At 46.3% G+C, this 144,179-nt stretch overlaps 2 protein-coding genes across 17 annotated transcripts; both read left to right on the forward strand.

Moving 5' to 3' along the window:
• Nucleotides 1–3,607: 3,607 nt before the first annotated feature.
• On the forward strand, nucleotides 3,608–23,100 carry LOC135239867 (granzyme K-like). The gene is made up of 3 exons (XM_064308854.1): nucleotides 3,608–3,676; nucleotides 18,888–19,157; nucleotides 22,601–23,100. The coding sequence occupies exons 1-3, from the start codon at nucleotides 3,608–3,610 to the stop codon at nucleotides 22,781–22,783; spliced, it is 522 nt and encodes a 173-aa protein (XP_064164924.1). The 3' UTR covers nucleotides 22,784–23,100.
• A 17,226-nt stretch (nucleotides 23,101–40,326) lies between these two features.
• Nucleotides 40,327–97,578, forward strand: rai14 (retinoic acid induced 14). Of its 16 annotated transcripts, none has more exons than XM_064307200.1 (20): nucleotides 40,328–40,615; nucleotides 41,700–41,771; nucleotides 72,693–72,823; nucleotides 76,151–76,239; nucleotides 76,949–77,013; nucleotides 81,124–81,181; nucleotides 82,177–82,247; nucleotides 86,359–86,465; nucleotides 86,859–87,046; nucleotides 87,949–87,974; nucleotides 88,493–88,579; nucleotides 89,775–89,873; nucleotides 90,222–90,341; nucleotides 90,808–90,909; nucleotides 91,446–92,717; nucleotides 93,140–93,280; nucleotides 93,557–93,622; nucleotides 93,776–96,483; nucleotides 96,675–96,787; nucleotides 96,859–97,578. In XM_064307200.1, the coding sequence occupies exons 2-18, from the start codon at nucleotides 41,736–41,738 to the stop codon at nucleotides 93,851–93,853; spliced, it is 2,736 nt and encodes a 911-aa protein (XP_064163270.1). In that variant the 5' UTR covers nucleotides 40,328–40,615; nucleotides 41,700–41,735; the 3' UTR covers nucleotides 93,854–96,483; nucleotides 96,675–96,787; nucleotides 96,859–97,578. The 16 variants fall into 16 exon arrangements, with proteins under 16 accessions (XP_064163282.1, XP_064163270.1, XP_064163277.1 ...); XM_064307207.1 differs by having other exon boundaries at nucleotides 96,897–97,578; XM_064307201.1 differs by having other exon boundaries at nucleotides 96,675–96,781.
• Nucleotides 97,579–144,179: the final 46,601 nt, after the last annotated feature.

Here is a 144,179-nt window from a genome sequence, read left to right on the forward strand (position 1 = left end):
ATTTTCATTCAAAGACAACTTTTCAATATGCAGAGGTTAATCAAATAAACCGTGCATTGCTGATTTCAACAAATGGTTCGCGCAAAGTCTGAAAAACGATATTAATATATCTTGAAGGTGTCCGTTCACTGTTCAACGTACTACTTTTCTCTGTCCCTTTGATGTACATTATTAAATCCACACATTGGAACGTGTCTGATGCAGTTCAGACCCTGCTCAGAGTACATGCGGTACTGGTATATAATCCCACGGACCAATTTCTGCGTGCCAACAGTCCAACACGTTTAAAAGGGACGGAAACAGGCTGCCATGCCCTTATACGTGCATTATTGAGAGCGGAAAGGACGTGGCTGTTTAGAATCTGAAGAAAAATAGGACCGCAACTCCAGCATGTATCGCGGAAATCATTTTTTAAAATAATGTGAAATGGCTCGAGCCCGGCTCCTCCCAGCCCTTTCTTTATCCTTATGCAGCGCGCGCCTCCTGCACCTCAGGGTTATTCGGCGCTGTTGAAATGTCATCCGCTGAGGAGAAGTATATTATCTGCGCTGGAAGGTCTTTGTGTCGCCAAATGCAATTTCCTCATATTGAGACCTCTCTCGAGCTCTCCTTAACGGGGAATTGTATGAAGGCTATTAATGCCGAGGAGAAGTTTGGTGGAGGGGTGAGGTCGTCAAGGCAGATATTTCAGAGAAAAGGGAACCTCTCTATTGTACCAACCTACAAAAATGTTCTGCCAAAATGGAGACCACAGCCACACCGTGTGGATGCCGCATGAGAGTTACAAAATATTCATTTTCATGACCCACAGATGTTCATATCCATAAATATTATCACTTATGACATCCTGAAGAAACTGGCTGCTGAAATGTAGGTGGATCACTGAAAAATAGCAGATTAAAAAAAGTTAAGCTAACCGTCATATTCATATTCTGTTCACACTGTGCAGCCTTTCGAGAGACTAGCAGCAGTGATCTTAGACGGGAGGAATTAGCTCTGATCTGAACCTCCTGTCATGCCGGACTCTGGCAGGAAAGCTGAAGATTCTTACAGGAAGCAGGAAGGGGAAGCAGCAGTTGCCAGGACTATGCACAGCTGCGGTTGCTTAATTGCACTGCACATGGTGCCATACACTCTCAGAGAGGTCTCTGGCTGCACACTGGGGTTATTTCATCGTTTCATTTATGTGCATAGTTCAGAACTCCTGTTTTTGCTCCAGCCACACTTTATTTGTGTGTGCGTGTGTGTGTCTGTGTGTGTGCGTGTGTGTATGTGTGTGTGTGTGTGTGTGCGTCTGTCTGTGTGCATGTGTGTGTATGACTGTGTGTGCGTGTGCATGTGTGTGTGACCATAATGTAATTTTCTATTATTATTATTATTATTATTATTATTGAAAACTCTAAGGCTTGTACTCTGAAAAGCGAAATGCTTCGTCCATGGAATTGGTGTAAATCCTCTCTTAATTCTGTACACATAGTTAAAAGAAAATGGATATAACAGTGTTCCAACCATGAAGGGGCCTGCTGGTTCTTTAATGGTATGGGCTTCTGGTTGTTCTTTGGGGCTCTGTGAGGTTCTGTAGGGTTCTGGTTGTTCTGTGGGGCTCTGTGGGGTTCTGTAGGGTTCTGGTTGTTTTGTGGGGCTCTGTAGGGTTCTGGTTGTTTTTTGGGACTCTGTGGGGTTCTGTAGGTTATGTGTTTGTTTGTGGGCTCTGTAGGGTTTGGCTGTGGGTTCTGAGTTGTTTTTTTTGGGTCTCTGTAGGGTTCTGGTTGTTTGGGGCTCAGGTTGTGGGTGTGTTTTGGCTGTGGGTCTTATTGGGTGTTCTGTGGGTCTTAGGTTCTGGTTGTTTTGTGGGGCTGTGTGAGCTTCTGGTTGTTTCATATTGAATGTGGTGTTCTGGTGCTTCTGTGGCTGTGTGAGCAGCCGTTTCCTGGCACAGTTTGAGTGCACTCAAACCCTTAGGAGGCGAGGGCAGTGGCAGTGGGTGATCCTCTTCCTGTGTTAAAGCAGTTCTTCACTGCATAACGATGTCATTCAGGATGATGATCTGCCCGTCTACAGAGGATGAGCAGTCAGCCAGTGGTCTGAGGAGCAGTGCTCTGTCATTATCCACCATGACCTTATCAGTCCCCAGATCTGAACCCAACCCTGCATCTGTGGAACTGCATTTTGCACCTTCACTCTCCAATAAGCCTGAGCTGAGCCTGAGCGGATTCATGTTCATGTGGGAAAGTGGGGTCTTACTATTATCCTCTTGCAGGATTGAGAGGCTCTATGTCAGGTTGCATACAGGCCTGATCACAACTTCATGTGGGTGTTTCTTTCACCCCCCCCCCCCCCCCCAAATTTGGAAGGCCCAGTCATGTACTGGCCCTCATTACCGCTTCTCATTACGCTGCGACTCGCAAGGAAAACGTTTCACATGCAGCTTAAGAAGTGGACCCAATCCACCACTGGGGGTCGCTAGAGAGTGGTGAGATGTGGATCCCTGCTACCTAAACCCTTCTAAACCCTGGGTAATTCAATGCTTTACCTGCCACAGTCGGGACTGGCACTGCCAGCATTCGATCTGGGACCATGGGGTCCATCCCTGGCCAGAACACTGCCTTAAGCTCATCCAGTGGCCTCGTTTTCTTTTCTTTGTGAAATGTGATACTCTCAAACTGCAAAAAAATTCTCCAAATTACACGGAAATATCTCACAGAAAATATTTAACTGGGGTCAGATTTCACAGAGCCAGTCTCCTGTGTTTTACTGAATGAAGGAGCCTGTATCACTAGTCTATCTAAGACAGGAAGAATGTGTTGGTCCTGGAACACAGGGCTGCTAACAAGCCAATCGGCTGCGAGAATTGATTTCACAGCTCTTGTTATCCACAGAGCTGAAACCTGTGTGTAAATACATTATGCTCATCAGTCACATGTTCAACCAGATGAGGAAAATCCAGGTTCAGAAAATAAAAGTCCTCCGCAATATTTAGTTCCAATTACCTGGACTTGCCAATTAGCACAATTCTTCAGACACAAGGTAGAACTACTCAGTTCATGGGTGGAAGAAACACATGGGAGGACATTTACTTGCTGACCCTTGGACTTTCCTAGCCTTTGTTTAATGAGTGGATTTGTATCTGTGGCTGTGTGATCCCAGTCTGGGGGCAGGAGCAGGAGCAGGTGCAGGTGCAGGAGCAGGTGCAGGTGCAGGAGCAGTGCGGTGCAGGTGCAGGAGCAGGTGCATGAGCAGCAGCAGGTGGAGGAGCAGGGGCAGGTGCAGGAGCAGGTGCAGGTGCAGGTGCAGGACTAGGTGCTGGTGCTGGTGCAGGTGCAGGTGCAGGAGCAGGAGCAGGAGTAGGAGCAGGAGCAAGTGCAGCAGCAGCAGGTGCAGGTACAGGAGCTGGTGCAGGAGCAGGAGCAGGAGCAGGTGCAGGTGTAGGTACAGGAGCTGGAGCAGGAGCAGGTGCAGGTGCAGGTGCAGAGCAGGGCAGGTAGAGGAGCAGGGCAGGAGCAGGAGCAGGGCAGGAGCAGGAGCAGGGCAGGGCAGGCGGGCAGGAGCAGGAGCAGGGCAGAGCAGGAGCAGGCAGGTGCAGAGCAGGGCAGGTGCAGAGCAGCGCATGGAGCAGCAGCAGGTGCAGGTGCAGGTGCAGGAGCAGGAGCAGGTGCAGCAGCAGGAGCAGCAGCAGGTGCAGGAGCAGGAGCAGGAGCAGGTGCAGGAGCAGGAGCAGGAGCAGGCGCAGGGGCAGGGGCAGGAGCAGGAGCAGGAGCCCGTTTCATAGCAACAGTTTCAGTGTGCTCATTCCTGGCTGTTAACTTTAATGATGCAGATTTTCACTCTGACACACGGCCATTATGTCTACAGAGAGAGTAAGATCTCTGCTTTGTGTCACTCTAACCCCCCTTTCTGCCACTGTTCTGTCCTGCATTTTCCTAACCACTTTTTCTTGACCTTCACTATCCACAAATGTACATTCCTAAAATACCTTTGTTTTTGATTTTGAGAATGAAAGTACACTGACAATTCTGTCATTCAGTCAGAATGTGCATTATAGGAGTTACAATGAGCGCTGTGTGAGAATGGGCATTCCAAATTAGGGGGGGGGGGGGGCATGAAATTGGTGTTTCCGATAATCACAACGGCTCCCTTGTGGCCAGTTGCTCTGCTTGATTATGAAGTGCTGATTTGTTTTATATCTGTTAAAATGGCCAATTCTGGATAGCACTCCGCTCACAGGCAGGTCTTCCGCTTTTGTGTGTTCTCTTTAATCAGCAAAAATCATTTCAAGGAGAAGATTCATTCAGTTTAGTTAAATCAATTTGATGATTACAAAGATGTGAGTAGTGAATCAGCATTTAACCTTGTTAAGCTGTTGCATTCTCATTAGCAACAAAACTGCAGGATATGCTGTTGTAATGCTGTGCACATTATCTTTAAATCATCAGCAAGGCCTTCAAGCCCTGTCACTTCAGTGCATTTCATTTGCTTAAGGCCGGCTTTGCTTAGTGTTTGCTTAAATAATGACACTTGTGCAACAAATATGCCCCCTGTGGCCATTTTGTGCTACTGCAGCCATTATTGAGGATTAGAGCCTATTAGAACCTAATAGCCATATTCAACCATCTTACTGAATAATAGAGACTAATAACCATATTTAATGGTATTACTGTGGAACAAAGATTAATTGCTGCATTTAACCAAGTTGGCCTGATTGCTTGAACAATTTAATACTGACTACAAATTAGAAGACTAAACACATAATTAGCAACATAAACTGCTGCTTTACTGTATCCAGTCTATTATTTAAATGTATTTTAAATCAGAAATTCAGACGAACAACAGAGCAAGAATAAATCTGGGCATAGTACACTGAATCTCAGAATATCTGGCTGCAAACGTCACAAACGGAGCTTCTCACTAAAATGTTCTGAACCTTCAGCTTTTGCCTTCATCTGTAGTTGACTTTCTTCATTCCGGTTCTTATTTCTGTCAGTGTTTTCACTCTTTGAATCTGGGCCTTGAAGGTGAAAAACACCCTCCATCACAGGGTCATGGCAGAGTCCAATCTGCTTTATGCTCACTGGGGCACTTCACTTTCTTCAGAAAACCAGGCTGCGTTTTAATCTTAGTCAGCTGCGCGTTACTGCTGGATGACACACATCAGCCTGGCCGAGAACACACTGGCCTCGTCCTCATCAGAAACACAGAAATAACGAAGTATGTTTCAGCGAGTGTGGTCGTAAAATCATCTCCTTAATTTTGACAGCAAAGAAAATGACAGTTCAAAACTCTCGGGACAACAAAGGGACTTCTTCCCATGTAACAAGCAAACCCAGACAGCTAGAAAAAGTAGTTTTTTGCCTCTGTCTTTTACAATAACAACACTGTTATTGTATTGTTTTATTGTGTTGTTGTTTTTACGTAATACCTCCTGTTCTCTGATTTCAGACCAGAGGATTACCTGGCTGTTTTACAGCATCTAAAAAGGTCATTCAGCTTTAAGGATAAAAATAATCTGCTGAGAAATTGTGAGCAAAGTTCTTTTGAGTTTTATATGTCATTGTAAATTGGAACGTGGTGAATGCACGAGGGGTGTGTAGAGAGAGCGCTCACAGTGTCTCCTCCACCAACAAAATGATTGTGCTGTGGCCCTGACAGTCTGGTCTACAGTGGCCCTGCCAGTCTGGTCTACAGTGGCCCTGCCAGTCTGGTCTACAGTGGCCCTGCCAGTCTGGTCTACAGTGGCCCTGCCAGTCTGGTCTACAGTGGCCCAGTCAAAAGGCCTGGTCTCAGTCCCATTGAGAGTCTGTGACCATTTTAGACCTAAGTAATCTGAATAACCTGGAGCAAATCTTCCATATAGGCATATTTTTACCCAAACAGACTTGCAGCTGTTATTGCAGCAAAAGGGGTCAAATATTAATATGTAGGGTTACTTTTGCAAGCAGCATATTTCAGTTTTAATTTTGTTATCCCCTTTTGCATTCATTCCGTTTTTATCAGTCTGGTCACACAATACACCATCTGAAAGTGTTAGAACTCACAGTTGTATATTTATTTGACCTTGCCAGCATTGTAGCAACAATAGTCAAACAATAGAGGCATTTGTTTGACTGCGTCTTTGAACTACACAATTAAATTGGTAATTACTGTACATCATCAATGAAGACCAGTGAGCCAGTACCGGTGGCCGGCGTACGCGCCTAAACCATGACACCCCCACCACCATGTTTCACAGATGAGGGGGGGCCTGTCTTTGTGGTTCTTCGGATTTTGGGCAGTTCGTTTTGGCCTCCGTGCTCTACGCTTGTCATCACTCTGACACAAGTGCATGTTGGTCTGTTTTGTCCCCAAGACCTTCGTCCAGAACTCTGCAGGCTCTTTTAGGTACTTCTTAGCCAACTGTAACCTGGCCATCCTGTTTTTGTGGCTAACTAGTGGCTTGCATCTTGCAGTGTAGCATCAGCAGTTCAGTTCCTGATGTCTTTTGTGGACATCAGTCACTGACACATTCACACCTGCCTCCTGCAGAGTGTTTCTGATCTGTCAGACAGGTGTTTGGGAGTTTTTCTTCATTATGGTGACATTTCTTTGGCCATCAACTGTCTTCCTTGACCTACCAGGCCCCTTGATTTTTGCTAAACCTAAAGTTTGACCTATGTCTCTGGCTGTTTTTTTTTTCTTATTTCTCAGCTTCATAATGGCTTCTTTGACTTTCATTGGCACAACTGTGGTTCTCTTGATGACAAACACCAGTAACATACTCTAGGATTGAAGGCAATCAAAAGAATAGAATCATTAGATACTGAAAGTTCTTTTATACCTGCATGAAGGAAGGCAGATGACTAATCATAAACACCTGTGAGGCCATTTGTCCCAAACATTATGATGCCCTAAAATGGGGGGACTTTGCATAAAAATTGGGCTGTAATTTCTACATGAAACCAAAAATGCTAATATGACCTTTTAATAAAAGGCTAGAATCTTCACTTTGACCACATGTGAATTGTTTGATTAGGAATCTAAAATTATGGAGTACTGAGCCAAATCGAGAAAGAAATATGTATTTATCCCAAACATCATGGAGCTCACTGTAGCTTTCTGAAGAAAAACAAATAATTCAAGAAGAGGGCTGACTGTCCTGAGCAATAAACACCTGCGATTTTCTGTTTCCTCTCTCGTAAAGAACACAGAATAACGTGTGTTTAATTGTTCAATTAAATTACATTTACGTGGCACTTTTTGCAGGGAGACTGTCACAAAGATGCTTTACAGGAAAAATTACACCAAGGTCAAGCCTGAACCCACAAAAATCCAGCAAGTGATGCAAAAAAGAACCTCATATAGTCACACACACACACACACACACACAAAAAAAACTCCTTGTTTGGCGGAAATCTCAGGAGGAACTTCAATAGTTAAAGATGAGCTTCAGTACATGATAATTAACCAGTAATGGGGAATCTGGGGAGCAAACAGACAGAGGGCTCAAGCAGATTACTGCCTGAATGATAAAATTAGCTAATAGAACTGAACAGCCAAAGCAAAGGAATGTATATTACTACACGGATCAGGAGGGGCGAAGCCATCACAACGTGGGCTTCAACCCGGAGACGCTGGAGCGGGAGAAGAGAAGAAAGGTGCCACGCGGGTAAGGAACAGGACACTTATGATGTTCGTGTTGCCGGATTAGAGGTCTGAACGCAATGTGGAAAAGGCCCAGGGTGGCAGCATATCTGAAAGATTTGTAGAAAGGCGCCGTACACAACCCTGAGAGTGATCTCGGACAGACAGCGAACCCACGCAGCTGCAGTACCAGATGTTCACCAGTAGAGGCAGAGTGGGCCCCTTCAGCTCGACTCCACGCACATCCAGCCGTCTCACGCATCGTAGCATCGCTTGAACGGTTTAAAGCTTGAGCTGAAGAACAGATGGCGTGTCTGAAGCCCTGGCACGAGAGCGGGAGATTACTCCAGAACACGGGAGGTCCGGACGGGAAGGCTCTGCTTCTCATTTTCATTTTCGTTCTTGGAGCTAATTCTTCATTTTTAATTTGGTTTAAACTTCCAAATAGCCAGCACCCTGTGAACAGAGTAATTGTGCTAGAGGGTGCGGGGTAAATAATACTCTGACATATTCTGGAGCAAGGGCATTTCAAACCGTATGAGGAGAAGAACCTTGCCAATTCTGCATGGCAACCCTAGACCAGATGCTAACGCCGCCTCGATATGTCTCATTGCTCGGTTCCTGTAAGTGCCCCAGCAGCTGCAATCTGAGCTAGCGGGAGGCGTCTCAAGGTTAAACTGGGGCAACCAGAGGGGGATAGAAGTCCGAGGGGGATAGGAGCCGCGAGGGGGATAGGATCGCGCGCGGGGGAGTAGGAGCGGCGAGGGGGATAGGAGCGGCGAGGGGGATAGGAGCGGCGAGGGGGGATAGGAGCGGCGCGGGGGGATAGGAGCGGCGAGGGGGATAGGAGCGGCGGGGGGGATAGGAGCGCGGGGGGATAGGAGCGGCGGGGGGATAGGAGGCGCGGGGGGATAGGAGGGCGCAGGGGATAGGAGCGGCGAGGGGGGATAGGAGCGCGCGGGGGATAGGAGCCGAGCAGGGGATAGCGGCGGGGATAGAGCGCAGGGGGGATGGAGCGGCGAGGGGGGATAGGAGCGGCGAGGGGGATAGGAGCGCGAGGGGGATAGGAGCGCGAGGGGGATCAGGAGCGCGGGGGATAGGAGCCGCGAGGGGATAGGACGGCGAGGGGGATAGGAGCGGCGCGGGGGATAGGAGCGGCGCGGGGGATAGGAGTCGGCAGGGGATAGGAGCGCGAGGGGATAGGAGCGGCGCAGGGGATAGGAGTCGCGAGGGGATAGGAGCGCGCAGGGGATAGGAGCGCGCAGGGGATAGGAGCGCGAGGGGGATAGGAGCGCCGGGGGATAGGAGCGCGCGAGGGGATAGGAGCCGCGAGGGGATAGGAGCGCGGGGGGATAGGAGTCGCGCGGGGGATAGGAGCCGCGGGGGATAGGAGCCGCGCAGGGGATAGGAGCGCGCAGGGGATAGGAGCCGCGTAGGACCGCGGGGATAGGAGCCGCGGGGGGGTAGGAGCGCGCGGGGGGATAGGAGCGCGGTGGACTGCTGCGGGATAGGAGCTGCGAGGGGGGATAACAGCTCTTTCTCTCAGACAAGGAGCAGCGCCCATGCTGATTCTGCGCCCCAGCCCGCGCTCTCCCGCTCTGATAGCGGAGAGGCGCGTTTGTGGCGGTATTGGCGGCCGCCCCAGGCCCCCCCCCCACACACCCCACGGGCCTTTCTGTGGCCCAAAGAATAGGGCCCAAAATAGCGTGCAAGATGAAAAGTTGAATTTTCTCACAAACTTTCAGCCTCAACTTTCTCACACAAGCTTTATTTTGATGTTTACATCAACAGGAATCAGCAGTGTTAAGATTTACGGTTTTTGTGATGAAGGCAAATGATAAAAGTTTTTTTTTTTTAAAGAATGACATAACCTCAGGCGTAATGTGCTTGCTTTTATCTTTAATATTTTATTCTCATTAAAAATGATATTTTGTGCAACAGTTTCTCATGGGGAAACAGCACACACAGATGAAAATTTTTTTTTTTTTAAACAATATTAAAATTACAAATTCCAAAGGTTACCATGACCAAGGGCTACAGTTTAATCACCATTTTAATCATTTTGATTCAAAATGAAAAGTACATGTTGGTATTCCCCATTCAGTTTGCAGAGTTCGGCAATTTTAATTGAAAATCTATGCCTGCATTAAAAAGGGAAACATTTTTATTTTAAATTGTATGTCAAAGTTAAAGGCTTTTAGACTTAGACTGGATTTAGACTTTTGACTAAATCCAGGCCAAGTCAAATCTGGAGAAACTTGAGAATTTTGTTGATAAGTGCCAGAGTAACTTCAAAATGTCAAAACTCAGCTCTTCATGGCTGAGTGACTAACTGTAGTAAAAATGTGTGCAGACATCTGAAGATCAATGAACCGAAATGAATGTGCTTGTTCTGATTCTTCAAAGAAAAGACTATGGTGCCGGATAAGCTTTTGGTTTAACCATCTCCAAACGGCAGGAACTGAGACAGGATTACAAAGACACTGTAAACAAGCCAGAGGCATGGAAATGTTATCCAGAAGAATAAGCCTGAGAGGATCAGCACGGTCTTTTAGTTGTGCAATACAGAGGACGTCTTATTTAGCATGTCGATAAAATAACCCTGTCAGCCATGGTGACCTGTAGACCCCCCGCCCTGCTCTGGGTAATGTTACGATCAGCCATGGTAACCTGTAGACCCCCCGCCCTGCTCTGGGTAATGGGTCGATCAGCCATGGTAACCTGTAGACCCCCCGCCCTGCTCTGGGTAATGTTACGATCAGCCATGGTGACCTGTAGACCCCCCGCCCTGCTCTGGGTAACAGGCCGATCAGCCATGGTAACCTGTAGACCCTCCACCCTGCTCTGGGTAACAGGCCGATCAGCCATGGTAACCTGTAGACCCCCCGCCCTGCTCTGGGTAACAGGGCGATCAGCCATGGTAACCTGTAGACCCCCCGCCCTGCTCTGGGTAACAGGCCGATCAGCCATAGTAACCTGTAGACCCACCGCCCTGTTCTGGGTAATGTTACAATCAGCCATGGTAACCGGTAGACCCCCCGCCCTGCTCTGGGTAAGGGGCCGATCAGCCATAGTAACCTGTAGACCCGCCGCCCTGCTCTGGGTAAGGGGCCGATCAGCCATGGTAACCTGTACCCCTTACCCCCCGCCCTGCTCTGGGTAAGGGGCCGATCAGCCATGGTAACCTGTAGACCCCCCGCCCTGCTCTGGGTAAGGGGCCGATCAGCCACGGTAACCTGTAGACCCCCCGCCCTGCTCTGGGTAACAGGCCGCTCAGCCATGGTAACCTGTAGACCCCCCGCCCTGCTCTGGGTAACAGGCCGATCAGCCATGGTAACCTGTAGACCCCCCGCCCTGCTCTGGGTAACAGGCCGATCAGCCATGGTAACCTGTAGACCCCCCGCCCTGCTCTGGGTAACGGGCCGATCAGCCATAGTAACCTGTAGACCCACCGCCCTGTTCTGGGTAATGTTACAATCAGCCATGGTAACCGGTAGACCCCCCGCCCTGCTCTGGGTAAGGGGCCGATCAGCCATAGTAACCTGTAGACCCGCCGCCCTGCTCTGGGTAATGTTACAATCAGCCATGGTAACCGGTAGACCCCCCGCCCTGCTCTGGGTAAGGGGCCGATCAGCCATGGTAACCTGTAGACCCCCCGCCCTGCTCTGGGTAAGGGGCCGATCAGCCACGGTAACCTGTAGACCCCCGCCTGCTCTGGGTAACAGGCCGATCAGCCATGGTAACCTGTAGACCCCCCGCCCTGCTCTGGGTAACAGGGCGATCAGCCATGGTAACCTGTAGACCCTCCGCCCTGCTCTGGGTAAGGGGCCGATCAGCCACGGTAACCTGTAGACCCTCCGCCCTGCTCTGGGTAAGGGGACGATCAGCCATGGTAACCTGTAGACCTGCCGCCCTGCTCTGGGTAACAGGCCGATCAGCCACGGTAACCTGTAGACCCGCCGCCCTGCTCTGGGTAACAGGGCGATCAGCCATGGTAACCTGTAGACCCCCGCCCTGCTCTGGGTAACAGGCCGATCAGCCATGGTAACCTGTAGACCCCCGCCCTGCTCTGGGTAACAGGCCGCTCAGCCTGGTAACCTGTAGACCCCCGCCCTGCTCTGGGTACAGGCCGATCAGCCATGGTAACCTGTAGACCCCCGCCCTGCTCTGGGTAATGGGCTGATCAGCCATGGTAACCTGTAGACCCCCCGCCCTGCTCTGGGTAACAGGCCGCTCAGCCATGGTAACCTGTAGACCCCCCGCCCTGCTCTGGGTAACAGGCCGCTCAGCCATGGTAACCTGTAGACCCCCCGCCCTGCTCTGGGTAACAGGCCGATCAGCCATGGTAACCTGTAGACCCCCCGCCCTGCTCTGGGTAATGGGCTGATCAGCCATGGTAACCTGTAGACCCCCCGCCCTGCTCTGGGTCATAGGCCGATCATGGATGCTGACTCCACAGCTGCCATTAGACCCAATCCCAACTGAAAATTCACATTCACATCTTCCACAGCTTGTTCTCTGTAGGCCTGGAGGGTTCCTGCTCAGTCTGAACAAAGCAGGGGGAACCGTTAGGAACCGTTAACTTAACTCTGCACATCTGAAAATGGGGGGACTGAACATCAGCAGCTGTTTCTGTAGAACGGTAAAACGCGTACGCGTGCAAATACCCTGAAATAAAAGCTGACTGTTTGTACTTTAGTCTCACTTTCATCTTTTGATCTCAAATCCAAATTCTGTTTGCGAACAGCAGAAGTAACAAGAGTCACTCCACCGTTACCGTGTTTTTGGAGGGTCCTGTAAACTTCCTGCCCAACGGTGTCTCAACACCCAAAACCCAGCTACCCACGGCTCTGCGTTTCCCACTTGGGTGTTAATCGTCAAAGTGGCCTCAACTGGGTGAGAAAACTGCAAACGTGCAAAACAGGCAACAGGCTGCGCGATGTTGTCAGTTGTCAGTTGATCTCTTTAAAAGTGTGCAGAGACATTTTACATAACTGGGTACGTAGGTGGACAGTGCTAAACTTTCTGTTTTATTGTGACTTTAACACAGCTTTGAACACTGTTAACCTTTAAATTGCCTTCATTAATGCATCTCTATAGGATGAAACATGACCCAACCTGGCTGTACCCACTGCGATAAAGCTTCTTCATTAAACTTTAAATTCTAAAACAATATTTTTTCATGTAGAAAATACCTGTCACTCATCAATAAGTCAATGAATAACTCTTCCTACTTCACAGTCCAGAGAGACTGTGTTTCCTCAGTATTACACCACTTGTTTTTACTGAAAAACACGCATCATAATTTTATTTATTTATTTTCTGCAATAGATGTGTGATGCTTAACTTTGATTGTGGCGTCTTATTTCATAACTGAAGATTTTTGAAAGACTCTTAAGACAATCTTTATACTTTGATGGTGTAACGCTTTTTTATAAAAATATAAAAAAGGGCAATGTAAGTTTTTCTAATGGTAGGGAGCTAAGTTCACTCCAGGAAAAGTCATCAAATTTCAAAAAAAGAATTTTTTAAATAATTAAATTCATGGGATTTTCCCTGTTGTTAAATTCATTTAATTAAGGGTCATTTTTGACCCAAGGACAGCCGGGAGGTTAATGCTTAATTATGATTAATGTTTAATTATACCTTTCAGACACACATTCTGGGGGCTGTAGGTATTGCCTTTGACAGTACTAATATAAAACATACTCTTGGGCTTCCACAGAGCTTTTACAGTCTGGCAGCAGTAGTCCTATTCAAGCACTTTATTTTAAATGTGTATGGGCAAGAGTGGGACACCACCTTCTAGAACATTCTGTCATACTCTCTTTTATGCATTGTAATGGCTTGTGTGGGTTTAGATAAAGAGATGTGTCTGTATTGAAAGTTCTCCCTGTACATACATTCTGACCGTCAGATTATATACATGGTTTTCTACAGTTGTTACAACAGACTGTTTATCAGGTCACTTGCTGTTAGTTATTTAGTCAGGAAAATGGCGAGCATTGTTGGGCTGAATGGCCTGTTCTCGTCATTATGTTATATTATGCACCATAGAAATATGCTAAATAAAAATATATACTAACAAAACATATCTGTCTGAAACTCTCAAAATGTCTGATTCAAGAAGCCTGCAGTTTTACTTCACACCTTGACGGGTTCACACATGCCTGTTTTTCAACTGTCAGATGAAACAGGAACATTTTTTCACACCTCACCGGTGTGTTCTGTCAAACAACTCCAAAGAGACTAAACTGTAAACCCTATCTGCTCTGACAAACAGCCAGGTGGTAAAATTCAGGCACTCAGAGTTGATTCTACACTGAACACGTTTTTTAGGAAAATATAGTGTTGATGAATATGACTTTCCATGTCAGAATTATTTTTTTCTTATGTTGCGTACTCCAGGAAATATGTATTTTTGCTCATTTTTTTATCAGAATAACCTTATAGTTATGATTATTCTTTCCAAATACTCCCCCATGGCAGTGGACCCCACTGCAGAATGATGACACAACAGTTGTTGGCAGCCTGGTGTGTAAAAATAAAACGAGAAAGAAAAAGAAAAAGGCAAGCTTTAGTTTAGAAAGTGTGCCTAATGCAGGTGGTTGTGCTGTTTTTGTCGGTGCATCTCTAACAGGCAGTTATTTGCACATCACCGTAACCACAGGACCAACCACACGGGGCTATGCCAAAAAAAAACCCCTCCTGTCACTCCTACGCAGACACGCGGATGTGAAGCCCATTTAGCATCGGTCTGCTCTGCACGCTCAGCTGTCTGATCTCTGATCTGGAGACGGGCGAATCCTGCCGTAAGATGTCTCCTCTGGGTCCGGCCGCTTGGATCTTTCTCCAGATTTTCTCGAGCTGGAAATCAGCAGGTGCTTCATCTTGCGCTCGGTCTTGTTCCCCCCTTCTCTAATTCGGACATTAATTACAAGCCTTGTCTCCCAGCATGCTCTGAGGAGGGGATCATCGGAGGGAAGGAGGTGAAGCCGCACTCCAGCCCCTGGATGGTGTCTCTCCAGAGCAGCCGGAAGCACGTCTGCGGTGGGGTGCTGATCAAGGATCAGTGGGTCCTGACTGCTGCACACTGCGAGAGGTGAGGGGTTGGGGGTCGGGGGTCAGGGTGGGATGGGGTGCTGATCAAGGATCAGTGGGTCCTGACTGCCGCACACTGCGAGAGGTGAGGGGTCAGGGGTGAGGGGGTCAGGTTGGGGTGAGGGGTCAAGTTCAGAGGTCACAAGAGGAGATAATTTCTTTGTTTGCTTGTTTATGTATTGGATGCTTCATCCGGTCGTGGTGGTTACAGTATGTCATGTGTAGGAAGTTAGCAATGCAATGAATGCATTAATAAGCACACAGTATCAGCCAGTCAATGTGGGCCTTCACTCTAATGTGCACTACAGCAGATGTTAGATGTTTAAGTATGTCACTGTAGTTTATGTGTGTGATTTAGCCTTTCATTGACTCCAGTACCCCTGGGTTAAAATCAAATCTAGAATGTATGTACTGAAATATATAAATAAAAACCATGCACATATAACTGTAAATATGCACAAAATCATGCATATATAACTGTAAACATGCACAAAATCATGCACATATAACTGTAAATATGCACAAAATCATGCACATATAACTGTAAACATGCACAAAATCATGCACATATAACTGTAAACATGTACAAAATCATGCACATATAACTGTAAATATGCACAAAATCATGCACATATAACTGTAAATATGCACAAAATCATGCACATATAACTGTAAATATGCACAAAATCATGCACATATAAACATAAATATGCACAATATCATGCACATGTGACCGTAAACATGCACAAAATCATGCATATATAACCCTACCCCTAACCCCTATCCTACTGTTTCCCTGTCTCAGGCTCTGTCTTTTGTGTTTCATGAAAACTTATTTGTGGCTCTGGAACTTTACATTTTGAGCCTGGAAATGGAATAGAAATTGGTCTCCACAGCAGGGCTGCACTTGCCCTGCTGGAGAAAGCATGTAATGAAGACTGTAGGGAACAGGCTTTTCACACTGCAGCTTAAAGTGGCTACAAAACAGACTTCCATGAGGAGCTGACCCTGCTGAGGTGGGCCGATGTGAACAGGAATAAAACGCTGAGTGAAAAAAGCTCCGCTTGTTCTGTGCATGTGTTCAGATGAGCTGCCTCCTGGAGTCTGGTCACAATGTCCTGCATTCAGGATTAAATTACCAGACGATGGCAAAATTCCAGCGACATGACTTCAGAGAAGCAGCCTTTTCCATCTGCTTTTAGCACAAATTTTACATGACCTGCTAATAATGAGAAAAAGAAAAAAGTGCCAAGTACACTCTGCATTTGAGGTCAGACAACATATGTATTTATTATAATGACAAAATTACACAAAATGTGTGTGTGAGAAGCGCCACACAGATAAACAGCCAAAATCTTTCTCCAGCAATATTCACAAAATGTAAAGTGATACTGGGTAAAAGTGCTTTACCTGCTGTGTGGTACAGTGTGTTTGGGGAGTGGGGGGTAAATGTGCTTTACCTGCTGTGTGGTACAGTGTGCTTGGGCAGTGTACTGCAGTGGTGGGTGTAAGTGCTTTACCTGCTGTGTGGTACAGTGTGTTTGGGCAGTGTACTGCAGTGGTGGGTATAAGTGCTTTACCTGCTGTGTGGTACAGTATGCTTGGGCAGTGTACTGCAGTGGTGGGTATAAGTGCTTTACCTGCTGTGTGGTACAGTGTGTTTGGGCAGTGTACTGCAGTGGTGGGTACAAGTGCTTTACCTGCTGTGTGGCACAGTGCGTTTGGGCAGTGTACTGCAGTGGTGGGTACAAGTGCTTTACCTGCTGTGTGGTACAGTGCTTTGTGGGCAGTGTACTGCAGTGGTGGGTATAAGTGCTTTACCTGCTGTGTGGCACAGTGCGTTTGGGCAGTGTACTGCAGTGGTGGGTATAAGTGCTTTACCTGCTGTGTGGCACAGTGCTTTTGGGCAGTGTACTGCAGTGGTGGGTATAAGTGCTTTACCCGCTGTGTGGCACAGTGCGTTTGGGCAGTGTACTGCAGTGGTGGGTATAAATGCTTTACCCGCTGTGTGGCACAGTGCGTTCTGGGCAGTGTACTGCAGTGGTGGGTATAAGTGCTTTACCCGCTGTGTGGCAAGTGGCAGTGCGTTGGGCAGTGTACTGGCAGTGGTGGGTGTATAGTTGGCTTATTACCCGCTGTGTGGCACAGTGCGTTTGGGCAGTGTACTGCAGTGGTGGGTATAAGTGCTTTACCCGCTGTGTGGCACAGTGCGTTTGGGCAGTGTACTGCAGTGGTGGGTATAAGTGCTTTACCTGCTGTGTGGCACAGTGCGTTTGGGCAGTGTACTGCAGTGGTGGGTATAAGTGCTTTACCCGCTGTGTGGCACAGTGCGTTTGGGCAGTGTACTGCAGTGGTGGGTATAAGTGCTTTACCTGCTGTGTGGCACAGTGGGGTTTGGGCAGTGTACTGCAGTGGTGGGTATAAGTGCTTTACCTGCTGTGTGGCACAGTGCGTTTGGGCAGTGTACTGCAGTGGTGGGTATAAGTGCTTTACCTGCTGTGTGGCACAGTGGATTTGGGCAGTGTACTGCAGTGGTGGGTATAAGTGCTTTACCTGCTGTGTGGCACAGTGCGTTTGGGCAGTGTACTGCAGTGGTGGGTATAAGTGCTTTACCTGCTGTGTGGCACAGTGCGTTTGGGCAGTGTACTGCAGTGGTGGGTATAAGTGCTTTACCTGCTGTGTGGCACAGTGCGTTTGGGCAGTGTACTGCAGTGGTGGGTATAAGTGCTTTACCTGCTGTGTGGCACAGTGAGTTTGGGCAGTGTACTGCAGTGGTGGGTATAAGTGCTTTACCTGCTGTGTGGCACAGTGCGTTTGGGCAGTGTACTGCAGTGGTGGGTATAAGTGCTTTACCTGCTGTGTGGCACAGTGAGTTTGGGCAGTGTACTGCAGTGGTGGGTATAAGTGCTTTACCTGCTGTGTGGCACAGTGAGTTTGGGCAGTGGGAGGTAACAGTGCTTTACCTGCTGTGTGGCACAGTGAGTTTGGGCAGTGTACTGCAGTGGTGGGTTAAGTGCTTTACCCGTGTGGCACAGTGAGTTTGGGGGTTCAGGGTGGCATAAGTGCTTTACTGCTGTAGGCACAGTGATTTGGCATTGTCTCAGGTACGCTCTAGTTTACCACATCCCGCTGCCACAGAGCGCAGACTGCACGGTATCCAGAGTGCACAACCTCGCCTCCAACACAGCAGACACATCGCATAGCGACCCTCGCACCAACCACATCCACACACAGCCCACAAATCCACATACAGCCCACACATCCACACACACCCCACATCCACACACAGCCCACACACATCCACATACAGCCCACACATCCACACACAACCCGCACATCCACACACAGCCCACACACATCCACATACAGCACACACATCCACACACAGCCCACACACATCCACATACAGCCCACACACATCCACACACAGCCCACACACATCCACATACAGCCCACACATCCACACACAACCCGCACATCCACACACAGCCCACACACATCCACATACAGCCCACACATCCACACACAACCCACACATCCACACACAGCCCACACACATCCACATACAGCCCACACATCCACACACAACCCGCACATCCACACACAGCCCACACACATCCACATACAGCCCACACATCCACACACAGCCCACACACATCCTGCACATCCACACACAACCCACACATCCACAAACACCCCACACACATCCACACACAACCCACACATCCACACACACCCCACACACATCCTGCACATCCACACACAGCCCCCACATCCACAAACAGCCCACACACATCCTGCACATCCACACACAACCCACACACACCCCACACACATCCTGCACATCCACACACAACCCACACACTCTCCAGAACCTGGCAATGCATGTACAGTCTCTCCAGAACCTGGCAGTGCATGTGCAGTATTTTCAGAACCTGTCAGGGCATGTACAGCCTCTCCAGAACCTGTCAGTGCATGTACAGCCTCTCCAGAACCTGTCAGTGCATGTACAGCCTCTCCAGAACCTGTCAGTGCATGTACAGCCTCTCCAGAACCTGTCAGTGCATGTACAGCCTCTCTAGAAACACTGCCGTGCGTGTGTGGTCTGTCTGCAGTGTGTGAGTATTCATTTGCACAGGAATAATCTGACTCTTCACTGCTTGCCTCTGCAGCTTAAGAAGAAGGTCAAGGCAAAAGGCAAGAAGATCCGGGTGAAAGATCTCCCAAAGTCCGGTAAAGATGTGCCTGTGGGGACAAGCTGTCAGGTGACCGGGTGGGGCGTGACCAAGGAGAAGGTCAGGGTGGCGTCAAACACCCTGCAGGGGGTGGAGGTGAAGATTGAGGGCCGGGACCTGTGCAGCTGCTATTACAACAGCAACCCGGTGATCACACAGGACATGCTCTGTGCAGGAAACAAAAAGGCCAAGGCTGACGCTTGCTGGGTGAGTGCTGTGCCCTAAACCTGTGTCTGAGAGAGCCTATTGCTTTATGAATCAGACTGTGTTCCCTTGACCTGTGTCTGAGATAGACTACTGCTTTATGAATCAGACTGTGTTCCCTAAACCTGTGTCTGAGAGAGCCTACTGCTTTATGAATCAGACTGAGTGTTCCCTAGACCTGTGTCTGAGATAGCCTACTGCTTTATGAATCAGACTGAGTGTTCCCTAGACCTGTGACTGAGAGAGCCTACTGCTTTATGAATCAGACTGAGTGTTCCCTAGACCTGTGACTGAGAGAGCCTACTGCTTTATGAATCAGACTGTGTTCCCTAGACCTGTGTCTGAGATAGCCTACTGCTTTATGAATCAGACTGAGTGTTCCCTAGACCTGTGACTGAGATAGCCTACTGCTTTATGAATCAGACTGTGTTCCCTAGACCTGTGTCTGAGATAGCCTACTGCTTTATGAATCAGACTGAGTGTTCCCTAGACCTGTGACTGAGATAGCCTACTGCTTTATGAATCAGACTGTGTTCCCTAGACCTGTGTCTGAGATAGCCTACTGCTTTATGAATCAGACTGAGTGTTCCCTAGACCTGTGTCTGAGATAGCCTACTGCTTTATGAATCAGACTTCATGTTCCCTAGAATCAGTGTTCCCTAGATGTGTGAGATCTGGCTTGTAGTACATGAGAGATGTATTTAATTTGTATATTAGCTGTTCAAGCTGAGCTGGGTAGTCAGACACCCGCTGCTCATCACCAGGCTGCTCCCGTTTCACTGTTTCCTCACTGATGGTGTGTCTTTACGGGCCTGGCTGTAGCCCTACCCAGCTGGCTTTGAACTGGCAGTCTATGCAAATGTGTCCTTTTACTCAGTGCACTTCTTGGGCAGTAGATTTCTACCTCTGTAATGAAATGCATTCTTATTTTACAAAAAGCGTCTGTGTATATAAACACAGCTATTACACAGGAACATAAAACTATGTATGTGTCTCACACACACACATGCACACATGCACACATGTACAGACACATGCACACACACACACACGCACACACACGCACACACACGTACAGACACATGCACACACACACACACACACGCACACACACGTACAGACACATGCACACACACACACAGACACATGCACACACAAACACACACACGCACACAGACAGTGTATGTCAAATTTATCAAGTTTATTTTTAGTTGATGGAATAAGACAGTGCTCTTCCAAGTAAATGTCAGACATTAGAAGACTGATTAACTGGCGACTTCCCCTAGCCTTGAAATAAAGGGTAGAAAGTTTACTTTAATTGACTCAAAGTTATAATCTTGGGATCGCAGCAGTTTGCTGTCAAACGATGCATATTAGATATCTGTCTCAGTTTGCTGTCTCCTATCCATTTATAAGGAACTCTGTAGGCTATTTAAGTCCTGCTGGTTAAGAAATGCAGCTCACAGGAGCCTTCAAATGAAAGACATTTTGGGGGATCATTAATTAGCATATTGTTATTCACTTCAGGGAATGTGCGTACACAAGCAGCATGTTCAGGACATTTAAGAATGTTTGAATATGCAGTTTTACTGCGCAAAGATAACATTACTCCATTCTTGCTGTTAAGTAGAACAAATATGTGTATTTAACTTTGACTGGAATTCACTTTCTTCTCAAACACTGTTTGAGAAATTGCGAACACAAAACTAATTTGCTGGACTGTGGCCGAGAAGAGGAGCGTGTGACTCAATTTGTAAGTGAAGCGATGAAAGCTCACAGTTCTGGCCCCACGGCCCTCTGGGGCTTTGGTTTCCGCCTCCCTGACTGACAGGCTGCAATTCTCCTCCAGTGATCTCTTTAAAAAATCCGACACCTGATCATTTGTACTTCTTGAACAAAATTGTACGGGCTTCAACAAGGCAGCGGCGTAATGGTCAGGGAATTGGGTTTGCACCGACAGACAGAGCTGGAAAACTCAGGTCCAGAAAGTAAATGTCCTTCCCAATATTTTGTTCCAGTCCCCTGGGTTTGATAATTACCACAATTCTTTTTGATCCCTGGACTTTTCCACCTGCACAGTTGTCTGTTTGATACCCAGACAGAACACTGCTGTTGTACTCTTGGCCAAGGTGCTCAGTAATATCACCCAGTTGTGTAAATAGATTGTTTGTAAGCTGTGTAAGGTGCTTTAATGCCGTAACGTATTGTTACAGAAAATCAATTGCTAAAGCCTTCCATGCAACAACACATCCTTCAGTGACCAGGCACTGGTGGCTTTACAGGGTTTAGGAGGAAAGTGCACATTAACATGATTCATAAAAGCATTCCCAAATGTGTTCAGAATTCCTGTGTTTACATGCCTAAAGCTGACCTATTATTCTTCCTCTGGCATATTGCTGGAATATCTCACTACTTACATTCCAGAGTCAGCATTCATATTGGCTTGTCCAGAACACTGAATTTCAGCATTCCAAATTAAGAGTTGGCATAGCAGATGCTTCCATTCAAACGAAGGACAGATGGCAACTAGAAATAGGAGAGTCATGTTTCATGAGCTGTCAGATCGTTGACTTATTTGAATCAATGAACAGGCTGTACCCTTCTCTGCAAAGCATAATTATTGGTTTACATCTGTGAGTCTCTGACAGCACATGGTAGGTCAACCCATTTATAAGTAAGTCAACTATTAGAAACTAAGTTTTATTATCATGTCTCTCTTATGGCTGTGTGACCTGGAATGTGACTGTGTTTTCCCCCTGGAATAAGACTGTGTTTCCCCCATGGAATGAGAATGTGTTTTCCTCCCTGGGATGTGACTGTGATTTACCCCCTGTAATGAGACTGTGTTTTCCCTCCTGGAATGAGACTGTGATTTACCCCCTGGAATGAGACTGTGTTTTCCCCCCTAGAATGAGACTGTGTTTCCCCCATGGAATGAGAATGTGTTTTCCCCCATGGAATGTGACTGTGATTTACCCCCTGTAATGAGACTGTGTTTTCCCCCCTGGAATGAGACTGTGATTTACCCTCTGGAATGAGATGTGTTTTCCCCCATGGAATGTGACTGTGTTACCCCTGTAATGAGACTGTGTTTTCCCCCTGGAATGAGACTGTGATTTACCCCCTGGAATGAGACTGTGTTTTCCCCCTAGAATGAGAATGTGTTTCCCCATGGAATGTGACTGTTATTTACCCCCTGTAATGAGACTGTGTTTTCCCCCCTGGAATGAGACTGTGATTTACCCTCTGGAATGAGACTGTGTTTTCCCCCCTAGAATGAGACTGTGTTTCCCCCATGGAATGAGACTGTGTTTTCCCCCATGGAATGTGACAGTGATTTACCCCCTGTAATGAGACTGTGTTTTCCCTCCTGGAATGAGACTGTGATTTACCCCCTGGAATGAGACTGTGTTTTCCCCCCTAGAATGAGACTGTGTTTTCCCCAGGGTGACTCCGGCGGGCCGCTGCTTTGTAAGAAGATGCTTGTGGGCGTGGTTTCCGGTGGTCATGGCTGTGGTGACCCCAAGAAGCCGGGCGTGTACACCCGCCTGTCAGAGCGACACCTGTCCTGGATTAAAAAGATCATAAAGCATCGCAGCAACATCACTGCTCCTCTGACTGATGTTTGAGTAAAGCCCTGCCCTCAGCTTCGTAATGCATACTTTCTGTTAAACTGCATACTTATTAGCAGCATACTCTCTGTTAAACTGCATACTTATTAGCAGCATACTCTCTGTTAAACTGCATACTTATTAGCAGCATACTCTCTGTTAAACTGCATACTTATTAGCAGCATACTCTCTGTTAAACTGCATACTTATTAGCAGCATACTCTCTGTTAAACTGCACACTTATTAGCAACTTTGCATATATTAGCCTGGGTCAAGTATACCAGGGCATTATTGGGATTTTAAAGTAATACGCAAATAAAATTTATGCAAAAATGCTCAATGTATATTATCTTTATCTCCATTCCAACCAATTTGAACAATTATATATGGTTAACTGTTGCCATTTACCTCTGCTTGATCACATTTAACAATATGTGTCATTCATTTTTTCATAAGATGTGATTCAACTTCACAATAATGAAAGCATGGAGGCATAAATTATTTTTATCTGTGAGAATTAAAATGAAACAAGGTTTTATCCAGTAAATTGATATGTATTGTTTTGAATTGATATTTTCAGTTATTTTCCATCTTTATCTTATTAAGAACCAAAGAAACTATGTAGGCCAAAAGATATAAAGCAAATACAGATAATGAGTGATATGAACCAAACTTACACAGTAAAATACATCTCACAAAAAATGCATCTCACAAAAAAAAACATCTTACGAAATTAATTCTCACAAATTGTCCTTCCTCTTTTACTAACATTTAAAAATGGGTCACTTTGACCCAAATCAAACGGAAGAGTTAAACCAGTCTGCCAAGTCTTAATATCTGTGTTCATATAGGTCAGTGGTGTCAAACTCGTGCCATTGAGGGCCGTGTGTATGCAGGTTTTCATTCCAGCCTCAGATCTTGATTATATAATTAGTTAAATTATTGTGAATAGATGCAGGTTTGTGCACAATGTGACCCGTCTATGGTGACCCGCATTGTTTAAATAAAAATGTTCTTATATTCTGTGCTTCATGCAGTTAAGCATATGCTGAATGAGTAATTGACTCAATTAAGGCAGCATTAATGGTTGGAATGAACCTTGCACACACGGCTCATGCAAGGTTTGACCCACTGATAGGTCATGTAGAATAAGAGTGAACATAAACCTGTGGTTCTGTGCTTTAAATGGAATGGTCTCTTTGCACGTGAATGTAGACTCCGTTTCTGTTGAATGTGATGATTGATTGAACTTAAACAGTATATATCTGTGCTTCCCATAAAGCGTCTGTAATGATCTTACGCTGTGTTCACACAGACAGTGAATATTACTGCTGCACAGAATATTATTAATAATTATTAATATTATTCACTCCACCATGCTCTAATAAAGAACAATAAGTTTGGTTGTCTATGTGGACAATATATTAAAGGACCAGGAAAAAGATTCTGGGCACATGGGTGTAAGTTTATTTCTGGACGTTCCTCAGAAGCAGTCGGAACCAAAACCGAGCGTTTATTTTGCTGTGGCATCTTCAAGTAGTTTAACAGAATTCATTGTCAGAGAGAGCACAGACAGGCATTGTGAAGACTGGGCCTTGGATTCAATCAATATATTTCTCCTAAATTTTTCATCACAAATACATTTATTTGTGATGAGAATTAATTTCTCATCACAAATACATTTATACCTCTCCCCCCCCCCTGCCCCCCAAAGACCTTGGCTAAAATCAATGAGCTTCATTTGCATGATTATATATGTTAATTTCTTCTTATAGCTTTGTTGAATTAAATGATTGTGGGATTTATTCAAATTCATGCAAAGAGAGTAATTTTGCAAATGATTATTGTATAGTGATGTGCACGTTTTCCTGTTTCAACAAAAAAAATAAAAAAATAATAATAATAACGTACAAACAGTCACTGCCTTATTAAATTTAACAGCCCGGGGTAAAATAAGTTTTAAAACATTACTTTATAAAAAAATGTATTCATTATATTATTTAAATTAAATTCAAATGATACAAAATATTTATCATTTTATGGGTCTTAAAATGTGACCTTTTTTTCTTTTAAAAGCCTGCAGATAAAAGAACTAAAACTGATAAATGTGCATTTGTTTGGATGTCCCAGGTGTGGAGGGTTAGGGTGTGTGTGTCAGCTCATTTTATTCTCAGGACTAACAGACTGTGTAACCAGCACACCGAAATATTTACCAGAGAGTCTTGTTAAAGCCAGAAAGAAGACCAAACAGATTCTAGCAGGGTGTGTTAGTAAACCCCATTTCTGCCTCTGGGATTCTATAAAGGATTGATTGTGCTTTATATTCCTCAGCCAGGCTCGCTGCTCTGGGTGTCTCCCTGGTCTGAGTCAGGCATCAGTCAAAACTGAACACAGAACCAGGCTGAAAAGAATATGGTGAAATACCAGGCATACCGGCGCGGCGTGGCTCTGCCTCCAGCCTCGAATTCGGCTCCCTGACGGGGGATGAATTGCAGCGTTTATCAGCGATAGGCCTGTTAAAATCTGCACATCCAGCCATCCCCCATTCCATTCCATTCATACCTTCCACTGCTCTGTATGCGTTGGATTTTTCTCAGCCTGTCTTCTCCCTGGTCTGGCTCCGATTTCCCACCAAGCTGGACCCTGAAAACAACGCCTGTACCTCTCATTTCACAATCGACATGCCCCCCCCCGCAGGCAAGAGACTCCCGAGTGACGCAGGGGCTGAAGAGTTTTCCCGTGTGTGCAGTCTCACAGTCAGGACGTCTTTACTTCTCTGAGAAATAGCTGGTGAAAGGATTCTGTCCTTGCAGCAGTGCTACTTCGGTCCCTTCTGACGCTACCCTTTATCTCAGGAAGAGACTGAGTCGCTATCGGTCTCTATTATCCCCAATGCCTTGAAATACTGCAACTAAAACTTGAAAGAGGAAATCGGAACGGATTGAACAATACGATGTGCTGGGGGCCATCCATATTCAGGGAACATGTTCATAATGACCTCTCTCATTCTCATGTCAGCTGTCCTATTATAAAAGCCATTTAAAATCCTGACAGCTTGTGTTAGTCTCCCTCTGGTGAATCAGGTTTAAAAAAAGCCCATTTGTTTGACCTGTTTGCTCTGTCTGTAGGGGCTGTCTGTCTGTAGGGGATGTCTGTCTGTAGGGGATGTTTGCTCTGTCTGTAGGGGCTGACTGTCTGTAGGGGCTGTTTGCTCTGTCTGTAGGGGCTGTCTGTCTGTCTGTAGGGGCTGTTTGCTCTGCCTGTAGGGACTGCCTGTCTGTAGGGGCTGTTTGCTTTGTCTGTAGGGGCTGTCTGTCTGTCTGTAGGGACTGCCTGTCTGTAGGGGCTGTTTGCTCTGTCTGTAGGGGTTATCTGTCTGTAGGGGCTGACTGTCTGTAGGGGCTGTCTGTCTGTAGGGACTGCCTGTCTGTAGGGGCTGTTTGCTCTGTCTGTAGGGGCTAACTGTCTGTAGGGGTTATCTGTCTGTAGGGACTGCCTGTCTGTAGAGGATGTTTGCTCTGTCTGTAGGGACTGCCTGTCTGTAGGGGCTGTTTGCTCTGTCTGTAGGGGCTGTCTGTCTGTAGGGGCTGTTTGCTCTGTCTGTAGGGACTGCCTATCTGTAGGGGCTGTTTGCTCTGTCTGTAGGGGCTGTCTGTCTGTAGGGGATGTTTGCTCTGTCTGTAGGGACTGCCTGTCTGTAGGGGCTGTTTGCTCTGTCTGTAGGGGCTGTCTGTCTGTAGGGGATGTTTGCTCTGTCTGTAGGGACTGCCTGTCTGTAGGGGCTGTTTGCTCTGTCTGTAGGGACTGCCTGTCTGTAGGGGCTGTTTGCTCTGTCTGTAGGGACTGCCTGTTTGTAGGGGCTGTTTGCTCTGTCTGTAGAGGCTGATTGTCTGTAGGGGCTGTTTGCTCTGTCTGTAGGGGCTGACTGTCTATAGGGACTGTGTGCTCTGTCTGTAGGGACTGTCTGTCTGTAGGGGATGTTTGCTCTGTCTGTAGAGGCTGATTGTCTGTAGGGGCTGTTTGCTCTGTCTGTAGGGGCTGACTGTCTGTAGGGGCTGTTTGCTCTGTCTGTAAGGGCTGTCTGTCTGTAGGGGCTGTTTGCGCTGTCTTTATTTTGGTGGGTAGCAGGATAATTAGCTATTTTAAATCACATGTACCATTCCACCACCTGGCCCTGCGTACATTACACAGACTGAGACAGAGAGGGAACTCCAGAAAGCAGTGCTGTTTATACCACAATCCAATGGCAAGCCTTTTGAATACCTGCAGAGTGTTTGTGAATGTGACTCGCTCTTTAGACAGAAAGTCACTGCAGAGTGTTTGTGAATGTGACTCGCTCTTTAAAAAAAAATACAGGTTTGGCTCATTGCCAGAGCCTCCTGTTTACCTCCAACATATGAGTCACAGGGATGTTTTTTTTTCTTCAGAATTCTAGTGTTCTAGAACTACATCAGTATTAGAATGTTCTGTTAACAATTTTCTAATCGCATATCGGGATCTTTAAAGGGTTAAATGTGTATTTCAGGTGTAATCTCCACGCCCCCCTGCACACACTCATGATGGCGCAGTCAGGTGAGTGGCTTTGTGACATTCATGTAAAACAATTCTTGACCTAGTACAGTGAAAGCGATTTGCATCCATAACAAAAAGCACGTCTTTGAGCGAACAGGCACAGCAGCATCTGACTGGCACACTGCACACAAATGGTTTGATCTGCATTTCACACAACTTGCAGTTTAACTATTAAAAAGCAGCTGATGTGATTTATTAAACATCTTGCTGAAATGTTTCATGTTGGTGATTAGTGCTGAAGCTCCAAGCAGTGGTTCTGGTTTTAGGTGTCCACAAGCCTCATTTTTGTCTGGATTCCAGTGAAAGCCTATTATCTGTCTGAAGCATTTTGATCTGGTGGAGAATCACGTCTGTCTCGGCCGTACTTACCTGTGTGGAGAGCACACCTGGGTTGCATTAACTACTGAGCCCAGGTGCTTAAATGTGTGCTGATCTCCACAGTCCAGGCCTGAGATCAGGAGCACATGCTGAGGGAGACCCAGTCTGTTCCCCACAGCAAAGACAAAAGAAAGGGAAACACAGCTGAAAAGGGGAGGAGTTGATCAGCTTTAAAGGGGAGGAGTTGGCCATCTGAAAAGGGGAGGAGTTGATCAGCTTTAAGGGGCAGGAGTTGGCCATCTGAAAAGGGGAGGAGTTGGTCAGCTTTAAAGGGGAGGAGTTGGCCAGCTGAAAAGGGGAGGAGTTGGCCAGCTGAAAAGTTAGCCGTTGTGTAAGGTTTTTCTTTCTTTAGTCTTTGTGGTTTTAGTTTAACTTATTGTTTTTTCCTGTAACACGGGAGGGGGAAGGGTGAAGCTGTTTATTTGATGTTCTGTTGCTGTGTGTGCGCTCTCTCCCTCCCTCCCCACCTCCCCCCCTCTCGCTCTCTCCCTCCCTCCCCACCTCCCCCCCTCGCTCTCTCCCTCCCTCCCCACCTCCCCCCTCTCGCTCTCTCCCTCCCTCCCCACCTCCCCCCTCTCGCTTTCTCCCTCCCTCTCTGTGGGGCAAACTACGACGCACACCCAGAGCTGCCGCTCCTCCCCCCCCCCCCCCCGGGCGAGTCACATGGTGTGACATGTGTCATGTATTGCGTATGTGTCATGTATGAATGAATAGGAGGTAAAATGCTTTCTGTGTGGATCAAAAACACCACTGTGGGTTTTTTTAGCTTGTGAAAAATGTTGAAATGTGGGGCCCGGGGATGGTTATGACCCTAATTGGCTGCGTAGAGTTTTTGTGCCAGCAGACAGTTCTGCTTGAAGGGTCAATAGTGGAGAAATGTGTGCCAGTGCCAAAGACCATGAAAAATGCCAACACACGTGGCAGCTTAGGGGAATCATTTAGCACTTTTATTGCCGTACACTGTCGGAGCACGGACTGAGACACAGCCAAATTAATTTGCATAAATTATACCCTGCGATCAATTATAAACTCACTGACAGATGCAAATTGAATTGTATAACAGAGCCTTTAGTGTTGCAGCCAGAAAATGTGACAGCCTATGTGATACTGTATATGGTCATGCAAATCTGGGGCGGTGAAATTTTGATTTGCGACTCTCATATGTATGTGACATCTATATCTATTCATGGAAAAAAACATTTAAGCCATGATTTCCCGAACACCTATGCATATCAAAGGGATGGCAGTGATGAAGAGCACACTGATAAAGCCACTTGCACACGCTACCGGGCATTGCAACAGCTTATTGCTTTCACAGCTACTGTATGTTATTAAAAGGATGTTAAGCTAATTTAGCTTCCATTTAGAATTTATATCAATGATATTCGGCTGTGATTTCTGGAAAACAATTGGCAAAATGCACGATTTTTATGAATATTTTTTTGTTTTTACCCACCTCACTATTTCAGTAACCAAGAACAAAAGCTTGTGATGCCCTCAAAGAGAGGTTTTCAATTGCATCTGGTGACACAATTAGTCATCAAAATTGTGGTTTGTGTGCATTTGAATCTTAATGCAGCCGAAGGTATATTTTATATGGTAAGCTTTATTCAAATTGCATCTCTCCATGTTTTTTTCAATGGGTGAAAATCACCTAGAAAGTGTGGAGATGTAGCGTTGTGAGATGATGACATTTTTAAGTGCACAGTTTTCTCTTTAGAAAAGGTGCAGCAGGGAAGGCAAACCCAAAGAAAGCAGCGCTGGGAGTTGGAGGAGTTTGCTGAAAGGCTGGCCGGATGAGTCCAGCTGTGCGCTGAAAAGCTTCCGCTGCGTCAGGTGGTTCTTTCTTCAGGCTTTGTTGTTTTAGTTCACTATTATTATTTGCTGGAACCACGAGGGGTAGGTGAGGTTGGATTATTGTTTGTGACGTGGCGTGCATCGACGAGCCGAAATATTCGCATGGCTGGGCCTGCACAGAGCTGGCCTCACGACTGGCCTGCACGTGGCCTGCCAGAGCATGGCCTACAGAGCGTGCCTGCACGAGCAGGCCTGCAGAGCGGGCTCAAGCAGGCCTGCAGGCTGGCTCAAGACAGTGGCTGACAGAGCGGGGCCTCACAACCAGGGGCCTGCACAGAGCTGGGCCTGCACAGAGCCAGCTGGGCCTGTCTGTTTGTTTGCACCTGACACTTTTCCTTCCATCTGTGCATTGTGTCCAATAGGAACGCTGTCCCAATGCTTTCTGTGCTCAGCCCTGATTGGCTGGGATTCTGTAGATTGTGGGGGTACACACTATATTCTGGGGATTGTGGGGATACATACAGTGGTTTGTGGATTGTGGAGGTACATACTGTATTCTGTGGATGTGAGGTATAAAAGTGTTGTGGATTGTGAGCGGTACATACTGCATGTCGGGATTTGGGGCACAAGCGTGTGTGGCTGTGATTGTGGGGGTGACAAGCAGTGTTTTGTGGTTGTGCAGGTGACACATCTGTGATCTGGGATTGTGGTACCATACAGGGTTGTGTGCATTGGGCTACTCTGTGTCATGCCTGATTGTGGGCACACTGTATTCTGGGGATTGTGGGGGTACATACTGTATTCTGGGGATTGTGGGGGTATATACAGTGTTTTGTGGATTGTGGGGGTACACACTGTATTCTGGAGATTGTGGAGGCTATATATTACGTTTTGTGGATTGTGTCAGTATACTGCATTTATCTTGCTTTTGTTTTTTCAACTGATGAAGGCCAAAGTGGCTACTGTATGATTTTATGAATGTGTGTCTTATGAGTGTGTGTCCAGTAATAATACTCTACTACAGTAATGATACTCTAGCCCAGGCACAATAATGATAATCTACTCCAGGCACAGACTCTTTGGCAATAATACGCTGCATAAATAAATCTTAAAATGATGGGTTCCAAAGTGTCCCTTACTGAGCACACTGCCCTCGTTATGCAGCCTGGCGGTTTTAATGTCTGCTGATTTGCATTCATTTGCATTTGAATTTGCACCGAATGCATCCGCTTCAAACAAATCAGCATTTTCAAACTCTCATACGGAAATGACAGAACGTGGATAAGGCACATTTGAATTTAGATCTGTGTGTTTAGCTCTGGGTAATGATGTAACTGCACGAAACGCTGAAGATGCTGATTGGTCACATTGCGTAATGAAGATGCAATGCCCCTGACCTTGGAGAGGACTGAAACAGACTGCATTGGGCTTCTATTAAAGGCATGAATACAGAAAATGAACCTGATGCACTCTTCATGTGGTGCAGTTACAGGGGAAACAGAATGGAGGGGCAGCTGGAGGAGGCCAGGCGGGGGACCTAACAGGCAATAGATGATGTTATTTGACACTATTCTCTCCTAAATGTTTGTATTAAATGTCCTTATTTTGTAAATGGTCTCTGTTTTACCTGGTCTTTTAATTTCAGGTCATATTTTAGAGTGTATTGCACCAACGTCTAGCTCTTTTTATGATAATAATAGCTTTTTTTCTAGGCTTGAGGTGCTGTACACCATGAAGCAAAATGACACAATTGATATTAATACAGTGATTCCATTATAATATAATGTCTTTATGTATGCAGTGCCCTGAAGAATTACTCTCACCTTGAATAAAGGAGACGGGCCTTTTAGTCACACATCCTGAGCACCAGTAAAGTCCTCTCGATCCCTTTGCTCCTGTAAACCAGCTGTGTCTGCATCTGCATCATCCAAGCCAAACCCTAACCATCTGGGCCTCTGCCAAGGGCAAGCTGATCAGCCTATGTCTGTGCTATGAAATTGTGCTGTGAACATACAGCACAATTTCAGGCATGTTAATCTCTATGCTTCAGTGCATACAGCACAGTCTCAAGCATATTAATCTCTGTGATTCAGTGCATACAGCACAGTCTCAGGCATGTTAATCTCTATGCTTCAGTGCATACAGCACAGTCTCAGGCATATTAATCTCTGTGCTTCAGTGCATACAGCACAGTCTCAGGCATGTTAATCTCTGTGCTTCAGTGCATACAGCACGGTCTCAGGCATATTAATCTCTGTGCTTCAGTGCATACAGCACAGTCTCAGGCATGTTAATCTCTATGTGTCAGTGCTTACAGCACAGTCTCAAGCATATTAATCTCTGTGATTCAGTGCATACAGCACAGTCTCAGGCATGTTAATCTCTATGCTTCAGTGCATACAGCACAGTCTCAGGCATATTAATCTCTGTGCTTCAGTGCATACAGCACAGTCTCAGGCATGTTAATCTCTGTGCTTCAGTGCATACAGCACAGTCTCAGGCATATTAATCTCTGTGCTTCAGTGCATACAGCACAGTCTCAGGCATGTTAATCTCTATGTGTCAGTGCTTACAGCACAGTCTCAAGCATATTAATCTCTGTGCTTCAGTGCATACAGCACAGTCTCAGGCATGTTAATCTCTGTGCTTCAGTGCATACAGCACAGTCTCAGGCATATTAATCTCTGTGCTTCAGTGCATACAGCACAGTCTCAAGCATATTAATCTCTATGGTTCAGTGCATACAGCACAGTCTCAGGCATGTTAATCTCTATGCTTCAGTGCATACAGCACAGTCTCAGGCATATTAATCTCTGTGCTTCAGTGCATACAGCACAGTCTCAAGCATATTCATCTCTGTGATTCAGTGCATACAGCACAGTCTCAAGCATATTAATCTCTGTGATTCAGTGCATACAGCACAGTCTCAGGCATGTTAATCTCTATGATTCAGTGCATACAGCACAGTCTCAGGCATATTAATCTCTATGATTCAGTGCATACAGCACAGTCTCAGGCATATTCATCTCTATGATTCAGTGCATACAGCACAGTCTCAGGCATATTCATCTCTGTGCTTCAGTGCATACAGCACAGTCTCAGGCATATTAATCTCTGTGCTTCAGTGCATACAGCACAGTCTCAGGCATATTAATCTCCATGCTTTCGTACATTTTCTGTCCTTTTTTGTACTGCTGTGGGTCTCACAGACAGAGAATTGGCATAAAAATTCGGCGCAAAGACAGTGATTTACATATCTTTACGATAACTGGGTTTTCACATAGAAAAGAACTTTTACCGATGCAGCACATTTCCCTATTTGTATTTGTATGTTTGTAAATTTTTATGTGCATGTGCTAGCGTTTTTTATTGTGTTCGTGAATTTGTATGTGCATGTGCTGGCATTCTTGAATGTGTTTGTGTATTTGTATGTGCATATGCTGTCATTCTTGAATGCGTTTATGCATTTGTATGCGCATTTGCTTTTGTACTAAAGTGTTTATGTTTTCATTAGCGCTGTAGTGTGGGGATTGGAGTCCCTGCCCCAGGCCTCACTCCCACAGTCCTTTCCCAACCCGGACGAGTTCAGCACCGTGGACAGCGCCGGTGGGGCCTGGGGCAACTCCAGCACCTCACTCAGGGCCGGGCAGCGCTCTGAGGGCCAATTACTGAATCAGGCAGCCAATTATCTGCAAGGCAGAAGAACACCTGAAGCCCAAACAGATGATTGGCTGCCTCCCAACAAAAGGCCTTCAGTCTCAGTTTCAGGTGGAGTGGGTTTTTTTTTTTTTTTTTTTGGGTGAGGGGGAGGCAGGCACTCTCTAGCCTGTCCTGTTTTCCTTAGCAGCTGCAAGCAAAGCCTGACCCTCCCTCGGCCTGGGTGGGGGGTGGTGGCGGCACCATGCCCTCCCCTCCCCTCCCCTGCCTCCCCCCCCCCCCCCCCATGCTTACGTCCTACCCCAGCCTCTCCCCCCTATGCTCACGGTCCTACCCCCCCCCCCCCCCCCCCCCATGCTTACGGTCCTACCCCTGCCTCTCCCCCTATGCTTACGGTCCTACCCAGCCTCTCCCCTCCATGCTTACACTCCTACCCCAGCCTCTCCCCCCTATGCTTACGATCCTACCCCAGCCTCTCCCCCCTATGCTTACAGTCCTACCCCAGCCTCTCCCCCCTATGCTTACGGTCCTACCCCAGCCTCTCCCCCTTTCGCTTTCGTTATTCATGGTCTTCCTCCCCTCAGCCTCCCCCTGTTTCACCTGTGCCAGGTCTCTACAGTCCTCTGCTGCAGTGTGCAGATCTGCTAATTCATCTGGCTCTGTGTATTCTTCAGTCTTTCTGCTTTTTATGTGTCTGCATTTCTATCATGGGGAATATCCACTGGTATTCCAGTAGATCCATGGGGAATATCCATTTTATCCCAGCACAGTCATGGGGAATGGCTGCATCCTATTCTCATAGAAAATATAAATCCTTTTATAGATTTGTCATGTACTTGTTATTTATTTACCATATTGTGTGATAACTCTAAATTATATAATTACATATTTATTAAAACTTTTTTTCTAATTTTAGGAACAGGCTCTCAAAGTCTGACCACTTAATTAAGTAAAATTATTTTCTTTCAACCATAATCTAATTAATCTAATGATTAAACTCTCCCTGTCTTTGATTTGTTTTGTTTTTCGTGCTGAAGCTTTGCTTCTGACCTAGTTGATGTGCTTCTCCTGAGAATCCTGACGGCTCATCAAACCAAGTGCAGTTTCACAGAAGGAGAGCCGAAATGGCCGGTTTCCAATCGCCCCCTCCCAGCGGGATGGGGGCTCTGTTTCTGACGGTGGTTGAGGAATTTGCCTGAACGCATTTTCACTTGAAATGCGAGCGCCTGAAAGGTCTTCCTGCACTGCCCTGTCTGCAGAGCTTCTGCTCCTGAGCACTGCAGAGCTTCTGCTCCTGAACACTGCCCTGTCTGCAGAGCTTCTGCTCCTGAACACTGCCCTGTCTGCAGAGCTTCTGCTCCTGAACACTGCCCTGTCTGCAGAGCTTCTGCTCCTGAACACTGCCCTGCCTGCAGAGCTTCTGCTCCTGAACACTGCCCTGTCTGCAGAGCTTCTGCTCCTGAACACTGCCCTGTCTGCAGAGCTTCTGCTCCTGAACACTGCCCTGTCTGCAGAGCTTCTGCTCCTGAGCACTGCAGAGCTTCTGCTCCTGAACACTGCCTGCTGCAGAGCCTCTGCTCCTGACACTGCCCTGCTGCAGAGCTTCTGCTCCTGAACACTGCCCTGCCTGCAGAGCTTCTGCTCCTGAGCACTGCAGAGCTTCTGCTCCTGAACACTGCCCTGCCTGCAGAGCTTCTGCTCCTGAACACTGCAGAGCTTCTGCTCCTGAACACTGCCCTGTCTGCAGAGCTTCTGCTCCTGAGCACTGCAGAGCTTCTGCTCCTGAACACTGCCCTGTCTGCAGAGCTTCTGCTCCTGAACACTGCCCTGCCTGCAGAGCTTCTGCTCCTGAGCTCTGCAGAGCTTCTGCTCCTGAACACTGCCCTGCCTGCAGAGCTTCTGCTCCTGAACACTGCCCTGCCTGCAGAGCTTCTGCTCCTGAACACTGCCCTGCCTGCAGAGCTTCTGCTCCTGAACACTGCAGAGCTTCTGCTCCTGAACACTGCTCTGTCTGCAGAGCTTCTGCTCCTGAGCACTGCCCTGCCTGCAGAGCTTCTGCTCCTGAACACTGCCCTGTCTGTAGAGCTTCTGCTCCTGAGCACTGCAGAGCTTCTGCTCCTGAACACTGTCCTGTCTGTAGAGCTTCTGCTCCTGAACACTGACCTGTCTGCAGAGCTTCTGCTCCTGAGCACTGCAGAGCTTCTGCTCCTGAACACTGCCCTGTCTGCAGAGCTTCTGCTCCTGAACACTGCCCTGTCTGCAGAGCTTCTGCTCCTGAACACTGCCCTGTCTGCAGAGCTTCTGCTCCTGAACACTTTTACAAGTTCACCACCTTGGCAGTGAGGCCATGCAGGAAACAAGAGAGACTGCGCCATGCACATGACCTTAAACTGCAGCTCACAGGTGAGACTGCGCCATGCACATGACCTTGAACTGCAGCTCACAGGTGAGACTGCGCCATGCACATGACCTTGAACTGCAGCTCACAGGAGAGACTGCAACATGCGCATTATTTATACTGCAGTTTACTGTGTGCTTAACCTGGTAATGGGCTTGTCCTCAGATGCATCTCAGTGTGATCCCAGCCAAACAGAAATCTGGGAAGATTTTCATCATTCTAAGTATACTAAGGTCTTCAGAGAGTGAGTAAGCCTTTCAGTGAAAAGCGCAATCTTAAGGTTAATGGATTGAGATATTGAAGCTGGCCCACAGTTCAGCCAATCTCATACTTTTAAGATAAAAGATCCTGCCAGCCTTGAAAGATTTAGGCACAGCTTACTACTCATATCACCCAGAGTCAATTATAAAATCACTGATAAGATTTACACCAGAACATTACAGAGCAGTACTGCCACCTACTGGACAAACATGAGGATGAACATATTGAGTACCCAGAGCCCACAAGTGAGATTCTGCCTCAGGAGAACATGGAGATGTTGTAGATCTGGACTACAGGAGTGAGGTGAAATTCAGAAGTAGACCACATACCCCACAATGCACCTACCCCACACTACACCTACCCCACAATGCACCTACCCCACACTACACCTGCCCCACTCTACACCTGCCCCACAATGCACCTACCCCACACTACACCTACCCCACAATGCACCTACCCCACAATACACCTACCCCACAATGCACATACCCCACAATGCACCTACCCCACACTACACCTGCCCCACAATGCACCTACCCCACAATACACCTACCCCACAATGCACCTACCCCACAATACACCTACCCCACAATGCACATACCCCACACTACACCTACCCCACAATGCACCTACTCCACAATGCACCTACCCCAAAATGCACCTACCCCACAATGCACCTACCCCACAATGCACCTACCCACAATCACTACCCTACAATGCACATACCCCACACTACACCTACCCCACAATACACCTACCCCACAATGCACATGTCCCACAATGCACCTACCTCACAGTACACCTACCCCACAGTGCACATACCCCACAATGCAACTACTCAACAATATACATACCCTACAAAGCACCTACCCTACAAATGCGCCCTCTAATCTGTGCACGCTCACTCTGCAGGAACTTTTGTTATTTTACTCTGCAGTGCTTTGCTTCCAAGCTCCCTTTCTCAGTGCACTTTGCAGAGCTGTGCATCGATGCGCATTAAAGCTACTCAGGATAAAGACATTCTCATGGGCACATCAGCAGTGCCTGAGCTGGGATTCCCTCAGTTGCAAAACCCTCGCTGTAATCTATCTTCCCTTATCACTGCTTTTCACACCGTGTGTAATGCAACACTTCTGGTAGTCAACACTAAAATACTTTCAATATCAGTTCATTTGATCTCAGGTGTACTGTAGGTGTGGAATTTTCAGCTTGTTAATTCCCTGGTGTCCTGCAGGGGGAGATAATTCCCCACAACTTGTTTTTTCATATTTTATCTTTCTCACTACAGCAGCAGTGCATAAACTGTGGGGAGATATCTATTGGGTCGTGAAATCGTTGTAAGTTACCCTGGATTTAAACCATACGCAGAATTCCCGCGGCGCTCTTACGAGAAGTCTTTTTTTCAGTGGATTGAGAGGCGACACAATTCCTGCTCTGCCAAACTGCTTGTAATAATTGTCCTTGATGCTCTTGCTTGGCTAGTAAATTCACATTTAGGCCAATGGCGCATAAACTGTGGCGTCAGCCAGCCAAACTTTGGTCGCGGGGGATATCTGTTTGGTTGTGATATTGTGTAGCTTACAACGCAATGCAATTAGGCCTGCTTGATTAGGTTATCAGTATTCATCAATTTTATTCTGTGTTTGTACAAATAAATGCTGAATAGAAAAAATGAAGCATGGAAACACAGTTTTATTGTTTGCATTTGACAGCGTATCATATAATCACGTAAAGGCCTGTTTTAATGCTGACGGGTGTGTCATTGCTCCTGCACTGCACAAGATTCTACCTAATTAACTTGCTTATTGCTCATGCAACATGAGATTAGTTAAATGTTTCAGCTAATCATTGAAATCCGATCTGTATGTGCTTCTGACATTTAAAAAATCTGTAACATAACATATTTAAATATCGGCTGTTTTGAAATATTAGCAATATATTGAAATATTAGCATTAGAGATTTGTTTAATTTCCCACAAGAAAATGGATACCTCCCATTAAAAAGAGACTCACTGGCAATGACTGTAACTTGAATAAGAAAAAATGTTTTGTTTTATCCTATTGTTTTCTGCCTGGCAACTTTGAGCAATTTACCCATACTATTCTTCAAGCCTTAAATTATGCTAATTTGACTGTGCTGTCTGTGATTTCAGTGACTTGGTCCTTTCATTTAGCTTTTCGGTATTAAAAACATCGCTATTGTCAGCAGTTTAACAATTAATTATCATTTAATTGTTATTGTGTGACGTGAACAACCACACAAAACACCTGCCACTCAAACGGCCCAGGCACTCCCGTGACTGACAGGCAGCAGGTTGACTGACAGGCTGACCCTGCAAACATGACAGACAGGACAGCCACGCTTAGTGGAACTACATACCAATAGAGGAGAATTTCCTAGGGGCGCTACAGCATTATTGATTTTATTTTTTTTTAAATGTCCCTTGTAGTGTAGATGCAACATAGTAGAATGTATGATTCCTGAAGTTTGGGCCAGAGGCTCATGTCCCCTACAGGGGACAGAAATGAATTGCTGGGTTGTAGGAGCGTATTAATCGGAGTGACACAGCGCCCGGTGATAGCCACCCCTGCTGCAGCCTGGGGCAGCAGGCTCTGAGCCAGAACAAGCAGCGCAGGGGACTACAGACGAACATTAGCCTCCCTGGCTAACTCTGGCACATTCACAGAGATGTTATTGATATGCACTGTTCCTGTCAAATAAAATAACGATGAAACAATTCTTCAGACTCCATCTCCCTCCGCAGGAGTCAGACAGGGCATCCTCTGGGCTCCTCTGGGGCAGTGTGGGGCACAGGGACATGTCAGCGGCTGATTGGTTCATCTGGCGAAGCTCTGGAAGGTGGTAGCATGCTGCTAGCCTGGCTTTGGGGCAGGATGCCAGCCTATCAGAATCCTGCATCCTGACTGCAGGCTTGGCCTGTCAGCCAATGAGCACCACTGGCTTTACTGTCCAAAGCATCCCAGTGAAGTCTGTACTTCTACGCTACATCGCTTTACATCGGTCACTTTTTAATTCTCTTTCTGTTATGAGGAATATAATGAGGAGGATGAAGATGAAACCGTTTTTCCACAGGATTTTTACCTTTTTATATTCTGTACCTTTTCTGGCTGAAACCATAAACTGAGTTTTCTGTTGTGAGTAATTTGGGTGAAGAGATTAATTAGTCTGCATGTTTCATCCCGTAGCTGTACAGACTGTGTTCACTTATAACAGACTGCCAGTCTCACTGCATGGTAGGTCATGTGTAGAGGAGCCCATTTCCGTGCGGCTAAAAGACGTTAATGGACGTGAAAACTGTTCTCTTGTCTTCGCTTGCTGTTCACAGTTGTAATGTAACCTGCACATCGACTAGGAGGCGAAAGGGTTCGTGAACCCCCCACACAAGGTCGCTGCAGTGAGCACGTACACGGCACATCCACTCAAACACTTTCCAGGGGTACATGTGGGAAAAAAAAGACATACAGATATTTTTCAGAAAAGATTTACCTGCTACAATAAATGCATAATGAAAACGCTGTCAGTTAAACTACCAGCCCTAGATACTCTCCAAAGGCCAGATTTGGAGGTTTACTGAGAATAACTAGGGCCAATTTAAAATGGTGTTAATTCCAGCAAAACCAAGACTGCTACTGATTTCATTGCTCAATGTTTGTTTGAGAAGTAGATTGCATATGCTCAATCTGGTTATAACACACAGTAAGTATATAGGGTGAATGGATTAAAAATTACATTGCTGTCCTAACATTCAACTAAGGACCACATTAGTTGAGATTCTGACCAGTGGCCAGATATATAAACATTTTGGTCACTGATGTAGCATTATGCCAGGCAGAACAATAACGTAACATTTGACTGACTCTAATCTAGGGTTTAACTAATCTAGAAGAAGTGTTTCCTGTGTTTGTTTACCTGAGAGATTATATAAATTCTCTTTAAATCCAGGGTTATGTCGCCAGATAAAAAAAGGGCATGTTTTGTAGTGATTATTTTAATTGAAGAGAGTACGAGAGCAATTGAGTACTGTGCTTTTTTCTTCTATTCTTTTACTTTTATAAACATATACATACTTAATTCAAGGCTGAAAAGAGAGAGAGAGAGAGCATGCATTTGAATGTGTTTGCATGAATGCTATGTTGCAGACTGAAATGCTTTTGGTTGCAAATACAGAGTCAAATACACCTCTTGGCCAGGTCTGTCCTGAAAAGTTTAAATAGAACAGTACCAAAAAAGGCACTGTTATTCACACCAAAAAGAGAAGAAAAGTTGCAAAAGTGACCATCATCCTTAAAACATTTCCCCAGTTTCCCAGAACTGCTCACACTCACTCCTGACTAATTCCCTAACGTAAACTCACGTCAGAAATGTAAAACTACATGCCTGACACTTCGTGTGTTGTGTGCGCGCGTGAGGGAGATAAGAGTCACGCGTGGGACTGTCCCAGTTAACACAACAATTACATGCAGCCCAACTCCGCGGGCACACTGCGAGCTCGGCGGTCACGAGGGCAAAGGAGAGGTGACGTCAGCCTTCCGACCCAGGGAACAATCAGAGCGTTCTGGAGCCAAATGGTCCTGGAGCTGTAATACGTTCAGCATAGCCAAGCCACCGCCGCGGCGCTGCCGACTTTCAAATTCACCTAGCAATCATTTATTTTCCTGTTGATTTTTCCCTCCTACTTTGTTTTCCTCTGGTCACGTAGAGCGTAGAATTTATAAATCAGGTTTATCGACACCAGTCTTCGTTTCATTCAACTTTTGTGAAGTGGGTAAGTTCTCCTGGTTGTTCTCAAGAGTTCACATTTTTGTACATGCAGCTAGCTCGCTGGCTAGCCAGACGCCGAATGAAAGGAACAAATCCCGGCAGGAATGAATAGGGTGTTTGTTTCATTTCTGCAGTGGGGCAGCATACTTCGGATAAAAGAATGCAGCTAACATGCTAGCTCACAAATAAGTAATCTTGCTTGCATTAACAAATTATCTATTCGGATTGCTGGCTGTGTTTCTGCGATTAGGATTGATTTGTTTGACATTTGTAGCTAGCTATCACAGTTAGCAAGACGCTAGCTTTGATCAGTTGTGTCAGACCCCCAAAGTTGAATTATTCTAGTTACAGCACCATGGCGAGTTTTTAAAGAGCACATTCCGGACTTCAGATAAAATCAAGTAAGCTAAAGTTAGTTAGTAATTGCAATCTTTTGTTAGCAAGCTGGATACACAGGTAGCGTCTGCCAGCAAACGCGGGGAGTTACTAAATGCATCCAAAGCGTACTATACCAGGACTCTCCCAACTAGTTTCTGGCGGAGATTCCGGCTGGGATGGTTTTTTTTTTTGTTGTTTGTTTGTTTTGGTTTTTTTGCCGCACAACTTGGGAATGAACAGTACCTATACCTGACTGGTTTAGCCGAATGTGCGCCGACAGTATCCTGGCTGCAGACACTTGCCGAGCTTGCGTGAAAGTCGGGTGAATTGACCTTGTGCGGCGCGCTCTTGGTCCTCATGCTGGTGACTTGTCAATCTACTCTTTGCAATTATGCAAAATTGTGCAAAACTAACTTCATAAAAAAAATAAAAAAAATTGAGCAAAGTAACGATCATGACATGTCGCACTCATTGAAAGGACCAAGTTGCTACTAGAAAAAGTTAGTTTCGGCAGGGACTAAGCACTACCTTAGAACTCGCACTGATGGGTCTTAACAAAACAGTTTTCAGAGATATTGAAGGGGTGTTAATGCAAATGTTGATGAAGTAACATTTTGTATTTCATATTTTAATTAAGTTCTAATTTTGTTAGGTTTCAGTTGTGGTGATATTTGTTCGGGTGTGAACTTCATCTCAACACTACCACGCAGGTTTTACCGGGACGTGTGGAAGCTGTATGGGCTGCGATGAAGAGTCTTAAAGCGAAGTTCCGGAAAAGCGACGTAAGTGCAGCGTCTTAGTGTGTTTGGGATTTTGGGCCACTAACGGCATGTACTTTGCCACATCCTTTTAAACTTTTGGTTTTATTTCATTACCATTTTTTTACGACCTTATTTTCATTGCGTTGTTACATCGTCTTTGTCTGTCTTTATTATTTGGAAAGTGGTTTAACCTTTATGAAAGTCACACTTACTAATTTCACTCACCTTTTATGCTTCCATAAACTGTGTATCTGAGAATAATAAAAAAAGGGACATGAACTGTACACTGAATTAAAGCTAATGTACTCCCTAGAGATTTACCTCTGTCAGTGTCAAGTAGGTCTGCTCTTTGCATTACATTATTTAGCAGACTGTCTCATCCAGAGCCTCTTAGAATATTCGTCACCACTTGTCTTTTGCGTGAGAAGCTAAATTCTCTTGGAGTTCAAAGAACACCTGGTTTCATTATCTCTTCAAATGTAGTAAAGACTGCGTTAAGCTGTGAAATCACACCTGGTTCTTGCGCAGTGTAGAAATGATCCCGGTCAGTGAACTGGTGTTGCATTTATGTACAGTGGTGCCTTTAATAAAGAATAAAAAGTTTTCTTAAAAAAATGTGAACTTTGATGATGCATCAGAGTGATTAGTCGAACTGGGGAGTCTGCCTGAACCCCCCCTCCACTCCCATAGGCCTGAGATACTGTGGCTCCTAATGGATTTAAATGAATACTGCGAAATATAAATATGAAATACAAGTGCAGAACTGGAGGAATGTTACTTATTTTTGCTTCATTTATTCAGTTGAAAAATGAACAATTACATTTATGGTGATTTTACTTTTGAGATTTTCAATGGAAGTCCTGCCGCGCTGTGCTTTGGTTGCATGTTTTTTAACTGTCTTTTTTTTTTTTTAAAGATTTTGCGTAATGGCAAGAAGTCTGTCACCTGGCATTTGTTGTTAGTTTTATTTGTATTTTTAGTTTTTCATTGCTGTATAATTCAAAGTAAATGAAATGATTCCTGCAATTTTTTCCTTTTGTCAAAAGCTCATGTCCAGGCCTGGCTGGTTAGCAGCGTCCCATCTTAGCCCAGATTGCGGTCTTGTGCTGATGTGGACTGGTACGCATTCACTGCCCACAAACTATGCAGAAAACGGCCCAGAGAGGCCGTCTCACTGGGGCCTGGGTTTGAGTCATGCATGGGAGTGACTTTTCCACAGAAACTCCACAGGAAGTGACCGGCGTCCACTGCGAGTGACTCAGCAGTCATCTCTGCAGACATAACGTGTTTCAGCAGGACAGAGCGGGACAGAGTGGCAGCGGGTAACGCGTTTCAGTAGGACAGTGGCAGCGGGTAACACATTTCAGTAGGACAGAGTGGCAGCGGGTAACGCGTTTCAGTAGGACAGTGGCAGCGGGTGACGTGTTTCAGTAGGACAGAGTGGCAGCGGGTAACGCATTTCAGTAGGACAGTGGCAGCGGGTAATGCGTTTCAGTAGGACAGAGTGGCAGCGGGTAATGCGTTTCAGTAGGACAGAGTGGCAGCGGGTAATGCGTTTCAGTAGGACAGAGTGGCAGCGGGTAATGCGTTTCAGTAGGACAGAGTGGCAGCGGGTAACGCGTTTAAGCTGGACAGAGTGGCAGCGAGTAACGCGTTTAAGCTGGACAGAGTGGCAGCGAGTAACGCGTTTAAGCTGGACAGAGTGGCAGCGAGTAACGCGTTTCAGTAGGACAGAGTGGCAGTGGGTAACGTGTTTCAGTAGGACAGAGTGGCAGCGGTTAATGCGTTTCAGAAGGACAGAGTGGCAGCGAGTAACGCGTTTAAGCTGGACAGAGTGGCAGCGAGTAACGCGTTTCAGTAGGACAGAGTGGCAGTGGGTAACGTGTTTCAGTAGGACAGAGTGGCAGCGGTTAATGCGTTTCAGAAGGACAGAGTGGCAGCGAGTAACGCGTTTAAGCTGGACAGAGTGGCAGCGAGTAACGCGTTTCAGTAGGACAGAGTGGCAGTGGGTAACGTGTTTCAGTAGGACAGAGTGGCAGCGGTTAATGCGTTTCAGAAGGACAGAGTGGCAGCGAGTAACGCGTTTCAGTAGGCCTGCAGGCTGGACAGAGCGGTTGGCAGCGCTGAGGCTGAAATGCTGTGGCCGGGGTGTGAGTCCAGCCTTCGTGGCTGTGATGGACACACCCAGGGAACAGTGGCTTTCAGGCGGGAGTGGAAGTGCATTTGAACACGTTGCAGGTCTGCTCCCAGGCTGAGGTGTTTTTAGTGCCTCTGTGCACTAGCTGCTGCGCAGACTTCAACACCTGCCACACAGATATTCATTAGCCTCCACGGGGCCGTGGGGGAAAGCAGTCGGACCCGTCACACGGAACAGTGGGTGATTAACGTGCGGTGAGTTTCCGCACTCTCTGAGTATCTCTCACCGTTCTGGGGCGAGACCATAACAAGGCGGGAGGGAAATGATGCTAAGTCCATATTAACTACGGGGTGCCGTTTGTCAACGCTGGTCTGAAATGCTTGAAAGATTTTAAAGCATGCGTTTTTCTTTTTTTTAACCATCATGGAAAAAGCTGTTAACTGTAGATCAGGCGTGAGAACGTTGACTGGGCTGCTATTATTGATGCTAGCTGGAGGTATTGTTGGAATCAGAGATTACAGACCGTTTAAAAAAAAAAAAAAAACTTAAAATTAAATTACAGATTATTATTATTATGATTATTATTAATTACATTTATATAGCACTTTTTCAAATGCTCAAAGTGCTTTACAGTGAAGGGGAACTCACCTCACCCACCACCAATGTGTAGCACCCACCTGGGTGATGCACGGCAGCCAATTTGCGCCAGAACGCTCACCACACGTTAGCGAAGGTGGAGAGGGAGAGAACAAAGATGTCCTGGAGGGGGGCATTTTGAAAACACATGAGCTTTCATACTGTAGATACTGGACAAGATGATGGATGACCTGAAACTGCACGATTTGGTCATTTCGACCCCCCCCCCCCCCCCCCCTTGGTTTCAGATTTCAGATGAGAGCTGACCTCTCACAGTCCAGATTCTCCGTGCTCTCTCCGCTGGCCCGAAATGTCACGGCGTGTGCCAGACGGGCTCGCGAAGCAGTGTTTAAGCAGCTTTGCCGCTCGGTGCGTTTATGTAGGCTAATTACTTTTAGAAGCACCCCTGCTAAGCCAAATAAAAGTCAGGCGCGTTTCTTTCATGACTGTGGTGGTACTGTGCCGCAGTAAATTTCTCCTGTCGTCTGTCCGACGTGGCTAGCCTGCTCTGCTCCTGCCTCCGATGACCTCCATAAATCTCCGTCTGACAGAAGCCGCTGAGATCGCATTCTGGTCCGTTTCAGACATGCCCCTTGACCCTACCACCAAAAGAAAAGACTACATGACTGACTACTTCCTACAAGCAAAAAACTTAGTGTCCATGGCTCGGTCTGGAATGTTCCTTTTGCCTGCCACAGGAGAGAGCCAGTCTGGCCTCTGGATTAGCACCCACTTCCAAAACTATAATACTAATCTTCAGTCAGCTGTGCCTCTTTACACCTGCCTCTACAGTAACCACTGCCTCTACCGTAATACCTACATCTACCATAAGTCCTGACACTATCATTCCAGCTATCGGTGGCCATGTCTCCTGTTTCTCGGTGGTGATGGCTTTGAAGTGCGATGGCCCATATTTTAACGTCAGAGGCATTGGCCGTTTGACCCCCTAGGTGCCGTATGCCTGAGAGGTCATGGAGGTCAGGAAGTTCAGTCTTTGGGTGCGAAACTTCAGGCTGTCCGAAATGATGATCCACCTCTTGTGCAGCATTATCAGGCCATTTCTTCGAAAACAAGTTCACCCCCTACCTCATCATTTATTCACAAATTCCATTTGCATCTCTATCGAATAACCTTTTTCATGGAACCTCAAAATCCACCTCTACTGAGAATAAAAACTTTTGGGTGATATTTGTTTTATTTATTTTTTAATTTTTTTAAAATTTGGCATTTCCATTCAGTTTTTCTTTTTTGAAACTTCAAAATGCGCGTAAAATAACTTAATAGACATATAGCTGGTAACACCTGCTCATCGACCCCTCTCAGAGTAACTCCTGGTGCTGCCTAAAGAGACGTGTTTGGCGAAATGTGCCAGTGAATTCTGGGAGCTTATTAAAGTGGGTGACGGGGATTCTGTTATTGACAGTTGGCTCCAACAGTGGAGGAATGGCTTCACTCCACTTGTATAAAATACCCAGTTGCAGATTTGCAGCACTGAATCAATATTATTCTTTTTTTTTTTTTTTTTAATCTGAAGATGTAGCGCTTAGTAATTTCTTCACTGCTGATTGTGTAGGAATGAGTGACAGGGAGTTTGATAGCTTCCTGATCATATGCATTCTGGTTTGTCATCTAAGAAAAATAGTGACTGGTGCAATCTTTTGATGACATATGCAGAAAAATGTTGTTTTGACAGGTAAGATTTCTTTTAGTTGGAATTAGTATTTCTGTGTGTGTTACTTAAAAAGTCTGGTTTGGTCAGGTCTTGTTTGCCAAGTGTTAACATCAAACAAAACTGACAAGTTGCATTCGTGTTCATTCTCCAGACTCCCTCTCCCTCTCTTTCCCTCCCTCCCTCTCCCTCCCTCTCCCTCCCTCTCTCCCTCTCTCCCTGCTTTAGTCATAGGCAAATGAAGGGGGTGTGTGTGGGTGCCCTGAGGCGGGTTTTGGTGTGCGAGTGTTTGTGTGGAAACTGCTAGCTGCGGCCTTCTCGTGGCTCTGCCAGCGTTCTGTGGGCGATTTGGGGGAGGCGGACAGCTTGGATGCATTAGGCTAAACCTCACGCGCTGTTCTCCAAAACCGCCCCTCCAGGCACGCTGGTCTCCTGGAGCAGGCCTCGCTTGGTCTGCAGGACTCAATGAGCATGCAGTCAAACACACTGATATACAGAGAGAGGACTGTCCTCACAAGCACGTCCTCAAATCAATGAGCATACACACTCAAACACACTCATACAGAGAGAGGACTGTCCCCACAAACACGTCCTGCTAAATCAATGAGCATACACACTCATACGCACTCATACACAGAGAGGACTGTCCCCACAAACACGTCCTGCTAAATCAATGAGCATAAAGTCAAACGCACTGGTAGGACTGTCCTCTTGAAAAGGCGCTGTAAAAAAAACTTTATCCTCTCCCTGTGGTCATGTGCAGGGGTCATTCTTTCAGTAAGATTTATGATCTTCTACTTTGTCATCTGATGACTGATATATCAGGCAAATAATGGGAGAAATAATAATCTTCTTTGGACAGATTGCTATCTGTGTTTTTTATTTTTTATTTTTTCATCTGGGTTCCTGAAACCCAACACTGCCTACAGTGTTTTTCACTTCATTGGAATAATGAGTGTATTTCTCAGCTTGGTTACTTAGCAACAATGCTAAGCCATCTCCTTATGAATAAATCTGCCCACAGACCGACCAAGTTCTGGCACCAGGAAGTTGAGGGCTTTATGTGTTTTTTGTGTGTTTTTCTTCCCTTGGTTTGTGCTGCATGGATGTGGTTTAACGCTGGTCACTTCACGCTCTCTGACTGCTGAAGGCCTGGCAGTTCAGCGGCTTCCAGCCTCCGTTTGCTGAGTAGCCGCGTGAAGCTGGTGCTGAAGCAGAGGTGTGGGCCTTGTGCTGTGAGAGCGTGGCCTGTTAAAACCAGCAGCTCCACGCTGGTGCTGAAGCAGAGGTGTGGGCCTTGTGCTGTGAGAGCGTGGCCTGTTAAAACCAGCAGCTCCACGCTGGTGCTGAAGCAGAGGTGTGGGCCTGGTGCTGTGAGAGCGTGGCCTGTTAAAACCAGCAGCTCCACCCAGCTGTGGCGGTGCTGAGCATACCGGCCTGACCAATGTGGGCTGACCAGTCGCTCATTCCTCGTTAGTGACTGGTCTCATGGCGCTATCACAGCAGGACGTGGCGTCGGCCATTACGCTGTCTTCCTCAGGTCCTGCGCTCCTCATCCGCTGGCGGAGGGCGGGGGGGCGGGGGGAGAGTGCCGTAGGGTCGCGGGTGACTAGCGCATCGATTGCGTAATCAAACATGGAATGGATTAGGGATGTATCTGTGGAATTCTGCCTGTGGGCACTTGACTGTTGTGTGTAAGTAATGCGGTGGTGTGTGAATGGCCATTCTGTGTTTAATGGGCATGAATACCTGGGCAGGTCAAAAGGAGGTTGGCGAGAATGGTACTTAGTATTTTAACAGTGGTGCCGCATGCTGTGTATTGGCGGGGTTTTGCCATGGAATGAGGCATGACCATGCTGTGGCCAATCAGGCTGAATTCCACATTAACAGTCAGTCCAATTGGAATGCTCCTTTAAACCTTTGAAGAGTTGGTTTCTTTGCATGCTTTTTTCAGAATTCCAAGCCGGTGTTCTAGAACCCGACTGCTTTCTGTTACCAGTAGTGATTGTGACATCAGCATTAGAATGTTGGGGTGTAGAAGGTTGTAGAGCAGTTGATGGGGTATAGAAGGCTGTAGAGCTGTTGATTGGGTGTAGAAGGCTGTAGAGCAGTTGATTGGGCGTAGAAGGCTATAGACCTATTGTTGGGGTGTAGAAGGCTGTAGAGCTGTTGATGGGGTGTAGAAGGCTGTAGAGCTGTTGATTGGGTGTAGAAGGCTGTAGAGCTGTTGATTGGGTGTAGAAGGCTATAGAGTGGCTGATGGGGTGTAGAAGGCTGTAGAGCTGTTGATTGGGTGTAGAAGGCTGTAGAGCTGTTGATGGGGTGTAGAAGGCTGTAGAGCTGTTGTTGGGGTGTAGAAGGCTGTAGAGCTGTTGATGGGGTGTAGAAGGCTGTAGAGCTGTTGTTGGGGTGAAGAAGGCTGTAGAGCTGTTGATGGGGTGTAGAAGCTGTTGATGGGGTGTAGAAGCTGTTGATTGGGTCGAGCCCTTTAAGAGGCTCAGTGTGGATTTCTCTGTTTCCAGGCGCCAGCAGAAGCTTAACACAGACAGGAAGTGACCTTTTAGTAACCCCCCCCCCCCCCCCCCCCCACACACACACTTTTCTTGCTAGAAAAAGATAATTCATGGAAGAAATCTGAAAACCAAACAAAAGCACTCTGAGTGGTTTTAAAGGTAAACATGGCCTCCCGGTGATTAGGCCTGATCTTGGCCTGGTCCTGTTCTTTAGACCACTTTGCATTTGTATTTGCATAGATTTGAACAGTCCAGCAGTTTGGTGTTAGATGGTGTCCGAACATGAAGGTCCTCTCTGTCTCTATCGATTCCTGTCTCCTCCTGACTTTGGATTTCCTGTCTACTTTTTCTGAACCCCAGCGTTTGGCCGGGGGGGGGGGGGGGGCGGGGTGGGGTGGGGGTGGGGGCTGGGGGGGTTGGGTTATCGAGTTTCTCAGCGAAACTGTGCTTTAGTCTTACTGGGACATTCTTTTTCTGAAGGGGTAGGGGAGCGCGAGAGAAAGAAAATATCCTCTTTTTCTATTTTGGGTTGAGCGCTGGCGCGCGGTCGGCTGAAATTGCGCTGGTATTTGTGCTCGCGCCAGACCTCCATACTTCAGGAGGCCTGGTGAGCTGGAATGCCAGAGAAAATAGCTCTGCAGAGCCGGCCGCTTTCCAAACCATCCCTGCGATGGTAAAGACGTTCGCTTTCGCCGAGCGTCTCCGTGTTTGATCCATCTCTGTCATGTTCTTTGTGCTCCGGTCGTAATTTTGTCTGAGCCTACATCTTCGTCTTCATCCCGTCTTGATTTTGCAGTCCGTCCCAGAGTCAAGGAATGGGGGTTTGCGTCAGTTCCAGGATCTTTCAAAGTGGTGTTTGTGTTTAAAGTTATGCGACGGTCCACACCTGAGTTGAACCTTGTAATGGATCTATGTGGCGGTCCTGTGGGCTTCCAAGCAGAGAAATCTCATAGCCGAGGCTGAATCTAATATTACAACTAATCGTCTGAAACTAAATGGCCAACTTCAGCCAAATTTCTAAATGTACTGTGTACTTGGCAATGTATACGTGAAATATTTGCTTGATCCAATTTCACGGCAACCTAGATCTCTTGTTGGGGTAATTAAGCTGATTTCTCACAAATGATGTTATTTGAGGAAGTAAGTCTCATTCTATTTTACAAGTTCGTGTTGGCTCCGGTGCACAGTCTTGTAGCATGTCTGTGCTTGGTCGTCCTGCATGTGAATCACTTCATCATGATGTCATGCGTGATTTGTTACTTTTGCGGTCGTTGCGTAAGCTTGCTCAGGGAGACTGACGTGATGAGCCATTGACAGACAGACAGGCTCAGTGCTGGGGAGAACTGAGAAAAAATGTTAGCTCAGTGTTAACTCGCAGCGTTAGCTTGTTAGCTCACAGCTTTAGCTCACAGCTCACAGCGTTAGCTCACAGCTCACAGTGTTAGCTCGCAGCTCACAGAGTTAGCTCTGTTTTAGCTCTGTGTTCGCTCACAGTGTTAGTTGTGTGTCAGCTCCCAGTGTTAACTCTGTGTTAGCTCACAGAGTTAGCTCTGTGTTAGCTCACAGCGTTAGCTCACAGCATTTGCTCACAGTGTTAGCTCACAGCGTTAGCTCTGTGTTAGCTCTGTGTTAGCTCACAGTGTTAGTTGTGTGTTAGCTCACAGTGTTAACTCTGTGTTATCTCACAGAGTTAGCTCTGTGTTAGCTCACAGCGTTAGCTCACAGCATTTGCTCACAGTGTTAGCTCACAGCGTTAGCTCTGTGTTAGCTCTGTGTTAGCTCACAGTGTTAACTCTGTGTTATCTCACAGAGTTAGCTCTGTGTTAGCTCACAGCGTTAGCTCACAGCATTTGCTCAGTGTTAGCTCACGGTGTTAGCTCTGTGTTAGCTCACAGCATTTGCTCACAGTGTTTGCTCACGGTGTTAGCTCTGTGTTAGCTCACAGCGTTGGCTCACAGCATTTGCTCACAGTGTTAGCTCACGGTGTTAGCTCTGTGTTAGCTCACAGCGTTTGCTCACAGTGTTAGCTCACAGTGTTAGTTGTGTGTTAGCTCACAGTGTTAACTCTGTGTTAGCTCACAGCATTTGCTCACAGTGTTAGCTCACGGTGTTAGCTCTGTGTTAGCTCACAGCGTTTGCTCACAGTGTTAGCTCACAGCTCACAGCGTACTGAACCACACTCGCCTGCTCCCTGTGAGGACCACAGTTTCACGGCCCCTTGTGCCAAAGCCTAGTGCTCCGTTCCGAGTCGTGTTAAACTACTTTCACAGACATTAGCGTCCGGCGCTCTGGGGGAGATCGGCTCAGCGGCTAAATGACTTTTACAGACCGAGTGTGTGGTTGGTGTCTCAGGTTGTCTTGGAAAAGAGACAGAGAAAGAAAAGCAGATGCTGGATTTCTGCTGGGAAACAGGCTCAGACCCAGCTGAAAGGGGCCAACAGGTGTCTTGCCAAGTGCGTCGTACCAACGGGAAGTTTCTGGCGTTAAAGCCATACTGGCATGAGGAGGTGAAGCCTGGATCACAGCGGGTGCCAGTTCAGATCCAGCTGCACCGAGTTTAATGCGTCTCTCTGCTGGTTATGGCTGTGGATGTGATTGAGTTTAATGCATCTCTATGCAGGTTAGGGCTGTGGATGTGATTGAGTTTAATGCATCTCTAGAGCTGTGGATGTGATTGAGTTTAATGCATCTCTATGCAGGTTAGGGCTGTGGATGTGATTGAGTTTAATGCATCTCTATGCAGGTTATGGCTGTGGATGTGATTGAGTTTAATGCATCTCTAGAGCTGTGGATGTGATTGAGTTCAATGCATCTCTCTGCAGGTTACAGCTGTGGATGTGATTGAGTTTAATGCATCTCTATGCAGGTTATGGCTGTGGATGTGATTGAGTTTAATGCATCTCTATGCAGGTTAGGGCTGTGGATGTGATTGAGTTTAATGCATCTCTATGCAGGTTAGGGCTGTGGATGTGATTGAGTTTAATGCATCTCTATGCAGGTTATGGCTGTGGATGTGATTGAGTTTAATGCATCTCTATGCAGGTTATGGCTGTGGATGTGATTGAGTTTAATGCATCTCTATGCAGGTTATGGCTGTGGATGTGATTGAGTTTAATGCATCTCTAGAGCTGTGGATGTGATTGAGTTTAATGCATCCCCCCCCTCCCCCGCAGACAGGAAATGGGGTCTGTCTGTTTCAGACCCTCCTGGGTTTCGCTGTGACTTTAACAGGCTGCATAAATCTCAGCACAGAGCCAGACTGCTGTCCAACCTGTACAGATTGCGGGACTTCAAAAGCCCAGAGATGTACGTGAAACGAGGGTTTTGTGTTTATAGTGAGATGCGGAGGGTGTGTGTTGCGGGGGTGTCGGTGTTGCCGGGGCTGTGATACACACATTTTCAGGCTTGTGTCTGAGAAGCTCTCTGACCTCACTGGGGAGATATGGCAGCAGTGGGGGGGTAGCGGGTTGGAGACCCGTGCCAGTCCGGTGTGGGGGGGGGTAGTGACTCATGTTTCTGAAAGGCGAGTCAGACCCTCTGTCTGCAGGGCCTACTGCAGCCTAATTGATGGGGGTCTCGTGCGAGCCAGCGAAGGCTGTTTTACACCCCTTCTAAATTTAGATTTGACTACAGAACAGGACCCAGCTGCTACCCCCCCTCCCCCCACCAGGTGCGTGTTCCCGTGCTGCTATCCAAATTCACTCCGACCCTCCTAACCCCCCCCCCCCCCCCGTCCTAGTCTGACTCCTCTGGTTCTTATTTGGACCCCATAACCAGCTCATATGGGGCGGGGCGGAGTGCGGGGGGGGGGGGGGGGGGGGGGTCAGAACAGCTCAAGGAGGGGAAGGGGGCTGGTCTTATAAACCTCACCTTTGAGGTACCTCACAATATTCTGTTCATCCGTACAGCACCTAGAGGACTGAGGGTAAAAGTCATTGGCTGTGACCCATGCCGTTTCTGCCATCTGATTGTTTGAGGCAAGTCCACATTGGGAGTGGCCATGTCGAAGGTAGACGATGTTTGTAGGTGTCAGGAGGCTTGTAACGGAATGGGTTTGAGTCAAAGAGGTAATGTTTTACTCTAACACTCTGTGTTAGGATTTGCCAAATGTGTGACTCCTTTGCTAAAGACATCTGTCACCTACAGCTATAGCCGCGTTTCCACCAAAATTACCCGGAACTTTCAGTCCCAGGAACTACTTTACCAGGAACTAAAAGGTTCCTTCAGCCAATGGTTGTCTGCGTTTCCACCGGGGTCTAAAGTACCGCGAAGATTAGGCAATTAGCCCACTGACGTTGTCGTCGGTCCATCTGTCATATGATTTCTTCTGTAACCCCATACTACCACCGAAGTAGCCTACATTATTTTCTAATAACCGGGACAGCCCGGAGGGGTTTATTCCACTTATATACAACGGGTTACCAACAATGACTATATATGGTTACTTTTGTATTTATTGATTTTCATATATCCTCTCAAACACATTCATTAACAGCAGAAAACATGCACACGTTGTAAACAATTTGCTGTTTTATTACTTTCTCGTCGTCAATTCCATATAGGCTAATCGCAAAATGACAAGAATAGAACGAAAACTCGGAATTGCGTGAAAATGTAAATTAGTAGTGGTACACCACCGTTTGCTTTCCTTCGAAGTTACTGCTAGCCGAGCAGCGAAGTGTGCCCTCCAGATGCGAACCATGCACCATAAATGAGTCCATAGTCTTCCTGGTATGTTCGTGGAATTGAAAAATGGCAGTAAAATTGAGTAAAATTACGGCAGTCTGAAAAAGCTAAAGGGAAGATTACTAGAATTAACCTGTTATTTTACCCGGATAAAAAGTGCGGAAGGTGATTTCCAGTTTGCTTGTACTGTATCACCAATGTTAATTATGCAGAACTACCGCATACCTCACATAACTGTATCAAACGTTTTGAGTCAATTACAATGGGCTAACAAAGAAAATCCGGAAGAAAATATTCAGCAACCGAATTAATCCGTTTGAATGTTTTGGTAGCCTACGTAATATGCTGTCCCAGCACGAATGCTTAGCATTTTATAAAACGAATACTAAAGCAAGAAAAGAACAGAAGAGCACACGTTATAATTCCAAGACGTTGACAGGCTATAACCAAAAGTAGGCTACTGCGCCGCATAACATACAAGTTTGATTTGAAGTTATTATGAAAATAAATTGGTTTGCCGCTGCATATTTTCAAACATTGCGGGTAATAGCGGAAAATAAATACAACACAAATGCTACGAGTACTCGACCAATCAGAAATGTTCAGCGCTGCAAGCTCCACCCAAAAGGTTCCTGTACTTTCGGAAAGTACTACCCCCCGAGCAGGAACGTTTTGGGGGTAAAACAAAGCCCCCAGAACTAAATTTAGACCCTAGTTCCTGCGGTGGAAACGCACTGAGTTCCTCAAAAGGTTCCTAGTTCCGGGGTATAGTTCCTGCGGTGGAAACGCGGCTTATTAAACATATGCTTCCCATGATGCACTTGGTGATTTTCTAAATCTGTTTCCCCACGCGCTGTCCACGCTTGTCTTCTTTGGGTCCTGAAATTCAGTTTGCGTCTGAGGGATATTTTTCAGTGGTTTACGGTATTGCGCAGGGTTGTGCAGTTTGATGTGATTTTTTTGTAGTTTTTTTTGCAGTATTTTGTGGGTTTTTGTAGTTTTTGCCAGTTTGGTGTGGTTTCTTGTAGTTATTAGCAGTATTTTGTAGGTTTTTGTAATTTTTTGCAGTGCTGTTGAGTAAGGACTTCACTGTGTATGATGCATGGAAAACTGATTACCGACAGAACTTCCTTTTCCACAGAATAAATGCACACGTGCAGTTTTGTGCGCTAGAAAGACGGGAATCGAGTTTCACTGGTTGAGAAAAGAAAACTCTTGTTTTTATCCGCTAACAGGGCTGAGAATCAGATCTGTGGGATTTAGTGGTGGTATAAAGTGCAGTTACGCACTGAGGCGTAGTGCTTCATTCTGATACGCGCTGCCCGGGGAGCTGTGTGGATGGGGCGTTTTCCCTGGTGCATGCTGGGATCATAAGGCAGTGATGTCTGGCCCGGGTCCCAGGCTGTTCCTCCGCTGCGTTTGTGTCACACTGAGTAACGGCTTCGTCTCTCACCCTGATGCCTCTCTCACTCAGCGCACCCTGATGCCTCTCTCACTCAGCGCACCCTGATGCCTCTCACTCAGCGCACCCTGATGCCTCTCACTCAGCGCACCCTGATGCCTCTCGCTCAGCGCACCCTGATGCCTCTCTCACTCAGCACACCCTGATGCCTCTCTCACTCAGCGCACTCTGATGCCTCTCTCACTCAGCGCACCCTGATGCCTCTCTCACTCAGCGCACCCTGATGCCTCTCTCACTCAGCGCACCCTGATGCCTCTCTCATTCAGCACACACTGCGGGCGGGACAATAGCCCTGCTCTCAGCACAGTTTGAGGGGCGTGGTCTCCCGCCAGTCTTCTGTCTCCTGCGCTGTGATTTGTTGCTTTTCTGGCGCAGGCTGGCCTCTCTGGCCATGCGGCATTGTGCAGAGTCACCACAACATTTATGTTTGTGTTCAGCAAACAAGACTGCTGCTGAACAGGCCCTGCGTTAGGCCTGTGTTAGGCCCTGCATTAGACCCTGTGTTAGCCCTGCGTTAGGCCCTGCTTTAGACGCTGTGTTAGCCCTGCATTAGACCCTGAGTCAGGCCCTGCTTTAGGCTCTGAGTTAGGCCTGCGTTAGGCCCTGTGTTAGGCCCTGAGTTAGGCCTGCTTTAGGCCCTGAGTTAGGCCCTGCTTTTGGCCCTGCATCCATCCACTTCTGGCAGCCAATCGGAAGCCGGTTAGTCATGGAGCAAAGCGTGTGGGTGACTAATCAGGGATGAGCCTGTGAGGCGGCGACCAATGGGAGTCAAACTGGCAGCCGGGCAGCAAAGCGGATGAGCGGTGGCACAGCAGGGCTTTAACCCCCCCCGGCTGCCCTGCGTGGAGGGATTATGGGCAGCCAGTCCACCCCACACCCCCCCCCCCCCCACCCCCCGCCATGCGTCTAATTCCTGTGTGCCAGATTACTCATCACCCTCCTGGCTGGATCCAGCCATGCTGCTCCCTTTAGAACCACAGCCATCGACTGACAGCGTCTTTAAACGCGTCTCTCACTTCCTGCGTTTTATTGCTCTAAAGAAACAGCACCCAGGCGGTTTTACTGCGCAGTGAGGGATATTTCACACGCTTACCGGTTGCGGTGCGGGGAAATATCGAGCCGTTATGACTGATGGAATAAAAATGGGCTCGATATGACGACGCAACTTCCCTGCGCCAGAGAGGCTGTGCCTTTGAGGTGCCTTGCCGTTACATTACATTACATTACATTACAGGCATTTAGCAGACGCTCTTATCCAGAGCGACTTACACAACTCTTTACATAGCACTTTACATTGTATCCATTTATACAGCTGGATATATACTGAAGCAATGCAGGTTAAGTACCTTGCTCAAGGGTACAACGGCAGTGTCCTTACCCGGGAATCGAACCTACGACCTTTCGGTTACAAGCGCAGTTCCTTACCCACTGTGCCACACTCCGTCCTACATTACAGATGCATTTTGGGGGTTTGTGGTCTAAAGCGAGAAAACACACTTAAAGTGCCTCCAGCCCTGCTCGTGCCTGATGGGACGTCTCCAGAGTTCGCATGTTTGTGCATTTACCCTGACTATCCTTCTGAAAATGCAGTTTAATCTCGTCTTTGGTCTGGCCTATCCCTGCTACTCTCTGTGGTATCTGCTGCGCTCGCGGAACGAAGACCCGGCCTATTAGTGAAACTGGCATTTATGTAATAATAATATAATATGTTTACGCTTGTGAATGTACGACATAAAATGAACCTGTTTGTATGAGTGAAGCCTGACTGTAAGCTTGAACCCCTGAATGTCCCTCTGCCAGCTTCTAAAGCCAGAGTATTATCTGACTGTATGCGAAAACTGTCCTGTATTTCACACCCAAACAATTAGAGGAAGGAGAACAGGCAGTGAAACTGTAGTAACCCCCCCCCGGAACTGAACTGTCCCTTTGAGTCATCTTTGAAACTTGCTTTTGGTTTTGAGGATTTCTTTCAGCAGGACTTTGAACTGACGCTTTTTATTTGGCTTCTCCTCCTGTGAGGTTCCGCCTCGCTGAGCTCCTTCCCGGACGGGTCGGATCGGACCGCAGAGCAGTCAGAACCGCCCAGAGATTCCAGCGGCCCGTGTCCCAAACGGACTCTCTCAGTTCTGTGTAGAGTACAGCGTCTGAGTGCGTTTAGGGTTCTTTAGGACAGTGGCTGTGGCCACACAGATGTGCCGTGTTTGAGTGCGCTGTGCTGTGATTGGCTGCGTGATAACCCGGGTCAGAATCCAGCCGTATTGTTAAGTATGAAAAATGGCGGCCGTATATCAGCCCCCCCCCCCCAATGCGTGTAGGAATCAGAACGGCCGTCGCCCAGGGTCAGGGGAGAGACGGCGCACACTGAAACGCGGGGGAGGGGGGTCCTGAAGCGAGCCAGACGCCCCTCTGCTCTGTGCGGGATAGGGTTTCCCCTCGCTGGTCAGTGTTTCGGGGAAACGTCCCCCCCCCCCCAGCCTGATTCTATCTGCGCTGCTGTAAGCATGTGCAGCTGTGCCGGGCCGAGCAGCACTGGCACGTTTGAGTGGAGGAAGTCGTCTGCGTTGCATTTCCAGACTGACCCCCCTGCTTACAGTGGAAACTGCTGTAGAGTGCTCTGAGCTGTGTGCTGTCTGTCTTAGTGCTCTGAGCTGTGTGCTGTCTGTCTTAGTGCTCTGAGCTGTGTGCTGTCTGTCTTAGTGCTCTGAGCTGTGTGCTGTCTGTCTTAGTGCTCTGAGCTGTGTGCTGTCTGTCTTAGTGCTCTGAGCTGTGTGCTGTCTGTCTTAGTGCTCTGAGCTGTGTGCTGTCTGTCTTAGTGCTCTGTGCTGTGTGCTGTCTGTCTTAGTGCTCTGTGCTGTGTGCTGTCTGTCTTAGTGCTCTGAGCTGTGTGCTGTCTGTCTTAGTGCTCTGAGCTGTGTGCTGTCTGTCTTAGTGCTCTGAGCTGTGTGCTGTCTGTCTTAGTGCTCTGAGCTGTGTGCTGTCTGTCTTAGTGCTCTGAGCTGTGTGCTGTCTGTCTTAGTGCTCTGTGCTGTGTGCTATCTGTCTTAGTGCTCTGAGCTGTGTGCTGTCTGTCTTAGTGCGCTGGGCTGTGTGCTGTCTGTCTTAGTGCTCTGTGCTGTGTGCTGTCTGTCTTAGTGCGCTGGGCTGTGTGCTGTCTGTCTTAGTGCTCTGTGCTGTGTGCTGTCTGTCTTAGTGCTCTGAGCTGTGTGCTGTCTGTCTTAGTGCGCTGGGCTGTGTGCTGTCTGTCTTAGTGCTCTGAGCTGTGTGCTGTCTGTCTTAGTGCTCTGTGCTGTGTGCTGTCTGTCTTAGTGCTCTGTGCTGTGTGCTGTCTGTCTTAGTGCTCTGAGCTGTGTGCTGTCTGTCTTAGTGCTCTGAGCTGTGTGCTGTCTGTCTTGTGCTGGCGTTAGTGCTTATGCTCTGAGCTGTGTGCTGTCTGTCTTAGTGCTCTGAGCTGTGTGCTGTCTGTCTTAGTGCTCTGAGCTGTGTGCTGTCTGTCTTAGTGCTCTGTGCTGTGTGCTGTCTGTCTTAGTGCTCTGAGCTGTGTGCTGTCTGTCTTAGTGCTCTGAGCTGTGTGCTGTCTGTCTTAGTGCTCTGAGCTGTGTGCTGTCTGTCTTAGTGCTCTGAGCTGTGTGCTGTCTGTCTTAGTGCTCTGTGCTGTGTGCTGTCTGTCTTAGTGCTCTGAGCTGTGTGCTGTCTGTCTTAGTGCTCTGAGCTGTGTGCTGTCTGTCTTAGTGCTCTGAGCTGTGTGCTGTCTGTCTTAGTGCTCTGTGCTGTGTGCTATCTGTCTTAGTGCTCTGAGCTGTGTGCTGTCTGTCTTAGTGCGCTGGGCTGTGTGCTGTCTGTCTTAGTGCTCTGAGCTGTGTGCTGTCTGTCTTAGTGCTCTGAGCTGTGTGCTGTCTGTCTTAGTGCTCTGAGCTGTGTGCTGTCTGTCTTAGTGCTCTGAGCTGTGTGCTGTCTGTCTTAGTGCTCTGTGCTGTGTGCTGTCTGTCTTAGTGCTCTGAGCTGTGTGCTGTCTGTCTTAGTGCTCTGAGCTGTGTGCTGTCTGTCTTAGTGCTCTGAGCTGTGTGCTGTCTGTCTTAGTGCTCTGAGCTGTGTGCTGTCTGTCTTAGTGCTCTGTGCTGTGTGCTGTCTGTCTTAGTGCTCTGAGCTGTGTGCTGTCTGTCTTAGTGCTCTGAGCTGTGTGCTGTCTGTCTTAGTGCTCTGAGCTGTGTGCTGTCTGTCTTAGTGCTCTGTGCTGTGTGCTGTCTGTCTTAGTGCTCTGAGCTGTGTGCTGTCTGTCTTAGTGCTCTGAGCTGTGTGCTGTCTGTCTTAGTGCTCTGAGCTGTGTGCTGTCTGTCTTAGTGCTCTGGGGTGGTTCCGGGTTCAAGTCCCAGGTTGGGGCACAGCCTCTGTGTTCTTGGGCAAGGTTCTTAGGCTGGATTGGCTCAAGAAATCCAGCTTTGTAAAGGGAGGATGTGAAAATGTAAGTTGTTTTGGATGAATAAAATAGAAAGTTTTTTTTTTTTTTGGGTATCCTGTGTGGTTTTTTTTTTTAACATTTCAATGCAATACTCCAGGCCTCTATGCTGATTTTTTTTTTTCCCCCAAGGAGGGCATGTGCTCCTAAGTGTAAAAATATAGGAGCGCACTAGTGCATCACAACAAATCGTCCTTAAATGGGAGCAGTGTGACGCCCTGCTCTCTTTCTCGGGAGGACGTGTGTAAGCATGTCCGTCCTGCGCTTTATCGCAGTGCGCTTAGTGTGTGTGTTCCCTGTGCCTCACAGGGTGTGACGAAGGCGTTTTCTCTCAGGCTAGCCCTGTGCCACAGCCACGCAGGACTCTAAAACTGGGGCACTGAAGCCAAAGGTCATCTATTTATAGAACAGGAAAGGCTATTTCTGTTACAGGAAGTGCACTAAAGGGTTATTTTTCCTGTATGCTTTAGAGGCTGAGGTCATGAGCAGAGTCATTGGTCATGATCGCAGAATGCACGTCACACTCATCAGACAGCGCTGTGATGTGACGTCTGATTATCTGATGATTTTAATAATGGCGACTGGAAAAGAAGATGCTGCATTTGGTGTGTGGTGTGTTCCTGTTTTTCTTTGGTAGCTCTTCAATAGTGTTTATTGTATTGTGTGGTGTGGTAGTTTTCTTTTGGTAGCTGTTGTGTTGTGCTTTGTTCACCTTTAATTTCTTTATGACTTTGTCCTATTTCATTTCTTATACAAATACGGAAGAATAATTCAGTTTGACACTTGGCCTAGTTGAAAAGTGTCTTGATGTATTGATAGCTGGTATGGTGGTTAATATTAACCAGGATTGTGGGAGGGTAAACTGATTGGTAAATGGTAAATGGACTGCATTTATATAGCGCTTTCATCCAAAGCGCTTTACAATTGATGCCTCTCATTCACCCATTCACACACACACTCACACACCAACGGTGAAAGGCTGCCATGCAAGGTACCAATCAGCTCGTTGGGAGCAATTAGGGGTTAGGTGTCTTGCTCAGGGACACTTCGACATGCCGGCAACCCTCCGACCGCCAGACAACGGCTCTTACCTCCTGAACTATGTCGCCCCCACCCGTGATTGGGTGATGTTCAGGATTGTGGAAAGGTCAGCTGTGATTGGGTTAAGTTCAGGATTGTGGGAGGGTCAGGAATCATGTCATATTTGGACAGGAATCACAGAATATCCTGTGTGTAATCTCCGGGTTTGTCCTGTCTGTGTAATCTGATCAGGTCCTGGCTCTCTGTAATATTGGGTTTTTCTGTTCTTGAGATTCATTACTGTGTCTCTGTCCCTGGAAACACACACCGGTACAGGACGTGGGAACTGCTGGTGCTATGAGTCCAGTACAGGAACTCTCGTAAATGCAGTTCCTGTAGGGCTGTAGACTCTGGCTCGAGGAGGGGTAGGTAGTTTATCTCCAGTCCACATAGTTGCCTGTCATGTTTGAGTTACACTGTATCATACGACCAGTAGTGGACAGACCTGCTTCAGATATGCATTTTAAATACTTTAACTCTTTACGCGCAGGCTGGGTTTGAGAGCGAAGCCTGCAGATTCCTCACATGACTAATCAGAATGTGCATCTGTACATAATCATGTGATCTGCAGGACTCTGCATACATGTAAAGGGTTAAATTACATCAAATAGGGATTTGACCCAAATCTGACGGGAGAGTAATGATCAGGCAGCACCCAGGTGGTTGTTGGTTTCAGGCCCTGTGGAAATAGGGTTTGAGAAGACGGGCGGGTTCAGGTATGAGTTGGGATTTCACATGTCTGAAGAAAACAGAATTTCAAAGCTTTAGCAAGTCCAGAGGATACCCAGGCATCTGCAGGAGATTTAATAAGAGTGTGTTCCTGAAGATCTTTACTGCAGCACATAGTGAATACGTGTGCACTTGTGCATTCTTACACACACACTTGCATACATGCATGCACACGCGCTCTCACACACACGCACACGCGCCCTCACACACAAACACGCTTTACACATTGTGCACACTGTGGACATTACTCTGCTGAAAATATGTTAATGAGATTGAGGGAGATTAGTCTCAGCTTGCTTTACCCCTTAGGTGTGCGTGTGCTCGCAAATTACCAGCAGGGCACAGGAACAGGTGTGTGTGTGTGTGTGTGTGTGCGTGCGTATGTGCGTGCGTATGTGTGTGTGTCTGCGTGCATGCGTTCGTGCGTGCGTGTGAGTGAGTGTGTGTGTGTGTGTGTGTGCGCGTGTCTGTATGTGCGTGTGTGTGTGTGTGTGTCTGTGTGTGAGTGAGTGTGTGTGTTCATTAATCAACACCGATATACTACAGGCACTGGTGTTCTTGTGTGTAGATGAACTCAGACAGTACAGGAATACCTGTTGTTGGAAGGGAGCTGCTTGGCTTAAGTCTTGTGAGGTGCAGCCTTGCTGAGTGTGTAAGGTTCCCCTCCCAGGCTCAGAGGCCTGGTTAGCGCTCAGAAGCCTGATCGCTGTGCCGCGGGTTTCCTCTCGCGGCTCTGAGCTCCCCTGGCTGTGACTCTGTGGAACCTGTTTCTCCAGCGGTGGGCGTCTGAGAGGCGACGCCAGGATTCGGGCTCCATGTTGGGCAACCCTCCCGCAGCCGTGCCAGTCCGATCCTCACACACCCTGAACGCGCAATCGCAGAGATGTCCCAGCATGCCTCACTTCCTGAAACAACTGTCCTGTTGTAGTCAGGCCTCGTCATATTCATCGGACAGATGCGGCTTCTGGAACCACAGCTGCGTGTGTTTCGTAGCTGGTAGATGCCTGTGGATGAAAGTGCACTGTGTTTTTTGGCACTACGGGGAGGCAAATTCATCGCGTTGGGGCGCGGGGGCTATCCTAAGCTGGGGTGCTCACAGCTAAGGTAGTCGTTGTTGGTTTCTGTCGGGGTAAGAGTGCCGTGGCCTCGGTTCATGGGGCTGGGTGTGGAAGAGTCTCCTACGGGCTGGTGACCCCCCCCCCCGGCTCTGAGGCAGGGGCCCTTTCTCGAGAGGAGCACGCGAGTGCTTGCGTAAGAGCGCTGAGGGGGTATGGAGGGTTTGCGGGATCGCATCCAGAACTGTGTGGAAAACAGGACATTGTTTTTCTGCTCGCTTCAACAATTGGCCTTTAAAAAAAAAAAAATTCTAATTAAACTGCTTACTGGTCTGGCATTATGGTATTAAATAGTGCGTTCATCAAATTCTAAAGGTATTTTGAATATTTAAATGGTTTAAATGTGTTAGTTAACTTGTGAACACAGTTCAGTTGATAAGCTGCGGTTGATGTTTGTTCCTGTGGGACAGGGTTCCTCTGAATGGCAGTCATTACTGTCTGTAACAGTGTCATTATCTTGTGTACAGCGCATTGAGCGCACAGGACTGCGGTGTTTACTGAGAGCCCGTTGTGGCTCTGCTGGGCGGATTGAGGCCGCAGAGCATTCCGCAGAGAGACTAAAGTTAAATCAGCGTGGACCCGAATGAACCCGTCCCTCTGAGGAGAACAGTCTGGGTCCGGGGCGCGCAGCGATGAGAACGCTTTCAGAGGAAGTGGCCTGGCCCTGGACCTGTCCAGGAACATTTGTTTTACATTTTAACTGCGTTTAAAGTTTCTACGTTGTGTTTCAGTAGAAAATAAAATTACAAAATTACCAAAGGAATGATGATGTATGTGCTTTGGTCTCTGAAGTCCCCGTTGAGAGGTGTGTGGATTTGGCAGTCAGTGCTCAGGAGGGCTGTAAGGGCATGCATGTGTGAGAGGGTTCAGCACTGAGACTACTGCACTGAGACTCTACAGCACAGACTGTACTGCACTGAGATTCTACAGCACTGAGCCTCTACTGCACTGAGACTACTGCTCTAAGACTGCTGCATTATGACTGCTGCACTAAGGCTGCTGCACTGAGACTCTTTACTGTGCTGAAACAGACTTGCTTTACTGCACTGAATCTCTTTGCTGTGCTGTGCTTTAGTAAGGCAGGGATTTTCTGGCATATTTTAATTCCCTTGAATGTGCCACACTGGCACTAGCATTTTGATGACAGCATCCACCCAAAGCAAAAGCGTTTATCCTGTTTCTGCAGTCATGGTGAAAGCCACATCACTCAGTTTGCCTGAATGTGTACTTTTTATAGAGCACCGCATCTCAAGGTCCAAATATGTGAAATGATCCTGGGTAAGCAGTAGTGTTAACCCTTTCACTGCTCTGATTGCACAGATCTGCTTGAATAGCCCTCAGGCTATGATAAGTCACTGATGCCAAGATCAGTGACTGACCATTGATGATGGGCAGTCATTTACTTAAACATCGTGATCGTTTCTGCTACTTGAATTCTGGCGTTCTCTCTGTTAGCCTCGGCTAACTCCGCGCACCCTCAGCCTTCGCTGGTCTACTAAACCACCTTCACTTCTCTCGGGTTTTTACAGACTGGCTTTCATGTGGAGGCCGCAGTGTTGCTGTGGAAACCAGAGCATGTCCGTGTGGCTCTCTGCGTGCGTGGCGTTGCGTGTTCTCAGCGCTGCGTGTTCTCAGCGCTGCGTGTTCTCAGTGCTGCGTGTTCTCAGCATTGCGTGTTCCCAGCGCTGCGTGTTCTTGCTGCGTGTTCTCAGCGCTGCGTGTTCTCAGCGCTGCGTGTTCTCAGCGCCGCGTGTTTTTTCGGCGCTCCGTCCCGTGTTTAAGGGCACGTGGTCCCCCCCTCTGTCCCGACCGCGCGCCCCCTCGACCCGCCGTCCTCTCGCAGGAAGCTGATAAGTTCCCCGTCTATTTTTAAAGCGCGCCGGAGTCTGCAGGGGCTGCGGGTTTCACTCAGCGGCTCGGCTGTGGAAGAATAACACGCTGCCTCTCAAAGACAACAGGAAGGCCGGCCTGCTCGGGACGGCCAGACTCCTCAGAGATGAGTCTCTCAGCGGAGCTTTGAACCACTGGCTCCTAAATGGAGTGAAAAATCCCAAATGAACCATTCCCACCTGTGGTCATTAGTCCTGCCCGTCTCCAGAGTCCCGGAGCGGGGTCAGGAGCAGCCAGAGGAAGAGAGGAAGCTTCTGAGAGTGCGCCGGGTTTGATGGGATATGTCCTGACTCTGTGGGTGGAAACACGTGACCTTAGCTGAGTGTGTTTTTAATCAGCCAACGCTGTGTGGTATCTGCGTCCGTGTGGCACATACTTTCTGACCTACATAAGACCAGCGTAAGCCTCTTCTGTGAATTCACAAAGCAGTGTGAATACTCGTTTAGAAATTTCAAAAATGAACTAATCACAAAAGAGCCAACTGGTAACCCTATCCTTGAAATAAATAAACTTGTACGCTTGAATGAAGTGAACCAAATGTTGGAATATTTTAGACATTTTTCAAGGGTGGTTGTAGAAAGGATTGCAGAAGTCAGGCCAGTGTTCTCTCTCTGACCTTTTCCTGTTATGGAAGTTAGTGTTTTTATGTAATGGAACTTACAAAGTGTATCCGTATAAGTAAGGGTTTTCATGTAATGAAAGTTAAACAGTGTGTCCTTCTTAGTAATAGAAATTGTGTTTCTCTACAAGTAGTAGAAGTCACGACGTGTTTCTTTACTGGGAGTGTGTTCCTGTAGTGGACGTTCCCCTGGAGTCCAGCTTGTCCGTGTTCTGATGCTATTTCTCTGCGTTTTGTTCGTTTCCTGTTTCTGCAGCGGCAGACCCGGATCAGATAAGTGCTGAGAGTTTGGTCTTGGCCAGCGGGGCTTGTGCTGGGCTCTGTCTGTGCTGGGACGCTCATAAATTCACGTGGGCCCTTCTAGATAATGCTTAAGTGTTTCCTGTTTTTCCAGGGGCCGCCCTGCCCGTTCCTCTGCTCAAATCTAAACACGGGCACTGACTGCAGTCTGCAGTCCCTCCCAGTCCCCTGTGGCTCAGCCAATCAGTCACTGCCTTATCGCCCATCAGCCAATCAGTCACTCTGCCTTATCGCCCATCAGCCAATCAGTCACTGCCTTATCTCCCATCAGCCAATCAGTCACTGCCTTATCGCCCATCAGCCAATCAGTCACTGCCTTACCGGCCATCAGCCAATCAATCACTCTGCCTTACCGCCCATCAGCCAATCAGTCACTGCCTTATCGCCCATCAGCCAATCAGTCACTGCCTTATCGCCCATCAGCCAATCAGTCACTCTGCCTTATCGCCCATCAGCCAATCAGTCACTCTGCCTTATCGCCCATCAGCCAATCAGTCACTCTGCCTTACCGCCCATCAGCCAATCAGTCACTCTGCCTTACCGCCCATCAGCCAATCAGTCACTCTGCCTTACCGCCCATCAGCCAATCAGTCACTCTGCCTTACCGCCCATCAGCCAATGAGTCACTCCGCCTTATCACCCATTGGCCAATCAGTCACTCCGCCCTCGGTCCATGTCTAAGGCTGCTCTTGGTGCTGGTCTCTCCTGCTGAAAGAGCTCTTGCTGTGTTTGTGCTTGTGCTGTACCCAGCATCCTCTGGGGCCTGAAGCGTCTATGTCCTGTCTGAGGGGGTGGAGTTACCACCTGTCAGTCATGGGCTGTCTCAGGGCTGGGCTGGCACTGGGCTGGCATTGGGCTGGCCACAGCTCAAAAGCACCTTTTGAGCTGTGGATTAGTTACTCTTGTTTTATTTTATTGTGTGCGTGTGTGTGTGTGCGTGTGTTTGTGCATGTGTGTGTGTTTGTGCATGTGTATCTGTGTGTGTGTATGTGTATCTGTGTGTGTGTATGTAGGTGTGTTTGTGCATGTGTGTGTGTGTGTGTGTGTAAATCTGCGCGTGTGTGTTCTCCAGTAAGTGGGTGATAATCTCTGGCATTAGGAGGCCTTTGTTTGGCTCTTATATCTGCTGCTGTTGATCACCGTCTGTTTGCTTTTAGGGAGTGTCTGTGGGGCTGGAGAGGCCTGCTGTTCTCTGCTGCAATCTCATGACTGCACACCCAGCAGGAGGGTTAGGGTTAGGGTTAGTGAATCACAGGGTGTTGGGTTAGGGTTAGGGTTAGTGAATCACAGGGTGTTGTCATATTGAGCTGAAAGTCTCTCGTCTGGTTCCTCCTGGGCTCTGTTGTTGTTCAGCTCTTTATCGATCAGCTGAAGCACTTTTTCTCTCATCAGTCCGCCTCGCCTGGTTTCCTGGGCCTGAAGTGAACTGAAGGTGAAAGTTAAATCCCATGTGCAGACTCTGGATTGGGCACCACTGGGTTAAGAAGGGCCCTGATTTAAAGTCTTACAGAGCCTGTCAGTATTGTGTTGTGTGCGATTGTTTATGAAGATTGGGGTCATATTTGCACAGTCGCGAGCACTGACCGCTGCACATGTGTTTGAAATCTCTGTATTTGAACCGGCAGACTGAAGAAGCTGAGGCAAAGCAAACGCTCTGTGTGAGAGTTGAGTAATCTCTGGATTTGAACTCGGAGCCTGATGAAGCCGAGACAAAGCCAGCGTTCGGGGTAAGAGCCCTGTGTAAGAGCTTGGTGTAAGAGTTTGGTGTGAGAGTTGAGTAATCTCTGGATTTGAGCTCGGAGCCTGAAGAAGCCGAGACAAAGCCAGCGTTCGGTGTAAGAGTTCTGTGTAAGAGCTTGGTGTAAGAGTTTGGTGTAAGAGTTTGGTGTGAGAGTTGAGTAATCTCTGGATTGAATGGAGCTGAGAGCGGACAAGCCATGTTCTGTAAGAGTTGAGTAATCTCTGGATTTGAACTCGGAGCCTGAAGAAGCCGAGACAAAGCCAGCGTTGGGTGTAGGAGTTGAGTAATCTCTGTGGTTAAAGCCGTGCCTGCAGCAGTCCGTGAGTCTGAACATGTCTGAGGAGATCCTGCATGTCATTCAGCAGGCTTGTACTACAGCGCTGTACATGGGGGGATGGCTAAACCTCCAAACACGTTCATTTCATAACACACACAACTGAATAGTTAAAATAGGGGGGGTGTTTGGACTGAGATGTGCTGATTATAGGTCTACATTTTGGTCTTTGCAAGTAAGCGCAATCACAGCCGTTTTTCTGTCTGAGATTTGTGGTTTCAAAAATAGCATTAATAAACAATAAGGTTTATATTTGTGTAGCACCTCGCAGAAAATCTCCTGGCTCCATTTGCTTCACACCAGGCGGGTAATACTAGCAATAAATAATGTGCCCCTCCACTGAGTAACAAGTACAAAATCAGCTGACAAATAAACAGGCCAGGAAGTGGAGCGCAGCCCGATCTGTGTTTAGGCATTTCTGTTCTGACCACGTGGCTCTGTGCTGGTTCTGTTTGGGGATTGGTTCATTAACACTTTACACTCTTTCATTTCCTTGGAGTACGCTGGATAGCATGTGGTGTAATATGTCTGTTTTGGGTGGGCGTTTCTATTCCAGATTTGTTCCTGATAATAAATGAGGCTGGGTGGGTCGTGCGTGGGTCTGTCGGTGCGGCCTCTTGTTCTGCCGTGTTCCTCGCCCGTCCGGCAGGATCGGGGTCTGGAGTAAATTTGATCGCTCAGAGGGGCCGCAGTAACTCAGAGGGGGGCTGTCGTGTGCGGGGGTTCTGGCAGAGCGGGGATCCTGGGACGGGGGGGTTCTGGGACAGAGGGGCCGGGACAGGGGGGGCCAGGACAGGGGGGTTCTGGGATAGGGGGGGGTCCTGGGACGAGGGGGGCCAGGACAGGGAGGATCCTGGGATGGGGAGGTCCTGGGCCAGGGGGGTCCTGGGACAGGGGGGTCCTGGAATGGCGATGGTTTCCTTAAGCGAATGCAGCTGTCATTACACATGGGCAGCGTCTGCAATCAGATGAGACAGCGCCCCCCTCAGGGTGTTGCTGGGAGCGCTTGTTCCTGATTGAGTTTGCTGAAATTTGAGCTGGTTTCTGAAAGGGTCACATTGTGAGGAGCGTTTATACGGGCGTGTCCTCACATCAAAGGCTGTGTCAGGGCAACGCAGTCTGGCTGTCTGTGCGTTTGGGTCCTGGTGTGGCCCGATCCCTCCCAGGGGGTCCGGTTCCGTTCTGAGACCTGCTGAAGCTGTGCTTCTGCTCCTCAGAAGAGGGGCGTGGCTGAGAGGGGGTTGGGCGGGGCTGAGAGGGGGTTGGGTTAGTGAGGAGGTCTTCGTCACCTTCAGCGTCATCTTGAGCTGCGGGGATGGGGGGGTAACTGAAGCACTGTGGGCTTCCAGCACCGTAGTGTGTGTGTGTGTGCGTGTGCGAGTGTGTGCGTGCGCGCGTGAGTGTGTCTGTATGCGTGTGTGTGTGTCTGTGTGTGTGTGAGTGTGAGTGTGTGTGTCTGTGCGTGTGCGAGTGAGTGTGTGTGAGTGTGAGTGTGTGTGCGAGTGTGTCTGTGTGTGTGTGTGCGTGTGTGTGTGTGTACGTGCGTGTGTGTGAGTGTGTGTGAGAGAGTGTGTGTGCGTGTGTGCGTGTGTGCTGTGTGTGTGTGTGTGTGAGTGCGTGTGTGTCTGTGTGTGTGCTGTGTGCGTGTGTGTCGGAGTGTGCGTGGACGTGTGTGTGTGCGGGCGGCGTGCATGCACGTGTGCGTGTGTGTGTCTGTGTGCGTGTGCGTCTGTGTGTGTGTGTGCAAGCGAGCGTGTGTGTGCGAGCGTGTGTGTGTCTGTGTCTGTGTGCGTGTGCGTCTGTGTGTTTGCGTGTGCGTCTGTGTGTGTGTGTCTGTGAGTGTCTGTGAGTGTGTGTGTGTTCGAGCGAGTGTGTGTGTGTGTGTGTGCGCGCGTGTGCGTGCGTGTGTGTGTGTCTGTGTCGCTGTTTTGTATGGTATGTGTGTGTGTGTGTGTGTGTGTGTGTCTGTGTGTGTGCGAGTGTGTGTGTGTGTGTGTGTTTTTTATGATCTGCTTTTGCAGGTTCAGCTGCTAGGCTCAGCAGGGGGCTGGGATAACTGTGTCGGGTTCCAGCACCTTCCGCAAATAGAGCTGCTCTCTGCCCACCTCAGCCTTTCAGCCTGACCCCGCTCTGCCACACTGCAGTACAGCCAGCCCTCCAGGGGACTGCCTGCTGCCCACCCATTGCCCGCTGCCCCCCCACTGCCCGCTGCCCACCACCCACCACCCCCCGCCGCTCCCTGCTGCCCACTCCCCACTGCCCACCGCCCGCTGCCCACCACCCACCGCCTGCTCCCTGCTGCCCACCGCCCGCTGCCCACCGCCCGTGGCATGCACACGCTGAGACGCTGATGTCCGTCTCTAATGGAGACCGGGATTCTGGCGCAGCACCAACGTTTACGCGCGGGTGCACTAACGGTGCGTTCCTACTTTCGCTCAGGGTGCATGCTGGGACTGTCAGACCTCCCCTGACAGACATGATTGAGTGTGTGTTCACATCGCTGTGAAAACAGGAAAAACGTGGGAACAGAATGGTTTGTTCTACTGCTAGAATTCAGTTTTGCATATTTACATTTTGAAATTGTGTCAACCGCCAAGCTTATTTGTAGTTTGCCCGTTTGTCCCATTTCCCAGTGAGGAGGAAAATCGCCCCTCACAGCAAGAAGTCAGTCCGCTCTGCTGCAGAGCCCCCCACCCCCGGTGCAGAGGACCCCAGGCCCCGTCCCGTCTGCGTGGGTGAAAACTCCAGACTGTGAAATATGAGCGTTCCCACTCTGCTGCCCTGGTGCCTTTACAGCGGGGGGGTCAGAGAGAGCGTTACCCCCCCAGCCCCCACCGTCCCGTCCCACCCCCACCACAACCCCTCGCTCACTCCCCTCTCACAGCTGAACCTGTCCACTGCCCGGCAACCCCCGCCCAGGATTCTGCTCTTATTTAAGAGGAGTACACGGTGTTTGAGTTCCGAGCAGCAGTGTAGACATGGACGTGCTGTGTCGGCGTGTTCGGGTGAACTGCGTCTGCGTCGCTAGGCCAGGCTGCGTGACTGTGGGGCTCTGACAGGTCCCCGTTTCTGTAGCTCTGTTCTGAGAACTGTGGGGGTACGATGTCTCACCCGTTAAACACCTCACTGCAGGAGCCTGTGAATCAGGGTTTACCTCCTGAGATTCAGGGGTTGCGCACGATGAGCCTGTGAATCAGGGTTTACCTCCTGAGATTCAGGGGGAGCGCACGATGAGCCTGTGAATCAGGGTTTACCTCCTGAGATTCAGGGGGAGCGCACGATGAGCCTGTGAATCAGGGTTTACCTCCTGAGATTCAGGGGGAGCGCACGATGAGCCTGTGAATCAGGGTTTACCTCCTGAGATTCAGGGGAGCGCACGATGAGCCTGTGAAACAGGGTTTACCTCCTGAGATTCAGGGGAGCGCACGATGAGCCTGTGAATCAGGGTTTACCTCTGAGATTCAGGGGGACACAATGAGCCTGTGAATCAGGGTTTACTCATAGATTGGCGAGGAGTGCCATGAGCCTGGAATCAGGGTTTACTCCGAGTTTCAGGGGGAGTGCACAATGAGCCTGTGAATAGGGTTTACCTCCTGAGATTCAGGAGCCGGATGAGCCTGTGATGGGTTTACCTCCTGAGATTCAGGGGGAGCGCACGATGAGCCTGTGAATCAGGGTTTACCTGCTGAGATTCAGGGGGAGCGTACAATGAGCCTGTGAATCAGGGTTTAATAATTAATGTGGGCTGTTAAGGAGGCTCTGGCCTCCGACCCTTGAAGGAAAGGATCGGGTTTGAGGCGGATCAGATTTGTGCGGCTCGGTACTGCAGATGGTGGTCAGTGCTGTTTTTATTAAATGTGTAATTAGCCTAAATTAGTTTTTAAATGGCTATAGACTTTTTCAGATCCAAATAAATTACCCACTGCTGGCTATCAGGAGCTGATGATGCCCCTGTGTGTGTGTGTCTGTGTCTGTGTCTGTGTGTGTGTGTGTGTGTGCGTGTGGTGTCAATGAAAATATAGAAGGCAAACAAACCTAAAAGATGAGACTCAGAGATTCTTGGAAACTGCAAGACTAACACTGTTGTTGTTCTGGGAAATGCAGGAAGTGTGTGTGTTTCAGTTCTGTAGTTCTGAGTCATGCAGGAAGTGTGTGTGTTTCAGTTCTGTAGTTCAGGAGCATGCAGGCTGTGTATACTGGTTCAGTTTTTCTGGAAAAATCCCAAACAACCAGCTGAGCGGTTTTGTCATGAATATGGTTGTGCTGGCCAGAGGGGCGGAGCCTGAGGAAGGGGTGGGGCCAGAATGGTGGAGCTGGAGGGAGGGGCAGAGCTGGGTGTGGAGCAGTAGTGTGGAGCAGAGGGTCAAAGCCGGAGGAGGGGTTTAGCTGGATAGAGGGGCGGAGCTGGAGAGTCGGTCATTGGGGCGGAGCCTGGTTGAGGGGCGGAGCTGGAGTACAGGTCATTGGGGCGGAGCCTGGTTGAGGGGCGGAGCTGGAGAGTCGGTCAGTGGGGCGGAGCCTGGTTGAGGGGCGGAGCTGGAGTCGGTCAGTCGGGCGGAGCCTGATTGAGGGGTGGAGCTGGAGAGTCGGTCATTGGGGTGGAGCCTGGTTGAGGGGCGGGGCTGGAGAGTTGGTCATTGGGGTGGAGCCTGGTTGAGGGGCGGAGCTGGAGAGGTGGTCATTGGGGCGGAGCCTGATTGAGGGGCGGGGCTGGGTTGGGTTGGGCGGTGTGATGACTGAGGCCTGAGGTCACTGGAGCACAGCCCTGTCACCAGCGCCAGGTTATTAATGAGGCCCATTACTGACTGCAGGGCACAAATCCATCCAGTCCCTGAAATAACACTGTGTGGGGCCTATCCGCTCAGAAATCTTACAAAAACACCGCCCCTCCTGACAGATGGGTTCTCAGAGGGCGTGCGGACTGCAGTGGCAGGAGGAATGTGTCCAATCTGTGTGCATAAATACATCCATTAGTGTTTGAGCCCGCTTGCGCATTGTTGGAAATTTGGCATGACCGTAAGAATCTGAAATACTTCCCTCCTCTAGGGAGCCAAAACGAGGCCAGACTGTAGTACATATAGAGCAGTGCATGCTGGGGTTAGAGCAGTGCATGCTGGGATTTCAGTACTGTGATTTGATTGGGCCCCTCCATGCTCAGGTTGTGGCTGAAAGTTCCTTTTTTATTGGATGGCGGGAGAAAGCTCCCTGTGCATTTACTCTGCTTCTAAACTGTCATTTTCATTTCAGCAGTACCCCATCCAAACAATTTTGTTTTGGAAAATAAGCATGTGTTCAATCCGTGGGTCAGGCGGCCAGGCATGTGATTTTTATTTTTATTTAGCCCTGCCCCCCCAGTGAGGAAATACAGCTCTTCAGACGCGTGATGCCTCAGTCAGGGGCCTGATCCTGTCGCTTGGACACATGCAGTTCATCACACGCTTCAGCGCCCTCTGGTGGGGGTGGTGGGGGGGGGGGTGATGCTTTGGGGTTACTCCTGCTGTCTGTGTGCGAAGGGTTAATGACAGCTGCGTAACTGGGCTGTGAGTGAGCAGTGATTGATGTGTCCCCCCCCCCCCAGGCTCACGAGTGGAGTAAGAACGACGAGCGGTTGCTGGCGGCAGTGGAGCATGGAGAAGCAGACAAGGTCTCCGCCCTGCTGGCCAAGAAGGGCGCCAGCGCCACCAAGCTGGACGGGGACGGAAAATCAGCGTGAGTATCAATGCGTCTGCGCAGATCTGTGTACGGCTGCGTGAGTACAGCTACGTCTGCGCAGCTGTGTGTGAGTATCGCTACGTCTACGTGAGTATCGCTACGACTGCGCAGATCTGGGTATGTCTGCGTGAGTATCGCTTCGACTGCGCAGATCTGGGTATGTCTGCGTGAGTATCAATGCGTCTGCGCACATCTGTGTACGGCTGCGTGAGTACAGCTACGTCTGCGCAGCTGTGTGTGAGTATCGCTACATCTGCGTGAGTACTGCCACGTCTGCGTGAGTATCGCTACGACTGCGCAGATCTGGGTATGTCTGCGTGAGTATCACTACGGCTGCACAGATCTGGGTATGTCTGCGTGAGTATCAATGCGTCTGCGCAGCTGTGTGTGAGTATGACACGCTGTATCAGAGCTCTGTGACATGTCCTCAGGCCCAGGTCTCTGAGCTGGTCTTTGTAGGCTCGCCCCCTCCTCTGCGCATCGTGAGCAGACCGCGCAGCTCGGGGAGCAGACGCAGCCGCTGGCGGTTAATGGAGTGCAGGGCAGTCTGAGCGCTCCGCGTGTGAGACTCTCTGTCCAGCACAACGGCTCTCTGTCCGGCCGCTGAAGACTGCTGTTTAGACTGTCTGGCCTCTAAGAAAAAAGAAAAAATACATTTAAAAAACTAGCAGCTGCTGTATGATTTCTGTTTGCCAGCCTGCTCGCTAAAAATAGCCACACCACTCACTGCTGTTGCGCTGATTTAATGAAGCTAATTAGTCTTTTAATCGCCACTCGCATCCCAACTCTTATCACTCCCCAACAGTTCCTTCTGATGCTGTCAGTCATTTTGAGAGATGCCTGTCATTCTGAGATGTCAGAGCGAACGTTAGATCAGATTGGGCTCGTTACTGCATGCAGTTCAGTCCGCGTTCCTTCTCCATCCGCTGTATGTCTGACTCGTGTGACTCAGGATATTCTCTTGAGTGGGTCTCAGTCGGCTTTCTTTGGGTTGTGAATGTGCACATCCATCTGAAAGCTGTTTGTGGCCACGTTTGCAGACCTGAAAAGACCAAGCTGTGATCCTAACGATGCTGTGGTGCAACTGCTGCATGTGACCCTGCACATAGGGAGGGGGCGGTGGGGGGGGGGACTGGGACAGGCAGGGAGGGGGCGGTTGGGGGGGGACTGGGACAGGCAGGGATGGGGCGGTGGGGGGGGGACTGGGACAGGCAGGGAGGGGGGGGGGGGGGGACGTAAACATTTCACACCTGAGCTCAGCGGGACACGCCCACGTTCGGCCCGTAGACGTTCCAGCGCAATCTGCCGTCTGTTCCTCCGCCCCCCTCACTTGAGCACGTGTGGGCGTGCAAATCTGTTGCCCGAGCTTCGAGGTGCAGTCGGCAGGGTGGGCAGTGCTGGGGGGGGGGTCCTGGGCTGGGGGTGGTTTGATGGGAAAAGTGCAGCTAGATGGCCTCCACACTGAAGCTGGAGGGGTGTGTGGAATTGTCTCTATTAAAAGAAAAAAGGTTACATTTTCATGTTCACTGTCTTAGCAGTATATACAAAATAAAGCCTGATTTGTTTTCATGCTTTATACACTGAACCTTTTAGAAAATTCTAATTTGCAATTGTGATACCTCCCTTTGCAAAGAACTAGCTTTTTTTGAGAGTATGAAAACTGGGTATGAGAAAACTAGCCTATATTGTTGGGTCTGATTGATGTGAAATGAAAAGGCTTTATTGGTGCTGATTGATGTTAGCAGTGTGAAATGAAAAGGCTTTATTTTTGGGTCTGATTGATGTACACAGTGTGAAATGAAAGGCTTTATTGTTGGGTCTGATTGATGTACACAGTGTGAAATGAAAGGCTTTATTGTTGGGTCTGATTGATGTACACAGTGTGAAATGAAAAGGCTGTATTGTTGTCGCTGATTGATGTTAGCAGTGTGAAATGAAAAGGCTTTATTGTTGGGTCTGATTGATGTACACAGTGTGAAATGAAAAGGCTTTATTGTTGGGTCTGATTGATGTACACAGTGTGAAATGAAAAGGCTTTATTGTTGGGTCTGATTGATGTACGCAGTGTGAAATGAAAAGGCTTTATTGTTGGCGCTGATTGATGTTAGCAGTGTGAAATGAAAAGGCTTTATTGTTGGGTCTGATTGATGTTAGCAGTGTGAAATGAAAAGGCTGTATTGTTGGCGCTGATTGATGTTAGCAGTGTGAAATGAAAAGGCTTTATTGTTGGGTCTGATTGATGTTAGCAGTGTGAAATGAAAAGGCTGTATTGTTGGGTCTGATTGATGTTAGCAGTGTGAAATGAAAAGGCTTTATTGTTGGGTCTGATTGATGTTAGTGTGAAATGAAAAGGCTTTATTGTTGGGTCTGATTGATGTTAGCAGTGTGAAATGAAAAGGCTTTATTGTTGGGTCTGATTGATGTTCAGTGTGAAATGAAAAGGCTGTGTTGTTGGGTCTGATTGATGTTAGCAGTGTGAAATGAAAAGGCTGTGTTGTTGGGTCTGATTGATGTACACAGTGTGAAATGAAAAGGCTTTATTGTTGGGTCTGATTGATGTAGGCTACACAGTGTGAAATGAAAAGGCTGTATTGTTGGCGCTGATTGATGTTAGCAGTGTGAAATGAAAAGGCTTTATTGTTGGGTCTGATTGATGTTAGCAGTGTGAAATGAAAAGGCTTTATTGTTGGGTCTGATTGATGTACACAGTGTGAAATGAAAAGGCTGTATTGTTGGGTCTGATTGATGTTAGCAGTGTGAAATGAAAAGGCTTTATTGTTGGGTCTGATTGATGTTAGCAGTGTGAAATGAAAAGGCTTTATTGTTGGCGCTGATTGATGTTAGCAGTGTGAAATGAAAAGGCTTTATTGTTGGGTCTGATTGATGTTAGCAGTGTGAAATTAAAAGGCTGTATTGTTGGGTCTGATTGATGTTAGCAGTGTGAAATGAAAAGGCTTTATTGTTGGGTCTGATTGATGTACACAGTGTGAAATGAAAAGGCTTTATTGTTGGGTCTGATTGATGTTAGCAGTGTGAAATGAAAAGGCTGTATTGTTGGGTCTGATTGATGTTAGCAGTGTGAAATGAAAAGGCTTTATTGTTGGGTCTGATTGATGTTAGCAGTGTGAAATGAAAAGGCTGTATTGTTGGTGCTGATTGATGTTAGCAGTGTGAAATAAAAAGGCTTTATTGTTGGGTCTGATTCATGTTAGCAGTGTGAAATGAAAAGGCTGTGTTGTTGGGTCTGATTGATGTTAGCAGTGTGAAATGAAAAGGCTGTGTTGTTGGGTCTGAGGTCTGATTGGCGGTTTTCTCTCCTGCCAGTCTGCACGTGGCGGCCATGCGGGGACAGACAGAATGCCTGGCGCTGATTCTGGCGCACGGAGTCGACGCTTCGCTGACGGACGGTTCCGGTGAGCCCCGCCCTCACGGCAATCACTGCCCCGCCCACACGCCAATCACTGCCCCGCCCTGTGTGTGTGTGTGTGTGTGTGTGGGTTAGTGAGGTGTGCGTGTGTTTGTGTGGGTTAGTGAGGTGTGTGTGTGTGTGTGTGTGTGTGTGTGGGTTAGTGAGGTGTGTGTGTGTGTGTGTGTGTGTGTGTGTGTGTGTGTGTGTTTCAGGGAAATAAAAAGCTGTTGACTAAGAAAAGCATCAGATAAAAACATGCTTGGGCAGGACTTTGGAAAAACAGCTTCAGTGAAGGAATATTTACAGGAAAGCAGCGATTGGCCAATAGAAAGGCGGCTTCTTACTACATGGCTCAACAAACTGCTTCTGACACTGTTAATGAAGCAATGTCTCCTTTATTGTGTCAAACATTGCATTAACATGTGTTTTATATTGTACATGGGTTCTACTGCACTCAGGGTTCAGTACAGTCTCCCTACTGCCCTCTCCTGCCCTTGGGGTTCAGTACAGTCTCTGTACTGCCCCCAGGGTTCAGTACAGTCTCTCTATTGCCCTCTCCTGCCCTTGGGGTTCAGTATAGTCTCTCTACTGCCCTCTACTGCCCCCAGGGATCAGTGCAGTCTCTCTACTGCCCCCTACTGCCCTCAGGGTTCAGTGCAGTCTCTCTACTGCCCTCATGGGTCAGTCTATCACTTCATTTTTACTGTCCTCAGGTTTCAGTGCTTTACACCTTGCTGCCAAAAATAACCACCAGGAGTGTGCCAAGAGGCTGATCCAGGTAAGAGCCATGAGATCATTCAACCAATAAGAATCCAGCATTTAAAGAAAACGGGGCTGTGGGGGGGTGGGGGTTGGGGGGTGTGGTGGGGGTAAAAGCAGGGCTTTGTGAGTGGGGGTTTGGAGTAAATGTGGGGCTTTGTGGGGGGTGTGGTGGGGTAAAAGCAGAGCTCTGTGGGGGGGGGGTGGGGGTAATACAGGGCTCTGGGGGGGTGGGGGGTAGTGTTTGTGCAGGGCACCTCAGGACTCAGACTCTTAATGCTTACGTATCTCTGGTTCTGCTTTAATGAATTAACTGCTTAATCTGATTTGTCTGGACATGGACTAAAAATGTGGTGACTAATTGAACATGACACATAATGACAAGTTCGCAGCAGGTTCAGTTCTTTTCAAAACCACTTTTATCAGAATTTAAAACTGCATGCGGCAGGAATGTAATGGTAATTTACCCCATTAGCATAACCCAGTTCTTTGACACATCACCATCAAAACTGTTGCCAGGCTACAGGTCTGGATTCATTTCTGCTTTTTATTTCTTCAAAATAGAAATTTCACAGGGGTGCTTCAGGGCATTGCGTGGGATTTTTTGTATTTTCTGAAGAGAGGTGGGGCTGGGAGGGTCATGTGACAAGGAGAGGAGAGGACGCCTCTGTCTGATCACATGACTGGCGAATTTGGGGTTGCTGCCCTGTAGCCAGTCAGGTGATCTACCTGACATGGTATTACTGTGACATCAGGGCATATAAATGTGCTGCAATAAGAACAGTCCATTCAGCCCATATAGAACGCAAGAATATATTCGTCTTTAATCTCATTTGTGAAATTTTGTGACCTGAGCTGATCTGCCATACTGTGTGTATTTCACACTGCCCTCTGGTGGCCTGGCTGACTGTGGGCACTGACCATTATCCCCATGTTCCCCATGTGACGGGACAGGGTGGTGTGAGCAAATGTTCACTTTGCTTTGCAATGCTGTACGTCTACATGCGTGGAGAGAAACGTCCTTCTGTTCAGGAGAAGCACAAATAAATCCCAAAGTAAGCATATGGGTGTTTTCCTTTTTAAAACCGTTCACAGAAGATGTTCCCGTAGCAGTCTGTATTACAGTCCCTCCACACCCAGTGAATTTCTTGCATATAGTGAAGGTATTTTTTAGGCGCACACTATTCTCATAAGTAATGAAACTGCCACTGTGCTTATATACCCCAGATCCCTAATAATCCAAAAGCAATCTTTGGTTAAAAAGTCTGACAGACAGTCTAAATAATGTGATTCCACATTTACTGTGAACTCTGGCTCATGCATTTCCATCCACTGAAGGGCTGTTGAACTGGTGGCTCAGTGCCAGAGGGGCCCAACACAGACATGTGATCCCTGAGAAATAGACCGTTCATTACTTCATTTCTGTCGCTCATTGAGACCCTATAAACCGCTCTTTAGTTCTGTGCTCAGTGTGACCGTATAAACCGCTCTTTAGTTCTGTGCTCAGAGTGACCGTATAAACCGCTCTTTAGTTCTGTGCTCAGTGTGACCGTATAAACCGCTCTTTAGTTCTGTGCTCAGTGTGACCGTATAAACCGCTCTTTAGTTCTGTGCTCAGTGTGACCGTATAAACCGCTCTTTAGTTCTGTGCTCAGTGTGACCGTATAAACCGCTCTTTAGTTCTGTGCTCAGTGTGACCGTATAAACCGCTCTTTAGTTCTGTGCTCAGTGTGACCGTATAAACCGCTCTTTAGTTCTGTGCTCAGTGTGACCGTATAAACCGCTCTTTAGTTCTGTGCTCAGTGTGACCGTATAAACCGCTCTTTAGTTCTGTGCTCAGTGTGACCGTGTGACCCTATAAACCGCTCTTTAGTTCTGTGCTCAGTGTGACCGTATAAACCGCTCTTTAGTTCTGTGCTCAGTGTGACTGTATAAACCGCTCTTTAGTTCTGTGCTCAGTGTGACCCTATAAACCGCTCTTTAGTTCTGTTCTCAGTGTGACCGTATAAACCGCTCTTTAGTTCTGTTCTCAGTGTGACCGTATAAACCGCTCTTTAGTTCTGTGCTCAGTGTGACCGTATAAACCGCTCTTTAGTTCTGTGCTCAGTGTGACCGTATAAACCGCTCTTTAGTTCTGTTCTCAGTGTGACCCTATAAACCGCTCTTTAGTTCTGTGCTCAGTGTGACCGTATAAACCGCTCTTTAGTTCTGTGCTCAGTGTGACCGTATAAACCGCTCTTTAGTTCTGTTCTCAGTGTGACCGTATAAACCGCTCTTTAGTTCTGTGCTCAGTGTGACCCTATAAACCGCTCTTTAGTTCTGTTCTCAGTGTGACCGTATAAACCGCTCTTTAGTTCTGTGCTCAGTGTGACCGTATAAACCGCTCTTTAGTTCTGTTCTCAGTGTGACCGTATAAACCGCTCTTTAGTTCTGTGCTCAGTGTGACCGTATAAACCGCTCTTTAGTTCTGTGCTCAGTGTGACCCTATAAACCGCTCTTTAGTTCTGTGCTCAGTGTGACCGTATAAACCGCTCTTTAGTTCTGTGCTCAGTGTGACCGTATAAACCGCTCTTTAGTTCTGTGCTCAGTGTGACCCTATAAACCGCTCTTTAGTTCTGTTCTCAGTGTGACCGTATAAACCGCTCTTTAGTTCTGTTCTCAGTGTGACCCTATAAACCGCTCTTTAGTTCTGTGCTCAGTGTGACCGTATAAACCGCTCTTTAGTTCTGTGCTCAGTGTGACCGTATAAACCGCTCTTTAGTTCTGTGCTCAGTGTGACTGTATAAACCGCTCTTTAGTTCTGTGCTCAGTGTGACCGTATAAACCGCTCTTTAGTTCTGTGCTCAGTGTGACCGTATAAACCGCTCTTTAGTTCTGTGCTCAGTGTGACTGTATAAACCGCTCTTTAGTTCTGTGCTCAGTGTGACCGTATAAACCGCTCTTTAGTTCTGTGCTCAGTGTGACCGTATAAACCGCTCTTTAGTTCTGTGCTCAGTGTGACCGTATAAACCGCTCTTTAGTTCTGTGCTCAGTGTGACCGTATAAACCGCTCTTTAGTTCTGTTCTCAGTGTGACCGTATAAACTGCTCTTTAGTTCTGTTCTCAGTGTGACCGTATAAACCGCTCTTTAGTTCTGTGCTCAGTGTGACCGTATAAACCGCTCTTTAGTTCTGTGCTCAGTGTGACCGTATAAACCGCTCTTTAGTTCTGTTCTCAGTGTGACCGTATAAACCGCTCTTTAGTTCTGTTCTCAGTGTGACCGTATAAACCGCTCTTTAGTTCTGTGCTCAGTGTGACCCTATAAACCGCTCTTTGGTTCTGTGCTCAGTGTGACCCTATAAACCGCTCTTTGGTTCTGTGCTCAGTGTGACCGTATAAACCGCTCTTTAGTTCTGTGCTCAGTGTGACCGTATAAACCGCTCTTTAGTTCTGTGCTCAGTGTGACCGTATAAACCGCTCTTTAGTTCTGTGCTCAGTGTGACTGTATAAACCGCTCTTTAGTTCTGTGCTCAGTGTGACCGTATAAACCGGTCTTTAGTTCTGTGCTCAGTGTGACCGTATAAACCGCTCTTTAGTTCTGTGCTCAGTGTGACCGTATAAACCGCTCTTTAGTTCTGTTCTCAGTGTGACCGTATAAACCGCTCTTTAGTTCTGTTCTCAGTGTGACCGTATAAACCGCTCTTTAGTTCTGTTCTCAGTGTGACCGTATAAACCGCTCTTTAGTTCTGTGCTCAGTGTGACCGTATAAACCGCTCTTTAGTTCTGTTCTCGGTGTGACCGGATCCGGGTCTGCATCCCTCCTACTAGGCACCACATTTGAGGGCTGTAGTGGAGGAGGGCGTCTGCCTGTCTGAGCATGTGCAGTTTGTCTTTCTTGCTGTTTTATAACGAGCATGTGGGTGTTTTTTTGACCAATGTGCTCCATTTTTAAAAGCAATCTGTTCCTCTGGAAGAAAACACACTGACACACTGTTTTCATCATTATAACTGGCGAAAAACAAGATTGCTTTATGATTGGTGAAAAGGGGGACAGTTATAACTGGTGAAAAGCAAACTTTTTTGTCTGTTGAAAAACAAAACGAAGTATGATTATACCTTGTGTAAAATCTGTTTGCTCTCCTTCCCGTAGGGTAAATGTGTCATTGACATGCTGGACAGCTCAGGGAAGACTGCTCTTCACCACGCGGGTAAGACCATTACCTTACATTACCTGACATTACATTACCTTACATTACATTACCTTACATTACATAACCTTACATTACCTGACATTACATTACCTTACCTTACATTACCCGACATTACATTACATTACCTGACATTACATTACATTACCTGACATTACATTACATTAACTTACATTACCTTACATTGCATTGTTGCCATTTAACAGACACACGCAACTTTACACAGCTATAGATATATACTGAAGCAATGCAGGTTAAGTACCTTGCTCAAGGGTACAATGACAGTGCTCTACCTGGGATTAGAACCTGCTGTCTTCGTAGCTTACCAGCTCTGTTCCTTACCCGTTACACTACAGTACCACATTACCCAGGATTCCGTGCAGCAGGCGTGTGCGTGCGGTCGTGGCCGTTCCCCTGTCTCTTTATGGCTCTTTATGGGAAAGTGGGGCAGTGATCGCTTGGGGCGAAGTGTCACTCCTCGTTTCCTTTACTGTGCGCAGCCCGGCTGCAGCTGCTGGTGTGTAATGCGTGTCTGTGCTGCTTTGTGACAGGGGCGGGACTTAGGGTTTGGGGGTAGGACTCTGGGTTTTGGGGCGGGACTTAGGGTTTGGGGGTGGGACTCTGGGTTTTGGGGCGGGACTTAGGGTTTGGGGATGGGGCTCGGTGTTGGGGTGGGACTTGCAGGGGGCAGGACTTTAGGTCTGGGGCAGGGCTCTGAGTTTTGGGCACGGCTCTGTCGGGAGCGGGACTCTGTGTTGGGGGCGGGGCTCCGTGTCGGGGGTGGGATTCTGTGTTGTGGGTGGGACTCTGTGTTGTGGGTGGGACTCTGTGTCGTGGGTGGGACTCTGTGTCGTGGGTGGGACTCTATGTTGGGGGCGGGGCTCCATGTCGGGGGTGGGATTCTGTGTTGTGGGTGGGACTCTGTGTCGTGGGTGGGACTCTATGTTGGGGGCGGGGCTTTGTGCACTCAGTGCTGTTGTTTGTCTCATATGCAGCGGCCAGTGGGAGTGTCCTTATTGCCCAGCTGCTCTGTGAGCACAAGAGTCCTGTGAACCTGAAGGATGCGGTACGTATGGGAGCCACTGATCGCACTGAATACGCTCCAGCATCATACACGCGCATACTCGCGCATATACACGCATGCACGCGCATACATGCGCATACACACGCATAAACAGGCATACATGCGCATAAACATGCATTCACACTCATACACATGCATAAACATGCATTCACATGCATACACACGCATAAATATGCATACACACGCATAAACATGCATTCACACGCATACACACACATAAACATTCATACACACGCATACACATGCATAACCATTCATATACAGGCATAAACATTCATACACACGCATACACATGCATAACCATTCATATACAGGCATAAACATTCATAAACACGCATGCACATGCATAGACATTCATAAACATGCATACAGTGAGCTGTTCTCTCACTGCTGTAACATCTGAATTCATGTGAAAGGGAGCAATACAAATAACATATCGCACAATGACTAAAATAAAAGACTAAAATAACTGCTGATACTCAGACAGATTTTATGCTGAGAGGAAACTGGTCATGGGTGCGGGGGGGGAGTCTCATGTAGAGTTCAGACTCATTCATCTTAATCTTGCGTGAAGACGGCCGCATGCGTCTTCATCCATCTGACGTGTCTGTCAGGCCCGGTACTCCCCGAATGGACTCCCTTCCGTACAGGAAGTGTAGGAGTTTCCTCTCAGCGCACCAGCTCGTCATTTCACAATTTAAAGCTGCACTGAACTGCGTTCGTTCCGCAGATTCTCTGAACCAGAGGCACTTAGGGTGACAGAACATAACTTCATCCTCCTGAGTTACATGAGCAGCAGTGGCACGGACCCTCCCAACACGTTTTTTTAAGTAGTTGTGTTACAGAAATTGCACTTAGTTTGTCAAACCCATTTGTAAACTGTAAAATGTGATCATATTCATCCTAATACATTTATCAGTGATGAGATCAGAACCTCTGGGATCAGTTATCTCACAGCACAGCGAGCTCAGTTATCGGTTAGCTCAGAGCAAAGCGAGGTCATTGATTGGTTGGCTCATTGTTCTGAACCAGGTTGTTTCAGCTTGAGTGTGTGTGTGTATATGGACCCAGTTCTCTTTGGCTCTTTACTGAAGGAGATAGAAGCACGCCATCTGTCAGTCTTTCTTACAAAAATATCACAAATTATCTACACTTTATAAAGGAGACAGAATGTTGTTCACTAGCTCTCTTGTTTTGTTTCATACGATGTAGAGCACCCTGTTGGCAGTTTGTCCTGTTTTTTTCAGAGCATTAAAACGCATTTATTTTATTATTTTTTTATAATCCAATCTGTTTGGATCCCACTTTACCAGTGTCGGTTTCTGTGCTGTTATGTCTGGGCGCGCATGCTATTTATGGAGAACCTGCGCAGGATTGGCTGCGACCTGTGTGTGCATGCGTGGGTGGGTGCGAGCGTGTGTTTGTGTGTTTGTGTGTGCGCTTGTGGGTTTGTGCATGCGTGCGTGCGTGGGTGCGTAGGACTACATAGCCCCAGTTATAGCTGGCCTATTGGCTGATTGAGGGAGGTTTGCATTCACATCTTTGGCTGTGTGTCAGATAGAGGTTAAATCTCTGCTCTTGGCAGAGCTGAGCGTTTGTTACAGAGTCAGGGTCTGGGTCCAGATCTCTGCTCTCGTCAGAGCTGAGTGTTTGTTACAGAGTCAGGGTCTGGGTCCAGATCTCTGCTCTCGTCAGAGCTGAGTGTTTGTTGCAGAGTCAGGGTCTGGGTCCAGATCTCTGCTCTCGGCAGAGCTGAGTGTTTGTTACAGAGTCAGGGTCTGGGTCCAGATCTCTGCTCTCGTCAGAGCTGAGTGTTTGTTACAGAGTCGGTCTGGTCAGTCTGCTCTCTGAGTAGTGTTTTGCAGAGTCAGGGTCTGGGTCCAGATCTCTGCTCTCGGCAGAGCTGAGTGTTTGTTACAGAGTCAGGGTCTGGGTCCAGGTGCTGCTAACAGACCTTTGAGTCCCGAAGAGAGTGCCCTCTGCTGCAGTGCGCTGGGGCGAAGCTCGATTTGTGTTTGGCCTGTCACCCCCCCCCCCTCCCCCCCACCTGTCTGTGTTCAGAAACTCCGCTCATTCCATTCCTTTTGACATCTCCTGGGTTTCTAATGCAGGGCGTGTCAGATTCACTTCTGTGCCTCTGCTGTGATTTATTTATTCAGTTTTTTATGCTGGGCTCTTGATCAGTTTAATTTATTTAAGCTCTTTTAGTATTTTAATTTCAAATTTTTCTTTGCATCTGAACTCAGTTTTAGAGAAATGTTTTAGTTTCAGTGACGGACTGTCTACTTTCTGTTCGGTCCCCACAAATTTCACTGTTCAGTTGAACCTTTTTTAAGGGATCCCGTGGCATATGGCACGTTACAGAAAGTCCTAGCGATGGTTGATCTGACTGGTTAAAATGGCGGGATGTGAATATGGGGCATGTATACTTCATGGCACGCAGAGCCTATTTCTGACTCAGTTTGGCCTCATTAATTAGATTAAATGTGTGCAACCGGAGAACAACCGATAATCAAATCACAGACCCCGCTGGATTTTCAGTGTGCACATGTGCCAAAAAGCATAATCCCCCCCTATTCCAGGAATGTGTGGAGTATGAATCTGACAGGCGTAGTGCGCAGTGTTAGTTTGGATGTTAATAATGGCCTTCTCTGGAGCGCGCGGCGCTAGGCGCTAGCGCTGCTAACCCCTTTAACTGGCGCGTGAGTCACTCTGGCAGGGCGCGCTGTCGCGGTAACGATGCCCGCCGGCCCTCCCTGTACTGAACTCTATTTGAGTCTTATTGCCCCCCCCCCCCCCGTGCTGAAACGCAGCGCTGTGAAAACATTCGCGCTCCCTGATGTAATGTGAGCTGAGGCTGCTCTCGCCGGGGTTGATAAGACAGCGAGGGGCAGACGGGGGGGGGGGGGGGGGGGGAGGTAAACGCCGTACAGGCTGATGTAATTGTCTCGCATTTTTAGCACATCGCGAAGTTCATGGCTAGTTTAGTTCCAACCTTCCATCATTTGATGCAAGTTTGCAAACTCTTGCAGAGGCTTTATGATCGGTGGTCTGGACATTTATTCCAGTGTAGAGCAGAGAGACAGTGTGTGAGACAGTGCACAATCTGCGGCGTTGTGTTGAAAATCTCCCAAACTTTACTTTTTGTTCAGACTGTCAGCACAGAGCTTCTGTTCTTCTAATAGACTCAATTACACCAAGCTTCTCTTCTGAAGCTGCACTCACTGTAAAGGGCTTCTCTTCTGAAGCTGCACTCACTGTAAAGGGCTTCTCTTCTGAAGCTGCACTCACTGTAAAGGGCTTCTCTTCTGAAGCTGCACTCACTGTAAAGGGCTTCTCTTCTGAAGCTGCACTCACTGTAAAGGGCTTCTCTTCTGAAGCTGCACTCACTGTAAAGGGCTTCTGTGCTGAAGCTGAATGCACTGTAACACAACTGTGCTGATATTTTACAGCAACTCATTTCAAAGCAGAAAAACAGCAGTGTTTTGTGTGTGTGTCCTGCCAGGAGGGGTTAATGTGTGTGTGTGTGTGTGTGTGTCCTACAGGAGTGGTTAATGTGTGTGTGTGTGTGTGTGTGTCCTGCAGGAGGGGTTAATGTGTGTGTGTGTGTGTGTGTGTGTCCTGCAGGAGGGGTTAATGTGTGTGTGTGTGTGTCCTATAGGAGGGGTTAATGTGTGTGTGTGTGTGTGTCCTATAGGAGGGGTTAATGTGTGTGTGTGTGTGTCCTATAGGAGGGGTTAATGTGTGTGTGTGTGTGTCCTATAGGAGGGGTTAATGTGTGTGTGTGTGTGTGTCCTAAGGAGGGTTTGTGTGTGTGTGTGTGGTGTGTGTCCTCAGGAGGGTTAATGTGTGTGTGTGTGTGTCTACAGAGGGTTAATGTGTGTGTGTGTTGTCTGACAGGAGGGTTAATGTGTGTGTGTGTGTGTCCTATGGAGGGGTTAATGTGTGTGTGTGTGGTGTGTCCTGACAGGAGGGGTTAATGTGTGTGTGTGTGTGTTGTAGATTAATGTGTGTGGTGTGTGTGTGTCTGGTATGTGTGTGTGTGTGTGTGTCTTACAGGAGGGGTTAATGTGTGTGTGTGTGTGTCCTGCAGGAGGGCTTCACTCCGTTGCTGTTGTCTGCTCGCCATGCCCATGCGGACGTGTGCCGGACCCTGATGGACTGGGGAGCCGATGTGAACGCCTGTGACAAGAGTGGCAGGTAGCAGCACAGCCTGTGATTCTGTGGTTAATAATAAACCCTGTGTGTGTGTGTGTCTGCCTGTGTGTGTGTGTGTGTGTCTGCCTGTGTGTGTGTGTGTGTGTGTGTGGGGTTAGTTAATAAACCCTGTGTGTGTGTGTGTGTGTGGGGTTAGTTAATAAACCCCGTGTGTGTGTATATGTGTGTGTGTGTGTGTGTGTGGGGTTAGTTAATAAACCCTGTGTGTGTGTGTGTGTGTGTGGGGTTAGTTAATAAACCCTGTGTGTGTGTGTATGTGTGTGTGTGTGTGTGTGTGTGTGTGTGTGTGGGGTTAGTTAATAAACCCTGTGTGTGTGTGTGAGTGTGTGTGTGTGGGGTTAGTTAATAAACCCTGTGTGTGTGTGTGTTTCTCAGGACTGCGGTGATGTTGGCCAGTGAGAGCAGCAGTGCCGCTGCGGTGGAGATGCTGGTGCAGAGGGGAGCAGGCCTGCTGATGGTGGACTCTCTGGGCCACGATGTCCTGCACTACGCTAAGCTCTCGGGCAGCTCCCAGATCAAAGCTCTCCTCTCCAGTGCACTACAGCGCCTCAGAAAGGACTCCGGTAAGGCCTCCCCCACCTCCTGTGGTTCTGCTTCAGCCCCCCTCTGCCTTTTAGGAAGAGCAAAACTCTCTCTTCCTGGCTCGGAATGATGGGATAAGAATTTTGGAATTAGCACGTTAGCACGTAACGGTGACAGAGTGTGGCAGACCGCCTGTGCTCATTGGGAAGCGGCCAGGCTGTGGTTAGTGCTCTGGGCTGGAGGCTTTTCTCTGTATCTCAGTGAGTGTCTCTTTTTTTGGTGAGGGTTGGACACCGGCTCGTGAGATAGCGGGAGTTGCACTGTTGCAGTGTAAGATGTGAGTGCATTCTGTTCCACCCTTTTTCAATGAAACACTGCCACCTGCTGGCTGGTGGAAGGCTAGCACCAACTCCAGCCATTCGGTGGGCACAGTGAGATTTTTAGTTCATGGTTATGACATCAGCCTAATGGTTAATAATGACATCCTAATTCTAGTCTTTAGAGGTAGGGTGTCAAACTCAAAGCCTAGAGGGCCACTTTTTTCTGGGTGTTTTTGTGTGTTCATACATTTAAGTGCTTTAAGTCCTGAGGCCTGACCTGCCCACTCTGTGGAGGGAACTGCAGGTGCTGCAGCCAGACTGGAGTGGAGTTGGAGATCCTTAAATTTTGGGTTCCATTTAGAGTCTTCTGAATTTTCAGCTTGAGAAATAAGGATATTAAATTTTGTTTCCAAGCCCACTCAAAAGCACTCGCGTCATTTACAGCACAGGAGCAGGCGCTGCGTTTGTTTGTTGTGTTCATGTTTACTGTGGTGTTGAAAAATGTGTTTTTAATAGTGTGTTAATTCTAAAAGTGGTGGTACACTGATTTAATGTGCTGATAATTATTCTCATTAAATGAACTGACTAGCTTTTAATGTTCTTTTTCCTCTTTGTTGATATAGATACGATGTCGCCAAAACCAGTCCAGGTAAGGAAACGGTTTATTGTGTTGCTCTGCCGGACATGCTGAGCTGGCCTGTGTCAGCTGACCTGCTCTCAGCCAATCAGAAGAGCAGGGGTCCGTTGCCGAGTGGTCACGCCCTTTCGCCCCCCCGAGGCGGCGTTCCCTTCTCCCCGCGCGCGCTCGTAGCGTACGGAGACGCGGCAAAGATCTTCCCGCCAAAAATCCCCCTCCGCCAAAAACCTTCCTCCTCTTCCTGAACTGAGCTCAAATCCAGTGGCCTCAGCATGAGCATGTGTCTAACTCCTCCGCGCTACGGACGGCCTGAACCTCCCTCTTCCAGAATAAACTCATAAATAAACACATAAATAAACACATAAATACATAAATAAACACATAAATACATAAACACTGCCCCTGGCACGATCGATGCCCATCTGAGTGACTCTTGTACTCTTTTCACTAACCGGACTAAAACTCTGACTCGCTGATTTCTCCTCTCCGCACTCTCGCTCTCTCACTGTCACTCTCTCACTCACTCTCAGCATGATTCGCTGGCTCTGGGGGACGGAGACAGGAGCACCACTCCCAAAAAGCGGAAAGCCCCGCCCCCTCCTTTTAGCCCCATTCAGGTAAAGGCATGCACCTGTTCGTCTGTGCACCTGTCCGTCCATCTGTCTGTCTTTCCGTCTGTGTGGAAGGATCCTGGGCCTTTGCCCTCTCTGTTTAAATGCCTGTGTGCTCTCTGTCTCCTGCCAGTAACTCTGGTTTATCTACTGAAATGCTTTCCAGACTCAAATCTCAGAATATAATCGATATAGTGTTTGAAAATGTGATGCCGTGTACATGGGTAGGAAGTGTGCGTTATGAATCCGTGATGGGTCATTAATTGTCTGCGTATTTGTCATGTGTTTGTTTGAGATGTGCATCTGTCTCCTGGACTTTGATAAGTCTGGGTCACTTCTGCCCATTTTTTTAGACTGTATCATCGCAGATTTTGAGATTTGGCTGGTTTGTCTGATGATAAACCCCTGGGACTGAAATTACCCAGAATCCTTATTAAGGGAGATGTGCGCTAACACAGCTCGGTCAGATTAGCGCAACTCTGCATTTCACAGACCAACTGCCATTATTATACTCACACGCAACTCTGTTACCTTAAATTTTGTGGTGAACATAGAACGTAATGTATGTAAAAGATAGAGCTGGATAAGAACCCTAAAATGATATAAGAACCTTTCCTCTGTGACCTATAGTAATGTACATGTGACAGGTCAAAAGTTTTGGGGTTTTGCTAATTTGCCCAAACTTTGTTAGCCCTTTTCTCTTATAATAAGGATCCTGGGCAAATAAGCCAAATCTCATTAAAATCTGTGACTTTGGAGTCCAGATATGTGTTGAATTGACCTGGACTTACCCAGTTTTGGTATGCTTTTGCTATTGTACAGTCTATTCTGTGTGTGTATGTGGGGGGTGGGGGTGGGGGGGGGGTGGGAGGGATATTTGCGTGCGTGTGCATGTGTGTGCGTGTGTAAGCACGCATGAGTATGTCTGCAGGTGTGTGTGTGTAAGCACGCATGAGTGTGTCTGTGCAGGTGTGTGTGTGTAAGCGCACGTGAGTGTGTCTGTGCAGGTGTGTGTGTGTAAGCGCACGTGAGTGTGTCTGTGCAGGTGTGTGTGTGTAAGCGCACGTGAGTGTGTCTGTGCAGGTGTGTGTGTGTGTGTAAGCGCACGTGAGTGTGTGTGTGGTGAAGGATTTGCTGGAGTAAAACAGTAAATAAGTGATGTATATCACTTATATATTAAATGAGTATATTGTTTTCCCAGAGTCCTCAGCTGGCTGAAATGGCGTCTCCCCCTTACCTGACCCCGAACCAAACCCCAACATCGAGCACGAACGTCACGCCCAGGAAGTTTAATTACCCGGTAACGGTCTCTCCCTGTGGAGGTTATTTCTGGTGTTGGTCTTTCTGTGTGAATTTTTCTAACATTGGCCTCTCGCTCTGTGACCAACGGTTTTGTAATGTTTGACTCTTTCTGTGAGAAAGGAGGTTGTTTTAATGTTGGTCTCTGAATAAGGAGGTTTTTTTTAAACTTTGTTCTCTGTGAGAAAGGAGGTTGTTTTAATGTTGGTCTCTGAATAAGGAGGTTTTTTTTAAACTTTGTTCTCTGTGAGAAAGGAGGTTGTTTTAATGTTGGTCTCTGAATAAGGAGGTTTTTTTAACTTTGTTCTCTGTGAGAAAGATGGTTCTCTAACGTTGGTCGCTGTGGCAGGAGGATGAACTGAAGAGCGAGGTGCTGAAGGACGAGATCGAGAAGTTGCAGGAGGAGAAGAGCATGCTGCTGGAGACCATCGAAGATCTGAAGCAGATCGTAGAGCAAACGCAGCCCAAGGTGGGTGAAGTTCTGATGGATTATCGTGTGTGTGTGTGTGTGTGTGTGTGTGTGTGTGTGTGTGTCTGTGTCTGTGTGTGTGTGTGTGTGTGTGTGTGTGTGTGTGTGTGTGTGTCTCGCTTATGTTAGATAATAGTGATGAAGGTTTAGAGTGAGAAGGCTAAGTATGTTCCAGGTTTGATCTGTGAAGGCTATCAGGAAAGACTTCAGGTTATTGATCTTTTCAGGCTTATCAAAAGTATTTCCTTCTGAGTTTTCTTTGTTATAGAAAAATAGGAATTGGATTGTTGAAGAACCTCTGCTCTGTCTGGGAAACCTGCCTGGCAGCCACATCAGGGACACTGTGCTCTTGGAGGTTTATGTGCCGGAGTTGCTGTTTAATGACATTCTGTTTTAGCTCCTGTACAGAGAGACCATCTCTGAGTGAAGTCTGTTTGTTTGTTTGTTTGTTTGTTCGTTCGTTCAGGCAGGGAATTGTGGGAGTGATGAGCCGTCCTTGGTAGCGACGCTGCAGGCGAAGGTTGCTGCCCTTTCTCTGGAAAACCAGCAGCTTGCTCACATCCTGAAGGTCAGTCAGTCTCAGAGCGGTCTCTCTCTGGAAAACCAGCAGCTTGCTCACATCCTGAAGGTCAGTCAGTCTCAGAGCAGTCTCTCTCTGGAAAACCAGCAGCTTGCTCACATCCTGAAGGTCAGTCAGACTCAGAGCGGTCTCTCTCTGGAAAACCAGCAGCTTGCTCACATCCTGAAGGTCAGTCAGACTCAGAGCGGTCTCTCTCTGGAAAACCAGCAGCTTGCTCACATCCTGAAGGTCAGTCAGACTCAGAGCGGTCTCTCTCTGGAAAACCAGCAGCTTGCTCACATCCTGAAGGTCAGTCAGACTCAGAGCGGTCTCTCCCTGGAAACCCAGCAGGTTTCTCACATCTCAGAGCTTGCAGGATGTGAGCAAGCTTGACTTGATGTTGTCACTGTCATGGCCACAGCTCAGAGGACAGTGTTGAGATGTTGAGACTGAAGGGGTATTTTTGTGAAAGAGTGTGATGTTGAGATTGAGGGGGTATTTTTTGTGAATGTCCCCCCCACCCCATGTCTCTCTCTCTCACACAGAAACGCCAGGGGGACGAGGTCCAGGACCACTCGCGACCCAACAGCATCGACTCCAACGCCTCCTACCACTCCACCAACGCCGAGTTTGACCCCCCCAGCCAGGACAAAGAGTTCTCCCCAAAAAAGGCTGAGGAGGAGGGGAAGGGAGGGAGCGAGGAGGAGATCCGGCACCTGAGGGAGGCGCTGGGGAGCCTCCAGGCCAAGCTGCAGGAGTCCCAGCAGGAGAACCGCACCCTGCAGGAGGCGCAGGCTCTGCAGGAGGAGCTGAGGCTGAAGGAGGCGCTGGAGCAGGAGGTGCAGGAGCTGCGGGAGCAGCTGGAGCGGGCACGGGCGGAGCAGGAGCGGGACGGCCAGCGAATGGGAGCCCTGCAGGCTCAGCTGGAGGGCGGGGCCGACCGTGTGAGCTCTGAGGAGGTGGAGGATTTAAAGACCTCCTACACCACGCTGGTGGAGAGCCTGACGCTGGAGAAGGCCCAGCTGGCCAGCAGCTACAAGGAGGCGCAGGAGGAGGTGAAGATGCTGCAGGAGGCGCTGCAGGGGACCGTCCCCGTGGAGGCCGCCGCCCGGGACTTTGAGGAGATGAAGGTGGAGCTTGGGCGGGTGATTGACGGGCTGCAGAAGAGGCTGCTGGAGCTGTCGCAGTCGTACAGCGAGGCCCAGGGCGAGCTGAACTCCGCCCGCTCCCAGCTGGAGGCCTGCGCCACGCCCGACCCGGAGCTGCAGGCGCTGCGGCGCCAGGCCGAGGAGGCGCAGGAGGAGATCGCCCTCCTCAGGCGGGAGGCGGAAGCGCAGGCCCAGGCCACCGTGGCGCTGGCTGACCACACCCAGGTGGTGGCGTCGCTGGGGGCTGCGCTGAAGGAGGCGGAGTCTCGGGAGGAGGCGCTGAAGGAGCGTCTGGCGGAGCGGACGCTGCAGGTGGAGGCGCTGAAGGAGCGGCTGACGGTGGAGAAGGACGCCACGCCCGACGACTCTGTGTCCCGCCTGGAGCACCAGCAGATGCAGGAGGCCCTGGAGGCCCAGGTGTCCCAGCTCACCCTGCTGCTGCAGGACGCGCTGCGCAAGCAGGACGAGATGGCCCTGGAGACGGCGGCGGCCTGGCAGGAGGCGCGGGACGGGAGGAGCGAGAGGGAGGCGCTGAGGGAGCAGCTGGAGGCCAGCGAGCGGGAGAGGGCCCAGCTCAACAGCAGGAGCCGAGCCGCTCAGGAGACCGTCGCTGACATGCGCTCCAGAGCAGAGGCCCTCCTGTCCTCTGAGCAGGACAAGAAGAAGAAGGTCAGTTAGGCTGAGACACGCCTCTCCTTACAACCTTAACTGAAACCAGCAGAAATGAGATGTGGCATCTCAATGAAGATTTAAAATGTAGTCCAGGGTAGGACTGAAAAATTAGCATGAGTATTATGTTGGTATTATGGGAGGTGGAGTGCCCCACGGGTCAGCATTAGGACCTCTGCTCTTCCTTTTTTTTATACACATTGCTTGGGTTAGACATTAGGAGCAAGCAATTTAGAATGTTAATGATTTAATTGATGAACTCTTTAATAGAAGTGGACGGGGGGATGTTTGGCTGGACGGGCGGATGTTTGGCTGGACGGGCGGATGCTGGGTTGGACGGGCAGATGCTGGGCAAGACGGGTAGATGCTGGGCAAAAGGAGCAGATGCTGGGTTGGGTTAAAGTTGACTCTCATGCCTGCAGATCGAGGAGCTGAATAAGGAGGTGAGTCGGCTGAAGGAGGCGCTGAACAGCCTCTCGCAGCTCTCCTACGCCCCCAAGAGGCAGACCTCCCAGGTGGAGACCCTGCAGCAGCAGGTGAAACAGCTGCAGTACCAGCTGACGGTGAGTCGCGTGCCCAAAAACACTGTTGCCACGGTCACTGTCAGCCAACCATGTCTCGCTTTACGCTCCCCACAGTCATTTGGGCGGTGTTTAAAGCTCTGTGATTGGCTCAGGGGCCTTTCCTGTTCTGCTCCTCAGACAGCTTAAAACCCAAGGAGGAAGATTTATAAAAGAGCTTCAGCAGACTTGGGATGGCTTTTGTATTGTTTGCCTTTTGCTCTGTGGTGCCGGGTCAGGAAGTTGGCCAGTGATGACCTCGCTCCTCTTTCTCCGCAGGAATCTAAGAAGCAGCACCATGAGATCGTGTCGGTCTACAGAATGCACCTGCTCTACGCCGTCCAGGTGAGCCCGCGTGCCCGCGTTCTGACCCTGCCCGCGACCCCTTCCTCCTCATTCTGCCTCGTGCCCGCTTCCTGTGTGAGCCCGTGCACCCACATTCTGAATCTGCCCAGCGCCGTCATGTATAAATGTAATTGTATTAATGTGTTTATGCAGGGCCAGATGGATGAAGACGTGCAGAAGGCTTTGAAACAGATACTGATGATGTGCAAGGTGCCCACAGAAGCCAAGTGAGACTGCGGAGTTAAAGTTTACATACTGCCTGAGACAGACGGAGCGTGCTGTCTCTCTGCCCAAAACGTACCCGTGCACTGACCCCATCCCGCAAGAACCGCAGGACTGAGCCCCGCTGTCGGACAGTCCTGGGGCCGTCCTTAAATGTCCCTGACTGGGGCTGTCCCTAACAGAGACCCTCAGCCCACAGAACTGGAACGGTAGCACCGAATCAACCCTTCTGTGTGCAGCAGCTCTGAAGCAGAGAATCGTGGGAGATGTAGTCCCTGCAGCTCACCGACAGACCCCTGGGTGTGCTTGACATGTTAATTTGGTGATTACGTGGTTAAAATTCACATTTAAAATATTTTAATACGTATTTTCAAAAAAATTTAAAAAAGAAGTTATTTATTTTTTGATTGTTGAAAAAGTGCAGTTATGCATTTCAAAAATTTAAAAAAAGCACATTCAATGTATGAGAAGTTCCTCAGACCTCTGAAAATGCATGGTTTTTATGCTGTTTCTATTAACATTTTCCTATTAGCATGTACATTTATATAAAAATCAATATTTTACAGAGTATGCCTGTTTTGTAGCTACTCATACTTTTTTGACTTTCAGACGAGGAAAGAGTGTAGTGTAGAGTGTAGTTGTATTTTTATAATATTCCTTAGTTTGTGCGTTTTTGCATTTTGAATAAAGCGGTTGTGTGTTGGGCATAATATCGACCCCAGATTTTGTAGTCTGATGGAGGAACGTGGTGGAAGGTTGGGACCCCAACACCTTTCCGTAGTGCGCCCCTTTGTAACACCTTCAGAACTGAGTAGTGTTAACCCTTTAGAGCCCTTTTCTCAGCCGAACGCCCCAGGCTGTATTAACGCTGGTATTTATTTAGCGGTCAAGTACTTGAAAGATGTGGTTTAGAAGTTCCGGAAGCCCTCAGAGGGCAGAACCGTAAAAACGTTGGCATGGCAACCGCGGAGGTCCTGGCTGCACGGTGGCCACCAGCGCAGTCACGTACAGTAGCGTGTGCAGTAGCGTGTTCAGCCGTGTACTGTAGCGTGTGCAGTAGCGTGTACTGTAGCGTGTGCAGCCGTGTACTGTAGCGTGTGCAGTAGCGTGTACTGTAGCGTGTGCAGTAGCGTGTTCAGCCGTGTACTGTAGCGTGTGCAGTAGCGTGTACTGTAGCGCGTGCCCGTGTCTGCACAGCGTCGCCAACGCTGCCCGCCACACGTGTACTGAGGGAAAAAACATGTCAGTATTCTCTGTAGGCTGATTTTTTTACTTGCAATATTGTTAGAGGAAAGAGGAATGATTAGTGTGTTATAAACATTACTGCGTGCACACACACACACTCGCCCACATGCACGTGAACACACGCACGCACGCACACACACACTACACACACACTCGCCCACATGCACGTGAACACACGTGCGCACGCACGCACGCACACACATGGGGCGACATAGCTCAGGAGGTAAGAGCGGTTGTCTGGCAGTCGGAGGGTTGCCGGTTCGATCCCCACCCCGGGTGTGTCGAAGTGTCCCTGAGCAAGACACCTAACCCCTAACTGCTCTGGTGAATGCGAGGCATCAATTGTAAAGCGCTTTGGATAAAAGCGCTATATAAATGCAGTCCATTTACGCACGCACGCGCGCACACACGCACACACACACACACACAGGGTACCTGCACACTAAAGCGCAGTGCTGGTTGGGGTTTAGGGTTCTGTGGGTCTTGTTTAGCAGCTGAGTCAGGTACTGCAACTCAGCCATTTCATTCAAATACAGCTTCACTCATCTGCTTCAGTATAAACAGCTTCATTTATCAACTTCAGTATAAACAGCTTCATTTATCAACTTCAGTATAAACATCTTCATTCATCTGCTTCAGTATAAACAGCTTCATTCATCAACTTCAGTATAAACAGCTTCATTCATCAGCTTCAATAAAAACAGCTTCATTCATCAGCTTCAATAAAAACAACTTCATTTATGAGCTTCAATAAAACCACTTCATTTATGAGCTTCAGTGAAAACAGCTTCACTTTTCAGCTTTGGTAAATAGTTAATCAGCTTCAGCACAAACAGTTGCATGTGTTCATGTGCCATTGCAGATTATTGCCGTTTAGGCCGTCCTGCACTAGAGCCCTGCTTGGCACAGAGGGATGTGCAGAAAGCTCTTCAGCCTTGTGTAAACAGCAATCTGTAAGCCTTGCGTTATGGTTGAACAAATATTGACTGTTCAACAAGCAGTTCAGCATGAATTACGTTTACTTCATAATACATATTACATTAACTAACAGTGTAGCTAACATGAGCTAATGTATCTACGCCTGTTTTACATTTTCAAAGAGTGGTTTGACAGCAGAGTGGGTGTGTTCAACTACAGATAAAGTGTGTTACCTGGAACCAATTATTCAGTTTACTTCCTCAAAACCATAACATTACAAGAATAACATGCCAGTGCTGGCTTAAATGGCCTTATGAACCTTCTTTAGTGTTGAAATGTTCAGTTTTTTTTCTGAGCAGGTTTGTACTGGAAGATGAATGTTGTTGAACGCACCTCCGGAGCGCAGGCGACCGTGCTGGATGCCCCGTGTGTTGTACAGTAGCAGTGACGCACACTGCAGTGTGCTGTGCAGTGCAGTTGCAGTGACGCTCACTGCAGTGTGCTGTGCAGTACAGTTGCAGTGACGCTCACTGCAGTGTGCTGTGCAGTACAGTAGCAGTGACGCTCACTGCAGTGTGCTGTGCAGTACAGTAGCAGTGACACACACTGCAGTGTGCTGTGCAGTACAGTAGCAGTGACACACACTGCAGTGTGCTGTGCAGTACAGTTGCAGTGACGCACACTGCAGTGTGCTGTGCTGTGCAGTGCAGTGACGCACACTGCAGTGTGCTGTGCAGTGCAGTAGCAGTGACGCTCACTGCAGTGTGCAGTGCAGTAGCAGTGACGCTCACTGCAGTGTGCTGTGCAGTGCAGCGCAGGCGATCATGCTGGATGTCCCGTGTGTTGTACAGTAGCAGTGACGCACACTGCAGTGTGCTGTGCAGTGCAGCGCAGGCAGTCGTCTTTAACACGAGTCCCCAGTGCAGGGTTAGGACCTCACATGCACCTGCTGCAGTTAAAAGCAGATGCTTGTGCATGCTGTGCACGGGTCCCTGTGCGCAGTGCCTGGGTCCCTGTGCGCAGTGCCTGGGTCGCTGTGCGTAGTGCCTGGGTCGCTGTGCGTAGTGCCTGGGTCGCTGTGCGCAGTGCCTGGGTCGCTGTGCGCAGTGCCTGGGTTAGTGTAATGGGAGGAATGTCTGTTATTTTCATATTGACCGCCTGTTCGCCCTGTTTAAATCTCCCGAAGGCGGACAAATTGTCCTCACACCGCGCAGCACGGATCCTCAGCCTTAAGCGACACTCAGCACAAGGTGATGAACGAGTGAACGCATTGATGAATGAGTGAAGTTGTACTGTAACCCAGGAGCATTTCCCAGCAGGCTTTGCTTGCTTAATTTTTGTAACAGGAAATGGCGATGGAGTGGGGATGAGGAATTGGGTGGGTGGGGTGGGGGGAGGGGTGGATTTATGTAGAGGCTGAACTGTCTAGGCTGTACAAGTATTTTGAAAGAAGGGATTTTTTGAGTGCTACCTTTTTTAATGAAATAGAAAAAAAATGTTTCTGTTTGCCAATTTTTTCCCCCCAACTATTACAAGCATTTCTGAATTAATAAAACTGTTATAGAACTCTGGTTTTGTGTCTGTCACTGCTGTTGAATACAGGAGAAGAAAGGAACATTTAAGAACTCTGAACAGGTACAGTAGATTTAATATGACTCACTGGCCACCTATGGATGTTCCTGTTTTGGGGAATTCGGTGCTAGTTTGAAATTTCTGCAAAATAGCCCAAAAGAAAGTTAAAAAAAAAAGAAGACATTTTTCATTATTGGAGTGCTGTCGCAGCATTGTGTGTGTAGCATGGCCCAGTGCTGCTGGGCTGGAGGCTTGATGGGGACCTCGGTGATCCCCCCTTAACGTTGAGGGACCCTCTTCAGAGGGATCGTTTGTCACCCCTGTAAGGACAGTAACCCCCAAACACCCCCAAAATTAGTCTCTAAGTTTGAAAGCCATCATATGCGAGGATAAATCACAATTCTGAGGTTTATAGGAGTCCTCTGAAACTCGCTCCCAAAAGCCCAAAAGCACCCTCGCCTCTTGCAGATACTCACTGATCTGTGGGATTTAAAATGAGCATGAACATTCAGGCTATTGGATGCTGAACACACACTCATCCACACACACTCGCACTCATGCACACGCACACACACACACACACACACACACACACACACAAACACAGACTTAAACACACTTTTTATCCATTCCCCTCAGTAAATTGGAGTTTGTTGGATCGGACAGCAAGTGTGTGAGTAGTACCCTCGCCCACAGCTAGGTGGCAGTATAGACTAAACTAAAACTAAACCCAACAGAGTTTCTTTCTTCCAAAACTCCTGTCTGTCCTGTAAGTCACACCTTCTTTTTAGAACATGCGCAATAAAAGAAAAAAAATGTTTAAGAGAGTCTGTGTGCCTTTAAGTCCTAACATAGAATTCTGGTATTTCACTGTTCCTTCTGCCTGCTCTTTTACTGCAAGGTGTGTGTGGAAAACTGACCTGAAGTGGCTAACAGGCTAAATGGATCAAAGCAACACTGCAGCTAGCAGCTTCAAACCCAAACAGCCCCTTTAGTGTGTTCTTCCCCCTGTAATGAGCACGGAGCCGGTTCTATCTCAGGCTCCAGAAACGAGGCGAGCCTCGGACTCGAGGGTAGGGGGAGTCATCCGAGCTCCGCTAACCTCATAATGAGCCGTAGGTTTATAGCGTTTCCACACCTGCGTTTCAGGTCTTTGATCCTTATGTCATATCCTGTGTGCAAAATGCTTCGCCTCCATGCCGCAAAACAGGAAATGGGAATTGTACGCCCCCAGAAAACCATGTCTGATTAATGTGTTCGCTGTATGGGAAACGTACTGCTAAATGTATACCTGATGAATGAACTGGCTGTACGGGGCCCGTGCAGCTAAATCTACATTTGATGAATGCATTCACTGTTCAGGGCAGGTGTAGCTGAATATATATCTGATTAATGCAGAGTGCATGCTGGGAAATATCTGATTAATGTATTCCCTATGAGGGGCATATGCAGCTAAATCTATCAGGCTAAAATATCACCCTATGGGGAAAATACACAGTATACTATCTAGTGTTCATTTAACTCTAACAGAGTTTATATGAGTCCACTCTGGCCGTAGTGAACCCGTGCACACTCTGTAAGAGTTTAACACTGAACATTTTATTGTGTACAGCTGAATCTGAAAAAAAACACACACATATGTAGCTAAACCTACAGAGTCCTCAGAAAGTATTCACCCACCTCAAACTTTTCACAATCTGTCCTTACACCTAATAAGTTTGAATGCAGTGATATCACAGATTTAATGGGATTTAAGTTTGGGATATTTTCCAGAATACTGACCTTTTTGTGTTCAGCCAGTGCTTCTCTGCCATTCCTGTCATGCTCTTTGGGTCATTGAATCCTCAAGGCAATCCTTTAATATAATTCTGAAGACAACTGAATACTTTCATTTCAACATTGTAGAGTTACTTATATAGGAGTGATGAGAAATCCCTTGGATTTATATTTTAGTTTTACTTTTCAAGATCAATAATTAATGGGGGGGGGGGGGTGAACTTTCTGAAGTCACCATGTCTGATTAATGTGTTCACTGTTTGGGACAGAGGCAGCTACAGTGATATCTGATTAATGTGTTCACTGTTTGGGACAGAGGCAGCTACAGTGATATCTGATTAATGTGTTCACGGTTTGGGACAGAGGCAGCTAGAAGTGATATCTGATTAATGTGTTCACTGTTTGGGACAGAGGCAGCTACAGTGTTATCTGATTAATGTGTTCACTGTATGGGGCACCAGAAGCTACAGTGATATCTGATTAATGTGTTCACTGTTTGGGACAGAGGCAGCTACAGCGATATCTGATTAATGTGTTCACTGTATGGGGCACCAGAAGCTACAGTGATGTCTGATTGATGTGTTCACTGTTTTGGACAGAGGCAGCTAAAGTGATATCTGATTAATGTGTTCACTGTATGGGGCACCAGAAGCTACAGTGATATCTGATTAATGTGTTCACTGTATGGGGCACCAGAAGCTACAATGATATCTGATTAATGTGTTCACTTTTTGGGACAGAGGCAGCTACAGTGATATCTGATTAATGTGTTCACTGTATGGGGCACATATGCAGCTGAATTGCTGCAAGATGTCTGGCCTCATGGAAACCGTTGCGTCACTGAGTGTGATCTCTCGAGCTTGGGAAGACCTGCCTGAATTCCGCAGGTGTTCCAGCGCACCATCCTGCATCCCAAATGTGCTACCGGGCTGGGAGGTCACATGGGGAGGTCACATGGGAATGATGTAATCTTGAGGAATGATCAGACCTGGGAGTGATGCATCCACACTCTACAAAATGATAGCACCTACACCATAGTGTGTATACTATACGCAGATGACTGCATTTTCTGTTTATATACAGGGGACTGTTTGGTGTGTGTATATGTAAGTGACTGTGTTGTGTGTGTATGTTGTGGTGTTCGGTGTGTGTATGTAGATGACTGTGTTTGGTGTGTATGTTGTGTTTGGTGTGTGTATGTAGATGAGTGTGTATGTTGTGGTGTTTTGTGTGTGTATGTACTGACTGTTTGGTGTGTATGTTGTGGTGTTTGGTGTGTATATGTAGGTGACTGTTTAGTGTGTATATGTAGGTGACTGTGTTTAGTGTGTATTTGTGGGTGACTGTTTTGGTTTGTATGTTGTGGTGTTTAGTGTATATATGTAGGTGACTGTGTTTAGTGTGTATTTGTGGGTGACTGTGTTTTGTGTGTGTATGTAAGTGACTGTTTGGTGTGTATGTTGTTGTGTTTGGTGTGTACATGCATAGTTGTTTCTCAATGGGACATTTGCGTCAGCACGTTCAGGTTGCTCTAAGGCAGTCATCGTTCCACATCAGGTTCTGATGAGTCTAAACTGAAACACATGCAGTGGCTGCATTTCCAAACAGATGGATTTGTAGTATTAATGACACGGGACTTCAGCCCGGGGAGAAACTCTGCAGAACAAGCATGAGAAAGCCCAACACAGGTACCCCTGAGCTCAGCCTGGAGGGAGAACCCACTCAGCCCAACCCACTCAGCCCAGCCTGGAGTGAGAATCCACTCAGCCCAGCCTGGAGTGAGAAACCACTCAGCCCGACCCACTCAGCCCAGCCTGGAGGAAGAATCCACTCAGCCCGACCCACTCAGCCCAGCCTGGAGGGAGAACCCACTCAGCTCAGCCTGGAGGGAGAATCCACTCAGCCCAGCCTGGAGGGAGAACCCACTCAGCCCGATCCACTCAGCCCAGCCTAGAGGGAGAATCCACTCAGCCCAGCCTGGAGTGAGAATCCACTCAGCCCGACCCACTCAGCCCAGCCTAGAGGGAGAATCCACTCAGCCCAGCCTGGAGGGAGAATCCACTCAGCCCGATCCACTCAGCCCAGCCTAGAGGGAGAATCCACTCAGCCCGACCCACTCAGCCCAGCCTGGAGGGAGAATCCACTCAGCCTGACCCACTCAGCCCAGCCTGGAGGGAGAATCAACTCAGCCCGACCCACTCAGCCCAGCCTAGAGGGAGAATCCACTCAGCCCAGCCTGGAGGGAGAATCCACTCAGCCCGATCCACTCAGCCCAGCCTAGAGGGAGAATCCACTCAGCCCGACCCACTCAGCCCAGCCTGGAGGGAGAATCCACTCAGCCCAGCCTGGAGGGAGAATCCACTCAGCCCGACCCACTCAGCCCAGCCTAGAGGGAGAATCCACTCAGCCCGACCCACTCAGCCCAGCCTGGAGGGAGAATCCACTCAGCCTGACCTACTCAGCCCAGCCTAGAGGGAGAATCCACTCAGCCCAGCCTGGAGGGAGAACCCACTCAGCCCAGCCTGGAGGGAGAATCCACTCAGCCCGACCCACTCAGCCCAGCCTGGAGGGAGAATCCACTCAGCCCAGCCTGGAGGGAGAATCCACTCAGCCCAGCCTGGAGGGAGAATCCACTCAGTCCGACCCACTCAGCCCAGCCTGGAGGGAGAATCCACTCAGCCCAGCCTGGAGGGAGAATCCACTCAGCCCGACCCACTAAGCCCAGCCTGGAGGGAGAATCCACTCAGCCCAGCCTGGAGGGAGAATCCACTCAGCCCAGCCTGGAGGGAGAATCCACTCAGTCCGACCCACTCAGCCCAGCCTGGAGGGAGAATCCACTCAGCCCAGCCTAGAGGGAGAATCCACTCAGCCCAGCCTGGAGGGAGAATCCACTCAGTCCGACCCACTCAGCCCAGCCTGGAGGGAGAATCCACTCAGCCCAGCCTGGAGGGAGAATCCACTCAGCCCAGCCTGGAGGGAGAATCCACTCAGCCCAGCCTGGAGGGAGAATCCACTCAGCCCAGCCTGGAGGGAGAACCCACTCAGCCCAGCCTGGAGGGAGAATCCACTCAGCCCAGCCTGGAGGGAGAATCCACTCAGCCCAGCCTGGAGGGAGAATCCACTCAGCCCGACCCACTCAGCCCAGCCTGGAGGGAGAATCCACTCAGCCCAGCCTGGAGAGAGAATCCACTCAGCCTGACCCACTCAGCCCAGCCTGGAGGGAGAATCCACTCAGCCCAGCCTAGAGGGAGAATCCACTCAGCCCAGCCTGGAGAGAGAATCCACTCAGCCCAGCCCGGAGGGAGAATCCACTCAGCCCGACCCACTAAGCCCAGCCTGGAGGGAGAATCCACTCAGCCCAGCCTGGAGGGAGAGCCCACTCAGCCCAGCCTGGAGGGAGAGCCCACTCAGCCCAGCCTGGAGGGAGAATCCACTCAGCCCGACCCACTCAGCCCAGCCAAGAGGGAGAATCCACTCAGCCCGGCCCACTCAGCCCAGCCTAGAGGGAGAATCCACTCAGCCCAGCCTGGAGGGAGAATCCACTCAGCCTGCCCACTCAGCCCAGCCTAGAGGGAGAATCCACTCAGCCCAGCCTGGAGGGAGAATCCACTCAGTCCGACCCACTCAGCCCAGCCTAGAGGGAGAATCCACTCAGCCCAGCCCGGAGGGAGAATCCACTCAGTCCGACCCACTCAGCCCAGCCTGGAGGGAGAATCCACTCAGCCCGACCCACTCAGCCCAGCCTGGAGGGAGAGCCCACTCAGCCCAGCCTGGAGGGAGAATCCACTCAGCCCAGCCCACTCAGCCCAGCCTAGAGGGAGAACCCACTCAGCCCAACCCACTCAGGCCAGCCCGGAGGGAAAATCCACTCAGCCCGGCCCGGCCCAGCGCTGTCCTCCTGGTGACCCCCCTCAGCTGCCAGGTACGGCTGCTCTTAAATGCGTCTGTGATGTGGCTGCTTTCAACGTGTGTGCTTTTAAAACTGCAGTGACTAACAATACTGTTTTTTGGGCTATGCTGGTACATTTTGATTACAAGAAGTATTTGTGTCAAGCAAGCAAGTTTATCCCATAGAGAGAGAGCGTCTCTGTTAATAATGTCTTAGTTTAATGGCTGCCAGGTGGGGCTTCGCTGCCCCACTAAATCAATGTGGCTAACAAAGCTAAGGGCTAACCGGGAGTGAGCCATGCGCGAGGCAGGAGGGCTTTGAGCTCGACGCGTCCCCCAGTTTATCACATGATTAGCGGTGAGCGGCTCAGCGCACCCGGGGTCTAAATAAAGGTGCGCTGTCCCTTTACGCGCGCAGTCACACCTGACTCACTCAGCATGAAAGGGGAGGAAGTGTCATTAGCAGTGATTCAGAATGAGGCTGAGAGGTGCCGGGGGGGCAGGGGGAGGGGCCTGTGGCCATCGCCAGCCTGTGACACAGACACAGAGCACTCGGGCACTTTGGGGGGGCAGGAAAAGGGGAGGGGGGGGGGAGCACCCGAGCGCTCGTCTGAGCGGCTCATTAACAAGGTGAGAAGTGAGTGTACTGTCTGGAGCGGGGAGTAACTGCGCTCTTAAAGTCACTTCAAAAGGCCCGGCCGCGCCGGAGGAAAACCGTCAGCCGCGTGTGAAAGGGTCCCTGGCAGGGTGCTCCTGGAGTGGGCGGGGCCATCCTGTTCGAACCCAGAGCTCGTGTGGGCGAGGCCATGGTCAGCCTGTCTGAACCAATAGCTTGTGTGGGCGAGGCCATGGTCAGCCTGTCTGAACCAATAGCTTGTGTGGGCGGTGCCATGGTCAGCCTGTCTGAACCAATAGCTGACGTGGGCGGGGCCACGGTCAGACTGTCTGTACCAATAGCTGACGTAGGCGGGGCCACGGTCAGCCTGTCTGAACCAATATCTGATGTGGGCGGGGCCTTAGCTTGCCTGTCTGAACCCAAGGCTGCTGGACCTGTGGACCTGAATAGTTCCACCGCCCAAAGGTGATGTGCAGTGTTTTTATAAACAATTAAATAGTTTGAGTTCTAGTTCTAGAACAGTTTTCTGACAGAGATCTCAGAGATCTTAGCAGTCCACCCTTGCGGAGATGAAACTGATCGCTCTGCTCTTGCTCTTTTCTGCCACCCTGTAGCACTGCGTCTTTGTGATGATTTTACGTAGAGAGCGCTACGCACATAAAGCTGATTTGATTTGATCGCTTTGTTTACAGCACGTTGACCTGGCACTGAGCTCCCCTGCAGAACTCCTGCGTAATACCTGAGTATTGATTTCCTCCCCCCCCGCAGGACCTCCCCTGCCCCCGCTCTGCTCTGATCTGCCCTTAATGTTGTGCGTGTAATTAGACATTAACATTTTCTCCAATTAAACGGCCAGCTGTGGAGCAGATGGTCTCCCCGGAGCAGACTAAACATTCCCTGCAGGAGGAGATCGGCCCACATCGCCGCTGACGATCCCAGGCCCCCCCCGTTCACAACCGTGCAGACGCACATCTCAGTCTGCGCATCTGCTGCTGCTCTCGCATCTCAGTCTGCGCATCTGCTGCTGCTCTCACATCTCAGTCTGCGCATCTGCTGCTGCTCTCACATCTCAGTCTGCGCATCTGCTGCTGCTCTCACATCTCAGTCTGCGCATCTGCTGCTGCTCTCACATCTCAGTCTGCGCATCTGCTGCTGCTCTCACATCTCAGTCTGCGCATCTGAATGATCTGCTGCTCTCACATCTCAGTCTGCGCATCTGCTGCTGCTCTCACATCTCAGTCTGCGCGTCTGAGTGATCTGCTCTCACAGAGAGGTGTATGTCTCCGGGAAGACATATTGATATTTTATTTTTTCCCAGTAGTAAGTGCGCTCCCGTCTGAAACGTGTTCCACGAAGACGTGTTTTCAGGCCCAAGCGTGTTTGGGTTTTGGCAGCGGACTGTTTCGCCGGAGTTATCGGCGAGTTTGTGAGGGTTACTTGGCGGCTGTGTCTGTGTGCAGCTGCACGGGGGTGCCTGTGCAGGGGGGGTAATAAAGGGGACAGGAGCAGGCCCATGGCTGGGGGCTCAGTACCCACCTCCCCGCCTGATTGGCTCCACATGAGCGCAACATGGCTGACCAGCCGCTGCTTCGCATCGCTGCAAATAGCCAACAGAGAAAAAAGAAAAAAAAAAGACTTGTAGTAGAAGTCCTTTTATCTGATTTGAATCCAGAAATGAGTCAATTCTTGTACCAAAAACAAAATTCAATAAACATCAGCTGCTGGAGTTTTGATATCTGTCCATTCCCTCTGACCTGTAGCAAATTTAATATCTGGAACACTTCAGTTTTGATTCCCAGGTTTTTGGAAATGATAACATAAACGGGCTGGACAGTTACTGCTGAGGAGGAGGAGAAGGAGGAGGAAGAACAAATGCCTGCACTTCCTGCCAGATCTGCATGTACAGTGCCTTACAGTGTTCCTTAGCACCAGAGTAACTTTTTAAACATAATACAGAATAGCAGTGATGGGAATGCACTGTATTATTGACAATGCTTTATGAATGCTTATGTAATGCTTATGAAAGTGCTACATTTATGCTAATGGTCCTCCCCAGCTGAGCATTTTTAAGTGCAGTACCTATTCAGTAGCTAGAAGAATACAAACATTTCAGTTGAGGGTCTTAATTCATGAAGAAGTATCTTGCAGAGAAAATATATTTTTTGGCTTGGGGTCCGATGGCAGGAATACACCTGGTTATGTGGATGGCTGGAGTAACACCTGGTTAAATGAGTAGCTGCTTAAACAGCTGGTCGTGTGGACGGCTGTTTGTTGATTGGCTGCAGTGGTGATGGAAACACACTGGTTATTGACATAAGGATGTATGGATGCTTATGTAATGCTTATGAAGGTGCTATGTCATGCTAACGATTGAGTGTCCTCTGCTCCTATTCAGCTCCTTCAGGAAAGCAGGCAGTTATATAGTGGGCCTCCTCTGCACAGTGAGACTGCTGCAGGTCTGCCAACATGCAAGGTGCAGTACAGCTGTCTAACACGGTACATGGTTCGTATTACACTCCTAATTCAGTCGACCTGACGGTAAATATTAATATCAAATTAGCTCCAGCGCTATTTTCATACCACTGGGAAACTGATTCACACGCACATTAAACTTGTTCCTCAGCTGCCCGGATAACCTTGGGGAAAACGTTTCAACAGATTGGCCCGTTTACTGCTGAAATTGTCGCATAAAAATAGGACAAAATAAATGTTTTGTTCCATCCAAAGTTAATTTGATAATCTTGTAACCTAGCAATAACGGGTGCCATAGGGGAGCGGAGACACGATTTAGAGCAGCACACGCAGATGTGCCGCGCACAGCCAGCTCAACAGTGCTTTTATTTTGAAAAAGAAGGAAAATTAAATTATTCCAGAACACTCAGTGAAAGCAGCAGTTGCTAGCTGGTGGTAGTGCCTCAATGAACAGACTTTCCCCTCTATGGAGCTGGGCAGGGAAGACACTTTGGGGGCCAAGTTTGATGACTGCAGGCATGACCAGAATATATATTTTTTTTACACAAGGCGATAATATTTGGCTTGGGATGTGGTTACGCAGTGGGAAATCTCTTAGCCTTTAAGAAGAGTCAAACGTTGTGCCTAGTCACCTAGACAGACTCTACCAACCCACCACCCCCACCCCACCCCCCCCTTGCCCCCCAGGCCATCTGTCTTATTCTTCTGCCTAGTTGGCTTTGCAGAGGTTAGGTCTGAATAGTGTTCACTGTGTGAACTAAACTGTGTTCTTGGCTAGAAATAGCTGTACAAAATAAGTATTGTATCTTACTGAACCTGTGTTTAGTAGTCGTCTATGACCATGAAATGCACTTTTTGTACGTCGCTTTGGATAAAAGCATCTGCCAAATAAATGTAATGTAACGTAATGCCTTGTGGCAACTACCTCAAACTTCAGTGTCCTCTTCTGTCATTTTGGGCGGGACTTGGTCAGGGTTAGGTCCAGAAATCGTCATAGTTTTCCTTTCTCTTGCCTTAGCTGTAAAATATCTGGACCTCCTGATGAAGAAATGCATTCTGGTCTTTGCGTAGTTTGTGGTTTATCTGGCGCTGCGTGATGTTCACCTGTGATGTCACCTGTACCAGCTGTTGCAGCACCTCCATCTTTACCTGGGCTTGCTGCCGGCGTTCTCCACCATATGTAACCCAGCAACAGGACATGGTGCGGATGATGTGTGCAGTAATTCAGCATGACACACAAGCAGATGTGGATTCCACAGCAAATTTGCCAGATGTTTTATTCTGAAAAAGGAGACTAAATAAAATGCATCTCACAACAGTGCAGGGAGAGCTATGCTAGCTCATGGCCAGGCTCAACAGAGTAGACGTCTTAGACGTCCTAAATCTGGCTGCTAAACTTCTTTCCTTAATTATATAAATGAGAGGCACTCCTTTCCCTGGCACTATACCCAACTGAATCTGATTAAACTTCTTTATCTATAAACTCCCTTTTTTGGCAAAGTGTCAATAGTACACTTTAGTCATTTGTTTGCGGTCTCGAAAACACCTTTTTCTTTTTGATGTGTTGAGGCATTTGGTTTGACATTTTTTGCAGGCTAAACTCCTTTATACTTTTACAAGGGTTACATGGGAATTAATGGCTCACATTCATGAGAAAGTACAGAGACTTTGTTCCACCTGCAGTTTCTGTGGAATTTCTATTATGCATTTCCCAACATTTCTAACCCTCTTGAGAATGTGTGTATCAGAATACAGTGTCTAATCATGCAATGTGTGTAATGAGCAGGTACAGTAGCTGCTTGTTGTTGGATTAAGGAGAGATCGCAAACAAAAAAAACGTAATCCCTCAGAGTTTTCACGAGATTACAACGCAGCAACAATGTGGAAGAAAAGGTGGGAACAAAATTGAGAAAAACAGCACTATTCTGCCATCATTCAGGCAGGTATTTTTCTGAAAAGTTAATCTGTGTTTCACCTTTAATCGTGTTTCTCTGGCCATCCCCCCCACCCCCTTTTCACAGTGAGAACATTGGTGTCCCATTACACTGCTTCAGAGGGCGTTGAACATGGTTTCTGTGCTTTTGGACATAACTAAATCTATCACGCAACTTTAATGGAAACATCAATGACCTTTTAAAGAATCTTTAAATAAAAATAATAATAATAATAATACATTGTATTTGTATAATGTATGAATTACACAGCTATACTGCCATTGATGCAACAGTGCATAACATAATGAATGCTGAGCAGTTATGTGAATACTCTGTAAGGTAGAGCATGCATTCGTTCAGTCATATAGAATGATTCTGGAATGATCCATTTTTGACTAAAGTCAAAATAATGTGAATAAAAATGTGAAGGATTTTTCAGATGTGGTCAAACAGAACTGTATTCTGTATTCTGATGTGTGGGTATTTGTGTAACTGGATGTAACTGTATTTTTGTATAGTTTGGGTAGTTATTCTATCACACCATCATGTCCAGATGTGTGGCTCTGTTCATAACTGTTTTATTCTGAGTTTGTTCTAATGGTTCATGTTCTCATTTTTTGTGAACAAATTTTTATTGAATATATTGGCATCACTGGGCTGTCAAATGTGTCCGATAGAAGAGACAATACAATATATAAAATGAAAAGTATGAAAAAAAGACATTTGATTATCCTAATAGCTTCCTCATCTCTTCAGTGATATTTATCCAAGCCTTAACAGTTTCACTCACTGTAGCTTAGCTGAAGCTCGCTCATGATTAGCAAAGTTTTCTTCATTTTTTGAATTACGTTTTTCTATTTTTTTTCTTGCTTTCATTTTTACTTCCATTATGTTGTATTTTGAACATTCTATTTTAATTTCATTCACACTGTGAAGAATGTTGATCCAAAAGTCTTTGTACATGTTGCTATACGCATAAATGTCTTGTTATTATTGCGACTGTTATTCTGAATGTATGAACATACAGTGTACTAAAATATCACACTGACATCAAGTTGTGAACTTGCCTGGGAAATATTCAATGGCACACAAGCTAAATACAAAATCAGTGCCAGCAATCAAGGCTGCCATTTTAGAGCAAACCCCTTATCCATTTTGACAGGGTAACCTAACGCCCTCCTGATTGGCTGCTGTGTTAGGCTTCTATTGAGGCCCCTCCCCCCTGAATTTTCAGTGTTTTGCAGTCCTTCCTTCCATGTTGCCCTAGATACGGTTACCGCTTGGTTACACTCAGGAGGTACACATTTGTAACCCAAAGAAATTCTGTTTGGCCTACATGTCAAAATCTTCAAGAGATTTAGACCACCCACTGTAATAAAAAAGAAAGTAATAAGATTAAAATAGAATTATGTAACTCTGAGTTGAAATGGTAAGGGGAAATGCAGAAGAATGACTCTTTTTTTGGAACTGCAGTATGTAAGTAATACGGGGATATGGGTATCCATTTTATATTTAACTACATTTAACTGAGGTCATCTGGTCAAATGTTAATGTGAAAAATATAACTAACTTGTGCATCTACAGCTAATACAACACATTTGGCACATGCTAAAGTTAATATACCACATTCAGAACATTCTAAAGCTAAGAGAACACATTGAGCGCATGCTAAAGCTAATATACCTCATTCAGCGCATGCTAAAGCTAAGAGAACACATTCAGCGCATGCTAAAGCTAAGAGAACACATTCAGCGCATGCTAAAGCTAAGAGAACACATTCAGCGCATGCTAAAGCTAATATACCTCATTCAGCGCATGCTAAAGCTAAGAGAACACTTTCAGCCCTTTCTGACAAATAGAGCAGATTTAATCCATGCCACAGCAGATTGTTTTATATGCATTGTTTTATTTATATTCTCTCACTCTCTAATTCCCCATGGGATCACCTCTCTGTTCAGTGTTATTAATATGATCCTTTCCACGGCAATCTGAAAGCAATTAGAGGCAGATTAATGCTGCTGTACAGCTTGGCTTTCCCCTCACCCTCCCTCTCTGGAGAATGGTTTTAATTGAGACCTCTTAATTACAAACCCAAGCTAACACATTGTGCTCATGTCTGAGGTTGTAATTACAGCAAGGATGACAACAGCAGTAATAACTCAAAGCAGATTTCCCCATCAGAGCAATACCAGCCATAAATAATAACAGCACTGCCAGAATGTAATCTTGCAATTACTATCTACATGGTGTTTACGTCTAGCACTAATACTGAAGCCAGCACAGATTGGTAGTGGCACCAAAGGTACTGAAGGAGTAAAGGAATACTGATATGTGCCTGTGTTACAGCAGGCCTGTTTTTATGGTGAACAGCCCTCCTCCAGTCTTGCTTGGCTCTCAGTGAATGCAGAGACTCTCACGTCTCTAAATCCATTCGATCGTGCGCAACAGGATTTAGAGGAAGTGAGCTTGGAAAGCAGGATTTAGAGGAAGTGAGCTTAGAAAGCAGGATTTAGAGGAAGTGAGCTCAGAAGGCAGGATTTAGAGGAAGTGAGCTCAGAAGGCAGGATTTAGAGGAAGTGAGCTCAGAAGGAATGATTTAGAGGAAGTGAGCTCAGAAGGAATGATTTAGAGAGAGTGAGCTCCGAAGACAGGATTTAGAGGAAGTGAGCTCAGAAGGCGGGATTTAGAGGAAGTGAGCTCAGAAGGCGGGATTTAGAGGAAGTGAGCTCAGAAGGCGGGATTTAGAGGAAGTGAGCTCAGAAGGCGGGATTTAGAGGAAGTGAGCTCAGAAGGCGGGATTTAGAGGATGTGAGCTCGGACAGCAGTGCCGAATGGAACAAAACTGCCATTTGAAAGTGAATAATACTGAGTTAAATGTTTGAAAATATTGAGTGTCCTTCTTAATGATGTTCATGTATATACCCTACGCTATTAAGCTATAGACCAGCTAGAGATCTCATTGAGCTGCTAATTAGCGGAATCAGGTTTATTAGATTAGGGTTAGAGTGAAAACATTCAGGGCGGTAGATCTCCAGAAACAGGGTTGGGCAGCCCTGCTCTAGCTGTTGAAGGATGTGTGCTTTGTTAGGGTTGGAGTGAAAACCTACAGAGCAACCTTGGTAGGCTGTTTGTTCTCATGTTCTGAGTTCTCTGATTGGTGGGATGCCTGTTCTCAGGTTCTGAGCTCTCTGATTGGTGGGATGCCTGTTCTCATGTTCTGAGTTCTCTGATTGGTGGGATGCCTGTTCTCAGGTTCTGAGCTCTCTGATTGGTGGGATGCCTGTTCTCATGTTCTGAGTTCTCTGATTGGTCGGATGCCTGTTCTCAGGTTCAGATAAAGCCCAGCTATCCCTCTGGCTGGCGTTTGGCACACTCAGACCTCAGGGTACCTGCTTCTCATTATGAGCCTCGTGGTCCTGGATCCAATAAGAGCTGGAGAGGGGAGCCGCAGTCTGAACACCGTCAAAAAAGCACCTAAAACACACAGGCCACGTCTTCCCACCTGTAACTCCAACCATTCATTCACCCCATCAGTTAGTGTGTGTGTGTGTAGTATTGTATATTATATACACATACACATATACACAAATATAATACTGTATATTTATTTATTTACTATTTATTTTAAATAAAAATGCTAAATATGAAAACCGTACCAGGGACATTTTGCCACGTCTGAAACATGATACTTAGTGGAATCATGGAGGGCTGCAGTGTCTGTTGTGTTTTTCATGTGTTCCTGCACTTAAGTACTTAATTTAAGCCAGCGACTGGCTAAAGAGTCTGCACACCTTGTTCCCAAGGCCTAATTTGGCTGCTGTTTGAAATTGAACTGACGAAAAACAGCAGAGACTGCGGCCCTCCAGGACTGGACTTCGAGACCCCTGGTCTATGCTGTGATATGCTCCATGCTCTTCCGAGGGTCATCAGGAGTTCTGAAAGCTCCTGGTTGGGCCACCCATGGCCGCTGGGTTGACGCACAGGTGCCAGACTGAGAGTGACCCAAGTCCAGGTCCTCAGCGTGAGGTCAGTGGGATGTAACCCATGCAGCATCAACAACCCCGAAGCCAGGAGAAGCCGCAGCAGAGGAGAGCACCCTGGACATGCGTCTGTCTTTATAAGACATCTGGCGCAGGATAGTGCTTCATCCAGGCATCAGAGAGCTGCTGGCAAATTCTACAATGAGGAAAAGAAACAGTACTTATACTGTATATTTAAGTGTGTAGTTATGAGGAGTGCACGGGGGGCTTTGTTTGTCTGCAAATTTGCCATTAAAGCAAGGGGGGGAAATCATACAAATGTCAGAGTTCTAACATTATTGCTAACATGGCTGGTTTCCTTTAAAGTTCCTAGAGAACAGAAGCACGTCACATGTCAAAACAGCTCCCTCTTCCTCATCCTCCTCCTCCTCTTCCTCCTCATTGCTCTTGGCCCTAACGGGGCATGGAAGGCCGCGGTCGCTAGGCAACGCAGAGACAGAGGGCTGCTCTGTTGTGGTCTGGCTGTCTTCCTGTTTCATCTTCACTCACTCCGCTCTCTGTTTTCCAGAAGACCCGAGGCCTCTCCTGGGCCTCTCCTGCCTCCACCCTCACTGGGAAAGAGAAGGAACAGCGGAATCTGCGCATCTTGGTCAGGCGGGGCTGTTTGTTTGAGCACACGTCGTTCCCCGTGGGATGACAGAATGGGGAACACATGCTCCTCATGGGCCACCTAGCCTGGCCCCCTCTGAGGTTAGAAAAGAAGGGGGACAGTCTGCCGCTGAATTTACCCAGCATTCATAGCGCGAGCCTGCGGGAGCCGCTGGCTCTGTGGGCCCTCGGTGTGCCCCTCGGTGTGTTTTCATTGGTCCCCATGTCCTGTGACATCATCAGAGGCTGGATCATCTGAGAATGGCATGCGCAGCCGTCACTCCGGGGATTCTGGGAAAGGACATTCTGGGACGGCCTGCAGGCTGTGGGTTTCTGCGGAAATAAAACCGAAGGTTGCCGTTTGCTCTGAATTTGTGCCTCGGTGGAGGGTGGAGGCAGGACACAGGTGCTGCGGAGGGAGCGCTTTACCTCTGACACCTGGATGATCTATCCACCTGGCTCCCCTCTGCAGAGTGGAGATCAGGTATCAACGTGGGATCCTCAGGTTTCCTGCCCCGAGATACTGTTGCTGTCATGATCCTGTTTCCGTGGAGAAAATGACACCTCATCCTTATCCTTTTCAACCCATTTATTCTTTAGATTTACAATCAAATATTTCTTTCATTTCTTTTAAAAAAGTAGCACCATATCCTGAAGTTTGGGTAATAAAATAAACAGCAAAATTGAAATGCGGATCATTTTTTGTGGAAATTCATTTTTCAAAAGCAACCAACATTCTGACAGACATGTGACTTTACTCATATACATTTTATATTGCATATAAACAGTATATTTATTAAAAGTACATTTATTTATAGAGCTATAAATGTAAACATACATTAGTCATGAGTCAGTAATGGTCATTTCACTGTACAGGTGCAGGAATGAGTCTGTCTGACCCAGTCAGCCCAAGGGCTCGGCTTCATTGTACTACATCCCCCACGATGCTATGCGGATGGCCACCCTGTTACACAGCATGAGTCATATAATGAAGGCTGTTATTTTTTTTAGTCTTGTAAATAGCATAACCAAAGGCAGAGGTTTGTCATAAATGCATGCACACACACACACGCACACACACACACGCACACAATGCTTAACATTTTTTCAAGACTTGCATTTATCATTTACAAAAGACACCCCCCTCCCCCTCCCACCCCCCTGAAGTTGCGACTCTGAATCATCTCAGGAATGTCTGTGTTGGCTTTACAAATGTACCAGTTTGGGAATTTTTGTTCATTCTGCAAATTTGCTGAAATTCTGCAGAGAATTTTTGAATGGGACTTCAGTCCAGGTTCGGGCCTTTCTGGAATACTGACCTTGGTGAAGTGACGACCTCATAATGTGCCTGTTACAAACTGGGAGAAAATGAGGGTAACAAAAAAACAATAAAAAGCGGAGCTTTTACCTTCTAGATATTAATGAGCATTAGAAGAGTGGAGAGGCAGGCTGCTGAGAGCACTTCAATGCTACAGTAGAAAACATTTGGCTCATTCAAAATCATAAACAAAACTGAATTCATAACCCTAACCCTAACCCTAGTTTGGGCCCTTAACCCTAATTGAAGCCATTGGTATCTTTGAAAACATCAGAAATCCCATTTAAAATTGATAACAAAACACGGTAAATATTACGAATAAAATAATACAAATAAAAAATCATATGTTTCAGGTCTTTTAAAAACATTTTTAATGTGAAAAAATATGAATATATTGCACATTTTATTAAGGGCCATAGGTACACATGCTACCATAGAAAATATTTGGCTCATTCAAAATCATTAACAATCCAGTGTCCTAACCATTCTTCAAGCTGCTGAACACAGCCGTGAACTTACCTTTACCCTCAGACTTACGGTTTTCCTTACCCTAACCCTAGTTTGGGCCCTTAACCCTAATTGAAGCCATTGGAATCTTTGAAAATTTCAGAAATCCCATTTAAAATTGATAACAAAACAAGGTAAATATTACGAATTAAATAAAACAAATAGAAATTCATATGTTTCAGGTCTTTTAAAAACATTTTTAATGTGAAAAAATACGAATATATTGCACATTTTATTAATGGCCATAGGGACCCATGCTACCATAGAAAATATTAGGCTCATTCAAAATGATTAAAAATCCAGTGTCCTAACCGTTCTTCAAGCTGCTGAACACAGCCGTGAACTTGCCGTTACTCTCAGACTTACGGTTTTCCTAACCCTAACCCTAGTTTGGGCCCTTAACCCTAATTGAAGCCATTGGAATCTTTGAAAACTTCAGAAAACCCATTTAAAATTGATAACAATACAAGCTAAATATTACGAATAAAATAATACAAATACAAATTCATGAGTTTCAGGCCTTTTAAAAACATTTATTCCTTGAAAAAATATGAATATATTGCACATTTTATTAATGGCCATAGGTAGGCATAATACCATAGAAAATATTTGGATCATTCAAAATCATTAACAATCCTTTTTCCTAAGCATTCTTCGAGCTGCTGAACACAGCCGTGGACTTGCCTTTACCCTCAGACTTACCGTTTTCCTAAGCCTAACCCTAACCCTAACCCTAGTTTGGGCCCTTAACCATAATTGAAGCCATTGGAATCTTTGAACACTTCGGAAATCCCATTTAAAATTGATAAATAAAAGTAAATATCACAAATAAAATAATACAAATGCAAAATAATGTTTCTGGTCTTTTAAAAAAATATTTTTTTTTGAAAATATATGAATATATAGCACATTTTATTAATGGCCATAGGTACCCATGCTACCATAGAAAAAATTTGGCTCATTCAAAATCATTAACAAACCTGTTTCCTAACCATTCTTCAAGCTGCTGAACACAGCCGTAAACTTGCCTCGACCCTCAGACTTATCGTTTTCCTAACCCTAACCCTAAGTTGAGCCCTAAAACGTAATTGAAGCCTCAGGAGCTTTTGAAAACACGTGATTACTCATTTAAAATTATGGAAAAACTAAGTCAAGACCGTGAATTCCATAGTACAAATGCTAAAAAATATATTTGAGGCCTTAAAAAAAAAATGTTTTCCCTGAAAAAATATGCATATATTCCATATCTTGTTATGGTCATAGGTACCTATGCTAGTATATACAAAATTTTTGGCTCGTCCAAAATCAAAAAAGAACCACTGTCCCAACCTTTCTTTAACCTGCTGAACACAGCCGTAAACTTGCCTCGACCCTCAGACTTATCGTTTTCCTAACCCTAACCCTAAGTTGAGCCCTAAAACGTAATTGAAGCCTCAGGAGCTTTTGAAAACACGTGATTACTCATTTAAAATTGTGGAAAAACTAAGTCAAGACCATGAATTCCATAGTACAAATGCTAAAAAATATATTTGAGGCCTTAAAAAAATGTTTTCCTGAAAAATATGATATATTCATATCTTGTTATGGTCATAGGTACCTATGCTAGTATATAAAATTTTGGCTCACCAAAATCAAAAAGAACCACTGTCCAACTTCTTTAACCTGCTGAACACAGCCGTAACTTGCCTCGACCCTCAGACTTATCGTTTCCTAACCCTAACCCTAGTTGACCCTAAACGTAATTGAGCACAGGAACTTTTGAAAACACTGATTACTCATTTAAAACTTGGAAAAACTAAGTCAAGACCTGAATTCCATAGTACAAATGCTAAAAATATATTTGAGGCCTTAAAAAAAATGTTTCCGAAAAATATGCATATATTCCATATCTTGTTAGGTCATAGGTACCTATACTAGTATATACAAAATTTTTGCTTCCAAATCAAAAAGAACATGTCCCAACCTTTCTTTAACCTGCTGAACACAGCCGAAATATACTGCCTCAGACTTATCGTTTCCTAACCCTAACCCTAAGTTGAGCCCTAAAGTAATTGAAGCCCGGAACTTTTGAAACACGTGATTACTCATTTAAAATTGTGAAAAACTAGTCAAGACGTGAATTCCATAGTACAAATGCTAAAAATATATTTGAGGCTTAAAAAAATGTTTTCCTGAAAAATATGCATATATTCCATATCTTGTTATGGTCATAGGTACCTATCTAGTATATACAAAATTTTTGGCTCGTCCAAAATCAAAAAGAACCACTGTCCCAACCTTTCTTAACTGCTGAACACAGCCGTAAACTTGCCTCGACCCTCAGACTTATCGTTTTCCTAACCCTAACCCTAAGTTGAGCCCTAAAACGTAATTGAAGCCTCAGGAGCTTTTGAAAACACGTGATTACTCATTTAAAATTATGGAAAACTAAGTCAAGACCGTGAATTCCATAGTACAAATGCTAAAAAATATATTTGAGGCCTTAAAAAAAATGTTTTCCCTGAAAAAATATGCATATATTCCATATCTTGTTATGGTCATAGGTACCTATGCTAGTATATACAAAATTTTTGGCTCGTCCAAAATCAAAAAAGAACCACTGTCCCAACCTTTCTTTAACCTGCTGAACACAGCCGTAAACTTGCCTCGACCCTCAGACTTATCGTTTTCCTAACCCTAACCCTAAGTTGAGCCCTAAAACATAATTGAAGCCACAGGAACTTTTGAAAACACGTGATTACTCATTTAAAATTGTGGAAAAACTAAGTCAGGACAGTGAATTCCATAGTACAAATGCTAAAAAATATATTTGAGGCCTTAAAAAAAAAAATGTTTTCCCTGAAAAAATATGCAGATATTCCATATCTTGTTATGGTCATAGGTACCTATACTAGTATATACAAAATTTTTGGCTCGTCCAAAATCAAAAAAGAACCAATGTCCCAACCTTTCTTTAACCTGCTGAACACAGCCGTAAACTTGCCTCGACCCTCAGACTTATCGTTTTCCTAACCCTAACCCTAAGTTGAGCCCTAAAACGTAATTGAAGCCACAGGAACTTTTGAAAACACGTGATTACTCATTTAAAATTGTGGAAAAACTAAGTCAAGACTGTGAATTCCATAGTACAAATGCTAAAAATATATTTGAGGCCTTAAAAAAAAAATGTTTTCCCTGAAAAAATATGTATATATTCCATATCTTGTTATGGTCATAGGTACCTATCTAGTATATACAAATTTTTGGCTGTCCAAATCAAAAAAGAACCACTGTCCAACCTTTCTTTAACCTGCTGAACACAGCCGTAACTTGCCTCGACCTCAGATATCGTTTTCCTAACCCTAACCTAAGTTGAGCCCTAAAGTAATTGAAGCCAGGAGCTTTGAAACACGTGATATCATTTAAAATTTGAAAAACAAGTCAAGACGTGAATTCCATAGTACAAATGCTAAAAATATTTGAGGCCTTAAAAAAAAAATGTTTTCCTGAAAAATAGCATATTTCCATATCTGTTATGGTCATAGGTACTAACTAGTATATACAAATTTTGGCTCGTCCAAAATAAAAAAGAACCACTGTCCACCTTCTTACTGCTGAACACAGCCGTAAACTTGCCTCGACCCTCAGACTTATCGTTTTCCTAACCCTAACCCTAAGTTGAGCCCTAAAACGTAATTGAAGCCTCAGGAGCTTTTGAAAACACGTGATTACTCATTTAAATTATGGAAAAACTAAGTCAAGACCGTGAATTCCATAGTACAAATGCTAAAAAATATATTTGAGGCCTTAAAAAAAAATGTTTTCCCTGAAAAAATATGCATATATTCCATATCTTGTTATGGTCATAGGTACCTATACTAGTATATACAAAATTTTTGGCTCGTCCAAAATCAAAAAAGAACCACTGTCCCAACCTTTCTTTAACCTGCTGAACACAGCCGTAAACTTGCCTCGACCCTCAGACTTATCGTTTTCCTAACCCTAACCCTAAGTTGAGCCCTAAAACGTAATTGAAGCCTCAGGAGCTTTTGAAAACACGTGATTACTCATTTAAAATTATGGAAAAACTAAGTCAAGACCGTGAATTCCATAGTACAAATGCTAAAAAATATATTTGAGGCCTTAAAAAAAAAATGTTTTCCCTGAAAAAATATGCATATATTCCATATCTTGTTATGGTCATAGGTACCTATACTAGTATATACAAAATTTTTGGCTCGTCCAAAATCAAAAAAGAACCACTGTCCCAACCTTTCTTTAACCTGCTGAACACAGCCGTAAACTTGCCTCGACCCTCAGACTTATCGTTTCCTAACCCTAACCCTAAGTTGAGCCCTAAAACGTAATGAAGCTCAGGAGCTTTGAAAACACGTGATTACTCATTTAAAATTTGGAAAAACTAAGTCAAGACCGTGAATTCATAGTACAAATGCTAAAAAATATATTTGAGGCCTTAAAAAAAAAGTTTTCCCTGAAAAAATAGCATATATTCCATATCTTGTTATGGTCATAGGTACCTATACTAGTATATACAAAATTTTTGGCTCGTCCAAAATCAAAAAAGAACCACTGTCCCAACCTTTCTTTAACCTGCTGAACACAGCCGTAAACTTGCCTCGACCCTCAGACTTATCGTTTTCCTAACCCTAACCCTAAGTTGAGCCCTAAAAAGTAATTGAAGCGACAGGAACTTTTGAAAACACGTGATTACTCATTTAAAATTGGAAAAACTAAGCTTTTAACCTGCTGAACAGCCGAACTGCTCGACCCTCAATTTTTTCTACCAACCTATGGCCCTAAGATGAGCCAGACTTGAAACACTGATTATCATTTAATGGAAATAATCAGACTGAATTCCATAAATCTAAATATTTGGGCTTAAAAAAAATGTTCCGAAAACATATCCATTCTGTTAAAGTACCTATCTAGTCAATTTGGCTGCAATCAAAAGAACATCCAACTTTTACGCTGACCAGCGTAACTGCTCGCCTCTTATTTCTAACCTAACCTATGGCTAATAATTGCGCTTGAAACCGTGTATCTAATTGGAAAACAAGCAAACGATATGACAAATCAAAAATATTGAGGCTAAAAAAAAATTTCCTGAAAATTGTATATCCATTCGTATGAGTAACTAAACAAATTTGGCCTCCAACAAAAGACCGTCACCTTTACTGCTAACGCCAAATTGCCCCCCCACTTGTTCTACCTACCAGTGAGCAATATGAGCCAGACTTGAACACGAAATTAAATGTGAAAAACAGTAACTGATCCATAATGCTAAAATATAGCCTAAAAAAATTTCTGAAAATATATATTCATTTGTGTATGGTACCTACTATACAATTGTGTCAAACAAAAAAAATCCCACTTCTATCTGAACGATGCCACTCAACTTAGTTCTACCCTACCTAAAATAATTGAGCAGAGTTGAAAACAGTGATATCTTAATATGGAAACTAATCAGACTGTTGTAAAGTAAAAAATTACTAAAAAATGTTTCCCTGAAAAATAGCATATATTCATATTTGTTATGGTCATAGTACCATACTAGTTATCAAAATTTGCTTCCAAATCAAAAAAGACCACTGTCCCAACCTTTCTAACTGCTGAAACACAGCCGTAAACTTGCCTCGACCCTCAGACTTACGTTTTCCTAACCCTAACCCTAAGTTGACCTCTAAAACGTAATTGAGCTCAGGAGTTTTGAAAAAACGTGATTATCATTTAAAATTATTGAAAAACTAAGTCAAGACCTGGAATTCCATAGTACAAATGCTAAAAAATATATTTGAGGCCTTAAAAAAAAATTTTCCTGAAAAATATGTATATTCCTATCTTGTTATGGTCATAGGTACTATAGTATAACAAAATTTTGCTCCCAAAATCAAAAAGACCACTGTCCCAACTTTCTTTACCTGCTAACACAGCGTTAAACTTGCCTCGACCCTCAACTTATCGTTTTCCTAACCCTAACAGTGATGACCCTAAAAGTAATTGAAGCAAGGAACTTTGAAAACACGTGATTACCATTTAAAATTTGAAAAACTAAGTCAAGACTGAATTCCATAGTACAAATGCTAAAAAATATATTGAGGCCTTAAAAAAAAATGTTTTCCCTGAAAAAATATGCATATATTCCAATCTGTTATGGTCATAGTACCTAATAGTATATACAAAATTTGGCTCGTCCAAAATCAAAAAGACCACTGTCCCACCTTTCTTACTGCTGAACCAGCGTAAACTTGCCTCGACCCTCAGACTTATCGTTTCCTAACCCTAACCCTAAGTTGAGCCTAAAACGTAATTGAAGCTCAGGAGCTTTTGAAAACACGTGATACTCATTTAAAATATGGAAAACTAAGTCAAAGACCGTGATCCATAGTACAAATGCTAAAAAATATATTTGGCCTTAAAAAAAAAATGTTTTCCCTGAAAAAATATGCATATATTCCAATTTGTTATGGTCTAGTACCTATCTAGTAATACAAAATTTTTGGCTCGTCCAAAATCAAAAAAGAACCACTGTCCAACCTTTCTTTAACCTGCTAACACAGCCGTAACTTGCCTCGACCCTCAGACTTATCGTTTTCCTAACCCTAACCCTAAGTTGAGCCCTAAAACGTAATTGAAGCCTCAGGAGCTTTTGAAAACACGTGATTACTCATTTAAAATTGTGGAAAAACTAAGTCAAGACCATGAATTCCATAGTACAAATGCTAAAAAATATATTTGAGGCCTTAAAAAAAAAATGTTTTCCCTGAAAATATATGCATATATTCCATATCTTGTTATGGTCATAGGTACCTATGCTAGTATATACAAAATTTTTGGCTCGTCCAAAATCAAAAAAGAACCACTGTCCCAACCTTTCTTTAACCTGCTGAACACAGCCGTAAACTTGCCTCGACCCTCAGACTTATCGTTTTCCTAACCCTAACCCTAAGTTGAGCCCTAAAAAGTAATTGAAGCGACAGGAACTTTTGAAAACACGTGATTACTCATTTAAAACTGTGGAAAAACTAAGTCAAGACCATGAATTCCATAGTACAAATGCTAAAAAATATATTTGAGGCCTTAAAAAAAAAAATGTTTTCCCTGAAAAAATATGCATATATTCCATATCTTGTTATGGTCATAGGTACCTATACTAGTATATACAAAATTTTTGGCTCGTCCAAAATCAAAAAAGAACCACTGTCCCAACCTTTCTTTAACCTGCTGAACACAGCCGTAAACTTGCCTCGACCCTCAGACTTATCGTTTTCCTAACCCTAACCCTAAGTTGAGCCCTAAAACGTAATTGAAGCCTCAGGAGCTTTTGAAAACACGTGATTACTCATTTAAAATTATGGAAAAACTAAGTCAAGACCGTGAATTCCATAGTACAAATGCTAAAAAATATATTTGAGGCCTTAAAAAAAAATGTTTTCCCTGAAAAAATATGCATATATTCCATATCTTGTTATGGTCATAGGTACCTATGCTAGTATATACAAAATTTTTGGCTCGTCCAAAATCAAAAAAGAACCACTGTCCCAACCTTTCTTTAACCTGCTGAACACAGCCGTAAACTTGCCTCGACCCTCAGACTTATCGTTTTCCTAACCCTAACCCTAAGTTGAGCCCTAAAAAGTAATTGAAGCGACAGGAACTTTTGAAAACACGTGATTACTCATTTAAAACTGTGGAAAAACTAAGTCAAGACCATGAATTCCATAGTACAAATGCTAAAAAATATATTTGAGGCCTTAAAAAAAAAATGTTTTCCCTGAAAAAATATGCATATATTCCATATCTTGTTATGGTCATAGGTACCTATACTAGTATATACAAAATTTTTGGCTCGTCCAAAATCAAAAAAGAACCACTGTCCCAACCTTTCTTTAACCAGCTGAACACAGCCGTTAATTTGCCTTTACCCTCAGACTTATCATTTTTCTAATCCTAACCCTAACCCTAACCCTAGTTTTGGCCCTTAACCATAATTGAAGCCATTGGAACCTTTGAACACTTCAGAAATCCCATTTAAAATTCATAAATAAACAAATTAAATATCACATATAAGATAATACAAATGCAAAATAATGTTTCTGGTCTTTTCAAAAAATATTTTATCTTTGAAAAAATACAAATATATTGCACATCTTATAAATGGCCATAGGTACCCATGCTACCATAGAAAAAATATGGCTCATTCAAAATCATTAACAATCTTGTCTCCTAACCGTTCTTCAAGCTGCTGAACACAGCCGTGGAGTTGCCTTTATACTCAGACTTACGGTTTTCCTAACCCTAACCCTAGTTTGGGCCCTTAACCGTAGTTGAAACCATTGGAATCTTTGAAAACTTCAGAAATCCCATTTAAAATTGATAACAAACCAAGGTAAATATTACGAATTAAACTATACAAATAGAAAATCATATGATTCAGGTCTTTTAAAAACATTTTTAATGTCAAAAAATATGAATATATTGCACATTTTATTAATGGCCATAGGTACCCATGCTACCATAGATAATATCTGGCTCATTCAAAATCATTAACAATCCAGTGTCCTAACCGTTCTTCAAGCTGCTGAACACAGCTGTAGACTTGCCTTTACCCTCAGACTTACCGTTTTCCTAACCCTAACCCTAGTTTGGGCCCTTAACCCTAATTGAAGCCATTGGTATCTTTGAAAACGTCAGCAATCCCATTTAAAATTGATAACAAAACACGGTAAATATTACGAATAAAATAATACAAATACAAATTCATATGTTTCAGGTTTTTAAAAAATATTTTTTCCTTGAAAAAATATGAATATATTGCACATTTTATTAATGGCCATAGGTACCCATAATACCATAGAAAATATTTGGATCATTCAAAATCATTAACAATCCTTTTTCCTAAGAATTCTTCGAGCTGCTGAACACAGCCATTAACTTGCCTTTACCCTCAGACTTACCGTTTTCCTAACCCTAACCCTAACCCTAACCCTAGTTTGGGCCCTTAACCATAATTGAAGCCATTGGAATCTTTGAACACTTCAGAAATCCCATTTAAAATTGATAAATAAACAAAGTAAATATCACAAATAAGATAATACAAATGAAAAATAATCTTTCTGGTCTTAAAAATATATTTTTTCTTAGAAAAAATATGAATATATTGCACATCTTATAAATGGCCATAGGTACCCTTGCTACTATAGAAAATATTTGGCTTATTCAAAATCATTAACAAACCTGTGTCCTAACCATTCTTCAAGCTGCTGAACACAGCCGTGAACTTGCCTTTACCCTCAGACTTACCGTTTTCCTATTCCTAACCCTAACCCTCACCATAACCCTCGTTCGGGCCCTTATTCCTAATTGAAGCCATTGGTACCGTTGAAAACTTCAGAAAACTACTTTAAAATGGATGAAAATGAGGTAAATATCATGAATTAAATACGACAATTGATAAAGACTGTTTTTTGGTTTATGCAGATATGAGGGGATCGGAGCGATTACTGACGTCCCGGTGGAAGGGGGAAGCTTTCTGTCCCGTGGCAGGACACGACCGGACAGGGATATGGTCTTCGGCAAGGCCTTGGCCAGGCCAGCTGTGTGGATGCATTTCTCCATCCGCTTCCTTCCAGATAAAGGAGAGGTCCTGTTGCCAGTCGATGTCTTAGTTTACAGCAGGTAACGGCACCCCATGGAATTCTGTGAGCCTTCTTGCTTTCCGAAATCAAACACCTCTCGCGACCTTCAGTAACCTCAGCTCTTCCTTTACTAAAATATTAACATCCGACTGCAAAAAAAGGCAGTTAACTGAAAAAATCTAATGAATTAATGTTGAATGAAATATATGATGCCATATCGCTCAGAACTTATAAAGTATGGTAAACGTAGCAAGGACACAATGGTACAGGTCTGTGTTTGTTTCTGTTTCTCTACATTTTACATTCCTTTTATGGATCTTTATACTTTCACCTTCTGTCATTTCAGAATCTCTGACTGAACCCTGTTTTCCATCTTTTTTATATTTCAACAAGCAAATAAATACACTTTCAGACTCCCAGAAGCTGTGCAGTTTTTTCCATATCTGTAAGTGTGTGGACTTTGAAAAAGATTTGGAAATGAAGAAATACATTACACAACGTGCGTTATGCATGATTCATATTACTGATTAAAGGATTTTTGACAGTTTTTCTTCAGTCTGGAGCAAAAGCAGGGATCTTTACGAACACCTCGTTAATGATGTCATGGCAGATAACGCAGAGGCCTTAATGCTGGATAGTTTCACGAAGGGCCAAACACCACAGGTTCAGTGGGCCGGTCTGGATCTGTCTCTGTCGCCTGTGCCTTAAGCCCCTGTAGTATCTTTATCTATTAAACTGGATCTATCGAGCCAGTGTTTCTTTCCATCTGTCTCAATCAGCTGATGTAAAAATGGATTATACTTCCAAAACAATTACAGTCACGCCAGGAATGCAGTGGTGTTAACTAGTTACAAACTGATTTAAAAAACATGCTGGTCTTCAGGCGAGTCTTTTATGTCAAAGCCAGCCTGTCAAAAACTGATTATAAATAATGATGTCATTTGGAAAGAAAAGTGCAAGTGATGTGGGTTTAATGTCAATGTGAAGCACACATTTCCTTCATAAGAGTGAATAGCACAAAGTGTGCCAGTCTGCCTTTCACCTGAATAACAGGTCATTAGAAGCTGGGCCCCATAAAGTTTGAGACAAATTTATTTTTAAAGAATAATAAAATAAAATAAAATAAAATAAAACTTCCGGGTTTTACAATAAAAATGATTTATTAAAGTTATCTTTTTTAAAGAAATTGCAAGTATAGAACTATTATTTTGTGTGGAATTTGATAGACATTTTTACATATATGTGTATTTTAAAGTAACCTTGATTAATAGTATTCTATAGCACCACAGCATGTGTTGCTATAGCTTGCATACAGGTAAATTAGCCTCCAGGGTCATATTTCTGGATTACTGAGTTGGCTGGATTACTGTGCTGTGTGAAGCCTGGAACAGTTCTTTTAACTTCAGTCCATGTTCCAGATTTGGGAGGGTTCCCTGTTTTACTCATCACAGTTATGCAGATGGGTGAATTGTCCAGTCTTCAGGTAAATGTACCAGTCATCAGGCTATTTATCTTCAGACTAGAAAATCAGCCCTCTAACTGAAAAAAATCAGCTTGCAGTCTGGAAAACTTTGGGTCAACTTCAGAAAGCATTTTGTGAAAATGACATGTGGAATGAACAAGTGATTGAGAAATTAATCACAGTTGTGGGTTGGAAAATTTTGTCATCCTTGTAGAATTTCCCATTTTCAAAGGTTTGAGGGAACATTTGTTTCTGATGGTTAAATAATTGGAAAAAGGCTGATAATAAGAGGTGATGTCATGTTTCAGATTTCAGATGCACATCTGGGGATGGTGCTGCAAATGTTTTGTTTAGAAAAATCTGCTCAAGACAACAGAGAGATGCATTGATTAAAATAAAGGAATAATTTTGCGTTCTGATCACACAGGCTAAGGCACCACAAGGGCACTGTAAAACTAGCATGCACTCTGCCCAGCTGCAAATTGTGTACTTACCTGGGCCAGTAAACATGCACTCACCTGGACCAGAAACAAGCACTCACCTGGACCAGAAACATGCACTCACCTGGACCAGAAACAAGCACTCACCTTCACCAGAAACATGCACTCACCTTCACCAGAAACATGCACTTACCTGGACCAGAGACTCCTCTCCCACAGCCACAGGCCTGGAGCCACAATGAGGCAGACTCATGGACCCCTGCTTCCTAATTTGCTTCCCCAAATATTTCCTAAATCACGTTAGGTAGTGGTTGTCTATCAAACTCCTCCCCCTTGTGGGTGGGCCCAAAGTCTCTGAGGCTGCTAAGTGCCTGTCAGAGACATAAAAGTGAAATAATGACAGAGAAACACGAGGTTCTCTTCGGCCTGTGCAGTCCTGTGGCTTTTGTGGACTGGTGAGGTATGCTTCTCATAAATGTGGACAATATTGTCAGAGCCCTTTAATGTGTCATCACTGGACTGCGTTACTGCTGCCGTGTCGCAACAGCAGTGTCCTGCAGCAGGCTTTGCTGCTCTCGCACCTCCCGCCCGAGTTTCGGTTTAAAAACTTCAGCTGTCCTTCAGTCTGCACTCGTCCTCAAATAACAGTGAAAATTAAAAATTATTTTTCTCTTCACAAACACAGTTTGGGGAGCTCAAGTGATCACAGAGACTAACTCTGCATACTAAGTTTGTGGAGAAAGAATTATAACAATTTTGTTTACATGTACATCAAATTTGAGGACAAATGTTTATTGAATAACAGGCCCTTGTGTTTACCAAAACTTTATAATTTAATGTTCACTGCAGTGAAAATCTGGGGCAAACAGAAAACACAATAAAAAAAAAGACGTAAAACAGTCATGCTGAAAACTGAACATGCTTGCAAGGATATTTTGAAAGATTAATAATGAAATTGACCTTTTACCAACATAATATTGTGTTATGTTTGCATCATAAATACAGTTAAAGCCTCATCCGATTGTGGTCTTCGGTTTTTGTGTGATAGGCCTGCCCAGCCCAGGCAGACCTCCCCACTGGTAGCGTGTGCAGACATTCCCCTGGTCCTCTCTGCATGTGCTTTTAAGAAAGGACCTCAGAAATGTCCTAAAGCAGCTCTTATCTCCTAATGGAAACCTTGTATACTACTTTGGATAAACCCACGACAACTGTGAGGAACACACCGATGTTACCTTGTGTAAACGAACGTTTGTCTGGAATACGTTTTATGGGCATCGTGTACCACTTTATTTAACTGATTTATTTTACTTTATTTAGCTGGTTTATATATTTGAAATTATCTAGGCATTGCAAAAGATGAAAAAAAAAAAAAATCCCATACCAGAATGCTCTGGTTTTAAAGTTCTTGATTCAACACATTATTCCACAAGTTAACAGTACAGACCCACATTTGTGGGGGTTCATGCATTTATTTACCATCAGATTCAAAGCACAAACAATGGTGTATGCATTTATTACTAAACGTGAACAATGTTATATGTATTTATCACAAAAAACAGGCAATGAAAAATTCATTTATAACTAAATGCATGCAATGGCATATGTATGCATTAAGCACAGACAATGATATATGTAGGTATCACACAGGAGGTGTGCGTGTGTGTGCGTGTGCCCGTGCATGCGTTTGGATGTGTGTGTGTGTGTGTGTGTGCATGCGTTTGTATGTGTGTGTGTACATGCGTTTGTATGTGTGTGTGTGTGTGTGTGTGTGTGTGTCTGTGCATGCGTTTGTATGTTGTGTGTGTGTGTGTGTGTGTGTGTGTGTGTGTGTGTGTGTGTATGCATTTGTTTGTATGTGTGTGTGTGTGTGTGCATGCGTTTGTATGTGTGTGTGTGTGTGTGTGTGCATGCGTTTGTATGTGTGTGTGTGTGTCTGTGCATGCGTTTGGATGTGTGTGTGTGTGTGTGTGTGTGTGCATGCGTTTGTATGTGTGTGTGTCTGTGTGTGTGTGTGTGTGTGTGTGTGCGTGCGTTTGTATGTGTGTGTGTGTGTGTCTGTGCATGCGTTTGTATGTGTGTGTGTTTGTGTGTGCATGCGTTTGTATGTGTGTGTGTGTGTGTGTGTGCATGCGTTTGTATGTGTGTGTGTGTGTGCATGCGTTTGTATGTGTGTGCATGTGTGTGTGTGCGTGTATGTGTTTTTGTGTGTGTGTGTGTGTGTGCATTCGTTTGTATGTGTGTGTGTGTGTGTGTATGTGTGTGTGGTCAAGCTCTGGAGGACCCTCCTTTTAGCCAGTGATGTATATGCAAGGAGACACAGGTCAGGGAACTATAAACCCCAACAGCATTAAGTGCTGGGAATCCTGGAATGTGTGTGTTTGGGGGGGATGGGTGGGAATACCAAGACCCCCCCCCCCTTTCCCAAACCCTCGTAAAGTTTTTCAGATCCCTGATTACATCACCAAGCTCTACTCACACTTCTGCAGGGCCAGCGAACAGCACTTCATTTTAAGCAGGAGTTTAGATGTGCGTATTTCATACCCAGCAAAGGCTGCTTTCCACCTGCTGAGCACTGCACACCTGCACCATTTAACCTGGAGCAGTCTGGTGCTTTCACCTGCTGAGCACTGCACACCTGCACCATTTAACCTGGATCAGCCTGTTGCTTTCACCTGCTGAGCACTGCACACCTGCACCATTTCACCTGGAGCAGTCCGGTGCTTTCACCTGCTGAGCACTGCACACCTGCACCATTTCACCTGGAGCAGTCCGGTGCTTTCACCTGCTGAGCACTGCACACCTGCACCATTTAACCTGGAGCAGTCCGGTGCTTTCACCTGCTGAGCACCGCACACCTGCACCATTTAACCTGGAGCTGTCCGGTGCTTTCACCTGCTGAGCACTGCACACCTGCACCATTTAACCTGGAGCAGTCCGGTGCTTTCACCTGCTGAGCACCGCACACCTGCACCATTTAACCTGGAGCTGTCCGGTGCTTTCACCTGCTGAGCACTGCACACCTGCACCATTTAACCTGGAGCAGTCCGGTGCTTTCACCTGCTGAGCACTGCACACCTGCACCATTTAACCTGGATCAGTCCGGTGCTTTCACCTGCTGAGCACTGCACACCTGCACCATTTAACCTGGAGCAGTCCGGTGCTTTCACCTGCTGAGCACTGCACACCTGCACCATTTAACCTGGATCAGTCCGGTGCTTTTCACCTGCTGAGCACTGCACACCTGCACCATTTAACCTGGAGCAGTCCGGTGCTTTCACCTGCTGAGCACTGCACACCTGCACCATTTAACCTGGAGCAGTCCGGTGCTTTCACCTGCTGAGCACTGCACACCTGCACCATTTAACCTGGAGCAGTCCGGTGCTTTCACCTGCTGAGCACTGCACACCTGCACCATTTAACCTGGAGCAGTCCGGTGCTTTCACCTGCTGAGCACTGCACACCTGCACCATTTCACCTGGAGCAGTCCGGTGCTTTCACCTGCTGAGCACTGCACACCTGCACCATTTAACCTGGAGCACCCCGGTGCTTTCACCTGCTGAGCACTGCACACCTGCACCATTTAACCTGGAGCACCCCGGTGCTTTCACCTGCTGAGCACTGCACACCTGCACCATTTCACCTGGAGCAGTCCGGTGCTTTTACCTGCTGAGCACTGCACACCTGCACCATTTAACCTGGAGCACCCCGGTGCTTTCACCTGCTGAGCACTGCACACCTGCACCATTTAACCTGGAGCACCCCGGTGCTTTCACCTGGGAGGGGTTTAGTACAGTGCAGATACTCCGGAGGGTATTTTTGCCTGTCCCTGCGTTCCCCTGAACACTGCTGGGGGAAAAGACGCACTTCCACGTGAGGCCCACGCTGCAGATTTAGCAGGAGGAGGTGTGTGCTGTAGATTTAGCAGGAGGAGGTGTGTGCTGTAGATTTAGCAGGAGGAGGTGTGTGCTGCAGATTTAGCAGAAGGAGGTGTGTGCTGTAGATTTAGCAGGAGGAGGTGTGTGCTGCAGATTTAGCCGGAGGAGGTGTGTGCTGTAGATTTAGCAGCAGGTGGTGTGTGCTGTAGATTTAGCAGGAGGAGGTGTGTGCTGTAGATTTAGCAGGAGGAGGTGTGTGCTGTAGATTCAGCAGGAGGAGGTGTGTGCTGAAGATTTAGCAGGAGGAGGTGTGTGCTGTAGATTTAGCAGCAGGAGGTGTGTGCTGTAGATTTAGCTGGAGGAGGTGTGTGCTGTAGATTTAGCAGGAGGAGGTGTGTGCTGTAGATTTAGCAGCAGGAGGTGTGTGCTGTAGATTTAGCAGGAGGAGGTGTGTGCTGTAGATTTAGCTGGAGGAGGTGTGTGCTGCAGATTTAGCAGGAGGAGGTGTGTGCTGTAGATGTAGCAGCAGGAGGTGTGTGCTGTAGATTTAGCAGGAGGAGGTGTGTGTTGTAGATTTAGCAGGAGGAGGTGTGTGCTGCAGATTTAGCAGGAGGAGGTGTGTGCTGCAGATTTAGCAGGAGGAGGTGTGTGCTGTAGATGTAGCAGCAGGAGGTGTGTGCTGTAGATTTAGCAGGAGGAGGTGTGTGCTGTAGATTTAGCAGGAGGAGGTGTGTGCTGCAGATTTAGCAGGAGGAGGTGTGTGCTGCAGATTTAGCAGCAGGAGGTGTGTGCTGCAGATTTAGCAGCAGGAGGTGTGTGCTGTAGATTTAGCAAGAGGAGGTGTGTGCTGTAGATTTAGCAAGAGGAGGTGTGTGCTGTAGATTTAGCAGCAGGAGGTCAGGGCCGCTGGTGCCAGGTAGAGAGGGGCAGCAGGTTACAGGCCTCGCTGGGGGAGGATCCCCTGGGTCCCAGGATCTGCTGCAGGGGAGTTAGGGCCTGTCTCTCTGACACAACACAGTGCCTAGGGCTGTCACCGCCCTGGAGCTGCAGCTGGGGGGGGACGGGGGTGTTATCACCACACAGGAGAAAAGAAGAAAAGAATGACAGATGAAATTGTAGGACTGAATGGGGCTGGTGTATGCAAGCTGTGCAAAAAGCTCCCCAAAGCGTTCTATGCGTTGCGGAATAAATCACGCTGCTCGTCAAAAATTACAGCAGCAGATTTAATCGGACGTCCTCCTAGCGAGCGGTGCCTAAAATATGGCCCGTATGTTTCAGAGGGATTCCCCAGTGTCAGCTGCACATAATTCTGCTCTTTAGGGGATTATCAGAGTGTGTGAACAGCATCACGTACTGGTATTCAGGATGCTAGGGTGTTCGAACTGTATTAATTTCAAATGAATCATACAGAAATTATATTTATGATAGAGATATGGGTTGTTCAGTAGGGTGCTGTCTTTCAGCTGAATGTTTAAACATATATTATGTTGTAAAAGCTGTCACATGTTTTTCCGTCCACATCATGGACGACTCAAGCGCACCACCCCTGTGAACAAAGCAGGGACAGATGCTGGGTCAGCTTTAAGTCAGACAAAGTCACATTAGACAATAAATAATAAAATGCTAATTTTATTAAATACATAATGCAAGTGTCTTGGACAGCTGTGAAAATATTTTTAAAAATATTATTTATTTTCTTTTTATTAAATGTCCTTTGTAGTGTAGGTTTTAGCATAGTAGAATATATGCTTTTTGAGATTAAGACCAGAGGCTCATAGGGGACAAAATGTAATTGCCCAGTCCCAGGAGGACAGACATTATAAACATCATTTACAAATATACATAAATATAATTTTCAAAGGGCTGTGTTAAAATGTATTCCTAAAGTTAGAAGGCTATAAATTTCCTCTAGATACTGAAGCCATGCTGAAGCAATCATACCATATGGCTATCACATGCACAGAACAGCACATAACGACACGAATAGGTTCGTTAGAATATTTTTTTTATTTTTTATATTTTTTGTCTGGATATTTAAACTGCGTATTTCATCATTTAGCCCATCTGGCCTTGAGATAAATAGTTAGTGATGCAGATTTAATAGCTCTCAGAGTGGAGAGAGTACGAGGGGAGTCCAGGACAGGGTGAACACGGCTGTGTGTTAGAGCAGTGGAAGGGCTCTCTCAGGAACACGCACAGACAGGAAAGGCTAGTCTGACCCGTCCTACAGAGGCAATGGGCCTCATTCACGAAACGTGCGTGCGATCACATTTGTGTAAGATGTGCGTAAGAACATTTCCAAGAACATTTTGACAGTTAACATTTTTTTTTCTTATCAGTATTTGTTCATGGCTGTTTCCTTATGCTAATCACATGAGCAAGATTGTGTATAAAATGTACAAACAGCCAGTATTTATCGTCTCATACACCTGGGATATGCACAAAACACAAAGGTTTTTTGTGTCATAAATCTTTTTTTTTTTTTTTTTGTAGGAACATTTTTAAGAGCAAAAAAAGTGAATGTGAATGAGGCCCTACGTTGTGAATATTGTTTTACTGTTTTTTAAATGAATGAATTATGCCTGACTCTGCAGTGAGAGCCATTAGACTGTGTCTTATTTGCATCGGCCTCCTGCCTCTCACAAGCCCAACTGCAGCCCACTGTCATAATATAACCTTATTTTTTTTACTTTTCGCAAAAATACAAACTTTGACATTACATAACATTACATTACATGACATAATGACGAGAACAGACTATTCAGCCCAACAATGCTCTCCATTTTCCTGACTAAATTAGTGCTCTGATTACCTGCAGACTAGATATTATCTAACTAGATAGTATCTCAGATAAATGCAATTCAATTCGGGCCAATTTTTAATGCTGCTGAACATTTCATGACAAATTTTTTTCTTTCACTTAATTACAAAGTTAGAGAACGATAATGGCGTATAATGGCTAATAGATGTGCTCACTTAGGTACAAAGTGGTTAATGGATCTCTAATGAAGGGTTCTGCTGGGAACAGTGAATTCTTCCAGTAATGTGACTCAAGTTCTTTGGCCCCAGGCCATACTGTAACAAGCATGCACCTCCTGGGTGGTATATTCAAGCAAGATTTAATTTATGAGCGTTTAATAAATGAAGACTTTGCCAGAAATTAAGGGAAATTAACTGAAGACATTTACTTTCTAAAAATATAGTTAAAAGTCATCACTGCTGTGAAAAATCTTAACAAAGACTGAAATATCTTATTCGATATTTCATGGATGTGCAGTATTGTATTTTAACATGAAATGTGAACAAAGTGATGTTTTTACTGAAGGTGAAAACTAATTTTTGTTTGAGATCTTTTTTGTTGTTGTAAAAAACAAATAAAAGGTAAGGGAATAATAATGATAATATTTTTTTTAAATTAATATTCGGGCAAAGGTAGTTGTGTTACAGTGGGGCAATACAGCTAGGGTTAAGGATAGAAATATGTTTCTTGATATTGAGGAAATTAAGTTAAATCAATTTCTAAATCAAGGTAACTTGAAATTTGAATATAATTTGAATCGAATACATTTTTGATGAAAAATATTTTTCGGTGGGAAAAAAAATTAAATAGATAGACAGGAAATTAAGTTTCTTTAACAATCTGGGTAAAATAAGTGAATGGAAATGTTCAAGATATTTATGATGAAAAATGTGTTTCAGTGGGAAAATCCGCAAAATGCACAAGACTATTGTCTTTTGTTAAAAAGTGCAAAAACTGCAAAACAAAAATTGAAATATCATTTTTTTTGATTTAAATGGACAAGAAATCAAGTTTATTTAAAAAAAACATGGAGAAAAAGATGAAAATGTTAAAAAATGTTTTTAAGATATTTGTCATGAAATGTGTTTCATTAGAAAATTAACAAAATACATAAGACTGGTCTTTTGTCCAAAAGGGGAAAAAAAAGTCATTTTTTTCATCCAAATGGCCTTCCTTTAAAGCTATTAAGACTGTAGGTGTATCCTGCGCAGCGTTAGTTTTTACCCCAACCTCGGGGTTAAATGTAACATTTCAGTCTCAGTATTTTGGGTCAGATTGCTAGTGAATGGTGTGTCACTGAAATTTCATTGCGGTGGGTAATCATAGCCAAGGGATGTGTTGTTTGTATTTAAATAAAAGATTAATCTCTCTCTAGTAATATTTTCAGAATTGAGCCAAATACAAAATCAGTTAGTTATTTCCCTGTTCTCCCTTACAACCAGTTAGTCACAATGAGATAAACATCATGATACAGGGGTCGCAATGGAGTGTGTATCCCAGGTACTGGTGTTAGAGAATTTATGACTCTCTGTTTTCCTGAAACTGCCCATTACTGATGAGGAAACAGTTATGCAGGAACAATAACAGTGTGTTACACAATGCCTATTCCCATGGCAACAGCACTTACAGTATGTGGCATTAAGAAACAGCTTTGGCTGCTGACGTAGACACACACACACACACACACAGTAGACTTACAATAAACTTCATTAAGGACATAATTTTAGTAGTTTGTTTCTTTGTATGTATATATATATAGGGATTGACTACTCAAGCGAACTTGCTGACTAAGCTTTGTTTCGCCTGTTACATCACTCGCTGTAAATATTTGATGGCTTTCCGGTCGTCCGGTTCGTTTGGAGTGTCCCGTTACCGGACGAGGCAGCCACTGTCCCCCTGCCGGGGTGCGATACGTGTTTGTCATGTGATCTTTCCTCAAGTGACCGCCGATTACCTCACCTCAAACCCTTGATGTGAGGCTAGATTTCACAAGACGGAGAATTCATTTACAGGTCATGCAAAAGTTAGATGTGTATTTACAAAATCATCTGAGTATGTTACAACCGATTCTGTGAGGGTACAACAAACAGGATCCTTTAGGTATGTTTATGGAAGATATGCGTGGCATTAAAAGGGACAGGGACAGTTTAACAATTGGAAAAATACTTTATTCTCTCTTATGATTAATAATATCCTGATATGTGTCCAAAGAGTGAATGTGTGTAGTTTTAATAATTTTAATAAATTATAGTCTCACTGTTTGCCCTTTTCAGTTCCCCAGATCAGGTAATCCCTGATGTCCTGCATCAACATCATATGGTCAGGTGAATCATCCTTCAAAGTGTTCTCGACAAACAGATGAGTGCACATGTGGTAGGGATGGTTATTGTAAGGTGCCTGGCGATACAATACATATCCCAATATGAGGGTTGTAATACAATACATATCCCGAGATTGGGGTCGCAAAACAATACATATCCCATTACAGAGTCCTGATACTAAACATGTCCTGATGTGGGAGTCATGACTCAACACATATCCCGATATGCTGTAAGGGTCACTATGCAATACATATTCTCATATGGGGGTCGTGATACAATACATGGAGTGCCCTCCATAAGGTTTAGTTCCGTACTCCACAATTTTAGATCTGTAATAAAACAATTCAGACAATGTGGTCAAACTGCAGATTCTCAGGTTTTATTAAAGGGTATTTTTATACGTTTTAGTTTCACCATATAGAAATTACAGCAATTTGGAATACATCTCTTAAATATTTTAGGTTTGTTGCGTTCACCTCCGTCTACAAAAACACTGTCAACCTTTGAGTGTTCCAAGAACAATAACAAGGTATTCATTATTTAGATTCTTACAAGAGCACTTTACAGAAATGCCTGGCCAATGGTGAGATGAAAAATGTAAGGATCGTTTAATGTCATGAAATAACATCAACAGATGATTATTGCAAGCAAATTCATTTTGATGACATATTCATCATTGCTTTATAAAATATTAACACGTCAATAAATGTAGTTTTCTAATGGAGTAGAAATGATAGATTCAATCTACTGCAGCGTATTAGTCACCTGAGCAATTGCTGCATATCCACTTAGAGTCTGGAGCTTACACTGGATTTCAATGATCAGGCTCTCTGATGGGAGACCAGCAAAATGTGGCAATGAAGAAATTGAACATATTTACGAAGCATCGTGTCTGTAGTGATTCATCAAAGGCCTCGATGAACAGTGTTTTTATAAATAGGGAGAGAGAAAGAGCAATTAAAACCACTCATTCATTGTCAAAACGAGCTCCAGATGCATTTACGTGTTCCTTGCCAAAATTCCGGCACCTGTTATTGGAACCAGAATATTGAAACGATGCCATCCCATCGTCAAGCTGATAAAATTAATAGCACGACTAATTTATCAAGTGCATTTCAATATAAACAGCAGGTTGGAATGATTACAGCAGCAGGCTTTCAGTACTGCAGGTCAGGACCGGGCTGAGACGTTTTGGGAGGCATATGCTCAAAATAAAAAAGGGGCACCTGTGGCAGGTTAAGGCAGCCCCTCCAGCCAGGAGGGCCCTTTGGCTTTCCCAGGACGGGACGGGACAGGGGGGCACGTGCTTCTCCACGCGTTAGCGTCTGTCTGTGCTCATGCCAGCCGTAAATTATTCTGACTTGTTTGTTAGCTGATGAGATATTGAGAGTTCGCAGACTAATGTCATAGTAATGGAAGCATGGCACAGCACCAAAACCACAACTTCTTCACAATTTCTGGATAGAACTTGCCCGGGTCTTTTCATGTGTTGTTGTGGCCTAATTACAAAATGCTGTACTTATCTGATTCTGTACGGGACAAACCACCAGACTTTCCATTGCATTCTCTAATGTCCTGCCTGTTTTTGTGCTCACAGACTTTATCAATAACAAACATTTACGAGCCTTTTCAGCCACATGCAAATGGAAATCCTTGCAGATGGAAAGGAGAGTGCCGTGTCTGCACCTGATCCAATCACAGCATATGAGCACATCACAGCAACCAATCACAGCATATGAGCACATCACAGCATCCAATCACAGCATATGAGCGCCTTACAGCATCCAATCACAGCACGCAAGCCCATTATAGTATGAATCACAGCATATAAGCACATCACAGCATGCAATCACAGCCTGGGAGCACATCACAGCATCCAATCACAGCATATGAACACATCACAGCATCCAATCACAGCATATGAGCACATCACAGCATCCAATAACAGCATGCAAGCACATTTTATTCACTCACTAATCAGTTATTGGAAGAGTTTTCCAGAAAATCAGGTTTGAAGAGACTTGTTTGACATTATCAAACTAAATAAATTTTAGATTTGCTTTCCCTATGGATTAAAGCTCATTGTTCGCTAAGCTATTTTTAGGCTACATTATAAACAATAGAAATGTTTAACTGTGTAAAAGAAGTCTACCTGCTGGCTGCAAGTGAAGGGCACTATTTATTCATTTATTTGCTGATGGCTTTGGTTATTTACCCTTATATACGTTTACTGACTACTTACTACTGACTACTTACCTGAAATAGTTCAAAGAGAACTTGGCCATTTTCACTGTGTTTTTGAAAACAGAAATACTCACTTGCTAATCCCCTTCTCTCGTGTCCTTCAGCTCCACACAAACATACCCATACAGCTAGCCATGAGTTAGAACTCAATATCCCCTTGCCTCATAGACATTAAAAGAAAAGAGAAACACTATAACAGCAGATAGTGTTTCAAAGCAGTCCTACGGCTTTGGGTTTTGCATCCCCTGGTCTTGAAAAAAAACACGTAGGTGTGTTCTGTTTTGGTGTTGTCATTTGAAAGTTCAAGTGGGGTGTGTTGGAAGGAAGTGGTTCCCTGGATTTTGGGGGACAGAACCGGGGGAGGCGATGGAGCAGAGATGCATTGGGGCTGTAGATAATGGGGCAGTTAGTAAGTACCCCATTTCTGACAGAGACAGATAAATAGAGAGACAGACACACAGACACAGAAAGACATACACACAGGGAGACAGACAGACAGACACAGAAAGACAAACAGACTCAGAGATACAGACAGACAGACTGACAAAGACAGACAGACAAACACTCAGACAGACACACAGATAGACAGGCAGAAAGACAGACAGACTCACAGACACAGACAGATAGACACAGACAGACAGACAGACAGGCAGACAGACAGACAGGCAGACAGACTCACAGATACAGACACACAGACTCTGCTGACAGGCTCAGCTTCAGTAACACAGGAAGTAGTATCAGCAGTAAAACACGTACCACTCTGGTGTGAGACAGCCTGCATTTCTCCAGCTCAGTTTTCCTAACGGGCGTTCAGACTTCACAGAGGAGGAGGACAGAGCCAGTTCACGGCTCGTTCTAATGACCTCTTCACTGCGGGTCTGTTGTGGTCTGGGGTTTGGGCAACGTGGAACATCTGGGTCTGATGTGGTTCTTTTCTACGGCAAAATAATAATCAATTTCTGACTGTTTTTGCGCCTGTCATTGTCCATCTCTTTGCATGTGTGTGTGTGTGTGTGTGTATGTGTGTGTGTGTGCGTGCGTGCGTGTGTGCACGTGTATGTGAGCACATAATTTCTCTGGCCCACTACGTTTGCAACCAGTCTATGTGATACGGGCAACATCAAAAGGGACGAGCGCGCAGGTGAACGGTGTTCCTGAGAGATGCACAGACACAGAGTCATAACCCAATATCACGCTGTGACTCCCGGTGACAAAGGCCTGGCTGGGCCTCCGCTCGGCTCCCTGCGCATCTGATCCCCCTGAAAGGAAAGGGGACACCGCGCTGACTGTTCCTCTGGAATGTTCTGCCGCAGGAGGCAGACTCTGAGGGGCGTCGGCCAGACCCTGGGGACACGACGGGCAGGCGTTACATCACCAACGGGACGGTCTCACCTTTAACGGGACGGTCTCCCCTTTAACGGGACAGGCCCACCTTTAACGGGCTGAGCTCACCTTTAACGGGCCGAGCTCACCTTTAACGGGACAGGCTCACCTTTAACGGGACGGGCTCCCCTTTAACGGGACGGTCTCACCTTTAACGGGACAGGCTCACCTTTAACGGGACCTTTAACGGGACAGGCTCACCTTTAACGGGACAGGCTCACCTTTAACGGGACGGTCTCCCTTTTAACGGGACAGGCTCACCTTTAACGGGACAGGCCCACCTTTAACGGGACGGTCTCACCTTTAACGGGACAGTCTCACCTTTAACGGGACAGTCTCACCTTTAACGGGACAGGCCCACCTTTAACGGGACGGTCTCACCTTTAACGGGACAGGCTCACCTTTAACGGGACGGTCTCACCTTTAACGGGACAGGCCCACCTTTAACGGGACGGTCTCACCTTTAACGGGACAGGCTCACCTTTAACGGGACGGTCTCACCTTTAACGGGACGGGCTCCCCTTTAACGGGACAGGCTCCCCTTTAACGGGCTGAGCTCACCTTTAACGGGCCGAGCTCACCTTTAACGGGCCGAGCTCACCTTTAACGGGCCGAGCTCACCTTTAACGGGACAGGCTCACCTTTAACGGGACGGTCTCACCTTTAACGGGACAGGCTCACCTTTAACGGGACGGTCTCACCTTTAACGGGACAGGCTCACCTTTAACGGGACGGTCTCACCTTTAACGGGACAGGCTCACCTTTAACGGGACAGGCTCACCTTTAACGGGACCTTTAACGGGACAGGCTCACCTTTAACGGGACGGTCTCACCTTTAACGGGACAGGCTCACCTTTAACGGGACAGGCTCACCTTTAACGGGACAGGCTCACCTTTAACGGGACAGGCTCACCTTTAACGGGACAGGCTCACCTTTAACGGGACAGGCTCACCTTTAACGGGACAGGCTCCCCTTTAACGGGACAGGCTCACCTTTAACGGGACAGGCTCCCCTTTAACGGGACAGGCTCACCTTTAACGGGACCGTCTCACCTTTAACGGGACGGTCTCACCTTTAACGGGACAGGCTCACCTTTAACGGGACGGTCTCACCTTTAACGGGACCGTCTCACCTTTAACGGGACGGTCTCACCTTTAACGGGACGGTCTCACCTTTAACGGGACAGGCTCCCCTTTAACGGGACAGGCTCCCCTTTAACGGGACAGGCTCCCCTTTAACGGGACAGGCTCCCCTTTAACGGGACAGGCTCCCCTTTAACGGGACGGTCTCACCTTTAACGGGACAGGCTCACCTTTAACGGGACGGTCTCACCTTTAACGGGACAGGCTCCCCTTTAACGGGCTGAGCTCCCCTTTAACGGGCCTCTGTTCTACAGGTGTGTGCATCTGTCACAGGGAAGTTCACCAGCATGTAAATGCGCTTGTGTGTCTGTCTGCTCTCATGTGGTAAGACACTAAAGCCTTCTTTCAAAAGCCCATCACAGTCCTGGCAGGAAGCAGGGGTGTCTGAAACCCGGTATCTGGAGACAGTTCAGAGGAGAATGAGTGAGCTCTTTAATCCCTGACAGAAAGCACAGACCATGTAGCGTGTGGGGGTCCCTCCACAACACTGTGTGCGGGGGGTAGGGCGGGGCGTCCAACTTGAGGAAGGGAGTCATATGGACACTGTAAAGGGGGATTTGTAAAATAATTTCTGTAGAACAGGCAAATCTATAACACACTGAATTCTCACGCAGAATTGTGCAAGACCACGGAGAAACCTTGCCAGACTCACGAGAGCGCGGTCTGAAAATGTAGATGTTTAATGCGGTATTACAGCTTTTCATTAATTGCCTCATTAAAAAAATTTTTTTTCATAAACTGAGCAGTGCATTAGTCTATATGGTATGGGGTATAGGTATAGGTGTATAATGGTATGCGGTATAAGTGATAAGACTGGCATATATGTACATACCGTAGATCTTAAATAATGGGAAATTTATAAATATTAAATTTTCCAGTAATATTTCCCACACAGTGTCTACTGTGCCCAACGTTATTAGCAAAAAGACATAGTAAGCTTTGTGTTTCCTAACCACACAAAACAAATGATAATTTAAAAATGTTGTACAAGTTCGGACTCACTAGCAAACAGTTTCACTACCTGCTTTTTATTGTACAGAGACAAACACAGGTATGATTTGGCACTCAGATCATTTGGCCTTTATGAGCCAGTAAACATCACCGGTGAATTTGCAAAGCACCGGGCCGTCGGTTAGCATTAATATTTAGGAACGGCCCGCTTTGTGTCTGAAACATGACCCCCGGGGGGGTAGGAGGTGTGATATAGACGCTGACCCCCCCCCGGCTCTGCGTGGCCCGGGCCTGGACTCTAACGAGCGCACTGGGGCATCATCGCGGTGTTTGGGCCAGAGTAACCCAAGAGGGGCAGTGAGGGAGGTGCCCTCCTCACCTTGTGCTCGGGGGCGGGGAGGTGTTTGTGACCCCCCAACCCCCTCCCCCTCCACCCCCCCCCCCCCACTGCTGGGAGAGGCCAAGCAGAGTGCCAGATCCGTCCGTCCCATTACTGTGTCTCCATGACCACCGAGATCCTAAGAGCAGGTCTCTAGCTGAGTAATGGAGATGTTACTGGTTAGCGCTCATGCTGAATAGCTCTTAGAGAGCTCTAATAGGACCTCTTATAGTGTCCAGAGATGTAGAGAGATAGACTGGCAGCTCATACTGGCACATTAATTTCTCACAGTATGGAAAGCACATAACTGCTCATTAATAATCACTTTAAAAAACACACACACACACACACACATTAAATGGCTAAATCAAGCAGGAATGCTTAGGGTCTTATGTTCAGTTTGGATGGCTGTACTTTGTGTTTGAGGAACCTATAAAAAAATTAAGTGCCACAGAAACCTGTCTCATTGAAGACGCAGTTATCCCACAGTTCAATGGCCAAAGATGTAAGGGCCACCCCACCTAAAGTGATCAATCAACCATCTGGACATGGCCAGTGATAACCTGTGTCATCACTGTCATCCAGTTGGTTGACAGGTCCTAAATGTGGCAGATTAACACATCCTTCATCTATTGTGTTATTTCAATTAGGTCTGGTTGATAAATAAAATAAAATAATTTCAGTATTGTGTTTTTTTTGAGAAAGGAGAGTCTACTAAAACACCAGGAGGAGCAGCAGTACTCAAATGGTACAAGCACATAGGGACAATCTGTGATCGTTAAACCGGGCAAATTGGTAACATCCATACAGCAAATATGACAGAGTCTGAGGAGTATGTTCTTGATGTGAAATTAATGCAAGATGAATTCATTTCGCTTGGAGCGCTGTTGTATTTAGCCGGTTATGAAGTCAAATCCTGATCCTGCAAGTGCCTATGTTACTGTTCCAGTACAAATGCTGGTGAAAGTGTCACTACAGCAGTCCATTCTGCCTTTATAGTTTATAATTTAATATTTCTGAAATGTAGAAGAGTCTGCATCCATATGAAATTTTTTTTTTTAATCACATATTTAGGATTACTGGGTTTTTATTCAGTGTGAAATAATTTTCATTATAAATAACTTACATTTTATTTGCTTTCTTTCCTCACATTTAAAAAAAATGTCCATAATTTTTCATTCATCTTTTTCAACATTTTCTGTCCTTTATTTTTTCATATTTTGGAACAAATTATTTCTCATTCATCTGAAAGAAGCTTCATATTTTATGCAGATTTATTTTTTGACTTTCTGGTGATAGGAAAGTAATTTCATGTATGTTTTTTTCAATGAAAATTGAACACAAAATTTTTTGTTGTAAGCATCTTCACATTTTCTGAGATTTCATTTAACTTTGACTATTGCCAACTATGTGACTATTATCGCATATATTTTTATGGTTTTTTATGTAAACAGTTTTCATTATGAGTATCATAACATAGATTTTGTATGTATCACCTTGAAAAAACATGGATGACTCATCCATTAGAAAATAAAAATCACTGCTCAATTTCTTTCACTTTTTGGTAGTAAGAATTTAGTCTCATGTATTCTAATGTTTTTCTTTCAGTGAAAATGGTTTTTCATCTTAAACATCCTCACAAACATATGGTTTATTTCTTCATACTTATGAAATGTACGGTATATGATTTGTATCAGATATGTATCAAATTCCATACCACATACAAATGTGGTCTTTATCAGCATTAAAAATATCTAATTGCATGCAATTGTTTAGATACATATATCAGATATACAAATAAATTAGATTTGTCTGTATAAATCAGGTCTTGGGGGGATTTTGGAAGAATGGTTTATCTTCAAACACAGAACATTTTCCACATCTACAAGGCACATGAACAGTTGCATCTAGACTCTTTACAATAAATGATTTATCTGAGTCTTGTTTTACAACTAACATTTTTTAAATATTTTAATATTTTCCAATATTAAAGCACATTTAATCTTTGTAAGATTCTGAAAAAGTCCTCAAGGGAAGGACACGTGCATGCAGAGCTGGAAAGTCCAGAGGTCAGGACATAAAAGTCCTGCCATTAGTTTCTTCCACCCATGAACTCTGCCAGCTGATTTCACTAACTAGCTCTACCTCCTGGTTTAAGAATTGTAAATAGCAAATCCAGGAGATTGGAACAAAATTCAGGAGAGGGCTTTTACTGCCTGAACCCGGATTTTCCACCTCAGTATGAACATGCAAAACACATCCCTATCCCCTTCCTTCGCCTCTAATAGTGGGAGGAAAATGAGGAAAGAGATGCTTTACAACAATTTCTTGGGGCTGCTTCTCAGCAAGTTTCCTGATTCTGAAAAACTCCTTGATGGATATATTGGAATTATTATTGGCACGCTTGGTATAGATGCACAAAAAGGAAAAAACAAAAAACAACCATTACTAAAATATACTGTAATTTTTCCACAGTAGAAAATGTTTTACTTCATTCAAATGAATCAACCTAAATAACACTTTTTTTCCAAATTATAATTAAATATTTAATTTAAAAATGCAGTTTGCAGTTATTGGCACACCTGTGATCGATACGTACTGTACTGCAGTCTCCCATGGCAATAGTAACTGCGCTGAGACTGTTTCTGTAATGTCTGATGACACATTCGGAGGGAACCTGAACCATTCCACGGTGAGCCTCCAGGTCAGAAGATGGGCAGAGTCTGCGCTGTCCTGACCTCAGTGGAACACTCATTCCACCACCGGGGGCACCAGACAAGGAGAGGTGACACGACCTGGAAGTACAAACACAGTAGGGGGAGGGGGGT

Source organism: Anguilla rostrata, chromosome 14, assembly GCF_018555375.3.
Source record: "Anguilla rostrata isolate EN2019 chromosome 14, ASM1855537v3, whole genome shotgun sequence".
Classification (NCBI taxonomy): domain Eukaryota; kingdom Metazoa; phylum Chordata; class Actinopteri; order Anguilliformes; family Anguillidae; genus Anguilla; species Anguilla rostrata.

Coding starts and splice junctions, on each gene's coding strand:
- LOC135239867 (XM_064308854.1), top strand. CDS start 3,608: ATGGAGCAGCAGCAGGTGCAGGTGCAGGTGCAGGAGCAGGAGCAGGTG. Junction 3,677..18,887: donor AGCAGCAGGAGCAGCAGCAG/GTGCAGGAGCAG, acceptor TTGCCTCTGCAG/CTTAAGAAGAAGGTCAAGGC. Junction 19,158..22,600: donor CCAAGGCTGACGCTTGCTGG/GTGAGTGCTGTG, acceptor TGTTTTCCCCAG/GGTGACTCCGGCGGGCCGCT.
- rai14 (XM_064307198.1), top strand. CDS start 41,736: ATGAAGAGTCTTAAAGCGAAGTTCCGGAAAAGCGAC. Junction 77,014..81,123: donor GTGCCAAGAGGCTGATCCAG/GTAAGAGCCATG, acceptor TCCTTCCCGTAG/GGTAAATGTGTCATTGACAT. Junction 89,874..90,221: donor CCAGGAAGTTTAATTACCCG/GTAACGGTCTCT, acceptor TCGCTGTGGCAG/GAGGATGAACTGAAGAGCGA.